Below are 131,127 nucleotides of genomic sequence, written 5' to 3'. Positions count from 1 at the left end.
AGGTTCAGGTTTGTGGCAAGCATCAATCATGTTTAGCAAGCCCTTTTGGGAAATGAACACCAATTTTATCAGGTGAGGTGCTAAGTACAGAAATTCACTGTATAAGAAACAAGATGTTTGAAAGGTCTGAGGGTGATATATATAACTGAAAAATACAAACTATAGTTATATAAATGTCTTTCTGGTTTTTTTTGTTCATTAAATGCCTCTCAAATCATGGATGTTAAGTAATTTTGTTTGAACTGAAAGATACCTGGGCTCATGAGGATTTTTATAAGGTGTTGAGCTGTGGAGCTGTGGGGTTTTGTTGTTGTTGTTTGCCTTCTTTTTCTTTCTTTCTTTCTTTCTTTCTCTTTCTTTCTTTCTTTCTTTCTTTCTTCTTCTTTCTTTCTTTCTTTCTTTCTTTCTTTCTTCTTTCTTTCTTTCTTCTTTCTTTTCTTTCTTTCTTTCTTTCTTTCTTTTTCTTTTCTTTCTTTCTTTCTTTCTTTCTTCTTTCTTTCTTTCTTTCTTTCTTTCTTTCTTCTTTCTTCTTTCTTTCTTTCTTTCTTTCTGTTTTTCTTTCTTTTTTCTTTAAAAAAGTATTGCTTCCTTTTTGCTCTTCTCTCTTCATTTTGTCAACTTGAAATTAGGGGCTCTGAGTTGAAAATAAAAGACTTATATGGTTTCTCAACCACAGCTCAGAACTGCAAACAGGTGTAGGAAAGGTGCTGGAGAATGTGCTAAGGCTCGATGCCATCCCTAATATCTTAGTGACATAAATCTTAAGGTGTAGCTTGGGCTCTGTGAAATAAAAGACTTCCAATTCTCTCCATGACATTGAAAATTGCCTTTATTAAAACCTTTATCTTATTACCATATACAATATCTGGGCCAGTCCTTGAAATGTAGTCAGTGCTCAATGAACGGCCGCTCCTTTTTGCCCAGTAGGTCCAATCTTGGGACAAAACTGCCATTCAGTGATTGCATTTTTTTTTTTTTTTTGCCACAAGAGGGTGCTCTCTAGAATTTTTAGGCCAACCCTGATTTAATAAGGTAATTTACATATTTGGAAATTGAAAAAACCCTATTGTCCTTTCAAGTTCACATGATCGTGAACCTTGCTTTTTAAAAATTTATTTATGTTTTAGTCTAACATCGGGCTCGAACTCATGACCACGAGATCAAGAGTGCCACACTCTATCAAATGAGCCAGCCATGTGCCCCTCATGTGGACCTTCTTAATTTAAACATAGTGTAGAATAAACTTCACATAATCTTAACTCTTCTCTTGATAGCTGAGGTATTCTCAGTGCTCTAAGACCACTGTTTTCAACACGTTTTCTCTGGGCTAGAATATGTATGCAGACTGAGTACAATAAACGTCTGAAGGGAAGGTGTGCTCATCCCTAAACGTATTTCCCTTTTCTCCTAAAACTAGAACGCTATGAAAATATGGCTAATTTAGGTTTCTGTGGAGTGGTTTTTGAAACCAGGGACTAAAATATGACAGTGGCTTAGCTAAGATAAGTCTGTCTCAATCTTGCTAAAATTTTCATGGAGGGAATGTTTTCCTACTGACCTTGTAGAAGATGTTGTAGTGTTCTGTTTGTCTTCAGATTTAAAGAGCCGAAGCACATTTAAGACATCCACTGGTCCCATCCCTTCACGTAATGGATGGAGACGCCAAGACCCACAGTGTTGAAGTGCCTCCCAGGGTCACATAGCTGGTCAAACAGCCATCCTCCCTTGTCCCTTTAAGGATCAGAAGTCTATCTTCTCAGGGCATAGCAGGCTTTTAGAAAGAGAGACCCAGCGCAGCCTAGACATGGGTGTGAATTTAAGGCCTGAACACACTTACTCACTCTGCAGTCATTTATTATTTAAAATATGGGAAATGGTAAGGGGTGGGAGGATATTGTTAAGACATGATTCTTGCCCTTTAAGGGTCACCATTTAGATTTCTGAAGAACTCATGCAGGAGAAAAATAGCCAGAGATTCAGAAATCTACCAACTGTCATGTCCGTTTTGTGGAATCTGTTGCCCTCATTCTGTGGAGAGGATCAGGCTATGCCCTATCATGAACCTATTTCATAAAACAAAGGTGTAGTAGAGATCGTGCTGTAGAAAAGATGACAGCTGTGTTCAATCTGAAGAAGCTTCCAAGTCACGAGTTCCCTTTACCCCTAAGGCCTATCTCCCTAAGGCACATCATTGGCTGTTCTGCATTCGAAAAGGAAAAAAAGACCTCTAATGAGGACTTTGCAATTAAATAGTGATTTAGGTGGTCTAACCCTTTCAGGAACAAATAAACCTATGGTTTTACTGCCTTGAAGTTTTTCAATAGCTGCCTTGACTTTTTGTGGTAACCTTATGGTAATCTCACCAAGAATCAAAGGATAAAGCTCTTGGCACGTGAAGGAATGGATTGAAGAGTCATTTCCTTTCTTGCCTGGCCTTTGATTCTCCAATAGACTGTGGGCTGAGGTCCAGGCAAGGCAAATAAGCGAGGGTAACAATAAATGTTAAGCAAAACCTTCTAGAAAAGGCTGTTGATTGTTTTATAGCATCTACACTATCCCATGATAAAAGAAAGAGGCATGGTGCCAGATGGTAATGTGGGTGCTTGAATGATTTAATAGCCACTGAGTGGATTTAATTTCTGAGTAAGAGATTTGCTCATTCTCTCTGTAAGTCCATTAAACTGTGATCTTAAAAGGTTGCATGTTCTTTGTATCGGGTCTCATTTCTTCCCACCAACCAGAGCTTGGGATTTGGATGAGTGAAATACATTGTTGAAGAAGGTTAAATATGTACTAACCTGTGTTAGTTCCTTTTGTCCTCACCTTCGTGGCCTCAGGGTTTGGCTTTGCTCAGTGGAGGCAGAGGCTATAGGTGAGGGGTATCCAAGACCCTCTCCCACAGGGCAGGCTGGCTGGGGGCTGGAGGAGAGCAGAGAGGGGAGGGTGGGGAGTTTTGCCGGAGGAGCGGGGGCGGAGGCAGGGGAAGGTTGACAATGAGGTCTGGGAAAGGGCCTTGGGAGAGCGGGCCTCTCCTGACAAGAGTGCGCTTCCTTCCCTTCCCGGGTCTCCGTCTGCGTAAGTCTGATCCCTTCCTTCTCCTCCCGGGGAAAGAATCCCTCTGGGAGAGAGAATAAGCTCTTCTCGGAGCTCCTTTTTCACAAGGAAAGATGCTGAGTTTCTTTAAACACAAGCCACAGGGTTGTGCCTCACAATAAAGAGTTTAATCGTACTTCTGTCCACTCACCTCATAAAGATGGTTTTAAGTCTGTGCATCAGTGACACTTGTGAGAAAGAGGTGAAGGAATTGTTCTGAGAAGTGTGTGGCTGCCTCCAAGTTCTGTGAGGCCAGTGGGGAGATGAGAGCCTCCAGAGGAGTAAGCACCCGCAGGCTTTGCCCTTTTCATGGTCTCTGTTTTCCTTTACTCCCGAGGCCCCAAAGGAAAGGATCCTTCCTTATAAGGGTACATTTTTTTCAGCATTGACTGGAAAGCAAATGCCATAAAATCAATTAAATTTCATTAATTGATTCATTCATGCATTTAATTATTAATGAAAGATTCCTATGCTATATATAGAGAGGTATAAATCTGAATATAAACTGTGTTAAGTTAAAGATGTATATCGTATAAACTCTGGAGCAATGACTCAAAAAAGATATAGGTAATAAACTAATAGTGGAAAAGGAAAGGAATCACAAAAAACAATTCAATCCCAAGATGATGTAGGGAAAGCAGAAAAAATGAACCTAAAACAGATAGAGAAAAAAGAAGATAGCGAGATGGTAAATTTAAATCCAACTGTATCAGTAATTACATGAAGTATAAATGGTATAAACATTCCAATTAAAAGGTAGAAATTTTCAGACTAGATAAAAAAGCAAGATCCAAATGTATGCTATATATAAGAAACCTCCTAGGAATACAAATATTCAGGTTAAAAGTAAGCGGATGGAAAAATACATACTATGAAAACATTAAAATAAATCTGGAGGAACTATATTAATATCAGATCAAGTAGATTTTAGAGCAAGGAATATATTTTTTTAAAAATTTAATTCTAATATAGTTAATATACAGGGTTATATTGCTTTCAGGTGTACCATATAGTGATTCAATATACAAGACTTAGTGCTCATCATGATAAATGTACTCTTAATCTCCATCTATTTTACCCCCCTTCAGTAACTTATCAGTTTGTTCCCTTCTGTTTTTTTTTTTGCTTTGTCTCTTTTTTTTTTATTTCTTAAATTCCACATATGAGTGAAATCATATGGTATTTGTCTTTCTCTGACTGATGTATTTCACTTAGCATTATACCCTCTAGATCCATCCATGTTATTGCAAATGGCAAGATTTTATTCTTTATGGCTGAGTAATATTCTATATTCTATATATTTTCTCTCTATATATATTTATATACACACACACAACATCTTTATCCATTCATCTATTGATGGACACGGGCTGTAGAGCAAGGAATATTATAAGTGACAAGAAAGACATTGCATCATTTTTTTTTTTTTTTGCATCATGATAAGGAAGCCAATTTATCAAAAAGACAAAACTAAATTTGTATGCATCAAATAACAGAGCTTCAAAATATATAGGTAAAAACTTATATAACTGGAAGGAGAAATAAATCCATAATTGTAATCAAATTTCACCACCTTTCTCTGTGGACATTATCCACACACTTTCAAATAACCTATATGTCAAAGGAGAAATTGCACAATAAATTAGAATGTTTTGAATCGGAGGTGCCTGGCTGCCACTCTTGATCTCAGGGTTGTGAGTTCAAATCCCATTTTCTAAAATGAAAATGAAAAACATGACATATCAAAATCTATGACATGAGACATCCGCAAATGGTCATGCTATAAAAATCAGGACTGAATTTATAACTAAAATACGAGAAAAATATATGAAACAATGTTTGAATGTTGAACAATAGACAGTGCATGACAGTGGTTACTGAGCAAAGGGAAATCAACAAGGTGAGCCCACAATTTCCTCAGCTTATTGATTAAAATAATATAATAAATATTATATATTTATTATTATAATTTTAATTTTATAAATAATAAATTTAATTTATTATTATAATATTAAATATAATAAATAAAATAATAAAATAAATAAAAGTCGGTTAAGCGACTGCCTTCGGTTCAGGTCATGGTCCTGGAGTCCCTGGATCGAGTCTCGCATCGGGCTCCCTGCTTGGCGGGGAGTCTGCTTCTCCCTCTGACCCTCCCCCCTATCATGTGCTCTCTCTTTCTCATTCTCTCTCTCTCAAATAAATAAATAAAATCTTTAAAAAAAATAAAAAATCTTTTTCCAAGCCACAACAAAGGGAAGGGAAACCCAAACAGCCAGCAGGCTCCCTGGATTGATAAGACAGAGTTGAGGATTTGGGAAAGCCAGGGTAGCTGGAATTCTGAAGGCAGAGTTATCTAGAAGAGTCTGGGAAGGGTTCACAGAAGCAGCCCACAAACTAGGTCTTCCTTATGGCCATTATGAAACCAGAGATGAATTTTAAAGATGGACAAAAGTCCCAATATATTTAACTGAAAATTTGGGATAGAAAATTTTGAAGATGAGGGGCGCCGGGGTGGGTCAGTCAGTTAGGTGTCTGCCTTTGGCTCAGGTTGTGATCCCAGGGTCCTGAGATTGAGCCCCACATTGGGCTCCCTGCTCCACGAGGGGCCTACTTATCCTTCCCACTCCTTCTGCTTGTGCTCTCTCTCTCTCTGTCAAATAAGTAAATAAAATCTTAAAGAAAAGAAAAATTTAAAGATGAAAATAAGGACTGTTGTCTTATATATAGTAGTCATTTGGACTCTATGTAATTTTTATCTGGTCTTCTCAATTTGGCTGAAGTCTCTCTTCCCCACAAACAAGGTGTTCTTCCTGAATTTACAGGTGCTATGAATAACCCTTCCCAAGTGGGGGCACTTGGCTACTGGCAGAATTATTAGCAGAGCCTAATGTGGCTGAAGTGCCATCACACTTTGTCAACAGTTCTAATGCACTCTCTTCTTCATTCTAAAAGGCTTAGAAATATTTTAGGTAGATTTGTTCTGTCTGGCACCAGTTTAATAGATTCATTATTTTCCTTTAGCCTATAAGAATCATAGGAAAGGGCGCCTGGGTGGCTCAGTCGTTAAGCGTCTGCCTTCGGCTCAGGTCATGATCTCAGGGTCCTGGGATCGAGTCCCACATCGGGCTCCTTGCTCCGCAGGAAGCCTGCTTCTCCCTCTCCCACTCCCCCTCCCCCTGCTTGTGTTCCCTCTCTCGCTGTCTCTCTCTCTGTCAAATAAATAAATAAAATCTTAAAAAAAAAAAAAGAATCATAGGAAAAACCTAGATGCTTGGTATCTCTGAAGACAAGTCAAACTTTTCATTCATTCGTTCAGCAAATCTATATTGAGACAACTGGATATCCACATGCAGGAGAATGGACTTGAACCCCTATCACACACAATAAACAAAAATTAACTGAAAGTGAATTATGAAGGTAAATGTAAGCGCTAAAATATGAAAACATGTAGAAGCAAACATAGGAATAAATCTTTATGATGTTGGGTTAGGCAATGATTTCTTAGATATGACACCAAAAACACAAGCAATAAAAGAAAAGATTGGCAAGTTGGATTTGATCCAAATTAAAAATTTGTACCTCAAAGGACACCACCAAGAAAATAAATTGGCAACGGACAGACTGAGAAGCAATATTTGCAAATCATATATCTGATAAGAAACTTATATCCAGAACACATAAGGAACCTTTACAACTCAATAATAAATAGACAAATAACCCAATTAAAAATGGATAAAAGATTTGAATCAACCTTTCTTCACAGAAGGTATAGAAATGTCCAATAAGGACATAAAAGATGCTCAACATCATTAATCATCAGGGAAATGCAAATCAAAACCGCAATGAGACACCATTTCACGCTTACCGGAATAGCTACAATTTAAAAAGACAGACGGTAACAAGCGTTGAGGAGGGTGGGAAGACTCAGAACCTTCATCCACTGTTAGTGGAAACATAAAATGGTGCAACATCTTTGGAAAGCAGTTTGGCAGTTCCTGAAAGTGTTAAATATAGGGTTACCATATAATCCAGCAATTCTACTCCCAGGTAACCATCTACTTTTATTTGGGTTTAAAGCACTAAGTAATCTGAAATGACAATTAAGGATCTCTTGTCAGGGATTAGGTGGGCTGACACTTTGTCACAGGGCAGAGAGGATGCTGAGGACGACGCTGCGGAGGAGGGACTGAGCAGTGTTCTGAGTGCCCTCTGGTGGAAGCTGCCTAGATGTGCAGAAGGGGCCGGGGGCAATCGGAAGTTGAATTGAGAACTCCGGGCATCCCAGAAAGTGGGGAGAGAGGCCAGAAAGGAAACAAGGAGTAAACTTCAAGGGAGAGAGATTTGATTCATTCTAAGGAAGACAACAGACCTGGCTGTGAGCTCCTCATCACTGCAGTGTTCAAGAAGAGGCTGGAAGATGCCTTGGTGGTGAAGGTTAGGTGGAATGGAAGCCCGGGACTGGATTAGTGTTCTCTGAGCCCCCCTCTGAGTTTGTGACTCTGAGTGCTAGGCATTAAAGACAGTATTCCGGGCTGACAACTTTTCCTGAGCCAATGTGGCCTGTCGTTCCAGGCGGTTGATGGGAATCCGAATAGGGTCTCCCTGGGCATCAATAATTCAGTTGCATTGAGCTCTAAGACAGAGCTAGTAACACCTGGATATGAGTAGATGGAAAAATGCAGAACTGAAGAAGTTTAGTTCAATTCAAGGGAAAACAGAATCGCCTAGAGCACCAAATTCTGGGCCACAGAACTTACGCTACTTGCACTCAGGGGAGCTGTGGAGGAAAAAAAATGGAAAAACTGTGATACATGAGAAGACACTCTAGGAAGGTGGTATATTAGTGACTTGATTGTGCGAATCACTGCATTAGACAAATACAATTTCTCCTTTTTAGGAGAAAGAACAACATCATAAGAAGGCGAAATGATTATTAGAGATGTCTTTTCCATAACAACTTGATGAGAAATAATTTATTTACAACAAACTGTATCCGTTTCAAGCGTACATACCGCGAGTGTGAAATTACCCCTCCGGTCAAGATGCAGAACATTTCCTCATTCCCAAAAGATTCCCTATGCTTCTTTGCAGTGCCTCCTTCCCTCCACTCCTCAGCACAGACACTCACTGATAGGCTTTTTGTCACTGTAGGTTAGTTTTCATTCTACCTAAATGGAATCATACACTATGCATTCTATCATATGTGGTTTCTGTCACTCAGCATAACAATCCTGGGACACATCGGTGTAATCAGTCCATTCCTTGTTATTGCCAAGTAATTGCATTACATTTGCCAAAGTACATCCTGTTTTATTTACCATTTCACACGTTGATGGATTTTTAGGCTGTTTCTAGTTTTTGACAATTATAAATAAAGCAGCTATAAACATTTGTGTACAGATTTGTGTGTGAACATAAGTTTCATTTCTCTTGGATAAATATATAGGAGTGGGTGCTGGATTATGCTACGCAGATGTTTATGAGAAACTGCCAAACTGGTTTTCCAAAGTGACTATATCATTCTGCATGCCTGGCAACAATGTATTAGAGTTCCAGTTCTGCATCTTTATTAGCACCTGATATTGTTAATTTAAAGAAACTAATCCTAATACGTATATAATAGTAACTTTTAAAATGTTTTTATAGGGGCACCTGGGTGGCTCCGTCGTTAAGTGTCTGCCTTCGGCTCAGATCATGATCCCAGGGTCCTGGGATTGAGCCCCGCGTTGGGCTCCCGGCTCGGCGGGAAGCCTGCTTCTCGCTCTCCCACTCCCCCTGCTTGTGTTCCCTCTTTCGCTGTGTCTCTCTTTGTCAAATAAATAAATAAAATCTTTAAAAAAAAAGTTTTTATATTTGTATTTTTTAAATGACCAATGGTGGTATATTTTCATATGCTTGTTGGTCATCTGTTTTCCTTATTGGTGAAGTTTTTGAATTGTTTGCATTTAAAAGAATTCGGATTGTTCTCATTGTCAAGTTTTGAGAGTTATTTATATATTTAGAATACAAATGCTTTGTCAAATATATGTATTGAAAATACTTTCTCACAACTTATGGCTTATCTTTTTATTATTTTTAAAGTGTCTTTAACAGATAAACAATTTTAGCTTTGGTGGAGTCTATTTTTTCTTTTATGGATAATTTCTTAGATAATATCATGTCTAAGAACTTTTTGCTTAAACCAAGGTTACAAAGATTTTTTTCCCCTATGTTTTCTTATAGATATTTTATAGCTTTGTGTTTTTTCATGTAGGTCTATAATCCACTTTGAGTTAATTTTTTTTTCTGTAAGATGTGATGTATGAGTTGAGGTTAACTTTTTTTGCATATGAATTTTTAGAAAATTTATAGATATATTTCTGTTATTCGTTTCTAATTTGATTCCACTATGGTAAGAGAACATACTTTGTATGGATTGAATCCTTTTAAATTTACTGAAACTGTTGTTATGACCTAACATATGCTGGTCTTTGCTTATAAGTGATCCATGAGCACTTGAAGAGAATGTGTATTCTGCCATCATTGGCTACAACGATTTACAAGTAGAAATTAAATGAAGGTGATTAATAGCAGATCCTCTATTTTTCACTTTTTTTTGATCTAGTTGTTCTTGTTCATCAAATTCTGAGAAAAGAGTGTTAACTCCTCCTACTATGATTATGTAGTAGGATTAATGTATTATGTCCATTTGTTTTAATTCCTTTTTTCCTTTCTTCTAAAGAAATTGAATTTATTTATTTTTATTGATTGATTTGTTTGTTTATTTTTTATTATTAACATATAATATATTATTTGTTTCAGGGGTACAGGTCTGTGATTCCTCAGTCTTACACAATACTAAGCACTCACCACAACACATACCCTCTCCAATGTCCATCACCCAGCCTCCCCATACCCCCACCTCCCCTCCAGCAACCTTCAGTTTGTTTCCTGAGATTAAGAGTCTCTTATGGTTTGTCTCCCTCTCTGGTTTCATCTTGTTTCATTTTTTCCTCTTTTCCCCTATGATCCTCTGCCTTGTTTCTTAAATTCCAAATATCAGTGAGATTATATGATAATTGTCTTTCTCTGATTGTCTCATTTTGCTTAGCATAATACCCTCTAGTTCCATCCACATTGTTGCAAATGGCAAGATTTCATTTTTTATGGCTGAGTAGTATTCCATTGTGTATATATATATATATATATATATATATATATATATATACCACAACTTCTTTATCCATTCATCTGTCAATGGACATCTGGGCTCTTTCCATAGTTTGGCTATTGTGGACATTGTTGCTATAAACATTGGGGTGCACGTGCCCCAATGATACTACATTGTATCTTTGGGGTAAATACCCCATTCTGTTTTAATTCTATCAATTTCCCCTTCTATTTTGAGGCTCTTAGGTATATTTGATTGTTATATCTTCTCAATTAATTGAGCTAAAAAGCCAATAGATAACATTAACATTATGAAATGCCTCTTTTATCCCTGGCAAAATTCTGTTCTTCATCAGAGAGTCTGTTTTATCTGATATTAATATATGCATCTGAGCCTTCTTATTCTTACTTACATGGTATATATTTTTCCATGTATTTACTTTCAATCTTTCTGTGTCTTTATATTTTAAAATATGACTCTATGTTCAAAAATACCTCTTATAGACAACATAAATTTAATCTTAGCTTAAAAAAATCCATTTGATCATTTTTGGCTGTTTAGTCCTTTAACATTTAATATTATTAATATGATTAGATTTAGGTCTACTAATTTATTACTTGGTTTGTTCCCTCTGTTCACTATTTCTTTATTGTCTTTTTTTCTGCCTTCTTCTGCATTATTTATAGTCTATATATTTTAGAATTCCTTTTTAATGTTATCCATTGGATTTTTAGTGATACTTCTTTGTGTTATATTTTTAGTTTTAAGGATTATAATATATATCCTTAATTTTTCAAAGTCTCACAGTTAATCTTAGAGTTAATAACTTAGAGTTAATCTTATACCCCTTCATACATATATAATCCTTACAATGATATAGGTCCATCCATTTATGCTTCCACCATACTTTATGTTGTAATTGTCGTATGTATTACATCTACATACTAGCAAACTCTATAAGACAATGTTAAGAAAGGGGGGAAAGGATGGCAGAGGAGTAGGGGACCCTATTCCAACTGGTCCCCAGAATTGAGTTGAATATCTACCAGACCACTCTGAGCACCCATGAAATCAGCCTGAGATGTAAGAAGATCTGGATCTCTACAAACAGAATATCACAGGCAGTTGGTTTTGAGGTAGGAAGCGGGGAGTTGTGATTCCGCGGGCAGGTATCAGAGGATAAATGGCAGTGGGAGGGATCTTACACCGCCGGTGAGCAACAGCCTCATGTGCTGGGGATGGGGCACAGACTCGCAGACCGGTAGCAGCGCGGAAAGGACTTTAGGGCAGCCCCCGGGATGGAAACCTGGAGTGGTGGGGTCACACATTCGAACTGGGAGTGGCTGGCAGTTTTAGAAGCACAAAGGGCAGAGACGTGCCCTGACCTGAAGGCAGGACTGGCAGTGCTGCAGAGGGGCACACAACCCAGGATGCTGCAGTTTATAGCAGCACAGACAGAAACGGAGATAGTGTGGCCTGGGAGCTCACTGAAGAACAGACTGTGGTCTCTCTGCTCTGAGGCAGAGGGTTGGAAATGGTTTGTTCTGCTCTGACTCTCGGAAATGTTGCGGAAATCCACCAGGGAAAGCCACCAGAGAACAGAAGCCCCAAAAAACTGGTTCCCACTGAGCCCACCCCCACCATGGGGGGAAGGGAAACTCTGCCCATACAGGGCTGCCTGAGTAACAGCACAGCACTGCAGAGCCCTCCCCCAGGAGACAGGCTGGGAGCACAAGAGGTCAGCAACCCTAAGGTCCCTAGAAAACAGGTGCATCTTGCTTGGGTTGTGGTCAATAATTTGGAATCTATACATTCCCTCAACCACCCTTCAACAGAATGACAAGGAGGAGGAACCCCCAAAATAGGAAAGACTCAGAGATTATGACTTATGCCACAGATTTACGAATGGATGCAGATATAACCAAGATGTCAGAGATGGAATTCAGGCTAGCAATTGTGAAGACAATGGCTAGAATGGAGAAATCAATTAATGGCAACATAGAGTCTCTAAGGGCAGAAATGAAAGCTGAATTGGCAGAGCTTAAAAATGCTATCAGTGAGATCCAATCTAATCTAGAAAATCTAACAGCTAGGGTAAGTGAGGCAGAAGAACGAGTTAGTGACCTGGAAGACAATATAATAGATAAAAAGGGAAAAGAAGAGGCCAGGGAAAAACAACTCAGAATCCATGAAAATAGAATCAGAGAAATAAGTGACACCATAAAGCATTCCAATGTCAGAATAATTGGAATCCTGGAGGGAGTGGAGAGAGAGAGGACTAGAAGATATATTTGAGCAAATCGTAGCTGAGAACTTCCCTAATCTGGGGAATGAAACAAACATTCGTGTCCTAGAGGCAGAGAGGTCCCCTCCCAAGATCAAGGAAAACAGGCCAACACCCTGGCATGTAATAGTAAAACTTGCAAATCTTAGAACCAAGGAAACCATCTTAAGGGCAGTTAGGGAGAAGAGATTCCTTACGTACAAATGGAGGAACATCAGAATAATGTCAGACCTATCCACAGAGACCTGGCAAGCCAGAAAGGCCTGGCAAGACATATTCAGGGTACTAAATGGGAAGAACATGCTGCCAAGAATACTTTATCTGGCAAGGCTGTCATTTAGAATGGATGGAGAGATGCAGAGCTTCCAAGACCGGCAGAAACTGAAAGAATATGTGACCACTAAGCCGGCCCTGCAAGAAATATTAAGGGGGGCTCTATAAAAGGAGAAAGACCCCAAGAGTGATATACAACAGAAATTTACAGGGACAATCTATAAAAACAACGTCTTCACAGGCAACATGATGACAATTAATTCATATCTTTCAATAATCACTCTCAATGTGAATGACCTAAATGCTCCCATAAAATGGCACAGGGTTGCAGATTGGATAAAAAGACAGGACCCACCCATATGCTGTCTAAAAGAGACTCATTCTGAACCTAAAGATACATCCAGACTGAAAGTGAAGGGATGGAGATCCATCTTCCATGCCAGCAGACCTCAAAAGAAAGCTGGGGTAGCAATTCTTATATCAGACAAATTAGATTTTAAACTAAAGTCTGTAGTTAGAGACATGGAAGGACACTATATCATTCTTAAAGGGTCTATCCAACAAGAAGATCTAACAATTGTAAGTACCTATGCCCCCAATATGGGAGCAGCCATCTACATAAGCCAACTAGTAACCAAAATAAAGAGTCATGTTGATAACAATAAGTTAATTGTAGGAGACCGCAATACTACACTCTCAGCAACAAACGGATCATCTAAGCAGAAAATCAACAAGGAAACAAGAGCTTTGAATGACACACTGGACCAGATGGACCTCATAGATATATACAGAACATTCCACCCTAAAACAACAGAACACTCATTCTTCTTGAGTGCACATGGAACTTTCTCCAGAATAGACCACATACTGGGTCACAAATCAGGTCTCATCTCAACCAATACCAAAAGATTGAGATTATTCCCTGAATATTCTCAGACCATAATACTTTAAAACTGGAATCAATCACAAGAAAAAATTTGGCAGAAATTCAAACACTTGGAAGCTAAAGACCGTTCTGCTCATGAATGTTTGGGTCAACCAGGAAATCAAAGAAGAACTTAAACAATTCATGGAAAACAATGAGAATGAAAACACATTGGTCCAAAACCTATGGGATACTGCAAAGGTGGTCCAAAGGGGGAAATACATAGCCATCCAAGCCTCAATCAAAAAAATAGAAAAATCCTGAATTCACCAACTAACTCTATACCTTAAAGAACTAGAGAAAAAACAACAAACGATGCCTAAACCACGCATTAGAAGAGAAATAATTAAGAATAGAACAGAGATCAATGAATTAGAAACCAGAAACACAGTAGATCAGATCAATGAAACTAGAAGTTGGTTCTTTGAAAGAATTAATAAGATCGATAAGCCACTGGCCAAACTTATCCAAAAGAAAAGAGAAAGGACCCAAATTAATAAAATTATGAATGAAAGGGGAGAGATCACGACTAACACCAAGGAAAGAGAAACAATTATTAGAAATTATTATCAACAACTCTATGCCAATAAACTGAGCAATCTGGATGAAATGGAGGCCTTCCTGGAAACCTATAAGCTGCCAAGACTGAAACAGGAAGAAATTGACAACACGAATAGGCCAATAACCAGTAAAGAGATTGAAGCAGTGGATCAAAAACCTCCCAAAAAACAAGAGTCCAGGGCCTGATGGATTCCTGGAGAATTCTACCAAACATTCAAAGAAGAAATAATACCTATCTCCTGAAGCTGTTTCATAAAGTAGAAACAGAAGGAAAACTTCCAAACTCATTCTATGAGGCCAGCATTACCTTAATCCCCAAACCAGGCAAAGACCCCATCAAAAAGGAGAATTTCAGACTGATATCCCTGATGAGTATGGATTCCAAAATCCTCAACAAAATCCTAGCTAATAGGATCCAGCAATACATTAAAAGGATCATCCACCACGACAAAGTGGGATTTATCCCCGGGATGCAAGTGTGGTTCAACATTCGCGAATCAATCAATGTGATAGAACACATTAATAAGAGGAGGGAGAAGAACCATATGGTCCTCTCAATTGATGCAGAAAAAGCATTTGACAAAATACAACATCCTTTCCTGATTAAAACTCTTCAGAGTATAGGGATAGAGGGCACATTCCTCAAGGTCATAAAATCCATCTGTGAAAAACCCACAGTGAATATCATCCTCAGTGGGGGAAAAGCTGAGAGCCTTTCCCTTAAGATCAGGAACACGTCAAGGATGCCCACTCTCGCCACTATTGTTCAACATAGTACTAGAAGTCCTAGCAACAGCAATCAGACAACAAAAAGAAATAAAAGGTATTCAAATTGGCAAAGAAGAAGTCAAAGTCTCTCTTTTCGCAGATGACATGATACTTTATGTGGAAAACCCAAAAGACTCCACCCCCAAATTACTAGAACTCATACAGCAATTGAGTAATGTGGCAGGATACAAAATCAATGCACAGAAATCAGTTGCTTTCTTATACACTAACAATGCAACTGTAGAAAGAGAAATTAGAAAAACGATTCCATTTACAATAGCACCGAAAACCATAAGATACCTCAGAATAAACCTAACCAAAGAGGGAAAGGATCTATACTCTAGGAACTACAGAACACTCATGAAAGAAATTGAAGAAGACACAAAAAGATGGAAAAACGTTCCATGCTCATGGATCGGAAGAATAAACATTGTTAAAATGTCTATGGTACCCAGAGCAATCTATACCTTCAATGCCATCCTGATCAAAATTCCAATGACATTTTTCAAAGTGCTGGAACAAATAATCCTAAAATTTGTATGGAATCAGAAAAGACCCTGAATCACCAAGGAAATGTTGAAAAAGAAAAACAAACCTGGGGGCATCACAATGCCTGACTTCAAGCTCTATTACAAAGCTGTGATCACCAAGACAGCATGGTACTGGCATAAAAGCAGACATATAGACCAATGGAACAGAATAGAGAACCCAGATATGGACCCTCAACTCTATGGTCAAATAATCTTTGACAAAGCAGGAAAAAATATGCAATGGAAAAAGGACAATCTCTTCAATAAATGGTGTTGGGAAAATTGGACAGCCACATGCAGAAGAATGAAACTCGACCATTCTCTAACACCATACACAAAGATAAACTCAAAATGGATGAAAGACCTCAATGTGAGACAGGAATCCATCAAAATCCTGGAGGAGAACATAGGCAATAACCTCTTTGACATCGCCCAAAGCAACTTCTTTCAAGATACATCTCCAAAAATTAGTGAAACAAAAGCAAAAATGAACTTTTGGGACTTCATCAAGATAAAAAGCTTCTGCACAGCAAAGGAAACAGTCAACAAAACAAAGAGGCAACCCACAGAATGGGAGAAGATATTTGCAAATGACACTACAGATAAAGGGCTGGTATCCAAGATCTATAGAGACCTTCTCAAATTTAACACCCAAAAAACAAATAATCAAGTCAAAAAATGGGCAGAAGACATGAAAAGACACTTCTCTGAAGGAGACATACAAATGGCTAACAGACACATGAAAAAATGTTCATCATCATTAGCCATCAGGGAAATTCAAATCAAAACCACACTGAGATACCACCTTACACCAGTTAGAATGGCAAAAATGGACGGGGCAAGAAACAGCAAATGTTGGAGAGGTTGTGGAGAAAGGGGAATCCTCTTACACTGTTGGTGGGAATGCAAGTTGGTACAGCCACTTTGGAAAACAGTGTGGAGGTGCCTCAAAAAATTAAAAATAGAGCTACCCTATGACCCAGCAATTGCACTCCTGGGTTTTTACCCCAAAGACACAGATGTAGTGAAAAGAAGGCCCATATGCACCCCAATGTTCATAGCGGCAATGTCTGCAATAGCCAAACTGTGGGAAGAGCCAAGATGCCCTTCAACAGATGAATGGATAAAGAAGATGTGGTCCATATATACAACGGACTATCACTCAGCCATCAGAAAGGATGAATACCCAACTTTTACATCAACATGGATGGGACTGGAGGAGATTATGCTAAGTGAAATAAGTCCAGCAGAGAAAGTCAATTATCATATGGTTTCACTTATTCGTGGAACATAAGGAACAGAATGGAGGACATTAGGAGAAGGAAGGGAAAAATGAAGGGGGGAGAAATCGGAGGGAGAGATGAACCATGAGAGACTATGGACTCTGAGAAAGAAACAGGGTTTTAGAGGGAGGGGGGATGGGTTAGCTGGTGATGGGTATTAAGGAGGGCACTTACTGCATGGAGCACTGGGTGTTATACAAAAACAGTGGATCGTGGATCATCACATCAAACACTAATGATGTATTGTATGGTGACTAACATAACATAATAAAATTTAAAAAATTAAAAAAAGAGAAATATTAAAGTTTGTCTTTAAATAGCATTAGAAAGAAATTAAGCCTGTGAATTGTGTAAGACTGATGAATCACAGACCTGTACCTCTGAAACAAATAATACATTATATGTTTAAAAAAGGGGGGGCGGAGCAAGATGGCGGAGGAGTAGGAGACCTGGATTTCGTCTGGTCTCAGGAATTCAGCTGAATAGGGATCAAACCATTCTGAACACCTACAAACTCAACAGGAGATCGAAGAGAAGAAGAGCAACAACTGTCTGAACAGAAAAGCGACCACTTACTGGAAGGTAGGACGTGCGGAGAAGTGAATCCGAGGCGATATTGGGGAGGACAGACGGCGGGGGAGGGGGCCTCCGTCGGCCGCTTCTGGCAAGTGCTAGAGCCGCGGAGCACAAAATCGGAACTTTTAGAAGCCGGCTCCGCTGAGGGACGTCACTCCAGTGGCTAAGCGGGGGGTGGAACCCTCGCGGGACAGAGTGGTCTCAGGACCCTCGGGGTCACAGAAAGACCGGGGGTGCCTGAGTGTGGCAGAGCTCCCAGGGATCGGAGCGGGGAAGCCGGCTGCAGAGATGGAGCCGAGGCGCGGGCTCTCAGCTCGGGGTTCCATAAACTGTGATCCGTGGCCCAGTCGGGCCACTGCTCCTCCAGCAGGGACCCAACAAGCGGCAGAGCCGGGGAGACTCCCCTTCCTTCCCCGGGAGGAGCGGCGAGGGAGCGCACGGCAGGGATCTGCTGGGTCTGGAGACTCCACACGGGGTCGGGTGCCAGAGATAGAAACGCTCGGTCACAGGCCAGGTGAGCACAGAGTGCTGCCAGAGACCAGGGAGACGGGAGTGACTGCTTTGCTCTGGGGGCGCACTGAGGAGCGGGGCCCCGAGTTCTCAGCTCCTCCGGGTGTCGATTGGGAGGCCACCATTTTCGCCCTGGTCCTCCAAAGCTGTACCGAGAGCTTGGAGGGAACAAAAGCACCGGAGAGCAAACCTGAGCAGATTGCTTAGGCCCAGACCGACCAAGGGTGGGGCAATTTCCGCCTCCGGCAAAGATATTTGGGAACCATGGCAACAGGCCCCTCCCCCAGAAGATCCGCACCAACAGCCAGCAAGCCAAGACCAAGTTTACCGATCAAGGAGAACGGGAGAACTCCAGCGCTAGGGGAATACTGCACATAGAATTCATGGCTTTTTTACCATGATTCATTAGTTTTTCAAGTTGATTTTTTTAACTGTTTTTTTTTCTTTTTTTGAGTTTTTCTTTTTCCCTTTTTCAACCAACATCTTATCAATCCCTTTTTTAAAAAAATTTTTTTTTATTTTTCATTTTTTAGAGTCATATTTTATCCCTTCATAGTAGTTACCCTTATTTTTGGCATGTATATATAAGTTGTTCTCTCTTTAAAATTTTGAGATACAGTTTCTTCTAACAGATCAAAATATACCCTAAATCACTAGTATATGGCTTTGTTCTAGTCTCCTGCCTGATCACATTCTCTCCCTTTTCTTTTTTCTTTTTCTTCTTTGTTTTTTAATCTTCTTCTTTCTTCTTTCAAACGACTTCTTATCTTATCAATTGCTTTTATAAAATCTTTTATAATTTTCATCTTTACAGTCATCTTCTATCCCTTCATTGTATCAACCCTTATTTTGTACATATATAAGTCTTTCTTCCTTTAAAATATTAGGAGGCACTTTCTTCTAAGAGACCAAAATACGCCCAAAATCTAGTGTGTGGCACTCATCTATACACTAGTCTGATCATATTTGATCATATTCTGGTTTTGTTTGTTTGTTTTTATCTTTTTCTTTTTCTTTTTTCTTTTTTTCTCTTTCTTTTTTCTTTCTTTCCCTTTCTTTTCCCCTGGTTTCAGGTCTTTTCTGATTTGTATAGAGTATATTTGCTGGGGACGTTGTTAACCTGTTAGCATTTTGTTCTCTCATTCATCTATTCTCCTCTGGACAAAATGATAAGACGAAAAAAATCACCTCAGCAAAAAGAACAAGAGGTAGTACCGTCTGCCAGGGACCTACTCAATACGGACATTAGTACGATGTCAGGCCCAGAGTTCAGAATCATGACTTTAAAGATACTAGCTGGGCTTAAAAAAAGCATGGAAGTTATTAGAGACACCCTTTCTGGAGAAATAAAAGAACTAAAATCTAACCAAGTCGAAATCAAAAAGGCTATTAATGAGGTGCAATCAAAAATGGGGGCACTAACTGCTAGGATAAATGAGGCAGAAGAGAGAATCAGCGATATAGAAGACCAAATGATGGAAAATAAAGAGGCTGAGAAAAAGAGAGATAAACAACTACTGGATCACGAGGGCAGAATTCGAGAGATAAGCGATACGATAAGACGAAACAACATTAGAATAATTGGGATCCCAGAAGAAGAAGAAAGAGAGAGAGGGGCAGAAGGTATATTGGAGCAAATTATACCAGAGAACTTCCCTAATGTGGGGAAGGAAACAGGCATCAAAATCCGAGAGGCACAGAGAACCCCTCTCAAAATCAATAAAAATAGGTCAACACCCCGACATCTAATAGTAAAACTTACGAGTCTCAGAGACAAAGAGAAATCCTGAAAGCAGCTCGGGAGAAGAGATCTGTAACCTATAATGGTAGAAACATTAGACTGGCAACAGACCTATCCACAGAGACCTGGCAGGCCAGAAAGGACTGGCATGATATCTTCAGAGGACTAAAGGAGAAAAATATGCAGCCAAGAATACTATATCCAGCTAGGCTGTCATTGAAAATAGAAGGAGAGATAAAAAGCTTCCAGGACAAACAAAAACTAAAGGAATTTGCAAACACGAAACCAGCCCTCCAAGAAATATTGAAAGGGGTCCTCTAAGCGAAGAGAGAGCCTAAAAGCAGCATAGATCAGAAAGGAACACAGACAATATACAGTCACAGTCACCTTACAGACAATACAATGGCACTAAATTCATACCTTTCAATAGTTACCCTGAATGTAAATGGATTAATGCCCCAATCAAAAGACACAGGCTATCAGGTTGGATTAAAAAAGAAGACCCATCGATATGCTGTCTGCAAGAGACTCTTTTTAGACCCAAAGACACACCCACATTGAAAGTGAGGGGGTGGAAAACGATTTACCATGCTAATGGACACCAAAAGAAAGCTGGGGTGGCAATCCTTATATCAGACAAATTAGATTTTAAAACAAAGACTGTAATAAGAGATGAAGAAGGACACTATATCCTACTTAAAGGGTCTATCCAACAAGAAGATCTAACAATTGTAAATATCTATGCCCCTAACATGGGAGCAGCCAATTATATAAGGCAATTAATAACAAAAGCGAAGAAACACATTGACAACAATACAGTAATAGTGGGGGACTTTAACCTCCCCCTCACTGAAATGGACAGATCATCTAAGCAAAAAATCCGCAAGGAAATAAAGACTTTAAATGAAACACTGGACCAAATGGACTTCACAGACATATTCAGAACATTCCATCCCAAAGCAACAGAATACACATTCTTCTCTAGTGCCCATGGAACATTCTCCAGAATAGATCACATCCTAGGTCACAAATCAGGTCTCAACTGGTACCAAAAGATTGGGATCATTCCCTGCATATTTTCAGACCACAATGCTTTGAAACTAGAACTCAATCACAAGAGGAAAGTGAGAAAGAACTCAAATACATGGAGGCTAAGAGCATCCTACTAAAGAATGAATGGGTCAACCAGAAAATTAAAGAACAATTTAAAAAATTCATGGAAACAAATGAAAATGAAAACACAAGTGTTCAAAATCCTTGGGATACAGCAAAGGCAGTCCTAAGAGGAAAATATATAGCAATACAAGCCTTTCTCAAGAAAGAAGAAAGGTCTCAAATACGCAACCTAACCCTACACCTAAAGGAGCTAGAGAAAAAACAGCAAATAAAGCCTAAACCCAGCAGGAGAAGAGAAATAATAAAGATCAGAGCAGAAATCAATGAAATAGAAACCAAAAGAACAGTAGAACAGATCAATGAAACTAGGAGCTGGTTCTTTGAAAGAATTAACATGATTGATAAACCCCTGGCCTGACTTATCAAAAAGAAAAGAGAAAGGACCCAAATCAACAAAATCATGAATGAAAGAGGAGAGATCACAACCAACACCAAAGAAATACAAACAATTATAAGAACATATTATGAGCAACTCTATGCCAGCAAATTAGATAACCTGGAAGAAATGGGTGCATTCTTAGAGATGTATCAACTACCAAAACTGAACCAGGAAGAAATAGAAAACCTGAACAGACCTATAACCACTAAGGAAATTGAAGCAGTCATCAAAAATATCCCAACAAACAAAAGCCCAGGGCCAGATGGCTTCCCAGGGGAATTCTACCAAACATTTAAAGAAGAATTAATACCTATTCTCCTGAAACTGTTCCAAAAAATAGAAATGGAAGGAAAACTTCCAAACTCATTTTATGAGGCCACCATTACCTTGATCCCCAAATCAGTCAAAGACCCCATCAAAAAGGAGAATTACAGACCAATATCCTTGATGAACATGGATGCGAAAATTCTCACCAAAATACTAGCCAATAGGATCCAACAGTACATTAAAAGGATTATTCACCACGACCAAGTGGGATTTATCCCTGGGCTGCAAGGTTGGTTCAACATCCGCAAATCAATCAATGTGATACAGCACATTAACAAAAGAAAGAACAAGAATCATGTGATCCTCTCAATAGATGCAGAAAAAGCATTTGACAAAGTACAGCATCCTTTCTTGATCAAAACTCTTCAGAGTATAAGGATGGAGGGTACATACCTCAATATCATAAAAGCCATCAATAAAAACCTACAGCGAATATCATTCTCAATGGGGAAAAACTGAGAACTTTTCCCCTAAGGTCAGGAACGCGGCAGGGATGTCCACTCTCACCACTGCTATTCAACATAGTATTAGAAGTCCTAGCCACAGCAATCAGACAACAAAAAGAAATCAAAGGCATCCAAATCGGCAAGGAGGAAGTCAAACTCTCACTCTTTGCAGATGATATGATACTGTATGTGGAAAACCTAAAAGACTCCACCCCAAAACTGCTAGAACTCATACAGGAATTCAGTAAAGTAGCAGGATATAAAATCAATGCACAGAAATCAGTGGCATTCCTATACACCAACAACAAGACAGAAGAGAGACAAATCAAGGAGTCGATCCCATTCACAATTGCACCCAAAACCATAAGATACCTAGGAATAAATTTAACCAAAGAGGCAAAGGATCTGTACTCAGAAAACTATAAAATACTCATGAAAGAAATTGAAGAAGACACAAAGAAATGGAAAAACGTTCCATGCACATGGATTGGAAGAGCAAACATTGTGAAGATGTCAGTGCTACCTAGAGCAATCTACACATTCAGTGCAATCCCCATCAAAATACCATCCACTTTTTTCAAAGAAATGGAACAAATAATCCTAAAATTTGTATGGAACCAGAAGAGACCCCGAATAGCCAGAGGAATCTTGAAAAAGAAAAGCAAAGCTGGCGGCATCACAATCCCGGACTTCCAGCTCTATTACAAAGCTGTCATCATCAAGACAGTATGGTACTGGCACAAAAACAGACATATCGATCAATGGAACAGAATAGAGAGCTCAGAAATGGACCCTCAACTCTATGGTCAACTCATCTTTGACAAAGCAGGCAAGAATGTCCAATGGAAAAAAGACGGTCTCTTCACCAAATGGTGTTGGGAAAATTGAACAGCCACATGCAGAAGAATGAAACTGGACCATTTCCTTACACCACACACAAAAATAGACTCCAAATGGTTGAAAGACCTAAACGTGAGACAGGAGTCCACGAAAATCCGAAAGGAGAACACAGGCAGCAACCTCTTCGACCTCAGCCGCAGCAACTTCTTCCTAGAAACATCCCCAAAGGCAAGGGAAGCCAGGGCAAAAATGAACTATTGGGATTTCATCAAGATCAAAAGCTTTTGCACAGCAAAGGGAACAGACCACAAAACCAAAAGACAACCGACAGAATGGGAGAAAATATTTGCAAATGACATATCAGAAAAAGGGCTAGTATCCAAAATCTATAAAGAACTTATCAAACTCAACACCCAAGGAACAAATAATCCAATCAAGAAATGGGCAGAAGACATGAACAGACATTTTTCCAAAGAAGACATCCAAATGGCCAACAGACACATGAAAAAGTGCTCAATATCGCTCGGCATCAGGGAAATCCAAATCAAAACCTCAATGAGATATCACCTCACACCAATCTGAATGGCTAAAATTAACAAGTCAGGAAACGACAGATGTTGGCGGGGATGTGGAGAAAGGGGAACCCTCCTACACTGTTGGTGGGAATGCAAGCTGGTGCAACCCCTCTGGAAAACACCGTATGGAGGTTCCTCAAACAGTTGAAAATAGAGCCACCCTATGATCCAGCAAGTGCACTACTGGGTATTTACCCCAAAGATACAAATGTAGGGATCCGAAGGGGTACGTGCACCCCAATGTTTATAGCAGCAATGTTCACAATAGCCAAACTGTGGAAAGAGCCAAGATGTCCACCGACAGATGAATGGATAAAGAAGAGGTGGTATATATACACAATGGAATATTATGCAGCCATCAAAAGGAATGAGATCTTGCCATTTGCAACGACATGGTTGGATCTGGAGGGTGTTAGGCTGAGTGAAATAAGTCAATCAGAGAAAGACATGTATCATATGACCTCACTGATATGAGGAATTCTTAATCTCAGGAAACAAACTGAGGGTGCTGGAGTGGTGCGGGGCGGGAGGGATCGGGTGGCTGGGTGATAGACATTGGGGAGGGTATGTGCTATGGTGAGCGCTGTGAATTGTGCAAGACTGTTGAATCAAAGATCTGTACTTCTGAAACAAATAATGCAATATATGTTAAAAAAAAAAAAGAAGAAGATAGCAGGAGGGGAAGAATGAAGGGGAGTAAGTCGGAGGGGGAGACGAACTGTGAGAGACGATGGACTCTGAAAAACAAACTGAGGGTTCTAGAGGGGAGGGGGTGGGGGATGTGTTAGCCTGGTGATGGGTATTAAAGAGGGCACATTCTGCATGGAGCACTGGGTGTTATGCACAAACAATGAATCATGGAACACTACATCAAAAACTAATGATGTATGGTGATTAACATAATAATAAAAAAATGAAAAAAAAAAAGAAGATGATAGGAAGGGAAAAATGAAGGGGGGGAATCAGAGGGGGAGACGAAACATGAGAGACTATGGACCCTGAGAAACAAAGTGAGGGTTTTAGAGGGGAAGAGGGTGGGTTAGCCCGGTGATGGGTATTAAGGAGACACATTCTGCATGGAGCACTGGGTGTTATATGCAAACAATGAATCATGGAACACTACATCAAAAACTAATGATGTAATGTATGGTGACTAACATAACATAATAAAATGAAATTAAAAAAAAGAAAAAAGAAATTAAGAGAAGAAACAGTTTTGTTAAGAGTACACTTATGATGAAAAAATAAAATGACAAAAAATAATATGATACTTAAATTTTGCTGTATTTCTGCACCTTTAACAAATCATCTTTTCATCCCTCATTATGTTAATCATGGCATGTGGTAATCATAAGGTAACTTTTTAAATACTGCATATTTAAATTCTTTAAAAAATCATTTAAAAATTAAGATTATATATTTATATATCATATATAATCTTTTGTGTATACAATTTTAACCACAGATATACAGAATATATATATATATAAACTATACAGAATATATATATATACATATATATAAACAATTAATGTATATGTCTTTTTTTTTTTAGGTAAAGGGGAGAGAAAAGATAAATGAACGCTTTTTGTTTGCCTTAAATGTTAGGCTTAGGTGTTTGCCACGTTCATTCATTCACTAAGTAGGAATAAGTAAGAAGCTAGTATTTCCTGTGCATCATTCTCTTTCCTCTAAAATCATACGGTCTAGTTGGGAAAGGACAAGCAAACAAAAAGCTGTGAACCAATAATTTCATTGCTTCATTGGGGCTCACATTATGTATGCAGTGTGAGCATATGAAGAGGGACACTTAAGCTGACTGACTGCATCACAGATGGTGTCACTAATGATATCATACATTTCAAGATAAAATTGGAAGGATGTACAGAAGTTTTCTAGGTGGACAAATTGGGCAAGAGCATTCCAGGCAGAAAGGAAACATGTGCGAAGTCATGAAAATATGATAGAACATCATAACTTCCTAGAATATTTGCCATTTAAAAGATTAGAACAAAATAAATATACTGGCTCAAAAAAAAAAAAGAGAGAAGAAAAGAAAAAAAAAAGAAAAGAAAAAACAAACTACCCTCCCCTCCCATACAGTCTCGTATGTAAATCTCTGTACTTATCTCTTTCTGAATTTCCCTGTGGTGCTATTTCTTTTTTTTTTTTTTAGATTTCTTTAAATTTTTTATTGTTATGTTAATCACCATACATTACATCATTAGTTTTTGATGTAGTGTTCCATGATTCATTGTTTGTGCATAACACCCAGTGCTCCACGCAGAATGTGCCCTCTTTAATACCCATCACGAGGCTAACCCATCCCCCCACCCCTCTCCCCTCTAGAACCCTCAGTTTGTTTTTCAGAGTCCATTGTCTCTCATGGTTCGTCTCGCCCTCCGATTTACCCCCCTTCATTCTTCCCCTCCTGCTATCTTCTTCTTTTTTTTTCTTAACATATATTGCATTATTTGTTTCAGAGGTACAGATCTGTGATTCATCAGTCTTGCACAATTCACAGCGCTCACCATAGCACATACTCTACCCACTGTCTATCACCCAGCCACCCCACCCTCCCACCCCCCACCACTCCAGCAACCCTCAGTTTGTTTCCTGAGATTAAGAATTCCTCATATCAGTGAGGTCATATGATACATGTCTTTCTCTGATTGACTTATTTCACTCAGCATAACCCCCTCCAGTTCCGTCCCCTGTGGTGCTATTTCTCTTCAGCCTAAAGAACTCACTGTAACATTTTTTGTAGAGCAAGTGTGGTGGCAATGAAGACCCTTGGTTTTCCACTATTTGAAAATATCTTTATTTTGCTTTCATTCATGGAAGATATTTTTGGGGCATACAAAATGCTTAGTTGTTTTTTTTTCCCCTGTCAGCGCTCTAAAGATATTTCATGGTATGCTGGCCTCCTGGTTTCTGATGAGAAGTTGTAATCATTCAAACAGCTGTTGAATGTAATGTGCCATTTTCTCAGAAATAATGATTCCATGATTTTCCCTTTATCTTTGAGCATGACGGCCTACGTCTGGTTTTCTTCAAATTTATTCTGTTTGGGATTCATGAAACTATGGAATCTGTAACTTTAATTCATTAACCAATTGGAAGCTTCTGACCGTTATTTCTTGAGATACTTTTTTCTGTCCTTTTCTCTTTCTCTCCTCCATTTATTATTATTATTATTATTCCCCATAGTTTTCTCATGTTAGACCTTTTGAAATTGTTCCATATATCCATGAAGCTCTGTTTCTTTGTTTTTTCCCTGTCGTTCAGATAATTTACTTTCTATTGACCCATCTTCAAGTTACTGCTTTCAGAGGAAAGCCACAAAAAATGGAAGCTTCCTTGTACAGATTTCAACACTCCTCCAAATCCTGCCTGCTTTTGCTTTGTCTCCAGAGGGTCAGGCCGTTGTTTTCTATTTTGTCCAGATTTTCTTACTCTTACTTTCAGCAAGATCAGGTCCTTCGGTCTTCATTTCCTCCTACAGTAAGCAGAAACGAAGAGTATTATTTTTCCTTGCAGTCAGCGCAGGTTTAACTCAATCCCCTCCAATTTAGACAATCGCATTCACAGTCCTCAATGAATTATTAATCATAATGACCTAAAGTCCGCAAAAATAACTAAAGAAAGATTTAAAACTATTCAACATAACACAATTATTAGTGAAGAAAAGAACTCATGCATTTACAACATTTTTTATTGATTTACTCCCAGTTAACTAGACAGACCTTTCTGATTTTTGCTGCCTTGGTTTCTTTACCAGTCAAAAAAAGAAAAAGAAAGCTAGACTGTATTAGCTTGTCCTGAAAAATATTCGACTGTTATATATAATGTTGCTTACAAAAAGGTTGTGTGGTTAAATACATTTGGGATCTGTAGGACCATACAACATTGAATAGGGTTCTTTTCTGCAATATTCTTCAAACCCTTTAATATGTTAATATGTGTTACGAGTTTCCAAAAAGAGGACAAGATCAATATTACTTATTTTTGCTTTTGTCTCAGGCTTTAAGAAGGATCAGCAAGCATTACCGATCCTTGATATTTTGTTCTCCATAGATTTTTTCCCCATTGTCTTTTAAATGCTGCAATAAAACATTATTTATCTTGATTACTGAGTTTTTTGGTGACCCCTTGCATTTTGCGCTGGAGGCAATGCCTTCCTTACCCCCTCTAGGCCTGGAGGGCGAGTGTAACCGTATTTCCACTAGACAGTGCTGGTCTAGAGAAACTCTCACACATCTAGGTACTTGAGAGGACATGTCCAAGAATGCTTGTGGTCGCATTGTTTGCAATCACAAATTTAGAAACAACCACTATGTTTATCAACAGGATAATTAATAGCTTGTCTCCGTGCAATGAAATTCTCAATTATACAGAGTTAAGATAAATTAGTGCTACATACATAACCAAGGAGAAATCTCCAGTACACGCAGAGTATGTTGAGCAGAAATACAGGTTGTAGAATGTTATAGGAAGTGTGGTACCAATCACCGAATGTGTTAAAAACAGAAAAAATAACAAATGTTCTTTATGGATACACATAAATATATGTATGAAAGTATAAAAACTATAAAAGTACAAAAACAGTAAAAGTATAAAAACACAGACATTGGGGCACTGGGTGGCCTAGTCCGCTAAGCGGCTGACTGGATTTCTGCTCAGGTCATGATCCCAAGGTCCTGGGATCAAGCCCTGAGGTGGGGGGCTCCGTGCTCAGCGAAGTCTGCTTGAGGGTTCTCTCTCTCCCTCTGCCTCTCCTCTCTCTCTCTCTCTCTCTCTCTCTCAAATAAATAAATAAATAAATAAATAAATAAATAATAAATCCAGAAGAACCCGACAACAACAAAACAAAACAAAAACCACAGGCATGATATAAGCCAATCACAGAATAACTGCTGTTTCTGGGACTGGAAGGAGGGAAATGAGATTAGGAAAAGTTATATTAGAGACTTCAACTGTATGATTAATTTGTTTTAAACAGAAGATTGGGAGCAAAATGGCAAATTGTCAGAATCTGTTAAGTCTGCTGGTGGGGACATAGATATATCTTGTGTTATTATTCCCCATAGTTTTCTCTATGTTAGAAATAGTTCACTCTAACAAGTAAATGAGAAAAACACGTTGCGTGAGAGAGTTTTTAAAAAGACTGAGTTTCAAAGACTTGGTGCCACTTTTGCAACTTAATAAAAGTACTGGAAAGGTTCTATTCACCCCCACCAGCTGGAAATGCAGCCTGGTGTAAACGGCAAATGCTAAAGCTTTGGAGAGAGATGAAATCCTAACTTGGCTGCTTTTTAGCTGTGTAAGCTTGAGCGATGGCATTAAGTTTTTGTTTTCATGTCTGTGAAATAAGGATCACAATATTTGTCTTATGGGGGTTGTGATGAGGGTCAAAGTGACAACTTGCCAAGTGTCGGGCACAGCTGATATTCTAGAAATTACAGGCTTATGTACAGTGGTGCAGATTTTCATTCTCTTCCTTTATACCTCAAACCTCCTGTGTACCTCCACTTTTGTCTGTACTTCAAAGCCAAGGGAAGAGGAGCTCTTTTCAAATAAGAATAAAACCACAAGCACACCTGACTATGTCTCTGAGAAAAGCGAATGGCTACTAACACAATGAACATATATATTTTGGCAGAACAAAATTTAATCGAAACTTTATTGTACAATGGCACTAACTCTTGCCCAACTGATCTTACAGAGAAGCGTGTGATGAGTAAGAAAGTCTTCCCTGACCTGGGATGGATTCTCGTGTCTTCTGCAGTAGTCAATTTGGGGGATTTTCCTCATTTTGGCAGGCTGGGAGTGGAAAACTCATAGCCCCAGGGTCCTCTGAAGCCAAGAGCTGGAACAGCCAGAGGTACTAGACACTTATTATCAGGATGACCTTAAACCAGTTCCCAATGAATAAAAGCTAGCTGTTAGAATTGAAAATGATCTTCAGTGTGATTGTCTCAAGTGCTCCCCACAGATATGGAAAAACGAGGTAAGATATTCCTAACGTATACCGCATTCTGCTTATTGGGGTGCTCCAAGGACAGATAAGATGGCCAGAGTTTCTTCCTTAGTCGGTCAGTCCACACATCCATTTATCCACCAGAACATTAACCTTCCATCCAGTGAAAAGGGAAGGCAAACCATAGAGGAGAACCTACTACGTGTCAAGGATTATGTTAGAAATACTTTACATACAGTATTCCATGTAACCAGATTATTATGTCTGAGGTGCTGTACTTAACAGTATGAAGGTGAATGTGGCGTAGTCTCTGAATCAGAAGTACGATAGCGTAACTGGGGCAATATTGTAAGTATACAAATAGCTAATACAAGGCACAATGCACAAAAATACAACATTCATAGAAAATGCTACAGGAATCAGAGGAAGAGATGTCAAACAGGGGATGGCATTAGGAAACAAAGAGGGAAGCCTTTGAACTGGTTAGGAGTGATCATGCAAAGCCAGCACCCAGGACAGGGTGAAGAACAAGCCGGTGGAGGAAAACAGTGAATAAAAACATGAAGGAAGGAAAGTTCAGGCTGGAAGAGAATTTTCATAAAATCTGAACTGATGAGATTAGAATAATGCGCTCATTCTTTTTATGACTTCACTGTGGTCTGGAGAAGATCTTCTATCATCAGTATCCCCATCACTCCAAATCAGTGGGTCTCCTACACCTTAGACACTTCTAGCTCTGATCATATGAAATAACATGCCTAGAAGAGAGCAGAAACTGTTCATGTTGAGGATTTATTCCTTTCTTACAGTTTGATATTAGGGCCCCTACTTTTCTCCTTGGGTGGAGACTTGGGAGCACATAAAAGTTCTCAGAACCTGGAAAGACTAGGCAACTTAGAGATGGCATATTTATAGCAATGGTCTAGAACCAGCAAGAGATAGAGTCACACATGGCGGAGCCATCACGATGTCCTGCTTCTTCCCTCTTGCAGCTTTGGTTCTCTGTGCCCTCACTGTCCTCCTGTCGTCAGGAGACTGTGTCCCCTTTCCTCTGACTCCACGAGGACACTGATGCCTTGGCATCCCCTCATGATCCTTATCATCAAACTCTTTTTCTCTCCTGTTTTTTCCTTCTCAAAATAAAAACATGATCAAGCCTCTTCCATGAAAGTATAAAAACCATCCAACTCTTTCCTAATGCTAAATCCTTGCTACTTTTGTCAATCACCCTTCCATCCCTTATAGTCAAGTTCTTGAAAGAGTTTATCTGCATTTCCCTTTTCCATTTCCTCTTCTCTAAACCACTATTTAGCCTACTATGTCTTGGATTCTACCCCATCCCTCCACCAAAATGGCTCTCACAGTGTTAGTTCCCTATTGAGGTGTAACAAATTACTTCAATACATAGTTTACAACAACAGATAATTGCTATCTTATAGGAATCAGGACTTTGAAAGTGGCTGGATGGTTCTGACTCGGGATTTCTCACAAGCTTGCAAGCTGCCAGGAGAGCTATAGTCATCTCAATGGTCAACCAAGACTGGAGGAGACTTCCACATTCCCTCACATGGTTGTTGGCAGGCCGTGGTTCTTGCTAGCTGTTGTTCAGAGGCTTCAGTTCTCACCATGTGAGCCTTCTCCATGGGGCTTCTCACAACACGGAAGCTTGCTTCTGCTAGAGCAAGAAACCAGAGAGTGAGACAGAGAGAGAGAATGCACCTAAGAAGGTGCCCCAGTTCTCCATAACCCAAACTTAGAGGTGGCACACCATCACCTCCATCACATGTTAGCTGCCACGCAGACTGATCCTGGCATGATGTGAGGGGGACCACAGAGGGTATGAACAGCAGCAGGTTGGGTCAGTGGGGTTGATCTTTCAGTCTGTCCACCATGCTCACTACAGGCACCACTGAGGACTTCCTAAGGGCCAAATCCTGCAGACACTTTCCTGTCTTTACCAGTGTGATGGACTGCATGTTTGTGCCCCCCCCCATTCCAGGTGCCAAATTCATATGTTGAAGCCCTAATGCCCACTGTGATGGTATTAGGAGGTGGGTCCTTTGTGAGGTGGTTAGGTTATGAAGGCGGAACCCTTATGGTGGGCTAAGAAGAGACATGAGAAAACCTCTCTTTCCCTCCCTCCATCATGTGAAGACATAAACAGGAAGGGGGTCCTCACCAGGAACTGAATGGGCTGCCCTTGTTCTTAGGACTTTCCAGTCTCCAGAACTGTGAGAGAAATACATTTCTGTTGTTTAAGCCACCAGACTATGGCAGTTTTACAGTAGCCCACACTGAATACCAAGTAAAAGATTTTGCCTCAGTGTAGTATTTCACTCCACTTGACCCCTCCCTCCTTAACCTCCTCTCCTCTTTTGATGTTTGTGATTTCCCCCTCTTGGTTTTCCTCCTGCTTCTTGGGCTGCTAATTCTCAGTCTCTAGTTTGCCTCCGAGGTATGGGTATACTCTCCAGGAATATGCCCTCAGGTCCCTGATTGCCTTTCCCAAACCTCATGGTTCTAAGCTGAACTCATTATCCCCTTTTCATACCTTGTCTTCCTGTGATCACCACGTCAGTGAGTGGTCTGGGACTTCACCTGCTCCTCAGCATCAGGGGTCTCAGCAATGTCAGAATGATGGACTTAATTGGAGTTTGCAAACTATGGAGACTCAGAATATTTTCTTGTTTAAACTAAATTGTGTCTACGATAAGTGAGAAAATTTTTTATAAACCCAGATTTAAAAAAACTATTTTACTTATTTATTTATTTGAGAGAAAGAGAGAATAAGTGGGGTGAGGGGCAGAGGGAGAAGCAGACACCCCACTGAGTAAGGAGCCCAATGCGGGGCTCGAGCCTGAGACTCTGGGATTGTGACCTGAGCCGAAGGTAGATGCTTAACTGACTGAGCCACCCAGGCGCCCCACCCAGATTTTCATATATTCTTGTAACCTGACTTTTTACATGACAACACTAAGTGGGAGCTGAGTGGCAGCTCCCCACTTATTCTAGGCAAGTATCACCCGATCTGCTGTATGGTTTGCCATGGTCCCCATTACTGCCTATTGATCTCCAAGAAGGTCCCTGGAATGCTTTTCTTTCTTTCTTCCTTCCTTCCTTCCTTCCTTCCTTTCTTTCTTTCCTTTTTTCTTTCTTTCTTTCTTTTTCTTTCTTTCTTTCTTTTTTCTTTCTTTCTTTCTTTCTTTCTTTCTTTCTTTCTTTCTTTCTTTCTTCCTTCCTTCCTTCCTTCCTTCCTTCCTTCCTTCCTTCCTTCCTTCCTTCCTTCCTTCCTTCCTTCCTTCCTTCCTTCCTTCCTTCCTTCCTTCCTTCCTTCCTTCCTTCCTTCCTTCCTTCCTTCCTTCCTTCCTTCCTTCCTTCCTTCCTTCCTTTCCTAGCTGCACGGACCTTGTAGTAGAGTGTGTTATAGAATTGTCTGGAGACATGCTGGTGCTTTTTTTTTAATGCTGCAGAATTATTCGTTCCAGGTGCAAAAATACAGATACTACTGTAATAGGAAATGTGGGCTTTACATAGCTCCACCTCAACCTCTAAATAAAGGAAAATGAAGTCAAGTTCCCTGTGAGTGAAGACTGGTTCCTTTTAGTAACTGTGGTAGCTCCTTTTTGCCACTGCTGGTGTTAATTGTAAACACATGGCAAATAAGCTGCCTGATTTGCTTGTCTTTACACAGCAGTTAGAAAAAGAACTTAGAGCATATTTGGTCCAAGGACTATGGAAAGAGCTCAATGATCAAGTCACCCAAGTTTGCTCAGTGATTTTTTTCTCTCTTGGTTAGACACATTTATTTCAGTTGGATGGGGTATTTCTTCTGAAAGCTTTCCAGGTCATCAGGGTTGATAGGAGGCAGGTGTCACTTTTCTAACCACAGAATTGTTCCAGTCAGGTGGAGTCAAGTCCCTTGGAAGCTGGGCAGTTGCCCACCTTTCTTGCAGATTCAGCTCCTTCCTGAGCTGTGCCTACAGGTAAGGGATGGTACCAGACTTTGCAAACATTGGGTTTGGTAGCCTCAGCTCCATGTAACTAGGATACCAAGGGCATACACATGAGCCTGAGCAACTGCTTCTTTATAGATGAAACAGAAAATGAGGTTTTTAAAAACTCCAAACAAAAATTTACTATATTATTAAATCAGAGATGAAAAACACGTAGGAACGATTATAAACAAAGAAAGCTAGGTAGATGGTTCATTCAATCCGTTTCAGTTCCCTGATAACATTTTGCAGGTGTAATCAAGGTTCTGCTCTGCTAAAGCTAGGCCACATATTACCTTGTCTGCCAGGAGTTTGTTGGTTGGATTTATGCCATATTTTTCCACATATAAAGATCTCTAAAACCTAATTTTTTCAGGGGTCTTCATCTCCTTACAAAAGTTTATGTACTGCTTCCCACATTTCTTTAATAAAAAGGGGGAGCATATTTTAAAACCAGGTTACTTTTAAAAGGTCTGTATATGATATTTTTTCTTTTTCACTATACGTAGCTATATTTTATAAATAAAAATATGGCATGGGCCAAATACATTCATATTTCAACACAATAGAGTTTCTCTAAAGCAATGAAATTTAAGTATCCTTTCGAATGAATTCAGTTCCACATTGAATTCCCCTCTCTGAGCCACTATGTTTATGAGAACTTATTACTTCTGGCAACAGTAGAAACTGGTCACTCTTACGGTAATTCACACTGGACAGGTAGGGGAGTAAAACCTGGTCTCTTCAAGTCAAGCGAAGCCAAATAATTAAGTTAGTCCCAAATGGCACTGTTTGCTGCTTTAACCTCAAAGTCTTACTTCACAGCATTAAAAGGAGGGTTTGAGAATGTCAAAACTTGGCCATTTGCTTCAATTTCCATTTTATTTTGGCAGGATCTCCTTTGACTGAATGAGTACAAAGTTGACTCTTGATTCAAGAAGAAAATGGAATAAAAGAAGACGAAAGGGAAAGTAAGCATGTATTGGGGTCAGGGAGAGGGAAAGGAAACATTTACTGAGAACTGACTATACCCAGGCATTTTGTATATTTTATCCCATTTATATGTCATAGAACCTTGATAAGTAGGTATTGTATCCACACTGTGGATGAAAGCTATGAGACCCTGAAATACTGGTGGGCTACTTCCCAAACCCATATTCTTTCCATCACTACCTGGGGAAGAAGTAAAAGTGAGAAAAAACAGGTTTGATAGATTATGACCTGTTCACTTTCAGGGATTTGTTGGGAAATTGGTGCCAGGGGGGTGTGGGGCTTGAGGGGTTGGGGTGAGGACAACAGGCTGAGACATATCCTTTTAAAAGGCTGAGAATCAAATGCGAGCTCCAAGAGATCTGGCAAACCTCCTAAAGGCCTAGGCTTATATCTTGATGGTTTGGGCGTGTTTGGAAGGATTTTGTGGTTTCTTGATTTAGCCTGGTGATGGATTTAGCCTGGTGATTTAGTGGGTGATGGAGAAGGCGGTATGTTTTATCTACTGAGGAACAGGAAGTGGACAGGTGCCAGGCATGATCTGACTTACGTGTTAAAAGAGTGGCTCTGCAGGGTGCCTGGGTGGTGCAGGCGGTTAAGGTTAAGCGTCTGACTCTTGGTTTCAGCTCAGGTCGTGATCTCCGGATGGTGAGATCACGCTCCCTATCGGGCTCTGTGCTCAGCATGGAGTCTGCTTGAGATTCTCTCTCCCTCTCCCTGCCCCTCCCACTTGTGTTCTCTTTCTCTCTCTCTCTCAAATAAATAAATAATTCTTAAAAAAAAAAAAAAAAGGAAAAGAAAAGAATGGTTCTGCTTACTTTGTGGGCAACAGACAATAAGGGCTCAAAGCCAACCAGCCAGGGGTTAGGGTGGTGGCCTCGGTGAGGTAGGGTGGTAGCAAGAACCAGAGTGGTAGGTTGGAGAGAGTGAGGAGTGGTTGGATTTATACTGTCTTTTGAAAGTAGAGCTAATATCTGGCTGATGGATTGGATGTCAGGTGTGAGACAAAGATGTAAAGCCAAGGATAATACCAAGGTGTTTATTTAGCCTGAGAAATGGATTAAAACTGTGATGGGAGGATATCAATAAAAATATCAGAATCATTTTTAAAAAGGTAAAAAAAGAATTAAGTCCAGCTTGATATATAATAACTTTGATAAATCTGTTAGTCATTTAAATGAAAATTTTGGGAAGACAGTTGGATGAAAAGTCTGAAGATACTATATATGAGGTAGATATAAGGGCTGGAGGTCTATCCAGAAATGTATAGTATTTAAATCCATGAGATTAGGTGAGATCACTATGGGAGTGAGTGTGAAGAGAGAAGAGAGGTCCGTGGATCAAGGGCGACTCTGGCCTTGGTGTTAAGAATTGCCACAGGGCCATGTTGGAGCCATCTACAACTCTCTCTTACACCTCACATCCAATTCATCAAGTGAATCCCTCATCTAGCCACTTTCATAGCTGTCACCCCAAACCCAGCTGCTATGAGCACTCCCCTTGATGGGGGCAGTCACTCTCCAATTTTGTTATGGTGGTCCAGGCAGACTAATACAGATGATAGCGACTTCTTGCAGTGACTCATCTCTGGGTAACAGTACCTCTCTCCTCCTCTCTCCACTTCGGTCCTCTAGTCCTTTTAACACTTTGAAATAATATCTCCTGTATTAAATCCCTTTGTGCTGAAAATAGCTAAGGTGATTTCTCTTTTTCTGACTAAATCCTCACTGATACAGTATTTATTATCAATGATGATAATGGCACATCACGTTGGGTTGAACTCCATTTATTGATGTAGGTGCAATTGCCAGAGATTTTGAAATCTCTGTGGTATCTTGAGCAGCTGTTGTGGTTACTATCCATTTGCTTGTTTAGTTGACTGAAGTCTTGATTCAGCAGTGGTCTAATTCAATGAAGCTGAGGTGCCCTAACTTCCTTGGTGTAATGGGGAAGAAGGAGTCCAAGGACTTAGGGAGATGAAGGTTGGAATAAATTTTTCAGGTGTGACTCTCTCCCCTTCCACTATGTCCCCAAGAGGACCTAAAGCAGTGAAAAAAAAATGCACTGATGAGTGAGACACCATAATTTTGTAATACTCTGTACTATCTGTCTCTTTCTAGCTGGAGATGAAGGTGATAGATGCCACCATTCCAGTGCACCCCCTCAGAATGGCTGAGACCAAGTGGCAGCGCTTGAGTGCCTGGAAAACATGGGCCTAGCTCCTGAAATGGTCAGTATGGGTGGAACAGCAGTCTGAATGTTATGACTCTTTGTGGCTATTTGATCAGTGTCCTTGGGACTGGTAGATGGGCAGCCAACTAAAGCAGCAAATATAGTCAGAAACATTTGAAATGTAGACAATAGCCATTGAACTTGTGGCACCCCCATAGCATAGTGTCCTCTCACCCTGAACCCACTCAAGCCAATTCATTGACCTGGAGCCTCTTGAATGAAGGAGAGACTGAGTCTCCTTGAAGAAGATGCTGGGACACTGTCACAATTATATGGTATAAACATTCTTCCATTATTTCCCCCAAACAACCTGCATCCATGTATCAGGATAATGGTGAATTGAGGAAAGAGAAATAACAGTATCCTTAGGAATTGTAGTCAGTAAATCAGAATTTAGTGCTAATCCCTGGGAACCTGAAATGCATCCATAGTCTTTGAGAGTTGGGGTTTATGGAAGTGGCGTGACAAATGGAGTGTGGGTCTAAATCCATCTTATAGTGGGCCTAGTAAGTCTGAATTTCCATTGGGTTCTTTCCCAAGTTCCTGAGAGCATGATTGCAATAGACCCACTGGGAACTGGCAAAATCACCGTGTTGGCTCTCTGACTTGTGGCCTGAGGGCTGTTAAGGCAGGAAGATCCAAGCAGAAGCTGCTGGGACTTCCTCTCCTACCAATGCCTGAGTGAACTGCAATAGCTAGAGCTACCACCAAAGACTTGAAAGATGCACGGACAGTGATTCCTTCTACATCCTCACTTAACTTGTCTGTTGGCCAGGCTGGAAGGCATCAGGGGCTTGGACAATGACTGTGCATTTTTGCAAACTTAATCAGAGGCGATTCCAACTGTAGCAACAAAATAGCTGGAGTAGGTGTCATGAGAGACTGAGTCCACCTATTCATCCAACTTATTTATGCTTCAGAATCATTTCTACTCAATTTGGCATGTCCAGTGCTGTAAACTGGAATTCAGAGAATACCTGACTCGTAATGAGCAACTCTGATTGAATTGTACCTTGGGCTCCGTGGTTGGGCCTTCAGTCTCAGCCAGGGCTTGGTAGTAAGGCAGGAGCTGTTTCTTGAAGGAGAATAGACATTTAAAGAGGAGGACATGGCTTTGCTCCAAAACTTTAGGGTCTGTATTCCTACTGAGGCTTGCCAGAGAGTCTGTGTAATGTCCTTATCTGCTGCAGACACTGTGAGTATCATAGGATCTTCTGGGTTATAAGGCCCAAGTGGTTGAGTATTTTACTAAATGGACTAATTGCAGAGGCTTTTCTTACTCTCAGCCTGATTCAAATCTGGCAATGCCATGGGTTTGTTGGTAAATGACTCAGAGTAACTGATGCACTTGAATGTATTATGTATGTAGCATGATCTTACATTCCAGTTTGCCCCGGCCAGTCCCAGTCGGTTCTAAAGATAAAATCTCAATCAACACTGAGTCCTTCATGTTTTATTCCCCTGGACAACCACTTTCACTCTTACATATATTCTTATTCTCCTGGAAAAATACTTTGGCTCTTTTTTTTTCTAGTTTTATTGAGAAATAATTGACATACATCATTGTATAAGTTTGAGGTGTACAGCATGATGATTTGAGTTACATAAATAGTGATCCCCCTTATCCATGGAGGATATGTTCCAAGACCCCCAGTGGATGCCTGAAACTGGGGATAGTACTGACCCCTATGTGTGCTATATTGTTTCATATACATACATGCCTGTGATAAAGCTTAATTTATAAATTAGGCAAGTAAGAGATTATAATAATATTATTGTATAGTCATAATAATAGTAATATAATAATAAAATAGAACAATTATAACAATATACCATAATAAAAGTTAGGTGAATATGGTCCCTCTCTCTCTCAAAATATCTTATTGTACTGTACTTACCCTTCTTCTTGTGATGATGTGAAATGATAAAATGCCTACGTGTGGAGATGAAATGAGAGGAATGACGTAGACACCATGACATAAATTTAGGCTACTGTTGACCTTTTCATGGTAAGTCAGGAGGAGGATCATCTGCCTCCAGACCACACAGTTGACCCCGAACAACTGAAACTGGGGGAAGAGGGACCCCTGGACCGAGTATTTACTCTGCTGAGTGCTGAGGACATGAATAAGTCATGGTCTCTCTCACCCCAGGAGAGGGTTTAGTGGAAGAAACAGACACACAGATGCCTGCAGTGGAGAAGAACCCGTATAGTGATGGAGTGTGTACGAAGCTCAGGGACACGGAGGCAGGGGTGAGGGACAGGAAGAGGTTCACCGATGGAGCTGAGTGCTGAGGAGCTCTCCAGAAGTTGAGAATGAAAACTGTAGATAAGGGGGGAATGCCATATCATGAAATGATTACCACAGTACGCTCAGCTAACATCTGTCTTCTCATATAGAAAGAAAAAACAGAAAACAATTTTCTCCCTGTGATGGGAACTCACAGGATTTATTCTCTTAGCAACTTTTCCTGTGTATCACACAGTGGGGTTAGCTGTAGTCACCATGCGTCACATTACATCCCTAGTGCTTATTTATCTTATGGCCAGAAGTGTGTACCTTTTAACCACCTTCCTCCAATTCCTCCTCCCCCTTCCCTCCACCTCTGGTAACCACAAGTCTACAGAAGTCTGATCTCTTTTCTTATAAGTTTTGTTTTTTTGTTTCATTTTTATTCCACACGTAAGTGAGAGCATACAGTATTTGTCTTTCTCTATCTGATTTGTTTCACTTAGCATAATGCCTTCAAGTTCCATTCATATTGTCACAAATGATAGGATTTCCTCATTTTTTATGTCTGAATAATATTCCATTGTATCTCTCTCTCTCTCTTTCTCTCTTTCTCCTTCTCCTTGTTCTGTTCAACCATTGATGGGCACTTAGGTTTTTTCTATATGTTGGCTCTTGTAAATAATGTTGCTATGAGCATGGGGTGGGGGGTTCAGACATCTTTCCAAGTTAGTGTTTTCATTTCCTTTAGTTATATTCCCAGAAGTAGAATTGCTGGGTCATATGGTAGCTCTAGTTTTAATTTTTTGAACACCCTCCATACTGTTTCCGTGGTCGCTGCACCAATTTACAATCCCAGCAAACGTGCACAAGGGTTCCCTTTTCTCCACATCCTCACCAGCATCTGTTATCTCTTGTCTTTTTGATGATGGCCATTCTAGGAGGTGTGAGGTGATATTTCATTGTGGTTTTAATTTGTATTTCCCTGATGATTAGTGCTGTTGGGCATCTTTTCATGTATCTGTTGTCCTTTCATATCTCTACTTTGGAGAAATGATCTATCAGTTCCTTTGCTCATTTTTAAATTGTGTTATTATTATTATTATTTGTTATTGAGTTGTATGAGTTCTTTATATATTTTGGATATAAACCCCTTATCAGATGCATGATTTACAAATATACTTTCCCATTCCGTAGGTTGTCTTTTCACTTTGCTAATGGTTTCTCTTGCTGCATGGAAGCTTTTTAGTTTGATGAAGTCTCATTTGTTTATTTTTTATTTTGTTGCTTGTGCTTTAAGTGTCATATCCAAAAAATTCTTACCAAGATCCATGTAAAGGAGCTTTGTTCCTATGTTTTCTTCTAGAAGTTCTTCATGGTTTCAGGTCTTATATTTAAGTCTTTAATCCATTTTATCTTAACTTTTGTGAATGGTTTAAGATATGGGCCCAGTTTCATTCTTTTACATGCGAATATTCAATTATCCCAGACCATTTATTGAAGAAACTTTTTCTTCCTTTGAGTATTCTCAGCTCCCTTGTCAAATATTACCTGACTGCATAGGCTTAGGTTTCTCTCTGGGCTCTCAACTCTCTTCTCTTTGTCTATTTGTCTATTTTTATGCTAGTACTGCACTGTTTGGATGACTATAGTTTTATAGTATAGCTTGAAATCAGGAAATGTGATGCCTCCTGCTTTGTTTTTGTTTTTTTGTTTGTTTGTTTTTTCCCCTTAGGATTTCTTTGGCTATCCAGGGTCTTTCATGGTTTCATATAAATTTTGGGAGTGTTTTTTTCCACTTCTGTAGAAATGCCATTGGAATCTTGACAGGGATTACATTGAATCTATAGATGATTTTGGTAGTATTGACATTTTAACAATATTAATTATTTTAATCCATAAGCATGGAAAACTTCTCCATTTATTTGTATCTTCTTTAATTTCTTTCATTAATGTCTTGTAATTTTCAGAGTAGAAATCTTTCATCTCCTTAGTTAAATTAATTCCTAAGTATTTTATTGTTTTTGATGCTATTGTAAATGGGATTGATTTCTTTATTTCTGTTTCAGAAAATTTGTTGTTAATGTACAGAAATGCTACTGATTTTTATGTTAATTTTATATCCTCCAACTTTACTGAATTCATTGATTAGATCTAACAGTTTTTTGTTTTTGTTTTTGTTTTTTGAGAGAGAGAGAGAGAGAGAGAGAGAGAGAGCATGTGTGCTTGCACATGAGGCAAGGGGAGGGGCAGAAGGAGAGGGAGAGAGAGAGAATCCTAAGCAGGCTCCATGACCAGCATGGAGCCTGTTATGGGGCTCAATCTCATGACCCTGAGATCATGACCTGAGCCAAAATCAAGAGTCAGATGCTTAACCAGCTGATCCACCCAGGTGCCCAGATCTAATAGTTTTTTGGTTTAGTCTCTAGGGTTTTCTGTATATAAAATAAATCATGTCATCTGCAAATAGAGGTAATTTTGCTTCTTCCTTTCTAATTCTGATAGTTTTAATTTCTTTTTCATGCCTGATTACTTTAGCTGGATGTTTAATACTATGTTGAGCAGGGGCGATGAGAGTGGGCACCTTTTGTTACTGATCTTAGAGGAAAAGTTTTCAACATTTCACCATTTTGATAGCTATGGACTTGTCATCAATGGCCTTTGTTATGTTGAGATATGTTCCATCTATGCCTAATTTTTTAAGAGTTTTTATCATGAATGACTTGACTTTTGACCTTGATTCTTTTACAGAGTTACAATATGTTACTCCCTTGGACAAATGCTGTAAACCCTTATAGATCTTTAATATTTACTGGGGAAATATGTCCTCTTTTGCATGTATGCTATCAGCACCCATTTAAAACAGTCTATTTGGAAAGTATCTAATTTATGACGGCAAAATCTAATCCCACCATCCTGATGAGTATCATGAGGTCTGATATCCTCTTCCAGGGCCTCTTCCCTTGATGACTTGAAGGAAATTCTCAGGGGATTTTTGGGTTATATTTATAAAGGAAGGGAACGTTGATGTGTTAAGGGTGTGGTAGTCAGTGTCTTAAGCTGGTAAACACTCACCATCTGCCTTTCTGCAGAGAAGGTTTTGCAAATAAGAGCCTTTTTTTTTTAATTGCAAGTCTGGGGTTTTGTATTTCCACATTAGTCTCCACCTGCCATTTCCATGCAGATGCTTTTCTGAACTTTGAGCATGAAAAGTCTTGAGTAAAGAATTAAACGTAAGGATCTGACTCACTGGCATTTTTACTGAGACTGCACAATGGGAGGATACATGCGCCCCACTCTATTCTGATTTTCCCCACAGATAGAATGAAGGACGTAGATATAGAGGCCGGAGCAGGGTTGCAATGAAAGAAGAGAAGGAAGCTGGGTGTAGTGGGAATTTGTAAGAAGGGAAAGTGACGGAGAAAGGGTAGGGAGACAGAACTGCTGAGACTAAACCGTCCTGCTCCTTTTCCACCTGCAGAGTCAGGCATTCAGGAGGAAAATGATTTGTCTGGAAGGTAATACACCACCTACATCTGGCAGGAAACCAGACCCAGACTAGGTGGCGTGGGCCTGTTCTACTTGCTGTCCTACCACGGTAAATTGATTGTCCCATCAGTGTGAATCCTAACCTTGCAGCTCTTGTTCTCACTTCCCTTCACAGACCATCGGCCTCCTGGGAAGCACCTAGTCCATCTCTGCAAGTGTCTTACTTATCCATTCAGTTACTCTGTAGTTTTTACTCTGTCTTCCTCTCCTCTGGTTCTACTCAGGGCTGTGTGAAGAAGCACAGCCATGGCTTCTTTTATTTTATTTATTTATTTATATTTATTTATTTATATTTTGTTATGGTAGTCATACAGTACTTCATTAGTTTTTGATGTAGTGTTCCATGATTCATTGTTTGCATATAGCACCCAGTGCTCATTGCAATACACCGCCCTCCTTAATCCCCATCACTGGGCTAACACATGCCCCGACTCCCCTCTCCTCTGAAACCCTCAGTTTGTTTCCTGGAGTCCATAGTCTCTCATGGTTTGTCTCCCCCTACATTTCCCCCTCTTCATTTTTCCCTTCCTTCTTCTGATGTCCTCCATGCTATTCCTTATAAGTGAAACTATATGATAATTGTCTTCCTCTGCTTGACTCATTTCACTTAGCATAATCCCCTCCAGTTCCATCCATGTCAACGCAAATGGTAGGTATTCATCTTTTCTGATGGCTGAATAATATTCCATTGTATATATGAACCACATCTTCTTCATCCATTCATCTGTTGATGGACATCTCGGCTCCTTCCACAATTTGGCTATTGTGGACATTGCTGCTATAAAGAGTGGGGTGCAGGTGACCCTTCATTTCACTGCATCTGTATCTTTGGGGTAATTGCTGGGTCGTAGGATAGCTCTATTTTTAACATCTTGAGAAATCTCCATACCGTTTTCCAGAATGGCTGTACTAGCTTGCATTCCCACCAACAGCGTAGGAGGGTTCCTCTTTCTCCACATCTTTGCCAACATTTGTTGTTTCCTATCTTGTTACTTTTAGCCATTCTGACTGGTGTAAGGTGGTATCTCATTGTGGTTCTGATTTGTATTTCCTTCATGTCAAGTGATATGGATGGAGCATTTTTTCATGTGTCTGTTGGCCATTTGTATGTCTTCTTGGGGGGAATGTCTGCTCATGTCTTCTGTCCACTTCTTGACTGGTTTATTTGTTTTTTGGGTGTTGAGTTTGATAAGTTCTTTATAGATCTTGGATACTTGAAGTGGGACACTATATCATACTTAAAGGGTCTATCCAACAGGAAGATCTAACAATTATAAATATTCATGCTCCTAACTTGGGAACAGCCAATTATATAAACCAATTAATAACCAAAGTAAAGAAACACATTGATAATAATACATTAATAGTAGGGGACTTCAACACCCCACTCACAGCAGTGGACAGATCATCTAAGCAGAAGATCAACAAGGAAACAAGGGCTCTGAATGACACACTGGACCAGATGGACTTCACAGATATATGCAGAGCATTCCATCCTAAAACAACAGAATACACATTCTTCTCAAGTGCACATGGAACATTCTCCAGAATAGATCACATACTGGGTCACAAGTCAGGTCTCAACCAATACCAAAAGATTGGGATTTTCCCCTGCATATTTTCTGACCACAGTGCTTTGAAACTTGAACTCAATCACAGAGGAAATTCTGAAGGAATGCAAACACTTGGAGGTTAAAGAGCATCCTACTAAAGAGTGAATGGTCAACCAGGCAATTAAAGAAGAATTTTAAAAATTCATGGAAACAAATGAGAATGAAAACACAACCATTCAAAACCTTTGAGATACAGCAAAGGCGGTCCTAGGAGGTAAGTACATTGCAATACAAGCCTTCTCAAAAAATTAGGAAAATCTCAAATACATTAGCTAACTTTACACCTAAAGGAGCTGGAGAAAGAACAGCAAATAAAGCCTAAACCAAGCAGGAGAAGAGAAATAATAAAGATTAGAGCAGAAATCAATGAAATAGAAACCAGAAGAACAATAGAACAGATCAATGAAACTAGAAGCTGGTTCTTTGAAAGAATTAATAAGATCGATAAACCCCTAGCCAGACTTATCAAAAAGAAAAGAGAAAGGACCCAAATTAATAAAATCGTGAATGAAAGAGGAGAGACCATGGCCAACACCAAGGAAATACAGCTCTGCCATCTTTTTAACACCCGAGGCTCTAAGAGTTTGTCTGGTCTGGCCACACCTAAAACCAAGAGGTCAGTGCTGACAAGTAGAGCTGAGATCCTTCTGGAGCCAAAACTCTTTTCTCTCTGGCTCTATACATGCTGCTTGCCAATCAGGTGGAAGGTTTACCATGAAAATGTGAAGAACTGCAGGGAACAGGGAGGGGAGTTCAAATGAATCAATAAGAAAACTCTTGGAAATTATCCCATGGAATTTTAATTCTGCAGCCTACGCCAAAAGAGTAGAATTTCTCTTTGTAATTCCCCTACTTGGTTGTTGGCACGGCACATCTTTTTGAAGCCAATCCTGTGTGTTATCAAGATGTAAATATTAGCACTGTCTCTGGCATCTTTACCTTGCCTTATGGACAGAGGGGAAGGTCCTTAATCAGTGGCCCTTAGAGTCCATGCTTGTTGGGAAAATGTAACTGGGCTTCTCAGAGCAGTTTGGGAACTGTTGGCACAGAGATAACACACAGAGGTGCAGGCAGGCAAGGGGGAAATTGCAATGTGAACATAGATTACATCTGTCTAGGCAATCTACCAGCAAGAGACTCACCCAGGACTTTGTGCTAATTTCTATTCAACACTTGGCTATCTTTAGAAGAGTATGAAATATTTGAGCAAAGGTCAGTTCTTATCAGGAAAAGTAGGCTTAATATTGATAATGAAGAGTAAACTCTGCCTCTTATGGAATGGACTACATTTAGCAAAACATCTTAATGTACAATTTTTTGACATGAAAGAGAAGCTCTTGGAGAATTTCCTGGATTGGTTGGCATCAATCAAAGAAGGCTAATCCATTCTGCACAAATGATGAAAGCAGAATTTTGAGTGTCCAAAGCAGCCTCAGAAGGGACAAGGTGAGGACAACCTCCATCTCCTCCATCCTCTGCCTTCTACCAAAGACACAAGGAAAAATCTCAGGAAAGAGAGAAGGTGTATTGGGGAGAGGACCTAGCAAGACCCACATGGTTGAGAAGCGGAGACAAGTGAGAAGTTTTGTATCCAATCTTGGGGAATTTGTGGGGGCTCTGAGCTTCTTGCCAGTGTTCCAAGATCTTCAACAAAACCCTCTTGTTCACAATTGCCTGCATGGTGGTGCTTGGGAAAAACAGGCAAAGGGACTGAGCTCCAGGGTTGGGCGGCTGCAAGGTGGAGAAGAAAAAAGCTGTAGGAAGGAAGATGTCACAGAGGGCAAGACTTCTGGGAGAGGAGGAGCTGGATCAAGTGAAGATCAGGAGAAATCAAGCCTCTGAGGATTGCCAGCAATAGCAATGGAAGGAGCGTGCTGAGTGCTCTTCTGTGGAGGACCAGGCTCAACCCACTTTTACTTCAATCTCAAAGGACCGCAAGCTGGGTGGGCTGGAGAGCATGGGGCATCCGGGATCAGAGCAGTCTGGAGATGCAAAGTTGGACTTAAAGAAAAGGAGGGTGACAGGCACAAGACAGCTGATTAGACCCTTGTGTCCTGCACTTGGAACCGACACTTCAACTTTTGAATATTCCCTCTGTGCTCTTGGAAAGTGCTAATTTAGCTTTCCAGAAGCTAGAGAGGGAAGCTCTCCCCGCCGCCCCCCATATTTCTTAGACTCCTTTGTTCTCTTGCTGTGTTGTCTGACTGACCAACATGGTTTCCTGCTATTTCTTCCCCCATGACAGGAGGTCATGCCAATTCATGCTTCTCTGACTTTAAAAAGCACATGACACCTCCTCTTTTTTCTTTAAGGTCTTAAAAGAACTTTGATGGAGAGCAATAAAATTCCATCCCACTAAAGAAGCTAATTGCAGTGTTTAAAATACTTAATGAAAGGCCCTTTCCCTGAAGAGGAGAATATCTTCTTCCAACTAGAAACCCCCCCCCCCCCAAATCCTCAAGCTTGCTGCCTGGCGCCTACATGAGGCTTCTGAGGACTTTCCACCTGTGGTTGAAGCCATGCATCAGGAGACATTTCTTGTTGTGGGAAAGGACAAAGTAGAGCCAGGGGAGTAGGGATAGGGAGACAGCCATGTGTGCTCTCTGGAAGGTTCTGTGTGGCTGCCAAAGGCTTCCCCTGAAACAGTGGGACAGAGTTCCTGAGAGAAATTTTGTCAGCGGGCTATCTAAAGCTTTTAAGAACCTTAGTCAGAGCCCTAAATCCTTATTCATCAGGAAGAATTTTGTGGGTGAAAGGAAAATTTTGGACTAAGTTTCTTCAACTTCATGAATAGAATCAAAGTAAAGTGTATAGTAAATAAAGTTTCATGAGTCATGGCAGCATTATTCAAGGCAGCCAAAAGCTGTCCATCGACAGAGAATGTGGTATATGCATACAATGGCATACTGTTTGGCCTTACAAAGGAAAGAAAGTCTGACTCATGCCACTGAGTAGGGACAGGTGGGGCTGGTAGGGAGAGAGAGATAGGGGGCTTCGTGTTCAGGCTCACAGAAACACTCCAGACCACCCTGCCCTGGGTGTCCGAGGGGGAAGTCTTATTTACAACAGTCTCCTGTGGTCAACAGAAAATAACCAGACCCTAAAAAGAAGTAAGCCATTAAAGATGTTATCACTAGTCCTAAATCAGTGGTGCCACCAGTAGAGAAATAAAAAAGATGTAAGTTCCCTGGTTAGCTTTCTGTAAAAGACCAACCCTAAACGCCCTCAGTGGCAGCGCAGTCAAGACCCCTCTCACTCCTGAGAGCTTGTTCTGTATCCTTGCTTAATAAACTTCTATCGCTTTACTCACTCTCCTTTGTCCGTGACATTCATTCTTTAACTCTATGAGACAAGAACCTCACTCTCTTGCTTCACCCCAACACAGACGAACCTTGAAGACATTATGCTAAGTGAAGTAAGCCTTTCACAAATATACTACACGATCCTACTTATATGAGGTACCTAGAGTAGTCAAATTCACAGAGATAGAAATGGTGGTCGAAATGGTTGTACAACAATGTAAATGTACTTAATGCCACTCAACTGTGCACCTAAAAATAGTGAAGATGGTAAGTTTTAGGCTTTGTGTATTTTTCCACAATAACAAGAAAAGTGTAGTGAGAAAGATATTGTGCTGTTTGCAAAAGTTTGTAGTTCTTTAAAGCATGGTTTTCAACATGTGCTCCATGAGCACACTTGTGAGAAAAAGATTCTGTTGTTCAAATCAGCTGGAGAACCCTCTGTACGTAAAGCACATTAAGCACAGACGAGTTTCTGACAAGGCCTGCATTGAAAATTATTAAGCTTTGTTTAATCCAGCATTTCACATGTGTATTTGATCCTAAAACACCTTTTCCCAGAGACTCCTTAAACACCTGTAGAACTCATATTCTGCAAAATATCGGTTTGGAAAGTGGTATTTAAATCTTCCTCTGATCTGTATAGGAGCTGTATCTAGAAAGCAATGGCTGGTTTTCTTCATGGACTTTGGAAGCTCAAATTTTTGTAGATATAGCTAATGACCTTTGTGATTAGCGGTTAGAGATTAACATGTTATGCTTTGTTAGTTCAATAAAGAGGCCATAAATTTAAAGCTCTCGGTGTGTAGATAGGTCTTCTGATCTCCCTTCTCGAGAACTTGTCACTTGGATTTTGCTGATAACGGAGGCCCCCAATGCCATCCTGGCCCCAGCCGCCTAGGTTGCAGGCCTATGACTTGCAAATAAAAATCAGTCAGGTGGCAGTAACTGTCCCCAGATTGGCTCTTTTATTTGTCAGGGGCTTCCCTTTACCCTGACTGATATAAGCGGTCTATTAGTCCAACTTGGGTGGAGAGCTAATGTAAGAACTGGTCTTGCTTTCTTAGTTTTTATTTCATCCTTGGACTTTCTCCTGCATCTCCACCCAGGAAAGTTGCAGAAAAAGAAATTATCTTAGGTCCACAAATTGACATTTTGGACAAATTAAGTCCACCTTCTGGAATTTGTATTTCCCATCTCTAAATTGAAGAGCTTGGGTTAGGTTGCAAAAGTTCTTTCTGGTTTAAAAAGCACATTTTTTTTTTTCCGATAAAAGGAGTAATTTTCTCTTTTTTCTCGGTAAATCAACATTTCTGTCTTTACTTTATGAAGGTTTTGAAGTCTAGATAGTTCCTGTTTTATAAGTATCTGCAATTTGCACACAGTGTTTTTCACACTTACAGAACAGTTTTCTTAACAGTTCTGTTGTTCTTCTGTTGCTTTTTATTGCCAGGCTTTTGACAGATTGTTCTTAGAAAAGGTGGAAGTTTCAAAACTTCAGCTATTTTGAAAGAGAATAGAACAGTTAAAAGTGAAACAAACCAGAGTTTTAAAAACACCTATCAATGGCAACATTTAAAGACAACCATTAAAAGAATTGAAATGGAGTACAAAACTTCCAAACCAGAAAAGAGAAAAGAGAAAGAAATGGAATAAGAAAACAAATAGGCCAGAAACTGAATATTTAAAAAAAAAAGAGAAAAAAAATCATACAAAAGAAAGCACAAAGTAAAATGGTGAGAACAAGCCCAAATATTTACATAATTAATAAAATGTAAGTGATTTAAATATACTAGCTAAAATAGAATGATTTTCTTTTTTTTTTTTTAAGATTTTATTTATGTATTTGAGAGAGAGCATGCTCGCACACCCAAGCAGGAGGGAGGGGCAGAAGGAGAGGGAGAAGCAGGCTCCCTGCTGGGACTCGATCCCAGGACCCTAGGATCATGACCTGAGCCAAAGGCAGACGCTTAACAGACTGAGCCACCCAGGCGCCCACACTTAGAATGGTTTTGAAACAGTCACACAAAATTCAGCCACGTGCTTTTACAAAAGATAGGCCCCAAACTTAAAGTCACGGGAAGGTTAAAAGTAAAAAGGATAGAAAAAGATAAAGCCCACAAAAATCTTACACAAGAGGAGGCTGAAGACAAGATATTAATTTCAAATAAAACAGACTGTAAGACAAAAAGCATCTTCAAGAGTAAAGTAGTCTCTGCATAGTATTTAAAAAACTTAAATTACTAGAAAGATGCTTCAACACAGTTTCAAAAACATAAAGCAAGCTCCCTGGAATTCCCAGGAGAAATGGGTGACTTCAACATCAGAGTAGACTATTTTGATTAAAAAATTTTTTTCAGTTACTGAGAAGTGAAACAGACAAATATCAGCATCATGGTTGGAATTCACTGGGAAAGCAAGTCATTTCACTTATAAAATGTAGTGTTAGGCACTAGTCTAGATTTTGGGTGACAGTGGTGACACACAGGTATGCTCCCCAATCTCATGACTCAGAGCCCAGGTCCCAGGGCTGTCTGGAGAAGAGCCCAGGTCCCAGGATGCCCCCTCACCACAGCATGGGATTTGGAGGTAGAGTTCACACATTATGGACTTAGATCCTGTTTGGGTCCTGCCTCTAGCACTTAGGAGCTGTGTGTTTGGGGGCAGTCATTTAATCTCAATCTACTCATCTATAAAATGGGTGCAATGCCCACTACCAGGTGTAGGTGGATGACACGACATAAAGTATTTTGGCTCTTAGCAAAGTGCTCAGCATAAGTTCTCAATAATTGGTGACATGTATTATTACTTGGTATTTTACAAAAAGCTTTGAGTCAACAGTTGCTGCTGGACCTGCTGAAAAAGGTTTAATAATACTCTAATAACAGTAAGATGGATGAATCTGTTTTCCCACAAATTCTTGTTTTTCTGTTTTTATTCTCTTTTGCATATTTGGGGCTCATAGTTGGTGAACCTGAACATTCTGGTTGCTTTCAACAGTTCTTTGTGTGCTTAGGATTTTAGAGTCAGGGTAATGCTAATGAGAGAGAAAAGACAACCTGGGGGCAAAACTCATTTGACACCCTGCAAACCTCCCACCCCCACTTAAGGTGGGATATATGTAATATTCCTCAGGCACTAGTAACTGCCTAAGAACAAAGGCAGGGGAAAAACAAATGGTCAGCTGATAAAGATCGCAGTCATGTAGGACATGAAACTCTACTACAGTTTGTAATTGTCTTAATGATTTATAAGAAAAGCAATCTTTTTTTTAAGATTTTATTTATTTATTTGACAAAGAGAGGAAGAGCACAAGCAGGGGGAACAGCAGAGGGTGAGGGAGAAGCAGGCTCCCCGCCAAGCAGGGAGTCCGATGCGGGGGCTCGATCCCAGGACCCCGAGATCATGACCTGAGCTGAAGGCAGATGCTTAACCATCTGAGCCACCCAGGTGCCCCAACATAATCTCAATAATAGACCTCCAGGAGCCTATAGACTGAATTTCCTGGAGCCCTAAGGTTACCTTCACCTCCATAGGATAGAAAACCCCATCTAATCAGTCACAGGTGCAGCTCTTTATGCCCACAGATCCTGTCCCCATGCTATAATAAAAATACCTTTTTGTGCCATAAAATGTCTCAAGAATTCTTTCTGGGCCATTGGGTTTGACCATCCTCTATCAATGTAATGTGTCTTACTTTGCCCCCTGGTCAAAATGGTCACATTACCCAGGACATGTCTAGATATTCTAACAAGATATTTGCATAAAAGTCACACTATGAAACTATTCACTCTTTTTTTTAAAATATTTTATCAGTGACTGTCTGTTTATGAGCTGGCACTTCATTTTAGGAGATGAGGACCAAATGTGGCCAGGATTCAAAACAGAGGTCCTGAGGCATTTTTACCATCTGTCATTCATGTAATACATCAATAAATGTTTACTAAATTCTTCTTAGACGCCACAAACTCTTCTATGTCAGGCATGGTGGAAAATGCAACTATGAATAAGTCATGATTCCTACTTTGGAGGATCTTACCGTTTAGTGGGAGAAATAAGACAGATATGAAAGCTAACTCTTTCTTCCCTAAGAGCAGGAGCAAGGTCAGGATGTCTACTCTTGCTACTTCCATTTAACATTGTTCTGGAGATAAGAATCCATGTAACAAGGTAAAGATTAAAGAAGAGAAATGAAAGGCATAAATATTGGAGATGAATAAAATGCTTTATCCTCAGACAAAGAAAAAATACTAGAACCAGTGAATTTACCAAAGTTATAGGATACAAAAATCAATTGTGTCCCTATATATCAGCAATGAAACATTGGAAAATGAAATTTTAAGAGCATTACCACTTATAATAACGTCAAAAATATGAACTACTTAGGAATAAATTTAACTAAAGACATTCGAGTCCTCTACCACGACAATTATATAGCATTGTGGGGAGAAATTAAAGATCTAAGTAAATGGGGGAGATATGCCATGTACATGATGAGAAGCCTCAACATTGTTAAGATGTGAATTCTCTCCAAACTGTTCTATAGAAATATAATCCCAAACAAAATCCCAGTAGATTTTTTGGTAGAAATTGATAAGCTGATTTTAACACTTACATAAAAATAGAAAAGGTATTTAGAATAGCCAAAGCAATCTTGAAAAAGAACAGTTTTTGCTTCTTAACTTTATGAACTTAAAAAACTACAATAATTAAGATAAAGTGGCATGGGCATAATAACAGACAAATAGACAAATAGAATAGTATAGAATGTCCAGAAATAGGCCCACACAGGTATGATCAATGGGTTTTTAACAAGTTGCCAAAGGAATTCAATGGGATATGACAGTTTTTACAAAAGGTGCTAAAACAATCAGATTACTGTCTGGAAAAAAATGAACCCCAGCCCTACCTCATAGCATGCACAAAAATTAATTTGATACAGATCATATACAGAAACACAAAAGCTAAAACTAGAAATCTTCTATAAGAAAACAGAATAGTTTTGTTACCTTGGAGTGGGCAAAGTTTCCTTAAATAGAACAAAATTCATTAACCATAAAATAATCAATAAATTATACTGAAAAAAATTTAAAAACTTATCAGGGACGCCTAGGTGACTCAGTTGGTTAAGCATCTGGCTCTCGATTTCAGCTCAGGTCATGATCTCAGGGTCATGAGATCGAGCCCCATGTCAGATTCTCTCTCACTTCAGATTCTCTCTCCCTCTGCCCACAGCCCCCCTCTCGGCTTGCACACACACACGCACACTCTCTCTTAAAAAACAAAATAAAACAAAAAAAAACTCTGTATCAGAAGATACCATTAAGAAAATGATAGGCAAGCTGCAGACTGGGAAGATGTATTTGAGATGTATGTATACTTCAAGCAGATACTTAAACTCAGAATAGATACAGAATTTCCTCATCTCAGTAATACAAAGACAAAAACCCCCACTTAAAGGCACTCCACGAGAGAAGAACTATAAATGCCCAGTAAGCATATGAAAAGATGCTCAATATCATTAGTTATCAAGGGAGTGAAAATTAAAATCACAATAAAGCACCACTTTACACCTACTTAAATGGTTAAAATTAAAGAGACTGACACATCAAATATTGGATAAGATATGAAAACTAACTCTTACTTCCCTAAGAACAGGAGCAAGGCCAGGGTGTCTACTCTTGCTACTTCTATTTAACATTGTTCTGGAGATAAGAATCCATGTAATAAGGTAAAATTTAAAGAAGAGAAATGAAAGGCATAAATATTGGAGATGAATAAAATGCTTTATCCTCAGACAAATAAAAAATACTAGAACCAGTGAATTTACCAAAGTTAAAAACTCCATGGCAAGCTATGACTCCTGTACGTTGCCATTGGGGTGTAAAATATTACATCCACCTTGAAAAACCATCCAGCAGTTTCTTATGAAGTTAAACATATGCCTATTTTGGAATTCTCTCCAGAATTTCTGCTGCTTGTTATTTACCCAAGAGAAATAAAACAGAATCCACAATAAAGATTTGCACATGAATGTTCAGAGGTGTTTTATTCATGATAGCCCAAAACTGTAAAAAACTAATATTATCAATAGAAGAATGGATAAGTAAATTGTAGTGTAGTCTTACAATGCAATACCATTCAACAATAAAAATAAATAGACACCTAGAGCCCGCAACAGCATGGATGAATCTCAAGAGCATTATGCTGAGTGAAAGAAACCACGTACAAATGTATACAAAAGTATATATATTGTACGACTCCATTTCTAAAACAGACAAAAGTAATCTATTACAATAGAAATCAGAACTGTGGTTGCCACTTGGGAGGGTAGAGGGTGGGACTTGACTGGAAAGGGGCATTAAAGAATTTTCTAGGATGATAGAAGTGATGGGGGGAAGGCGAGTGTATTCATTTGTCGAAACTCATTGACCTGCAAACTAAGATGTGCGCATCCCATGGCATGTGAATTAAAAAGAAAGAAAGGGGGCACCTGGGTGATGCAGTCGGTTAAGCATCCAACTCTTGATTTCAGCTCAGGTCATGATCTTAGAGTTGTGAGATCGAGCCCTGTTGCCTGGGTGTGGAGACTGCTTAAGATTCTGTCTCTCCCTCTGGGCCTCCTCCACCCACCGCCCCCAGCTCATGCACCTGCGCTCTCTCTTGAAAAAAAAAAAAAAAAGAAAAAGAAAGAAAGGACTCTATTGCATGGTGACCACCAGAAATTCCACCAATTCCTAAATCACAAATTCAAACATCCTATACTGGGACTACGTTCTCCCTAACCTCATCAAGTTCTCCACCTTGATGCCCCACCACTTTTTCTGATTCCATCAGCTATTGTTTCTTTACTTCCCTCTATCCAGGATAAAGTCCACGGCCCATTAATATTATGGCTCCCTTGTAGATAACCTCAACTCTTTTGCCTCTTTTCCTTCTTTGCCATTTACCTGTTGGAGCTCAACCCTGCATAAAGCAAGCTGCTTTATTTGTTCCGTGCCTGCCTGCATGCAGCTGGGTGTTTCTGGGCAGAAGTCCCATCATTGAGTAGACTGATGTGCCTCTAGTTCTGTGATGCCAATCTTTTTTTTTTTTTTAAATTCACATGGAGCCCTTAACATAAGTGACTCCATTTTTAAAAAGATTTTATTATTTTTTAAAAAATTTATATTTAAAATTCAATTACTTAACATATAATGTACTATTGGTTTCAGAGGTATGGGCCTGTGATTCATCAGTCTTACATAACACCCAATGCTCATTTCATCACGTGCCCTCCCCAGTGTCCATCACCCAGTTACCCCCATCCCTCCACCCCCTCTGCCTCCAGCAACCCTCAGTTTGTTTCCTATGATTAAGATGTGATGACCAATCTTATTCTAAGCTCGTGATTTCCAACCTCACTGCTGAGATAAGCTTATTTTGCTCTCCTCGCAGAATATTCTCTAGTTTCTAGCTGCACTCATTCTATACTGTGTTCCTCTTCACTAGACACTGCCTTGTATTATTTTTTTTTTAAAACCCCAAACAGCGTATAATCCATGTCTCCCCACTACCAAATCCAAACACCTGGTGGCATTACCACCCCACTTTCCTTCTCTCCTGGGTCTGGAAGGAAGTGTCTACTTCTCTGCAGAGCCAGGCTCCCCACTGGCACTCTGGATCCCACCCTATTTTTGCCTTATCAGACTATTTGCTCTTTTGCTAGGGTTTCTGCCTTCACTCTCTTTAATCCTTCGCTCTCTATTGGATCCATCCAGTAAATACTCCATCATTTGTATACCACCCTTGTTTTTCTAATCTCCTCCAGCTATTGGTACAACTCTCACTTCCCTATTTAGCTGCACTTCTAAGAGCTGCCTGAGTCACATCCTCACCTTTTATTTTTTTCTTCAGTGTATTCAATTTTGCTTCTGCCCCCTCCACTCCTTAGAAATTGATCTTGCTAGGTCACTTCATGTTGCCAAAGCCAGCGGTGATTTCTCCTTCCTACTTTTACCCAGACTTTCTGCGGCACTCTAGGATATTAACCACCACCTTCTTTCTTGAAATGCTATGCTTCTTCTCGTGGCTGACATGACACCATACTCCTTTGATTTTCCCCTAACTCCCTGCTCTTCTCAGACACCTTTGCCAACACCCCCATACTTCCTCCCCTGCCGGAATTCTAACACTTGAGTTCCTCAGGGAGCAGCAGTCCACGGCCCTCTTCTTCTCCCCTTAAATCCTCATCCCATGCATTCATATTTTACATGGAATGACCCTTAAATGATCATCTATAGCCCAGATCTTTCTTCTGGTCCCCAGACTCTTGTATTCAATGACTTATTTGGTGTTTCTAACTTGGATGGCTCACAGAAGTCTCAACATGAATATGTCCCAAAGCAAACAATTGATCTCCCCGTTTCCACCTCTCCATCATTCTTCCACATTTGGGTAAACTGCATTGGGGTAGAACCAGCTCCATCTTTCCTGCTACCTTCTTCTTTTGCCTCCTCCCCCCAACACATATTCTAATTCATCACAAATTGATATGGATTTTATCTCTAAAACATCTTGAAATTATTACCGACATGTCCATAACCCTGTTCATACCTCTAACCCAAGCCACCACCACCTCTTGTCTGACTCCTGCCTAAACTTCGATTGGTCTTCCTGTTTCACCTCTTGCCCCCCATCAATCTGCTCCCCATGTAGCAGCCAGAATGACTAGATAAATGAGTATAGGGTAATGTCTCCCACTCACCCATAGACTGCCCCCCTCCATTGAAAACTATCAGTGGTGTATTTCACTTAAAACACAACCTAGGGAGCACCTGGGTGGCTCAGTCAGTTAAGTGTCTGCCTTTGGCTCAGGTCATGATCTCAGGGGTCCTGGGATCAAGTCCTGTATCTGGCTCCTTGCTCAGCGGGGAATCTGCTTATCCCTTTGCCTCTCCCGCTGCTTGTGTGCCCTGTCTCCTCCTTTCTCTCAAATAAATAAAAATCTTAAAAAACCACCCCCCCAAAACACAACCTAAAACCCTTCACATGGTCTCAGGATCCCACACGATGTAGCTTTCCTAGCCAACCTCCCCTTGAAATACTTTTCCACTTATTTACTCTACTGATTTCCCTCTTCGCATTAGTACCGAGAATAACCAGCTTCTTCCACGTCAGGCAGTTTGTACGCGCCGTTCACTCTGCACGGACCATGCTTTCCGCCACACTTGGCCTGGCTACCTCCGAGTCAGTACATTCAGTTCCAACATCACTTCCTCGGTATGGCCTTCTGTCTGTCTTTCTGTCTCTTGACAGCCCAGTATTTTCTACTGTAACAGCCCAATTTGTAAATACGTTTTTATTTGTGTATTTGCTTAATGCCAGTTTTCTCTAAAAATGTTTAACATCCATGAAGGTAGAGACCAGGCCTGTTTTGTTCACCACTGTATCTCAGTAATTACAGTTCCTGACCCATAGTAGATACTCAATAAGTATTTTTTGAATGAATTTATTGTTTAATGTAATATAAATGATGATAATTTTTCCATCCCTGGGCTGGGATCAATTGTCTGTTTTTCTGTAACTATTCTGAATCCCCTAATCACTAATACAGGGGGTGTATCATTCCCTCCGACAAAGTGCTAGTTTATAGCCCTCTGTATTTACATTTACCCAGCTACTAACGATGGATATTACTAATATGCACTAATATTCCATTCTCCTCCATGTTGATTTACAGGTAAGATTAGATTTTCCAGTGTCTTGTGCTCCTCCGTGTGATAAGATTATTACACATCCCGACCCTTTAACTTCCTCATCAGCTTCCTCATCGGACCTGTGGTGCCTCTCTATTTGAAGGATTCTATTTCTCTGATATTGGAGATAGGACGCGGGACTCCCTTTGGCCTGAGTGGAAGGGAGGGGTGCCACTTTGGAGCAGAAACATTAGAGCCACTGCATCAATCCACAAACTCTCTTTTCCATCTTATCATGAGAATGGCAATTCTCCTGTAGGGGCTGCTCCTTTAGCTTGGGTACCAGGGCCTTAGGTAACCCACAGGGAGCATGTCACATGAGCAAGAAATAAATTGCCTGTCAACTGTTGAGATTTTGGGGGTTGATTGTGGCTACAGATTTACCCAACCTAAGCTGCCTCAGAGACTCACTTCCTTAAAGTTAGATGTGGCCAATGTGACAGCTTCAGCCAACAAAATGTGAGCAGGAGTGACATGTATCACTTCCAGCTTGCTCCTGTCTCTCCAGGCTTCCGAAGTCATGCCTTCGGGTCCAAATGCAGTGGAGCAATCACATATCAGGAACAAAATGTAAAGAAGATTAGATATTTATGACTGGCTAAAGAGAGAAATTGAGGTTGCCTGGGAGAAGATCTTCTGCACCTGATTCAAAGGCGCCTTGACTCTCATCCAAATCCTTACTGCTGCCTTTGCATTTTCTGGGATAGGACCCAACTTACAAGGAAGTCCTGGATGTCAGAGACCACATAGTACCATCTCTGGTTCCCCACCAGTGAGGTGAAGGAACTTTGTGTACTTACTGAGGCAGTCTGGCCCAAGGCATGCTCCCAGGAGGAGTCACTGCTCTCTCCCTGTCTGCTGGTGGTAACTGGTGTGTCTCAGTGTGGGACTCAGGACCTTTCTCCTAGGAAATACCTAATTGATGTCACTGGTTTATTGATAGATGCCTGTGGCCAGAAGGTTCTTGGGAAAGTGGCTAAGATACCTTATAAAATACTGCCAAGCTCCAGTTTCTGCTTCAAGAAACATTTCCTGAATACCTGATCTCTTCCTGGCAATTGACATTATTTCCTTATAACCACCAGGTAAGGAAAATATTATCTCCATTAGGCAGATGGTGACTTTGGTTCAGAGAGTGTAGGGATTTTGCCCATGAGTGGAGAGTGTGTGTGGAGAGCCTGGGATTTGAACACAAATATTTGAGTTCTATTATCTCTCTCCATCTGTCTCTGTCTTTGTCTCTCCGTCACTGAATGTGAGTGATGCTGCACGTACCACTACTATCCTCTTAATAGTTCCTTCCCCAAATTTCATCCTAGAATCTCTTTCCTTGGAAGCTCTCCTTACTGGTCTGGTGTTAAAGGACATTTTTCAATCTCCTGGGAAGAGTTCCTATGTGATAAAAACTAGTTCTTAGAAATGTAATGGAAAAGACCAGGGGGCAAGCTTTGGGACTCAAAATAGCAAAAACCTTCTCTCCCTACTCCTGTTGGTTATTCTAGCACGAGCTGTGATGGGATTCACAGAGCTCCCAGCCCAGGACAGTCTTCTCAGGGATGCTTCAGATGCCTGAGGTATCACCTAGTGTCCATGTGAGCACAGTAAGCTGCTCCAGAGAAGGCCAGCTGTGGGACCTTTCTCCCCAGAATGCTTCCCAGAACTAATTGTGGTCTTCTCAAGTTGGAGAACACACCATAATTAGGGGGATATGCTGGGGCAGCTGCACTTACAGCTCGGACAGAGGCACCCACTGCTCCCCACTTGCTGTCGCCAGGTCTATCCTGAAGTTGGTCTGCAGCTCTTAGAGGTGACCAATCGTCAGATGGTGGCTCTGCCAGGTGTTTCAGGGCCTGCAGTCACTCGGGCCTCCAGAAAGTTCCTGGTGGGAATTTGAATGGCCTGTCTGTGTTATGTGAAGCTTTGTTGCCGAACAATAAAGCTTCAGCAGCAAAGCTTCCTGTCCTTCTCTGCCATGCTTCCTTTCCTCTCCGTGGATGTTTGGTAGGACAGGGCTGGATCTCTAGGTCCTTGCCGAGGGAGAAGGCAGGTACTGGGCATGTGAAAACAGGTGCAAAGTTGGGCTCTTTAATTCAGGCCATGCCAATTACTGCTTCTTGGAGTTGATATCTGCTGCTTATACCTTGGAAAACTGGCCTTGCCAACAGGAGCTGGGCATTATCTTCTTCCTTTTTTTTTTTAAAGATTTTATTTATTTATTTGAGAGAAAGAATGAGAGAGAGAGAGCACATGAGAGGGGGGAGGGTCAGAGGGAGAAGCACACTCCCTGCTGAGCAGGGAGCCCAATGTGGGACTCAATCCCTGGACTCCAGGATCATGACCTGAGCCAAAGGCAGTTGCTTAACCAACTGAGCTACCCAGGTGCCTTTTTTTTTTTTTTTAGATTTTATTTATTTATTTGAGAGAAAGAATGAGAGAGATCGAGCACATGAGAGGGGGGAGGGTCAGAGGGAGACATTATCTTCTTCCTTATCCCATTCTACAAAGGCCAGTACAGCATCATGTCACTTCCTATGCAGAGTAAAAGGGAGGAAGAGCTTCCCCGTCCATGTCCATGCAGAACGGGACTTGAGTGTGGGGGCATTTGCTTCCTGAGGGGGCATGGTGGGAACGGGGGAAATTTTCTGGAGGGAAGAGGGGGTTGTGCTCCTGCACCCAGCAGAGTAGCTGAGTAGCTGCTCCTTTCCAGAAGAGAGGGGAGAGGAGATGGTCAGCTTTCCAGGGCTTTTTCTGGAGTGGGAGCAGATAAGCCCATGGTCTGACCCCTTCCTGCCGGAGCTGACCCACCTGGCTTGGTGCAGGTAGGCTGGCATCATGCCACTGGAAACCACAAGGCCACAGGGCTGGGTGGATGTGCCCAGCTCACCCTCCCTCTGCCCAGGGTTGGCTTTCTTTTGAGCAACTTCCTGGATTTTTTTCTCATCCTCTGCCAGACCAGTTTTCCCATCTGTCTCTTTCTTAAGCTTACAGTCTTTATTCACCCATTTCTGGACCACTTCCATCCCTTTAGCAAACATTCCTTCCAAATCCCTTTTGAAATGTTCCTCATGAGAGAGCACTCAGCACTCACTGCTGGTGGCAGAGCACCAAACCGTGAGTGATTCCCATATGACCTGCAGTTTTCTGGAAAATCTTGCTTCACTTAAACCAGCCTTTTTGGTGATTGTGGTTTACTTATTCCCACTGTGTAATTTTCATTGTTGGTGGTTGCTGTTTTGTTTTACGGATGTGGAATGTTTCCGTCCTAACTCTTCCTTGTTTGTCCAAATCTGTTGTTGACCAGATCTCTGCCCTGGTCAGTTCCCAGGGTCTATACGATCTTCTCAGTCATGAGGACACATGGGTGCTCAAGTCGTAATCTCAGGGATCCAGGAGAGTAGAAGGAGCACTGACACTGACTCTGGAATCAGAGGCCGAGGTTCAAGTTCAAACTGCTGCTCGCTCAATCTCAGGCGAAAACAAAAGTGGGGCTTCATTTGAAAATGAAACTTCTTCAGTTGAAAATGGGGCTTATGATATCATGTACTTCTGAGGATACCACAAAGTGATGTATAAAAAAGAATCAAAACACTGTACAAACCATAGTGCACGATGACAATCGTGGTGAAAAGGAAGAAAAGAGAAGAGTAATGATACAAACAGGCGTGAGATCAAAACGACTTTCTGTCCTGGATGGTAGGGAAGCAGACTCAGGCAAACTATATGAGAAGAATGGGTGCCTTTCCTTTCACCCTCCCCAGCTGAGTGGAGGTCACTGAGCAAATATTTATGGACCACTACCATGTGTCACAGGGGACATGAAAATAAATGAGATCATATCTCTGTGTTATAGGCCATAACAGAGGTAGGCATCCAATACAATGGAAACAGAGGAGGAAATAATGAATTGTCCTGGGTGTGGCTGTGAGTCTGAGGCTACCGGCCTGGAGGAACTGGTTGCCTCTCAGCTGAGCTTTAAAGGATTCAGTCGGGGAAGGAATGGGGAAAGGAAGTTCTAGACTGAGCGTTGACCTGGGCAAAGGCACTGGGGTTTGGTGGTGAATTCAGGGAGCAGAGAGTAGCCTGTTATGGCCAAAAATGGATGGTGTGGATGAGGTGGCTGGAAATGAGGCTGTGAGGTGAGCTGGGCCTACGTGGGACTTGACAGCACGTCCCAGGAGCAGAGGGGTGGCCATACCAGGAGCACAGCTCTCCTTTGGAGGGACAGGCCAGGGGAAATGGTGAGGCTGAGTCTTGAATATGAATTGGGAACCAATTTGGCAGGAACCTGGGTGTGTGGCGGCATCCTGTAAAGGGGAGTGACATAGGCTATGAGTGCTTACTTTCCTTAGGCGCAAAGGACTTCTCAGCTAGTGTGGGGGGACAGAAGAACAAGGAGGTCAGAGCAGGGCCCTCGGAGGGGCAGGTCCAGGGATGGACCACCTCTCACCTGGCCTCAAGGTGGGGCCAAGATGAGCCATCTTTTCTCTTTGGTGAGTTCTGCCATCAGAGTTACCAGGCGGAGTTTGTAGGAGCACCAGACCTTGTCAGCCAGAAACTTCTTGGTACCTCCATCCACTGATGGATCTTTTAAGGGAGTCTCAGGCTGACAACATATTTTGTAATGCTACAAAAACATTGTGAACATTTCAGAGGCTTGCTAAAGAGAGGATGATACAAGGATCGTTCCCCATGGGAAATACTAGCCCAAACAGTTACATGTGAAAATGAAATAACATAAATTAGAGCACTTCCATCACCTGATAATATTTTCTTTTCCTTGGCTGCACTGATGCTAGGCAAGAAATGGGAGTGTCCTATAAGCAAGGGAAACCTTGCTAAGAGATGGGCAAGTTTCAGAGGACATAAATAAAAAGAGCCATTGCACACTTGGACAGGCTTTGTCTTTGGAAGGAAGGTTCAAAAAAAAAAAAAAAAAAGTCCTAGCATTATCCCAAGAGCCATCAGAGCTGGGAGGGTCGTGGAATTTTACAGATGGGAAGGGATCTTGCGAAAAATGTCAGGGAGAGGAACAGATCCTGAGGCTGTCACCTAAGCTTCTCGTCTCCCACACTGGAACTCTTTCTGTGGTGTCATCTCAACTCAATGCTTGGTTGCCAAAATTCTCTAGACCAGTGGAGGGGGACCTCTGTCTGTTCATCATAACAAAGACATTGGGAGGCTTGTGAAATTTTGTCTAAGAAAAGATTTTACATATATGTGCATATATAATTTATATTTATATATACATAGACTTTTATATTTATATATTTTATGTATTTATGTATATATATTTGTGTATGTGTGTATATATATATATATATATATTGTGTGTGTGTGTGTGTGTGTGTGTGTGTGTGTGTGTGCGCGTGTGCTGGGGGAGGGGACAAGTTGCCAAGCTCCGCTCACAGACCCACCAGGGAAGCACTCCTTATTTAGCTCTGGGCCAGGTGTTTCATGCATTTCCTGGTGTTGCTGCTTTGCTGGCACCATAGATGGGGCTATTGGGGCTGTATGATTCATTCACAAGATTCTTGTCTCCCCAGTTCCTCCTTCCATGTGAGCTTCTCAGAATAATGGTGATGAGAAGATAGAAGTGAAGAATAGGGGACATTTAGTATAGAGAAAACACTGATAGTGATCAAGACTGCATAACTGCACATTCCAGGTCACTAAGGACTATGAACTGTTCTGGTCTGGCTACTCAGCTGGAGAGAGGAGGCAGCCAAGAATCGCAGGGATAAGATACCTGCTAAGAGACCAGGGAGCATCCATGAGGTAAGAGTGCTTGCCTTTGTCTGTTCTCCATCTTTGGAATTCTCTCCCAGCCTCCCTCCCTTCGGGTCTTCTGTCTTCCTTCTCATCTGCTTATGTCTAAGTCTATTACTTATAGACTTGGTAGCTTCCTGGAACACGAAGGGAAAGGTTTTGGCCCCCATACGGGACACCTCAGGTCCACAGATTCTTTTTTTTTTTTTTTTTTAAGATTTTATTTATTTATTTGAGAGAGAGAGTAGCAGAGGGAGAAGCAGACTCACCGCTGAGCAGGGAGCCCGACGTGGGGCTCAATCCCAGGACCTGAGCTGACTGAGCCACCCAGGCGCCCCAGGCCCACAGGTTCTTAAGTCTATCAATACCTCTGGCTCTCCAGAGAGAAAAGGGGCCAAGTCCACCTGCTGGGTAGGCCCTGCAAGAGCGCTCCTGCCTTCACCGTTCTCTGCACGTCCCAGGCCTGCGGTCCTGCAGGGACCGGTGGCAGAAGTGCACAAATTCCATTTCATCCACTCCTCCTGGCCGAGTGAGGCTGGGACTTGGGCCCTTTTCTAGGTCCCCAGGGAGTTCCATGTGTCAGATGGGTGACAGCTGAGATCGGATTCACTTCCCACAGTCTGGGTCTTCTCTCTCCCTATAACTTCATTACAGTCTACATTTTATTTGGGATCACAGGATTTCCCAGGATGGTTGTACTCAGATACCTGATTTCTGTGTGCTGGCTGATCTCGGTCCTCAGAGCACTTCATACGGCCCACGAGAGGGACAACAGTTGTGAAGCCTCTCTGCATGTTTGTTCAGAAGACAGGCTTGAAGGGCTGGTGCCTGCCTCAGCCCCAGGGACGCCGGACTCCCACTGCTTCATCCTCGGCTGCCCCCACGCTGATTCTCTCACCGCCGGTTCTTCCAGCAATGAAAGGAGTACTTTGTCAAGGAAGCCATTTCTCCCTTGCCTCTGAGCCCTGGAAAGGGTAGAAGAACCATTCTGGGGAAGGTGTCCCGTGGAAAGCCTCGTCTCTGCTCTCTATGGCTGTCAGAAGATTCTAGACTTAGAGGAACTTGGTTCAAATCCTGATTCCCCCTTACCAGACATGTGGCTTACTGACCCCCTCTGGGCCCAGACAGCTTCCTCACGTAGAAAACAAGAAATTGTATCTATGTCAGAGGGGTGTTGTGGAAAGTACGTGAGATCCATATAGAACGACTAGCCTAGGACATGACACGTATTTGCGTCCTTGTAAATCTTTGTCCTCTTCAAAATGTCTCTCCCCGTGGAAGTGATTTAGCCTCGGCCAGTAGACCAGCCTCAGGACTGGGGGCCTCCCATTGCAGCATTTATAGCAGGAGCCCTATATTCTCCTAAATGAGCTTTAAGTTGTTAAGTCAGTAAGGAGAGGTGATGTCTTAATTTCCCCCAATTGTCACAAAATGCACGAAAACAAAGCTACCAGTATAAGCAGCCCCTGAAGCCCCTCAGGGAGAAGTGGTCAGTGTGCTGTGATACGGATGCAGCCCTCTAGCTCATGAGATTCAAACCCAGGGCTTCAGGAAAACGACAAATGTTAGGTCCCAAAACTTGGGGATTACCCGTGGGTGGCTAAAATCGCAAATGGTAATCCTCCAGGGCAATGATCAGCTAGCCTTTGTGGCCCCAGAGAGAAGAGTAGGTGGCTTCCAGAAGTGTGATGCAGGAAAGGAAGCTGCCATCAGCAGAGGACAGCCTCATCCAGGCAGGGACCTGACCGCAGTGAGGGATGCCTCCATGCAGAAGGTCAGTCCAGTTTCCACATCCTCTCCCTTAGCATCGGGAAGATGAACCTTTAGAGAACAAGCCTAAGGTGGCTAGCTTGCCTTCTGCCCCTGATTACTTTGGGGACTATGTTCCCTTTTTGGGTTGCATGCTTCAGGATATTAACAGCAGTTTAATCAGTGCTTTTTTTTTTTTCTTCAGAAGAGGAGTTCCTTCCTTTTTAAAAGAGAAAGCAAATAAAAGCATTAGCAACACTATGTTCCTGGGGAGCATGCTGATTCAAGGACAAATTTAGAATGGGAACAGCAGGTGACCACCCCCCGTAGATGCCTGCACCCTAAGTTGACTTTCCAGAGACTACTGTAATAAAACTGGGGTGGGGGCAGCCCGGGGAAGGCTGAAAGAAGCTCTCACGTTTTCATGTGATAACTACTTTGAAGATATCAATATATAAGTCTGAATTCTGCATCTCTGCCATGGGAAGTGGTGTTATTTAGGAGGGAAGGTAAGTTGTGGGCCTGCAATGCTGGCTCAGGGGGTCCTGGGTTATCTATAAGGTACCATAAAGTGCCCTTTAAGCCCCTCTGACCCTATAGTTAATCAATGCCCGGTACGCTGCCTGGGTTATGGCAGAGTCCCATTAAAACTGATAAATGAATGGATACGTGACAACTGCCCAGTGTAGAAGTTGCTCTGAAGCCCATCCTTTGAAAACAGAGTGTGGGGATGGGGACACTTAAGGCTAAGGAGCCCATGATCCTTGGTGACATCATTTGCACGTGGAGCTTTGCAAGTGGACCAAGTCAGACATTCAAGCCATGCTTTCTTGTCTTTAATTAAAACCAGGTTCTGGTCTTGCTGTCCTTCACTCATTTGTTCTTCATTCATCATTCAACAAATATTTTTTGAATAAATATTGTGTTTTGCACTGAAAAAAAACCAAAAACAAACCAGGTAAACATCTCTGCCCTTGGGGAACTTACTGTGTTAGTGAATGTAAGACTAGGTGCTGTAATAGACAACCCCAGAAATCTCAGTGGGTAAGCACAATACAAATTTATTTCTTGTCTCTATCAAGTCACATAGACAATGTGGGGACCTAGGGCAGGCTGCCCCCAAAATGTACTACTTTGGCATTTTGATTATTTTGAATTAAAATTATTTAAGAAACAACTAGTACCAGAAGAATATCCTGACTGCACCCCTGACCTTGGTCTTTGACTTCAGGAAGGAAATAAATCATCCCTGTGACAGGTACCCTCCCTGTACCAACCCAGAGGTAAAGAGACATCTTTGTCACCAGAGACAGAGAATTCCAGGCAAAGAAGGCTGTATAAACGAGCCTTGCTACTTTTACCAATTAACTACCCCGGCCAAATTCTGTTTAGAATTCCTGACCAACGGAAGCTCTTGAACATAAGTTTTCTTTGTCTTGTCGATTCCTCACAGATTTATGTTTCTTCGTCTAAAAAATATAAAAACTGCCTGACTTGGTCATTTCTTTGGGTCTCAGTTTTGTTATTGGGCCTCTGTGTGCACGTAATTAAATTTTGTTTTTCTTTTTCTCCTGTTTATCTGTCTCTTGTCAATTTAATTCTTAGACCATCTAGAAGCACTTCGAAGAGTAGGGGAAAAAATCTTCTTGCCCTAGTAGCTACAAGGGTGGGGGAAGGGAGTGCTCAGATCACTGTGTTTTTTTTAAGCACTTGGGCTGACTGGAAGCTCTGGCATCTTCAATGTGTGGCTTCCAAGGTCACCCTGGGCATTGACATTAGTAATCAGACAGTGGGAGAGAGCGAACAGGAGCCTGGATATTATGAACCTCACATTCACCCACATTATATTCATTAGAACTCGGTCAAAGGGCTTCCTCACCTATAAGAAGGTGGGAAATGACGCTCTTGGCTGGGCAGTGACCTCTCTTCTCCAACTCTTCATTGGAGAAGGAGGGCATGAATATTTGGTTAAAGGGTAGACATGTCTGCCATACTTACATTCTACTGGAGAGAGAATGGGTGCTGCAATAAACATGGTAAGGGAGTACATTGTATATATTTCAGATGATAATATGAGAAAAAGTCAGGTGAGAGGCAGAGGGGGTGCAAACAAATTATGAAAATAATTTTCCTCAGTGGCTACTCGTTGGGCCATACTGTCTACAGAGCAAATGTGAGTTGATCCTTTGCATGAACCAGAAGTAAGGACTCTCCTTCCTGAATTGTGCTGGAGCACCTCGGATTACAAAGAGAGACCTGATTTTGTGTCCAGACAGGCACACGTTGTCATCACCACAAATGTCTTCGGGGTTATAGAGTTTACTGAGTACAAAAAGACATTCTCAAAAAACATACTAGATGCAGACAGATAAAGTGAGTTTAAATTGCTTCTGGGCTTTCTCTATTCCTCGAACTCTTGTGTACCTGCAGTAACTGAACCAGGCTGAAATTCAGATGTTTTTAAAAGTTTTGACTCTGTGTCTCTTTTTCAATAATACCAGCTTCTTGGTTCTAGAAGGATCTACTTCCCAGATGTGTATAGAATATCAAGGCTTGATTTCCTCTATAGTAATAAAGGATTACTTGTTGCTGAGGAATACTAGTTGGTTACCTAATATCAATGATAGAAAGTTAGTTGGAAAGGAGCTGGTGGAGGAATTAAATGTTGCTAATAATATACGGAATAATGGGAGAAAGTTTTGTATTTGATGAGAGTCAGGGGGTATTATGCTAAGTGAAATAAGTCAGATTGAAAAAGACAAATACCATATGATTTCACTTGTATGGGGAACCTAAAAAACAAAAGAAATGAATAAAAAACAAAAATCAGAATGAGACCTAAAAATACAGAGAACTGACGGTTGCCGGAGGGGAGGGCAGTGGGGGGATGGGCAAAATGGGTGAAGGGGAGTGGGAGACACAGGTTTCAAGTTATGGACTGAATAAGTCATGGAGATGAAAGGGACAGTACAGGGAATAGAGATAATGATTTTGTAATAGTGTTGTATGGTGACAGATGGGAGCAGCACTTGTGATGAACACAGCATAATATTTAGAGCTGTTGAATCACTATGCTGTACCCCTGAAAACAATGTAATATTCTGTGTCAGCTATACTAAAAAAAAATCTAATGAATCAAGAAAAAAAGTCATGCGCTTAGACATTTCTGAAAATTCAACTCTTTCCTTGCGTTGTGGGCTCAGTCCAGTAATTGTTTACTGATCTTTCTTGCAGACCTGGCGCTACACTAGGCAGCAGCGATTTAGCAGTAAGCAGCCTTCTGCTCTGGATTCCAGGGCTCAGCATCCAGCCATGGAAGAAAGACACTTCACCAACCAGAGGCTGGATTTTAGCTGGACTGAGAAGGGCCATGAATGCCACGCTGACAATCCTGGGTCTATGCTCCACAGTTAGTGAAGAACCATCAAAGAGATGATTTCTCTGCTGGGGAGTGGGTAGGAGGCTGGTGTGCTGAGACTGTTGGCAAGTCAACCTCTTTGACCCTCATTTTCTTTGTCTAGAAAGGGAAGACAATAATGACTTCCCTGGCCATCTTGCAGGGCTGTTATAAGGATCAAATGAAATCATATTATGCTCTTCAGGTGCCAAGAACTATGATTAGGGCTGGGTAATAATCTAGATGTCTGGGAGAATGAGGGAAGACAGGTGCTACTGCGCAGTGATGCTCTGAGAACATAGCAAAATCTTTTATCCAGCATGGGCCTTTGTAGGAGGAAAACGAGGCTTAGCGAAAAAACAAAAAACGAAAACAAACTTAGTAGAAAAAAACAAACCCCAACAAAAAATGAGTAATGCAATATTTTTAAAGAAAAGTGATTTTTTTTCTTTTCGAGTGAAGGTTATTTTAAGTGAGGAAAATGAACAAAAAATGCTGTAGGGTACAGGTAAAAATGCATATTCAGATGTAAAGCAAGGGAATGAGCCCGGCAGAGAGCAGCACCAGGTTGGTTCGGAGCTGGCAGGAGACTTCTGTAGGCAGCCGGACCTCCCCAGACCTGCCAGGATCTCCCCAGACCTGCCAGGGCCTGCTGGAACCTGCCAGGACATGCACTGTGAGCCAGAGCACCTGCTCCAAAGCAGGGAATCCTGGACAGCTGTCGCCTGGCCCTGACCAGGCCTCCGGAGAACATTCCAAAAGTTCTCCTAAATTGTTGGTCTGATGTAGTTTTGGAATACAGGTGAGGTTCGGTGGGGTGAGGTCCAGAGCCAATGACCAAGAAAGAATTCTTGAGACATCTTCAGTGCAAAATGGTGGTATTATTAAACCACAGGGATAGGACCCTTGGGCAGAAAGAGCTGCTGCCCCGGGGTTAAGGGGTGACTGATTGGGATACTGGAGGCCTTGCCATTGCCAAGTTCAGGTTGTTTTTCTTTCTAGCAAGACTTTAACTTTAAGACAGTTGGGAGCTTCCAGGAAGAATGTCACACATATCCCACCCAGGAGTGTGGGGGTGGGGGGGGGGAGAGATTGCACGGTGTCAGCTTGTGCTTTGTCCTCAGCTAGCCTTCTGCTCCCTCATTACTTCCTGCTGGGAATGCTTGGCCCCAAGGGAGCTCACTGTTCAAGAAATTAGGACTCTGTCCTTTTCATTCTTAACTCTTGATTTCCTGCAATTGTTCCAGGAGGGAAGAAGCTTCTGTCGGGGAGGTCTCAGGGCTTATGCGGCTTTTCTGCAGATTTGAGACCTCACGCCAATACAGTGCCTATTACAAACCAAGGCATTCCTTAGGAAAAATGGGGTAAGTTAATGTAATGTAAGTTAGAGTTGCTCTAGCCCCAAACGCTGAAATCCCATTAATTCAGCCCAAATTTGAGAATTCATCTCAATATTGAAAGCATAAGCAGGAGGTCTTCAGCTTGGGGGAAAATGCTTATTTTATTTTATTTTATTTATTTATTTATTTTTTTAAAAGATTTTTATTTATTCATTTGCGGGAGAGACAGAGAGAGAAGAAGCAGGGGGAAAGGCAGAGGGAGAGGGAGAAGCAGACTCCCTGCTTAACAAGGAGCCCGATGCGGGACTCGATCCCAGGACCCTGGGATCATGACCTGAGCCGAAGGCAGACGCTTAACCATCTGAGCCACCCAGGCGCCCGAAAAATGCTTATTTTAGACTGTTCTTCTAATTTGTAACATTTTGAAAAATTACAGAGGAAGGAAATGATCACCAATATTTTGCCAAATAATGAATAATCTTACGAAGTCAGCATTTTGCCAAATCTCAGTATTGCAGAAATAAACTAGTTACCACAGTTGCCACAGAAATAATATCTGAACAACAAAAGCACTTATTAAATATTTATGTCACTTCTGGTTTTTTTTTTTTCAGTGCTCCACAATAACAGAGAGGAATTTCACCTCCAGATAAGAGAAAGAGGCTGCAGTTCGGATGTCTCTTTCATCCTTACCAGGCAGGACTCTCACAAAGTGGGCAGGCAGCCCCATTTTGTACATGAGATTGAAGCCAAGAGCGTGATTTTTGCCAAAGGTCTCACAGAAGTGCTAGAGCTATTATTTAAGCCAAACTATCTAACCCCCAACCCCAAGCTCTTTCTTCAGTCCTCCCTCTTGACCTTGAGCGTTTCCTGGATCTTTGGCCAGAGTCGAGCCAAGAGAAAGCAGAGGGTTTGCAAAGCTGGGTGGGTCAGTGGATAGAGGAAAACCTCCCTACCACGGAGAAGTTAGTGTGGTCAGCGAGGACTGAGCTCTTATGAAACACTGCCCGGAATCAGCCCCTCTGCTTCACCCCACCTCTTTCTTTCTTCTTCTTTTTAGAGCAGGGTTTCTCAATCTTGGCTCTGTTGACAACTTAACACCAAATAATTCTTTGTGGTGGGGGGCTGTCCTGTGTATTGTGGGGTGTTTAGTAGCATCCCTGGCCTCTTATCTACTGGATGCCAGTAGCATCTCTCAGTCATGACCATGAAACGTATCGACATGGGGATGTCTCCTCTACTCAATCCCCCAGTTAAGAACCATTGTTTTATGGGGACCAGCCGTCCCAGTTTGCCCTGGACTGAGAGATTGGTCACAGTTTCAGTTCTACAAGCAGGATAGTTGGGGACCAAACAGGGATGCTTGGTCACCCTAAGTGAGATCTCATCTCCTGCTTAAATAAAGTGTGTGGAAGGAGAGGGCATGGTGTTGATAATGTCCTGGCAGTCTGCAGTTTCCTTAAGCTGGTGCTACCCCCTCAGTACATCCACCGAAGACTCCTCTCGTCCCCCACGTAGCCTGCATGGGGCACAGGGGAGTGACTCACTACAGAGAGGCTGGCTGTTCCAGGACTACAGAGGACCAGAGGGAATGCTGGTGTGGGTGTGCATGTGTGTGTGAGCCGGGAGGCACAGTTGGGTGCTGACCACAGAGAGCTCATTGGCACCGCCCAGGTGGGCCATTTGCTTGTGCCCACCAGAAGGTAATGGATACCGGAGGGGGAAGGTTTGCAGCTCTGTGTCAACTTGGCCCAGGTCCTGTAAGGTGTGGGGTTTTTAATTTATTTGATATTTTGAAATATCCTTAATGACTTACTCTGATCACTTATCAGGGCCTTTTCCTGGGAGAAACAAGCAAAAGAAGAACCTCAGAAATGGTTTGTTAACAGGATAATTTTTGTTGTGCTGCTGAGAATACACTTGCAACAGTAATGAAGATTTTCGTTCTTGGCAAACTTACAACACACTCCTAAAACACATCATTTGTCTCTCTGCCTTCTGCTCTTGGTGCCAGTCGTAGGCCCATCCACAGGAAGAAAACGACTGAGCTCTGCAGACGGCACAGCCGAGGTCAGATGCCAGGTTTTGGTTCCGGGTCACTGGGCTCCATGGTTCGTGACCACTCTGTTCCTCCGGGCTGTGCAAGAATGAGTCCTCTGTGTAAGTGCTGAGTCCAGGCTGCAGTAAACCTGAATGGTAAAATGATCAGTGTAGAGGGGGAAGGTGTGACTCATTTCTGTCGCCATGGCTCTGACCGCGGCCCTTACTCCTTCTCTGCCGGCCACAGGGGGGCCTGAAGCAGGTTCTGGGAGGTGGTGCTTAAGACCACAGGTCACCTGGCCACAGGGCCCTCCCCTGGCTGATATCTGCATGTGCCTTCCTCTGTGCTCTTTGACACAGCTGTTGGCAGTGTGGTTTCCTGCCTAAGATTGTTTGCGTTTTCCTCGGTTATGTAAACTGGTGGCTTTTGCCAAGAACTCCCTGTGCCCTGGAGCTCTGGGCGGCTTTTTTCCTATTGGCCGGCCAAGTTTCGGTTTTTTTTTGGGAGGTGTATTTTTTCAAGCTGCTGAGCACTGATACATGTTAGTGTCTTTTGGGAGTGAGGTACCTGGAGTTCAGGGACCCAACCGGTAACAATGACAGCAGATGAGTTGGTTTTCTTTGTGAACGGCAAAAAGGTAAGAAGGAGCCAGCCTTCCATCTGACTTCTCTGCTCCCCCCGCTTCCCGCCCAGGGGCAGATGTCTGTGCTTTGGAAGAGGCTGGTTCTATTCTTTCTCTTTCATCTCCTCTCTCACTCATTCCCCCTCTCTTTCTCTCCCACCAAAGTATTGCTGCATTTTGGGTAACATTAGGGCAAGAAAACCTTCTCAGAGCTGGAAGACAGGCAAGACACTCCCGGGGCAAAGAAGTGCAGGGGGAGGCGAGCGAGAAGAGAGGCTTGAGCCCCCACCCAGTGTGCAGCAGCTGAGACACTGGCCCGAAGCTAGAAAGGGGCACAGGGTCCTCGGTGAGACTGGAGGTCACCCACCACGCCTTCAACTCTGTGTTTAATCCAATATGTCCTCCGGCTTTTGTTGTTTTCTTTGCTGAGAGAAGGAACAGGAACTTGTTTTCTTGCTAATCCCAGGGTATAAGATAGACATAGCGTTTGACGCTGGTATTTCATGCTTAATGGGACAGCTAACTTGTGTGAGGACATTTACTAACATCTTGTGGCAAGTGACAATTTTTTTTTTTCATAAGGGGCATGTTTCTCCCCTTCCTCTCCTTTAGTACTGCATGTAAATATTTCAAGTCTCTTACTTTGATAAAAATTGTCCACTTGGATGAACTTTATTGGTGTGCAGGGACATGGGGGGTGGGGGGACAGAGGGTGACTTCAGACATGGGTACCAGTACTCCAGGCCCTGCAAGGCTGTGAATCTTTGCAAATTTCACCGCAGGTGCCGGGAGGGAGGATGCAAGCTCATTGCATTGTCCCCATACCCCTCCCTCCACCACTGCTGAGGTGCTCCAGTCTGCTCTAGCTCCCCGGTCAGGAATGGAAGGGACAGGAGAAGGGTAGCCATAGTTGTCCCTTGTAAATGGCCATATGGACAGCGTGAGTGATGATTGTGCCCAAGGGGCCCCCAAAGAAGGGTAGTTTTATTTGTTTTGTTCTATTGGCACTTTTGCATTGAGAAATTGGGTGATGTTTGAGGTAATTTTCAAGAGCTAAAATGCGCTTCGTGGGGCATCTCGTGCTTAAATTGTCAGGATGTGTCTGGTGACTAGCCGGGGAATTCCATGAGCCACGGCAACATTAGTGCTCCGAAGACCCTTGGGTTCAGTGTGAGGGGTGCCACCAGGAGGCGCTGAGGGTGCGGTCAGCCATGTTCTTCCAGGTTCCTTGTGTCTCTCCATGCCAATCTCTTTTCAGGATTGGCATCTGGCAGCAAACCAAGAGGTAGGGTATAGCTTCCCTGCTGTCGGTCGTGAAACTTTTGCACCCAGCATTTCCAGCAACTTTGTTGCATTCAGCGATTGCCTTGGAGAGACTCAACAGCTGAGTTGACTTTCTAGAGGTGTTATTTACACAAAGCATCTTCAGTGGAATTTTTCTAAGCAGTTTTTACGTTAAGTGAGCAGCTGGATTCAGTGACTTCCAAGGCCACATCTTACTCTAAGATTATCTTATTTATCATGCTATCAATTCGTGTTAGACAGGACAAGTTTCTGCTCTTCCTTAGGGAGGGTGTGCTGTGATGCCCTGGACATGAAAAGGAGCGTTTCAAGGTAAATCTGCCTTGGCGAAGTTGTTTCCCCCTGTGTCTTAGATCCACTTTAGGAAAGCAATTTAACATTTTTAGGTGGTATCGTCATATCAGACCCTACTATCTCTGGAAGCTTTTACAATGTCAGTCTCTGTGATGCATACTCATGTTTGTAATTTATTAGCCTGTGGCCTCTTGAGAAACTGCTAGAAAGGTGCGAAGGAGTGATGAGGTGAAAGCAGAGCTTTGCAAACAAGACCAAGCAGGAATTCCCAGTCAGATCAAGGGTGGCTGTGAGTGTGTTTCCGTTTCTATTTCCAAGATCTTGCTGGATCTAGATCTTCTGGTACTGGATATTGTGCAGAGAAGTTACCAAAGAAGCTGTTGGGATGGGTGACTCACTCTTAAATGTAAGCCTCTTATTCTCCCCGTTTCAGGCTGTCCAGGACTCTGTCTCTACCGACTGGGGTCCTGGAGAGGGTCCTGGAGAGGGTCCTGATGCCAACAATCAAATATCTCAGGGGCCTTCTGTGCGGGTGATGGGTCTTGATAACCATCATTCCGTGTCTTCTGTTCTAGAGTCAGAGTTGTAGGGAAGGAAGGAGCTGCCCAGGATTTTGGTGTTATTGTAGGGACATTCTGGTGGGCGGGATTCTAGAATTTCTGAGCAGTCGCTCTCTGTTTAGAGGAGATTGCGGCGCACGGAGGAGTCTGGCAGATTTGGCGTGCGGGGCGCAGCTAAAGGTGTCCAGGAAGGATCCCCAAAAAGCAGGTGGCAGCTACAGAGAGCCTCATGGTGGCTTTGACTCACTCACTCACATTTACGAGCTCCCCCCAAGCCTGCGCCTGCGGGGTATGTAGGCACTGGGTGAATATGATCTCTAAGAAGGGGCCAGGCACCTGCCCCTCGGGACCTTCCGGACCAGTTAAAGAGATGGATTATAATTAGGTGAAGTAATATATTACAAAATGTATTTTATAGAAAATGATTCCCATGAAATGCTCTTTTCAGATATCCTTTTTAAAAATTTATTTATTTTAGAGGGAGAGGGAGAGAGAGAGAATGTGCACACATGAGAGTGGGGAGAGGGGCAGAGGGAGAGAATTTCCAGCAGACTCCTGTGCAGAGCCTGACATGGGGCTCCATGCCACAACCCATGAGATCATGACCTGAGCTGAAATCACGAGTCTTAACCGGCGGAGCCACCCGGGCGGCCCCTCTTTTCAGATATTCTTAAACCACTTAGCACAGCGCTGACACCTAGCAGGTGCCCAGTTAATGAGGACAGAATGAATGCATGAGTATTAAAAGCCCTTAGAAATCCTCTACTGAGGAGATTGATTTTTTAAACTTTTTTTTGTGTTTTGAAATTATTTTAAATGTACAAAAAAGTTGCACGAAGAATACAAAGAAATATAGACTACTCACATTCACTAACTGTTCACATTTTGCCACATTTGCTTTATCATTATCTCCTTCATGTTCTCTCCCCCCGTACATATACACACACATGAATAGGTGTTTATGTGATACACACATGTATTAGATATGTACAGATATATTTATAGATATATATGTAGATATGTAGTTGTATGTAAGTACCAAAATAATTTTATACATTTATTTATGTATATAATCAATAGAAATAAGTACATAAAATATAAAATTTTCTTTCTGAACCATTTGTGGGTAAATTTCCAATATCATGCCCTTTTACCCCTTAAACCAAGAATAAGAATATTCTTATAGACCCAGTCTCTATAAAAATCAGGAAATCTAGTGTTGACATAATACCATTATCTAATCTATAGCCCTTCTGCAATATATTCCAATTTTCCCAATAATGTCATTTATAACTTTTCCCCCAAGCCCGGAACACAGGGTCATACTATGCAGTCAGTTGCCATGTCTCTTAAGTTTCCTTTAAGCTGGAACAGCTCTTTACCTTTCCTTGTCTTTTGTGACATTGATGTTTATGAAGAGAACAGGCCACTATTTTGTAGAACATCTCTCATTTTGAGTGTGTGTTATGCTTTCTTATAATTAGATTCAGAGTCTGCATTTTGGGCAGAAATGCTAGAGAAGTGGTAAGTGTTTCTCCGTGCATTACATCGGGAGGCACAGGATGTCAGTTTCCCCTACTATTTGGAATGTGAACTTTGACTGCTTGGTTAAGGTGGTATCCATCAGTTTTCTCTACTGTAAGATAATTTTTTTACTCTTTATAGTTAGTAAATAATCTGTGAGAAGATACTTTGAATCTATGTGAGTATCTTGATCATTAAACTTTCACCCACTAATTTTAGCATCCATTGATGATTCTAGACTGGCTCAGTTATTGGGCTGATTGCAAAATATTCATTAGTTGGCATTCCTCTGTCAGGCAGACTTTACTCTTCTCTCCAATTTGTTTCTTTATTAGATATCACTTTGGACTTACAATTTTAATCTTACTGAATGGGTTATAACCCATTAGAGCTATTATTTGTTTTGATACTTAAATCTTATCAGAACAATCTGCTGAACCCAGCATCTCCTAAGCTCATATCCCCAACAAAGTGTTGTCCTTTGGAATACCCATTGGCATCCTGTTCAGAGAAGGTTCCATGGCATTTGCTGGCCCAACCCTGCAGCCATGAGAGTGGCACAGCCATTCTCTGTATGAATGCAAGGAAGGTTGGACCACTCATGGCTGGGGTGATATAAAAAGCCTTTGCCAGGGAAGCGTTTGGGGTCTTCTAAGTCAAGACGCAGGTGGAAGAGGAATGGAATGGTCAAAGGCACAGAGTCAGGGGTATACATTGTATTTTCTCCAGAGTGTGAGGACCAGGTTCACAGGGAGGTAGGAGGGGAAAAGGCTGAAAATGAAGATTAGAGACCGTATGGAAAAGGGCCTTGGAAGACAGCCTAGGGAACTTGGATGTTACCTGGCATATGTGGGAAGTCACGGAAGGCACAGAGCAGGGGACTGATGTGATGAAAGCTGAGCTGGAAGACGAGCAAGCAACAGCTCAGGGGGAAGGCAGTAAGCCAAGAGGCTCTTCCTGCCATTTCCAAGCAAAGTGATAGGGATCTTTATTTGTGCATTTATGACTTCTCCAAGCGAAAAGAAATAGCTTCCTGTGTGAACTTTGTCCCCAGGACTTTGAACAAACCAGACTTGTGGGGTATAATCTTGAAGGGAAACTAATTTGATTTTCTACTTTCCTTTAAGCTTTTTTCAGGGGGCAAATTCTGGCAGTTTTATGGCTTTCTGGATTCAATAAAAAAATCCTATGGCCACTTCTGAGTTTCCATACACAGCCTCAGGTCAGGATAGAGAGGTGGGGTTAGCAAAAAAAGTTCTCATTTAATCAGTGCTGGTGGAAGATACCTTCCCATCACCGGGAACATTCAGTTGCAAGTCTCATGACACACGGGATGTGCTTTTCTCTGGCCAATGGCCCTTCCTCAGCCTCCAGTTCTGGGAGGTCCACTCCACACAGACTCTGTTGGAGGTCCCAAGTCTTCTGTAGTCAGTGTTTGGGGGATGTTTGAAACACCTCCATGTCAGCTCTCGCTCTCTCTTGCATGGCCTACACCAGGTCCATAGCCAACACTTCACATCCTCTGCCCTCCCAGACTCTGGGAGTGCACACCAATCCTAACACTGCCATTTCTTCTTCGGCACCTCTGGTAAGCCTGTCTCTAGCTTTTAGATATGCCAGACCGCCATATCCCCTGTCCTACTAAGGCTGTGTGTTAGCTTCACCTGTAGGGCTATGGAAGCCCCCTCACGAAGGTTGAGGTGTGAGGCAGATACCTCCTTTCCTCAACCCTAGGAAGATGGAAGACTCATAGTGCCGCTCTCTCTAAAGAATCTCTTGTCACATATTCTCTCTCCTTAACCATCCCAGTCACCCAACCCCTATTACCCTTCATAACATATGATGAGTATGAGTAGTGACACAGGTTTTTGTGGATTTCCTTTGACTCTTTGCATCGGAAACTGGCACCTGACTTTGTAGACAAGCTTTCCATCTTATTAAATAAACCATTTGTGGACTCTCAACCAAATGGGTTGAGATTTCTCCATTTCTCCTCCATGTCTGACATGTGTCTTGTTGTTGGCTCTGGTAACCCAACACTTGGAATACTCCGCTGTGAGCACAGGCCAACAGACCAGCCCCCTGTTCTCTGAGAATGTACATGCCAGGGGGCACAGCTAGATATCTGCATGCTGCCATTTTTAGCTGTCCCTGGTGTGATCCAGCAGCTGGAAATGAGGTGACATGTTTGATTTGAAGGGGGCTCTGCCTGGGTCAGCCCAGCGTGCCGGGTGCAACACCTGAGCCCTCTGGGGTGGGTCCAGAGCTGAGCACTGATGTGGAAGGTCAGAATTGGGGAATATCAGCATGCACACAGTTCGGCTCATAGTTAATATGTTCATTCCTATGGAATTGTCCAGAAAAAGACCTTCATTTTCATGATACTTTGAGCACATTCCTATTAACTCCACAAATTCTTGGGCGAGACAATGGCTAAGTATACCTAGGATACATGTTTCTTTTGTTTTTGTTCTTATAGGTGGTGGAGAAAAATGCAGATCCAGAAACAACTCTTTTGGCCTACCTGAGAAGAAAATGTATCCTGACTTTGGAGTGGGGGTGTGTGGGGGGGCAGTGGGAACTCATTCTCTAGGCCTTATATCATTTTCTAGTGACTGTGGGAGGCCATGAAATGTGGAGGACAGAGCCCTGGAGTAGGGCTCTAGACCCCTGCTAAGACCCCCGCGTCTTAGTTGCAGCTCTGTCACTCAGCAGCTCTGTGACCCTGGGAAGTCTTTTGAGCTCTCCAGGTATAAAATTATCGACTGTTGATTGAGAGTATTATTTTTGATGTTTCTTAAGATCTCTCCCAGGTAAGACTCCATTGATGCCAAGGGTTAATCCCGGGCCTGTAAAATGAATAGCTGTGAAAGGCCCTCATTAGCCCTGGTAAACTCTGTGGCCATGGCCCTCAGGAGGAGTGGGCCTTCCTCAGGAGATCTTTGCTGATCCATAAAGGGCTTCCTCGAGAATCTTTCCGGTTCTGTGAAGGTGGAAGGGATGTCAGAAGAAGGCATGTTTGTTGGGAGAGGACGCCTGAGTGGGGAAATGTGTAGAGGTACCTTCCATTGTGGAGATGGCGGACACTGGGAGGCAAGGGACAGGGGGCTCCTGAGCACTTACTGTACATAGGTGGAGTTCAAGGTAATTTTCATGGGTGATCTCACTGATCCCCACAGCAATTCCTTTGACAGAGGAGGAAGTGAGGTTGACTCATGAGAAGGGACCTGCTTCTTGCTCGTATTCTGGGCCAATCCTGGCAGAACCCGGACTAAAGCCTAGAGCCATGCTCTTAATCTTCCAGTCATACTGGAAACTCTTCAGGGTTGGTCATTGGGATAATGCTCATCCTGACTTCTACTAACAAATTCCTCTCACTCCCGGAGTCAGGGATGGTCTGTGGCTCATGCAGGTGCCCTACTTGAGGACAGCAGAGTATTGTTTCAGTACCCACAGAAACAAGCCCATGGCCTTTCCTCTGGTTCACTCACCTCTTAACAAATGGTGTCTGGCTCCAGCATACTTTGTCTGGGATTTTCCATCAAGAGGGCAAGTCCAGAGTTTCACGGCCCATGAACCCAGTGGCTCTTTTGCAGGGGAGGAATCAGTTGGTAGGATTGGGAAACTGCACAGAACCCCACTGCTGGGGGGTCTGAGAAGAGAGGCACATTCTCAGAGATTGTGGACACCAATGTTCGTTTTCTGGTGCAGTTTTGAAGGCCCGAAAGCCTCAGATAATCCCAATCATAGCAGTTGCTAGTTTAAAGGTCAAATCTGAGATGAAATCCAAAACTGAAAGTTTTCACAGAAATGAAGGTCAGATGGCTTTTTGTTGACTGTGGTGAGAGCTTATTTCTGAGAGTTCTGGGAAAAAGGAAAAACCCCAGGCTTGACTTCTACACCGGCTTCCAAAAAAATCCCCCGGCTAGAAGATGTTGCTAGACTTTGAGCTATTAAGTTGTCTGAACTACTGCTAACTGCAGATATTCTGATGAGTCAGGAGAATTCCTTAGGATAGAGAGCTCCTCCCAGATGTGTTTTAGAAGAGGTTTTTAGAATTGTGTCTGGGCCCTCCCACCAGGTGAGCTGAGTGACCATGTTGCCTTGCTGGGCTCACCTTACCTCCTGGGCCTCAGTTTGCTTTGTTTTGTTTTAATCTGTGGGGAAATAGGAGCTCCTACCCTACCCGCTCCCAAAATTATTGTGAAGATCAAATAGGTCCATGGGTATAAGTATTTTTCAAGTGTAAGATGCTATGTCATTGTTTAAAGACTAATGTCCAGCATATTAAAGGTAATAAGTAAATATTTCTGAAATGACTGAATAATCAAACCATTCATGGCTATCTAGAATTTGTGATGAATTTTCATTTCATTTTGCAAATGTGGGAAGCGACCAGCAATACTGACCTCCATCTTCAGTAGAGAGCCGGATGGCTCAGAGGCCTGCAGCCTGTGGGAAGAGCAGCAACGGAGCCTGTGTGTCTCAGGGAAATTGCAGTGCTGCCTTCTAGAATAGTCTAGTACTGAGGCACGTTAACAGACTCAAAGTTATCAGACTATTTCTGCAAGTATATGTAAGAGATGGCTCCAATCCTGGCCCCCCCGACCTCAAAGATTATCTTCATTTTCATTTCTGGTCACATATCCTGTGGGTGGGTATTCAAAAGCCCCTGGTCCAACCCTAATTTTGGTTCCTGGACTTCATCAACCCAAAAGGTCCAAGGTGACAAGTCGGGACTCAGTAGGTCCCAGAACAGATCAGTGTCTCTGTCTGGCCCAAGTGGCTTCATTGTGCACCCAGCTGCAGTGACATGAGGGCTACCCCATGTGCTCAGCCTTAGAGGTGCCTGATTCACCTGCCCAGGGAGACCATGGGGTTGGGAGCCTCTAAGACCGTGGCAGGAAGACCCCGATGCCAGGAAACATCTCCTGGATTGGAGAGCAGTAGGACTCCAGTCCTGGAGGATACTTGGATGCTGCCCAATGGGACCCTGATGCCTTTCGTCATCTGTGCAGTGGAGATGGTCCCATTCTCTGCCTTCTGGGGCACAGTGCAGACTTTCTGGATGAGGGAGCCGGGTGGGTCTGCTGCCTCCTTGGGTTGAGGGGCCCGATCCTGTGTGTGGCAGTGGATGGCTCTGTACTTCCAGCTCTGCCCACGCACTTCCCAGCAGCCCAGCAAAGACTCTTCTGTGAATTCATGTTCCTTAACCCTTGATCATCCAGTGCGGCTGAGCGGGACCAAGCTGGGCTGTGGAGAAGGGGGCTGTGGGGCTTGCACTGTGATGCTTTCCAAGTATGATCGTTTCCAGAACAAGATTGTGTATCCTTTGCCCACTGGCTGATTGTCCATGCCAGGACTGTGAGGCAGGGGTCAGGATGTGAGTGAGTGTGTGCATGTGTGTGTGCATGCCACGTGTGACTTTTCTAAGATCCAGACTCATTTCCAATCCCGTGAAATCCTTCAGTCAGTCTCCACTGCCTTCGGGAGAAAGTCCAATTTCTGTGCTTAGTGCTCGATGCCCCTCATGGCATGCCCCATCTTTCCTTTCCAGCTGTCTCTCTCAGTGGGCCCAGTGCTCCAACCTTGCAGGGACAATTGTGAACTACTGACACTCTCTGCCTACTCATTTCCTGGTCTTTTTTTTTTTTTTTAAGATTTTATTTTATTTATTTATTTTGAGAGCAAGAGAGAGCACAAGAGGGGGTAGGGTCAGAGGGAGAAGCAGACTCCCTGCCGAGCAGGGAGCCCGATGCGGGACTTGATCCCTGGACTCCGGGATCATGACCTGAGCCGAAGGCAGTCGTTTAACCAACTGAGCCACCCAGGCACCCTCCTGGTCTTTGCATAAGCTGTTGCCCAGGTCTTGAATGTCCTTTCTTCTTGGACTTCTCCACCTGGCTAACTCTTGCTAGCTCTTTAGGACTGGGCAAAATGTCACCTCCTCCAGGAAGCCTTCCTTGACCCCCCAAGATTGGGTTAGGTACCCCATGTCTGTGCTGGTCCCACAGCACTCTGTGCTCAGCCCTCCTGAAACACTCACCATAGCTGTTTAAATTGCATCTTCACTCTGTCTTCACACGTTTTCCCAGGATGACCACAGGCTATTGAAGAACATCTTACTCACCTTTATTTCCTCAGCCCTCAGCAGAGTGCCTGGCATGTGATTGACCCTCAGGAACTGATATTGCTTTTATAAGCGGATAAATGGTGAATAGAAAAATGGACATCAAGAAGCTCTGTTTAAGGGGTTGCTGTCTCATGTTTCCTGGGGATCACCCCCTCCTTTTTCCCCCACAGAGGATAGGAGACAAAGGGTAAGAGCAGGGGAGCAAAAGTGACTGGAGGTCCTGAAATTGAAGAGGCTAAGGAAGGGCCCTGCAGAGAGAGGAGCAAGCACTGGGCCTGGAACCTGCCAGAAATTTCCTCTTGACTCAGCCTCCAGGGTCGGGCTGAGTATTGCGGTGGCTGAGGGTTACCCCGGCCCCATGTTCCAGCTCAGAGGCCCAATGCCCGACAGAACTCTGCAGGGGCTTGTGCCTCACTGAGGTGGGCGGAGCTTCCTTTGTTGTTAGCCCAGAGGCCTGGGTAGAGAGGCAAGGACACCCTTGGAAGAGCCCAGAATGTAATGTAGAGTGAGGGGTCGTGACAAAGCATCTCAAAGTCTCTGATGGCCCGAGTCAACAACGGAATGACCTTAATCTGGGGCTCCAGCCACTTTTCTGCCAATGCCTGCCTGGCCCCCATCTGCTCTTTGCATCATGTTGCCGTGACAACCGTGGAAGGCATAGGAAGCACCAAGTTGAGGCTGCATCCTGTGCAGGTAACTGGAGGCAAGGGAGGGTCATGCCAGGGCTGCAGGCTTTTTTGGGCTGTGAGGCTGAGTGTCACTGCCTGGGCAGGAGGCACTGTGGTCCAGCCACCTCCCTCATCTCCACCTGGGGTGGGGGGGTGGGGGCTGTGAGGCAGAAAGATGAGGCCCTGAGCCTGAAGCTCCCTCCTGTGGCCGCCGTAAGCGTGACATTGCATGACCCTGAGGGAACCACGAGGTCAGCCAGATCTGGTGGCCAGGGCTGGCCGGCTATGCCAGACCTGGAGGAAGGAGGGGCAAGGGACTGCCTCACGCAGCCCCTCCCTGCCCCGGCCCCCAGGTGTGCTTAGGAAACCCCCCCCCCCCGCCGTCTCAGGTTCAAGATTCCAAATGCTCTGTGCCCTTGATTAAAAAGCCCCCCTACTCCCTGCTCCCTCGAATGGTGATCCCCTTGCTCCTCCGGAGTGTCACCTGCAGGTAATATGGATGTGGGCTGCTAGGCCTCCACCCCATTAACATGGAGGTTAGTAAGGGCTTAATAAGAGGATAGAGGCATCGGAGTGTCTGACCAAGGCTTTTTTTCTGATGGTATCAGGCTGCCCGTCAATGGATTGAAATTAGGAACCAAGAGTGGACAGTAATCTGGGAGGTTTTGTGGCGAGAAGCAGGATACTCCTAGGCAACTTGGCAACACATGGAAACAGAATACTGTGGGAAGGAAAGGCCATTGTTTCCAGTGATTTTCGTACGGAGAAACTGAGGCAGGGGGTGTTCCAAACATGACAGTCACAGAAGGTGCCCGAGGCAGGCCCGTTGGCCACTTGAGGAGACCTGTTGCTCAGATCGTGCCTTCCTTGGGCACCTTATGTGGGTGCCAGGCCAGGCCCTCGGGCTGAGCCAGGGGAGGGGAGGGGCAGCTTGAACGAGTCCTGTGAGGTCACAGCACGTAATGCGTCATCTCTACAGCTTCATTCCTTAGGCAGCAGAAGGGGAAATTACTAAACTTGTCCAACCTGCAGGAGATGTGAAAGGGTTAATTCGGACTTGTAATTTGAAACAAGCAGATGAAGACAGAACAGTTTAAACACAGGGACCGTAACTGAATAATCCACTAAACCCCTCTCTTTCCAATGGTACAGATTCTTATTCCGCACGCACTTGTTTTGGCCTCAAGTAACTTGTAGAGCCGGATTCCGCTTCCCCTCGTCCATTGGTTTTTCTCCTTGTGGTTCCTAGGACATGACACTTTGCTCATGTTCCTCCCACCTCCAGGCTGGTGCCCGGTGCTGGCTCTGGGCCTGCTGAGTTCCTAATTGCTGCAGTGCTCTCAGGGCTGGGGCCGGGTCCCTTCCGCTCTCCTTCTGCACACCACCCGCCCCTGCCCCCGCCACCTGGCAAGTTCAGTACCATCTACGGGCGAATGGCACTCCCGTTTATGTCTTCAGCTTTGACCTCTCTTCAGAGGTTAGATTCATATTTCCAACTGCCTACTTGACATCCTATATGGATGTCTATCTCAAACTTCCCAAACCCTATTTTTTCCCTTTCTTCCCCAGTCTTCCTCCATCTGAGTTAATGGTGAAAGCATCTGCCCAGTTGCTCAAGATAAAAACCTAGGAGTCACCTTTGATTCTCTCTCTCCTGCACCACACCAATCCATTCAGACGTGGTGTCTACTTTACTTCCAAACCCTATGATGAAGCCTTCCTTTTGTTTCCTCTGTTACTGCTTGGTCTGAGCCACCATCCCCTTTTGCCTGGACCACTGTGTCCTGGTCCCCATTTCTACTCTTGTCCCCTGTAACCTGCTCATTCCCTACCCACAGCTAGAGCAATTCTTTTTTTTTTTTTTAAGAGAGAAAGAGAGAGCAGGGCAGGGGCAGAGGGAGAGGGAGAGGGAGAATCAGGGGCAGAGGGAGAGAGGGAGAGAGAGCAGGGCAGGAGCAGAGGGAGAGAGAGCAGGGCAGGAACAGAGGGAGAGAGAGAGAATCTTAGGTAAGCCCCTTGCTCAGCGCAGGGCCTGACATGGGGCTCGATCTTATGACCCTGAGATCATGACCTGAGTCAAAATCAAGAGCTGGACACTTAACCCACTCAGCCACCCAGGTCCCCCTAGGGTGATTCTTAACAAACATAATTAGATCATATACACTCTTCCCTGATCCAAGTCATGTTATTAAACTCAACATAAAATTCACCTCTTCAGAGTGGCTGTTTCTGAGCACTCCCAAGTGACCACTGGTCATTCTGGGTCCCGTCAGCCTCTACTAAATCTCTACATAGCATTGACCTCCACCTGGAATTTTCCTTTTTCTTTTGTCAGTAGTTCCCCTACTAGCCTTACGAGACTGGTGATCTCGTCTCTCTTCTTCATTGTTCTGTCTCCAGTGCCTTTACCATGCCTGGCACGGAATAAGTTCTCAGTAAATATTTATAAAATGGATGAACATATATGTGAGGCACTGGAAATACAGTACTTTAGCAATTTTACTTAAGTACCAAGAGAGACTCCCAAGAGACAAAATAATAATAATAATAATAATAATAATAATAATATGGACCTGGAGAATCTCTTGTACTAAAAATCTTGCAGAGTTTGAATGACAATTCTGTGACATTCAATGCATATGGCATATTTCCAAATTCTTATGTCCCCATGGACTCCAAGTATTGCCTTCATTTAAGAATGTAGTGATATTCTAGTTTGGAAAAAAATGCATTCGTTTGGTTCTTAATAAATGTTGGTTGTGCTGGATTGCAGGCTAGTGTATTAAAAGAACATAAGACCGCTCTTCCATTCACCGTGTGTGTTCTTGGCTAAATCTCTCAAATCTCTGGGCTCGCTTCCTCCTCTGTCCAATGCAGAGAATGGAGGGTGAGAAGCCCTTCTCGTTCGAATGGTCACTGTTCTTTGAAGAGACTTTCTTATGAATAACCAACATTGGTTGACCATCTGCTATGTGCCAAGTATAATAACGTTAAGAGTTTAACATGAATTATCTCATTAAATCCTCACCACAGCTCCAGAGATAAGTCCTAGGGTGGTCGTCATCATACAGGTGAGGAACCTAGGACTCCAAAGAGGCTTGGTGACTGGCCAAGGCCACCGTGGGCACCAGGACTGACTTCATGCAGGGGCCGCCCCTCCACCCTGCCTGTCGACATGGACGGGCTTCTGCTGGGTCACCTAGAGAGCCTGACAGAGCTTCTGCCAACACGTGGGTCTATGTCGTCTGTCCCTTTTAGGAGAGAATCTCCAAAAGCCATGGCTCCCAGTGTGGGTTCTGCACCCCTGGCATCGTCATGAGCATGTACACGCTGCTTCGGAACCAGCCCGAGCCCACCATTGAGGAGATCGAGAATGCCTTCCAAGGTAGGGGCCTCGAGGCACCGCCTAGGAGGGGAAATAGCAAACGGGGCTTTGTGGAGGTTAAGGCAGGGCCAGAGTGGAAGCCAGGAATGGGCTAGGAGGTCGAGGCACTGCCCTCTGGAGGAAAGGCTCAGGCTACCCCAATGTGGCAGCTCGGGTCTGCTGGAGTTGAGCCCTCTCTTCGTCTGGAGAACACTTGGGTGGTTTGGAGACCTCCGGGGGTCTCCTGCCTTGGTGTTCATCTTCCTGAGGTGTCCTCCTGCGCTGGGACGGGGTGGCACTGGGGGGTTGGCGCAGGAGGGGATCATTTGGGAAATTCCACAGAGGCTAGTCACATGGCTCCCTTTCTCCTCAGCTTGTACTAGAGCAGGATTCTGCACAGGCCACATAATGAGGAAGGTGGCCATGATTCTGAGCCTTGGGTAGGAACAGGCTTCCCACTTTGCCTTCTGTGAATGGGCCCAGGAGCCTGGACAAGGTGTCTGTTCCTCTGGATTGAACAGACTCCGCATCCATTCAGCATTTCAATTCATCATTTATTCAGTTAGTTGTATTGAGTCCTATCATGTCAGGCACTATGCAAGGTACAAGGGACACAGGGAGGCCCCGGGGGATGAAAGACAGTCTCTACCCTCAAGGAATTTGCGCTCTGAAGGGGAAGAGAGTTTATAATGTAGTTTGATGAGCTCACTGCTAAGGCTATGACCAGGCATCATGGGGGTGCTCAGAAGAGGCACCTGATTCAGTCTGGGCAGTCTAGGGAGGCTTCCTGCAAGAAGTGATACAGGAACACAAGGGGGAGGACAGGGTGCTCCAGGCAGAGAAAATAGAATAAGGAAACTGAGCATCTCCCTGAGTCAGAAACAAAGTCACAAACCCATTCCCTGCCCTGGGGCCTGCGCTCACAACAGCTTTTTGTCCTTGCCCCCCGCCCCCCCCCAGGAAACCTGTGTCGCTGCACAGGCTACAGAGCCATCCTCCAGGGCTTCCGGACCTTCGCCAGGGTAAGTGGGGGCCTCCCCGGGGGGCTGCGGCCCTGCTCCTAAAGCAGTAGCGCTCGGGAATCCCAGTTGGGAGGGATGCCCAGGGCCTCTGGAAGAAAGAGGAGAAAGACAGGATGGCCAGCCTGCGGGTTGTCCCGCTGTGGACACCCGGCGCCAGGCATCGGACTCTGCTGTTCTTAGTCGGAGGGTTCTTGGCAATAGCGCGAGGACTCTCCTTCCCAGGAAGGCTGGCTCCCAGAAGAGGTGTGCGGTCCAAGAGCTAACGTCCTCCAGGCATTTGGGTCCGAAGCACTCCTGTGGGCCAGATGTTGAGCCTGGTGTTAAATAACAACCCAGCCCTCAGCACCTGAGCTTCTCTGTTCCTCCCTGAGGTGCTGTCTGCACTTGGCACTCTGTGGGGCTTGTGAAACTGCTAATTAGATCTCCTGACAGTTTGTGCATCCCTGCAGTGTTTCTATACCTCCAAGGGAGAAGCCACAGCTCTGTAGGTGCTACACACACACACACACACACACACACACACACACACACACACACACCCCTGCCATCTGGCAGGGAGGACAGAGGGCCGGCCTCTCCCTTCCTGGCTTATCTCCCCAGATTTCACCTGATTTTCCAACTGGGGCAAGTTGACCCTGACTCCAATCAAACTGTCTCTTCTCAGTTTGACTCTGGGTTGAGGGGAGAGTCACAGACACCTGTGCCTGAAATTTCACGGATCTTTAGGGCTGCTACCTTCTGAAAAGGAGTGTTGTATCCAGATGACCACAGAGGGTGGTGATAGGGACGGGGTCTACAGGGAGGGAAGGCAGCACATCCTGCTGAATGCATTTGATGACCAAGAATGAGGAAGTGTGGATTTAAGGGAAAATGATTGAAAGCACAGACTTGGAGTCTGCAGACCTGTGTTCAAATCCCATCCTTTTCACTGAACTGATGCATGACCTCAGGCATATTTCTAAAATGGGATTATAACAATACCTACAATATTATAGTGTTATAATACATCTAAAATTATAATAAGACATATGTAATTACAATAATACAACAAAATTATAATAATATCTATAATAATTCTTATGGTGTTTGTGGAAAGTACTTCTTGTAAAGCCCTTAGAACACTGGCACATCTTAAGTTTTACATACATGGCAACTATAAATTATGATGCTGGTACATTTCTCCCATTACTCACTATTTGATCTTCGTAAATTGTTCAGGCTTCCCTGAGAAGGGAGGATTGTTAATCTTGTCCATGTATTTATTTCTGAAGAGGCTTCTCAAAGAGATACAATTTTACCAGCCCTCCTACTTTCTGAAAAGAGAAGGGCTCGTAAGTGTAGTCCACATTATGTTCCTTCCCAGGGTTGGAGTTTTATCATCATTGAAATGGTTCCTGACTCCATTGTGTTGGCAGTGCCTCCCTGGATCCAGCTGCAGGGCGGTGAGGACAGAGCAGAGCTCCCAAAGTGACTGGTACACAGAGTGTGCTCAGAAGCTCATGCACATCCCTCACTGGAGACCCCCCAAAGCCTTATTCGGAGCCTCTGCACTCTGACTTTACACACAGTTCTAATGAACCTGCTTAGCTCATTCTCCAGCCCATAGCACACATTAGGAAGGTGAGGAGGGTTTGCTAGAAGGAGGTACACTGTTCACAGCAAGAAATGATGATGTCTGTCTAGCAGCAAAGAAGGGCATGGAGGAACTGTAAAAATTGGCACAAGCCTAGTAGTCCAGGCCGCTGAGGAAAGGAGAAATCTCTCCAGGGGAAAAAAAATCAGCCTTATCCAACCTCAGTGGATACTGAGGGCAGTGACCCATTATTGTACATCACAGTAATTTATGTCATGGATGTGTCCATGAATTATCAAGAAAAAAGATCTAAGGAAGAATGTGCCTACACTTTATCTGGAAAATGTACTTCTGGGAATATGTCCTTCCCCACAAGGACTGGGTGAGTGAGGCTGATGGCTTGCTGTACGCGGGTTCCCTCGAGTCAGGTGGGATCTGGTGAGTCCACTGCATCACCCGTCTCCAAGAAGAAAAGTGAGAAGAGACACTAGAGGAACTTGATTTCTCTCTTCTTTTTTGTTTAAACACAGAGGGTAAGGGCAAGGCAGTGGTGGGAAGGTCCAAAACGGACAGAGCGCTCTGAGACCCAGCAGCAAGTCTGTGAGTGCAGGAGGGGCCTGGGGTCTGCACGCAGGGTGGCGTGCGCAGGGGGCCGAGGCACGGGAGGCTCCTCTCCCCATGACAGGTCTGACAGTGCTTTCAGATTCTCAAAGACCACCCTTTCAGCCTCCATGGCTCTTTGAGGGCTTTCCTGGGCACACTAGTCGGGGTGTGACTCATCCCTTGGGAAATGTGTCTCCTGTGATTCACTGGCAAAAGGGCTGCCCCAGACCTGCTTCTGCAGGAACTGGCCGCCTTGGACATGGCCTTGGAGCCGTGCTGGGGAGTTTCTCCCACCTTTGCCTCTTGGCAAAACTTCAGGATTCTAGAGTGTCTCTCAGATCCTGAGCTGAGACTCCTGCCTTCTTGGCACAGATCAGTCAGGTGAACACACAACTTCCCCACCGTCAGCACCTTGGTTCTGGGAGACAGCGATCTGAACTTACGCCATGCTCTGCCTCTGGCACCCTGAGAGGTCCTGAGCCAGTTCTTTCCCAGGAGTGGTGGTCACTGGACCTGTATGCTTCCTTTAGCACAGGGTCACAGTGAGGAGGGAGGAGTGTTTAGTCTTCTGGCAAGAAGGATCTAACATGTAGTGATGAGGTCATCTGGCACACTGGCTGGAAGCCTCTCTGAAGTCAGCACTGGTCTTGGACCTGCTTGGAAGGAGCCCCACAAAGACTGGAGCCTGGAATGAGCCCAGCCAGGCCCCTAGAACTTGACTGATGCACAAGTAGAGGCTCTCAAATGCTGAGAGCACCCGTGGGGATTCCTTTCAGAGAAGTTTCCTAAGGAGGAAGCCCTGAGGGGGGAAAATGGCATAAAGATATGTTTTGATAAAGTAGGACTTAGCTTTTATAGAGAAATTGTCTTTTCTTAGAGAGAGAGTGAGAGCATGAATGGGTCTGGGAGGGGCAGAGAGAGAGAAAGAGAGAGAGAGAGAGAGAGAGAGAAAGAAACCTGAAGAGGCTTCACACCAGGCACAGAGCCCGACTTGGGACTTCATCTCACACCCTGAGATCATGACCTCAGCTGAAATCAAGAGTCCGATGCTTAACTGACTGAGCCACCCAGGCGCCCCTATAGAGAAATTTTCTTAAAATTAAATTTTCCTGCTGCTTCCAGGGGAGATCCTATTTTTTTATTCATGAGTTGCTTAGTTTCCATCAGCCAAGAAAGGGAAAGTGGTTAAAGCAGAGGTCTTATGTCCATGCAGACGTGAGTGGGATGGGGAGTGGCCATCTGCTGTTCCCACTGATGCTGGGGTAGGAGCAGAGCTAGGTTTCATTGGATAGTAGTGACCCAGGTTCTTTAGCTTCTGTGAAAACTCTTTGCAAATATTTTTTGTGTGAATATTTGTCATCTCTCTAGGATGGTGGGTGCTGCGGAGGAAGTGGGGACAACCCAAACTGTTGCATGAACCAGAAGAAAGACTCCAAAGTAAGCGGGTCCTCCACTCCTTGGAAACCTGGGGGCCAGTCTCAGATCAACGAGGCAATGGATTCTCTTCACCCTCCGGACAGTGCTGCCGGAAGAGGGAAAGGTTATGCCCAGACCATGAGGGTGATGAATGTGCAAGTTAGCCCTGGGTCCTCTGGCAAGACCTCCTTATCCTGTCTCCCAGGAGCTTCCTGGCCCTCCACCAAGCCGGATGGGGGCTGCAAACAAGCTAACTTGGACAAGGGGCTGGGTAGGTCCTACAGGACATTTTAAAGGAGGAGATACGGTATCACCCAACTGTTCCCTTTTCCAACAGGTCACTCTCCTGCCATCTTTATTCAACCCGGAGGAGTTCATGCCCCTGGATCCCACCCAGGAGCCCATCTTCCCCCCAGAGTTGCTGGTAGGTGATGCCCCAAGGAGAGGCCCAACTCAGTCTTTGTGCCATGAGCCTCTGGAGACAAGCTTTATTTCATACCAACTGGGACCTTTGTGTCTTTGCCCTTCCTCTGACACCCAGAGGTCAAGTCCCTCTATCACATACTCCCAAAGGGACCCCCACTTCTCTCACTCATGTTGCTCTGAGCACAGAGAGTGGGTCTCTCTGGACTCTACTCCGTGTAGAGTAACAGGTGCTCCAGAAGCATCTGCCGATCTCCTGGCTAAACTGAACATAGAAGCCCCCAAGCAACCCATTCTCCTCTCTGTAAGCAGTCCATTTATTTAAGACAATCAAAGAAACAAAGCTGTGCTCAAAGGGCACAATCCATGGCTTGCTGCTTTGTTTTAAGGACACCCTCACATGCACCCTCTCACTGGGACGATGCTGCTCCTTTGCGCCAACATTTATTATGGCAAGGAAAGAATCAAGCCTCTCTCCAAGTTCTCAAGTGCAGATTCCGGGGGGGGATCTTGAGCACATAAAGACAGCCTAGTGAGTCCAATGGGCCAGAAAGAAAGGCTTGGCAGCAGGCCACCAGCATATCTTTCTCTGGATGGTGCAACCTTGGAAAAACTGTCAGTTTGATCAGGGGGTTTTCTCTCCCAGCCCCACATCACCCCTCACACACTAGAACAGCCTCTGTTGCATTCTCTCCTGACACCTTCCTTTGCCACCTCTGCCCCGTCCCACACCTTGTCCATTGCACTTCTGGGGGACACTGGGGTGAGGGTGCACTGCTCCGGAACCCAGGCTTTTGGTCAGGACAGTTCATGTTGCCTTGTGGCAGGTGAAGGTCCCATCACCTCCTAAAGATTAAGCGAGATAATGTAAGAGCCACGACCACCCCCCTTCCTCAACACGAGGACGTTGCCCTCCGTTCCCCCGGACCTGTCTCTTCATTCTGATTTTGGTATTCAATGAATTGGAAGGAGAGCTGATGCCATTGCCGACTTCAGTGTATCAGGGAATGGCGGTGGGAAGGAGACAGTGTGGTAAGAAGCTACATTTTCCAGAGGCTGAAAGATGTTCCTCGGAAGCAGCTGCGTTTTGAAGGCGAGCGCGTGACCTGGATCCAGGCCTCCACCCTGAAGGAGCTGCTGGACCTCAAAGCCCAGTACCCCGAGGCCAAGCTGGTGGTGGGGAACACCGAGATCGGTGAGAGCCGCGGCAGCCCTGCAGCCTGCCCGGGGCCAGTGGGCGGGGGGCAACCCCTCGCTGGCCGTGTGTCCTCAAAAATCTTGCTTCTCCGCCCCTGCCCTCATTTCCCATTTCACACATCGGGGCTGTTCTCAGCCCCGAGGAGACCCTTGCTGACTCTCCATAAGCACATAGAGTGCCTGCTCTGTGCCAGGTACTCTGGGAGGAGCTGGGGCACCGAGATCACTTGTCATCGTTCCTTCCCCAAGTATCTCCCAGTCTAAGGGAGGAAGGAGTGATGCGGGTCACATGCCTAGGCCAGTGCCTGACAGACATCAGGGGTTCCACCACTGTCATTCTCCTGCCCCTCCCTTTGTCTGGGGGTGATGTGGCCACCTGTCTCTTGGTGCCACCACCTGGGACATGAGGCTCACCATATGCAAATGGGCCAGGGAGACTCAGGTTGCGTTGCTGTCCTCCCCGGTGCTCAAAGGGACAGAAATCCATCCATTTCTGGAGCTGGCTTGGCCCATTTCCACTTTGCTGGGTCCCGAGTCCAGTGAGACTCAGGGAAGGACTGTGGTGTAGCCAAGCTCTGCCTTAGAGGACCTCTGGTGTGGGGGGACTTGACAGGCTTTTAAGCAACCACAGGCAGTCCTTTGGGAGACTCTTGGCTCTGGTTCTGGAGGGAGCCCCCTGGGCTGTGGATTCTTGTTGGATCTGTAGACACAGAGCGGAGGGCCCGGCTTGGTTCCAAGCTGGTGGAGGACAGAGTGGGCCCCGCCCTTGTGAGCACAGGTGCAGGACCAAGACCCCAGCTGCAGAAACGTGACACAGTCGGGTGGCTGGGTGGCAGGATGGAGGTGTGCCTCCAGTGATGTGACCCTGATAGCCTGTGTGGCTGCGGCCCTGGGGTCCAGGGGGGCATGAGTTAAAGTAGAGAATGCCTGGCTGGAAGAATCTTCGAGCTCCTTTGACCCATGACATGTTCTTTGCCATGGGTCACATAACATCCTGGACTCAATTAGATTCTAATGGAAGGGAATGAATCCATAAGCATTTTGTAAGCTTCAAGTTAGCAATAGCTTCTGAAGACCACTCCATCTGTCTCACCCCTTCTCCCTTATATGTACACCCAGGAGTGTAACTAACCACTGACAACCAGGCAGGGGGTTGGGGGAAGCCGGCCTAGAGAGAGCCTTGTCAGGCTGGGCCACCTATGCTTTCCACCTGCATTCTTTGTCCTGGGAGCCCATATTCAAACAGGCCAGACTCCTCAAAGCCTGGACCACCCATCGGAGCCTCTACACAGCCCACGAAATGGTGGGGAGGACACAGACTTCTCTTTGTGAACCTTCCCATCTGTAGCTCTGTGGGAGGGGTTGGGAGAGGTGCAGAGCTAACGGGGTCTGAGGACCAGAGGTGAGTCTGTTCACAGAGCTCTCTACCTTGACTAGCCGAGAACAGAACCCGGATACAGATGTGTGGTCCCACAGAGCCACGAGCCTGGAAGAGTTGAGGCAGACGCTGGGGACCGGGGAGGCAGATTTGATGTTTTCTCTCTCAGACAGTTTTCCTTTTTGTCTGAATGCTAGACTTTCATGTTATTATTACTATGATACCCCAACCCTTAAGAATTGCTCACGGACTGAAACATGCCTGTTCTTAGCTGTGTAATTTGGGCAAGAACCTAATCTTCCTGTGCCTCAGCTTCTTCATCCGTAAACAGAAAATCAGTATCTCACAAGGGCTACTGTGAGGATGTAATGAGTTAAGATATGTAAAGTGTTTCGATGGGTTCCTGACATATTTTAGCATGCTGTGCCTTCATATATTATCCCCTCCGCCCCTGCCACACACACACACACACACACACACACACACACACACACACACACACAAATTCAAGTTCATCTCATTTGAAATGGAAAATCACGTCAGCGGGGCCTATGGTGGTTCCACGTGTGCTGAGTGTGTTCGTGACAGGATCAAGTGTGCTTTCCTTATTGAAGAGCAGAAATCGTTAGGAAGGTGTTGAAGGCACAGAGTCCGAAAGCTAAATGAAAAAAAAAATGAAGCTTTTTTGAGTAATAAAAACATCAAAAGACCAAAAAAACCAAAAGTTCATCTCATTTGAATTCCGATAGGGTTTTTCTTGGGAGGGAGAGAAAGACACAGTGTTCAGGCTGATAGTGTGGAAACCACACTGAGCCCCCGTATCTTGTCCCCCGTGCCTGCTAATCCTGAGACCCCCACAGAGCATGATGCAGTTGTGAACATGTCATAGACCCTGCACGAGTGGCAGGAAAATTGCCGAGGCCTGCGCTGGTAGGAGCCTCTAACTTCAGGTTTCTTGTTTCTCTCGAGGCATTGAGATGAAGTTCAAGAATAAACTGTTTCCTGTGATCGTCTGCCCAGCCTGGATCCCTGAGCTGAATGCAGTGAAGCATGGGCCGGAGGGTAAGGAGAGGTGTGCCTGGAGCCCCTGGAGGAAGGGGCTGGGGTACTGGGAATGGGTCACATGGGGTGGTGGGTGCCAGGGAAGCCTCCCTGCATGGGGAGAAGGGGCCCCCTTCCTTGTCTTCGTCCACTGAGCATCCATGGTAGGGTGCCGGGGGCAAAAGGGGGCTGTGAGATTTTCAGTAGGCATTCTCAATCCTACCTACACATTAGAATCACTCCTGGGGCACGGGGTCAGTGCGGGGAGGTCTTGGGGGCTTTTTTTTTTTTTTTTAAAGCCAGGACTTCACCCTCAGGGATCTGATTTTATTAAGAACCACTGGTTATGCATTCTGGTTGTAGAGACATGTGGTTGGGCACCTGGGTGGCTCAGTTGGTTAAGCGACTGCCTTCGGCTCAGGTCATGGTCCTGGAGTCCCGGGGTCGGGTCCCACATCGGGCTCTCCGCTCAGCGGGGAGTCTGCTTCTCCCTCTGACCCTCTTCCCTCTCGTGCTATCTCTCATTAAAAAAAAAAAAAAGAAAAAAAAAGAGACATGTGGTTGAGTCCTGGCTCTTACATTAGCTGTGTGGCATTGGGCAAGTCACTTAACCTCTCTGGGCCTTAAATTCCTCATCCATATAAGGACGTGAGGTCTGGTTCAGCCTCACTCAGGGACCAGTAAAGTGTCCTAGGAGCTGTGTATGAAAGTGTTTTCTGAGCTGTGAAGGGATTTGCTGTTATTCTAAGCTTGTGTTTCCAGGTATCTCCTTTGGAGCCGCTTGCCCCTTGAGCTCTGTGGAAAAGACACTGCATGAAGCAATTGACAACTGTCCTGCCTACAAAACAGAGGTGTTCAAAGGTGTCCTGGAGCAGCTGCGTTGGTTTGCTGGGATGCAGGTCAAGTCTGTGGCGGTGAGTCCTTGTTCGGGGGCCCTCATGGCTCAGGGCATGAGGCCTTTTGTCACAAGGTTGGGGGGGCGGAGGGGACTAGTCTGGCCTCTGCTGAAGACCCAGCAGGCCTAAAACTTTAGTGCTTAGAAATGCCTGGGGTGCTTGTTAAAAATGCAGATTCCTGGGCCCGCTCTCAGAGATTTGGACTCAGTAGGGCTGGGATGGAGCCCGAAAGTGCTTCTGATGAAGGTGGCCTGTGGGTCGCTCTGGGAAGCATGCACGGTGTGACTCAGTCTTTACCCCTGAGGTTGGCACGCCCACCCTGTTCCCAGACTCGGCAAGGCTTTCAGCAAGTGGATGAGAGATAAGTTAGGGAGAAGCCAAATCAGGAGGGGGACTACCTTTCAGAGTTGGGGGAGAACCAGAGGCGGACCCCCTCAAGCCCCAGAGGAAGGAGAGGCCCAGCCATTGCCTGTTCACAACCGAACTTCGGACTAGTCCCAAGTTCCCTGTTTGCTAATGGTGTTCACACACCTGGACCGCTGGAGGCTCACGACAGCTGATAGTGCTGGGTGGGAAGCCACCCCCTTCCATTCGGTTTGGTTGTTGTTTTCAATTAGAACAAAACCCAAAAGCTAACAGCCCACTCCCATTCCCTCACCCTACCCCAAGCATCTGCCACCTCTGATTGTGGATCAGGAGGCAGAAACACGGAAAGCTCCACTGAATTCCCCAGCTCGGCTGGACTCTACCTCCAGGAAACATTTGCTTTCATTGTGTAATAAGCCACCTCAGCTCTTTCAGAAAAAGTTTGGGTGAAATCAAACAAATTTAAAGAAGCTGACCCAGATTACTGACTGGTAAATTTCAGAGCGGGGATCCAATCCCAAGTGTTCGGATCCCAAGTTTTGCACATTGTTCTGGATGCCTGAGTGTGCCTGGCCTTGTGCCTTCAGCAGGTGTCACCCACGTGCCCTGTGGTTGGGAGACAGTTGTGAGAGCAAGCTTTTCCTGGGTGGGCTGGGCTCTCACACACTCTCCGCTTGTTCCAGTCCATTGGAGGGAACATCATCACCGCCAGCCCCATCTCTGACCTCAACCCTGTGTTCATGGCCAGTGGGGCCAAGCTGACCATCATGTCCACAGGTGAGCTACGTCATGCAGAAGTCGGGACAGAGGGCCAGGTGTGGGAGAAGTCTCACAAGATAGGTCACTTTCTGGAGAGATAGAGCCCAAAGTTAAATGACCCGGCTGTCCTAAGTTTCAGATAACTGGAAACTGCAAGGGAGATGGACCCAGGTTGGGGGTCAGGAGAGCCAGACCATTTCTTTATGAAGAATTCACAACAGGTCTATCATGCAGATCCTTACCTGTGGTGTGCTAGAGCTGGGATGCACAGGCTCGCCGCTGTCCACTGCTGGATTTTTACGGAGTCTGTGTGTTTGTTAAAATGGCCACTATTAAAAAATTGAATTATATAAACTCACAATAGAATAAATTACATTAAAAAGCAAGGTAGTAAATACTCAAAATTCATCACTTTCTAATTATTTGAATCTATTTTACTATTGCCCATGCTCTTCTGGTTCTTCCCATCTGTTCTACCTGTGGAGTGGAAATGCTATATAACGGTGCATCTTCCTTGTCTGAGGGTCCCCAAGACCACGCCCAGGTTTGATGACTCACAGGAGGTCAGGGAGGACTCCCTGGACTCAGTATATCGTACTCATGACTATGACTTATACGTGGGAGAACACAAAGCAAAGTCAGCTAAGTGGAGAAGGACATGGGACACCATCTGGAGGAAACCAGGCACAGACTTGCAGAGCCTACTTCCGGTGGAGTCACACGGGACACACTTCATTCCCTCAGCAACAAGTTGCATCATGATAATGCATGGGAAGTACCCCCTGCCAGGGAAGCTCTTTGGAGACTGAGCACGTAGGGCTCCTGTTGGGGGTGGTCACGGAGCTCTGCCTGGCACGAACCAAAAGCCCAGACACCCAGAAGGAAAGCAGCTGTTTAGCATAAACCATGCTGTTTGTATGAACAGTTTAGACAGAGTGAGTCATTCTCCCCAGGGAACGTGGGAACTCTGCTGAAATCCAAGTCGCAGAGGACAAACCCCAGCCAACCTTGTAAGCAGGCTTTTCAGAGGATAGCAGGCCTGCTGTGTCAACTCTTTGCTATCCTCTTTCCAATGTCATGTTCACTGATGTCACCCTGATAGCTTGAAATTAGTAGCGGGAGTATTGATACTGTAGAAACTAGCAAATCCTACAAGTCAGGGCTGCCCCTGCCCACACACAATCGTTAAACATGCACCAGCACATCCTTGAGTTAGGATTTCAGGTGGAAGACCTTGTCCCCAGCTGTGCCAGAAACTCCCTCTGACTTGTGGGCACCAGAGACCAGGATGGGGAATTCACCGGTGGATTGTTCTCTGCTTTCTCACATTGGCCGCTCTGTTCTGGCCTCCGTACAGGCACCAAGAGAACGGTTCGGATGGACCACACCTTCTTTCCTGGCTACAGAAAGACCCTGCTGGCTCCGGAGGAGATCCTGCTTTCCATCGAGATCCCCTACAGCAGGGAGGTGAGGTGCTCAGGTGCATCCCGAATCACTCTTACCCGGGCTAGGCTCCAGGCGAGGAGACCAGAGTCAGCCTTGGGCACCAACCTTAGCATCTCTCAACTTTAACATTGTCTCTGAACGTTGCTTTTCCTCTTCTGTAAAGTGGGCACAGTGTTACCCACTGTGCAGGTTACTGTGCAAATTGAAATCAAGAATTCATAAGGTTCCAGGCAGATGTCTGGGAGCCAGTGGGGATCTGCAGCTGATAGCTAGCAACACGTTTTCAAAAACACATCCAGCTGTGGAGGTCAGAGGAGATGGGTTTGCATGCCGAGTGGAGAAGCTGCCTGTGAGTCAGGCCCTCACATGCTGATGAGGTGTTTGTTTCTCTGCCCTGTTCAGGCAGGTCTGGGCATTTCTGGCTGTCTTGCTATTGTTCCTTGGGGGCTATGGTGTCTTCACCTGGTTTGGTTCTCTCCTCCCTCAGCAGCCACACATTCCATAATGGTCCTCATAGAAAAGTGATCTGTACAAGGCCGGGAACCCAGCCGTAATGGAGAGTATTATGGGTCTCACCCCAGCTAGTGCTCGAGCGAGTGTTACAAGGCATGTTTGCCCTGGCTAATTTTGGCCTCCTTAATGAGAATGCTAATGAAATTAGAGCCATTTCATCCCTGAGGTGGCTTCTTCATGATTTCCTAGCTTGTCCTTATGGACTCTTTTGAGCAGTGATTCCCAAAATTTTTGTATTTCACGGATCAGTACATTTTTCTTTTGTTTAATTGTGAGTTGGGGAAGGAGGAGGAAACAGGTGTAGCACTGCCCAGTTTTTATTTTGCCAGCTAGGGACACTGACAAAAAACCATTTCATAAAAGAAAGGAGATTTCCACCCCCAGAATTAGGAAGGATTTCTCAAGAAAGAACGGCTGCCAATCTGCTACTGGCATTTCGTGGCAGGCCAGCAGAAACGTCCCCTAGGACTGGCATGGTCCTGGAAGTGAGCCGCTAGAACCTCTGTTCCACAACCAAGCTCGAGCTCTGGGCTCACTGTCCCAGGGCCATGTTCGATATCAGGAATCTGGACTAGCTTTATGATTGGGGGGGAGTCCCTGTGGCTTCTTGGAACAGAAGCCTGTGGCCATTTTGGGCCTCCACAATGGGCCTCCTTGTGCTTTCTCCAATAAGCCTTCCCTTAAACTTCTACCTTTGATGTTAATCAGAATTTGGGGTGAGTTCAGACCTCGAGCAGAACTTGGCCCAGGAAGGGCTTAGTATCAGATGGTTCTTACCTGGAAAGTAACTCACACTCCCCTCCTATCCTGAAGGAGAGGGCCTGGCTTGAATCCAGGGGGAAAGGGATGTTCAAAGCACAAAGGTGGCTATTGTTTCCTAGTGTGACTCAGTCTTTCGGGAAGCGAGGTTTCTAACCGTAGCCAGTAGACCCGTGGGGGGCACAAGCTAGAGAGAGCAGGTGCACGGGCGCCCCAGCCGAAGGTGTGCTTCCAACACCCCCTGGCTCTCGTTGCACCTGCTTGAGAGGCGGTCAGGCCAGCAGAGGTTTTGGCACAGCCCCTGAGAGGCTGGGTGGGCTCAGATGCCGGGCAGCAGGATGGGAAGGTGAGGGACTGGGGCTCTCTGAGGAGCCTCTGTGAAACCTCTTTCCTCTTCCCAGCTGTTGGCCGAGAGCACCCCGTTCTCCTTTGTCCTTGACTTTCAATTTTCCTGCCTACCAGGGAGAAATCCCAATCCTTTTCAGCTTCCGGGCATGTTACCTGGAACTTCTGAGAATGTGCTAGGCGGCTGCGCCTGGATCTTTGAATCCTCCCACCGGCCCCTTGCGGGTTTGCGATGGCGTTGTCCCTTCAGCCTGTCCCGTGTCCCCATGCTCCAGCTTCGCCCTCTGTGGTCCTCGCCAGACGAGGTGGGAAGCAAGAGCCCTTCTGTTCTTTTTTAGGGTGAGTATTTCTCAGCATTTAAGCAGGCCTCCCGGAGGGAAGATGACATAGCCAAGGTGACCTGTGGCATGAGAGTCCTGTTCCAGCCGGAAACGGCGCAGGTGAAGGAGCTGGCCCTTTGCTACGGCGGAATGGCCGACAGAACCATCTCAGCCCTCAAGACCACGCGGAAGCAGACGGCGAGGTGAGAACTCCCAGCAAAACGCGGCCAGAAGCCACCGCGGCCGCTCCGACTGCTAGTAGTGCTAGCGAAGCGTAGCGTAGCGTACTATTGCCTACCGCTACCACCATGGTTACCGCGCTGCTCCGGCTACTGCTGCCCCCTAGCGGCGCTAGCGTTACGGCTGCTGCCCGCGTTGCTATGGCTGGTACCACCGCTGCTGCAGCCACAGCCGCCGTCCGTATTGCTATTCCCGCCGCCGCTTCTACTACAATTACTACGGCCAGGGCTACTCCTCTGGTTACCGCTCCTACTCCTCCCACCGCTCCCGCCGCGGTTACTTCTGCTCTTCCTGCCGCCATCCCTACCCTGACCAGGAGCACCCCCGGGGCTAACCGCTGCTCTTCCTGTTGGTACCACAGCCAGTATGACTTCTACTGCTATTGCTGCGGCTAGGCTAGGGCAGCAGGTGACCACGCCCTTCACGGGCACCGTCCGCTATAGTCCGCACCATGACCGCATGGGTAAATAAAGCCTCCCTTTGGAGTTTGGCTCCTTGGTTCCAGTTCCCGGCTCCGACACTTACCAGCTGGGATATATAAGTCCAGTTACGTAACCTTACCATTCCTCAGTTTTCTCGCTGCTGAAATGAGTACACACATGTTCCCTGGTGCACTTTTAACGACTGAGCCACCCAGGCGCCCCTCCCTGGTGCACTTTTAAATTGAAATGAAAAGTGATGTTTCATATAAGGCACGTAGGACGTTGCCTAGTGCCTATGATGAGGACTCAGTAGATTTTATTATTTTTGTGGTCTTATTGTGTCTCTTTCTAAAGATGAGGACACTGAGGCTCAGGCAGGGAACTTGCCTAAAGTTACAAAATTATAAGTATCTGAGCCAAATTCGGAACCAGGGTTCATATGCCTGTCACCCTGGGCATCCCATGCCACACAAATGATTCTGAGGGCCGGATAGGAGCGCTCTCCCACCATCTGCTCTCTGGCAGTTTCTGGAACGAGGAGCTGCTGCAGGACGTGTGTGCAGGCCTGGTGGAGGAGCTGTACCTGTCCCCTGATGCCCCCGGCGGCATGGTGGAGTTCCGGCGGACCCTCACCCTCAGCTTCTTCTTCAAGTTCTACCTGACGGTGCTTCAGAAACTGGGCAAAGGAAACTTGGAAAATGTGAGTGTGGGGGTGGGGGCAAGATAGAGACGCTCTGCAGGCCGCGTTTGGGGATTTTAAGAAGCCAGTCTGAGTGAGGGAGTACTGGGGACCAGGTGGTAAATTTGCTTCTCCCTTCTGACGTCTAAGGGCAGAGGAGAAAGGACCAAGGATGCATAGCCCAGGGAGCCACATGGAGATGGGAGCCAACGGGGTGGCTGAGAGGCAGAGCACTGGTCTGGGCATTAATCACATGGGTTCTGGTCCTGGAGAAGTCATTACCTCACCTGAGGACCTGAATAGGTCACAACCCTCTCGAACTCTCCCCTGGAAAATCTGCAAAAGGGGCTGGGTAGACCAGATGATCCTTCCAGGGGACAGCTGATTGCAGATGTGGTTTTGTAGTTGGAATGTGGAGGGAGATGAGAAGGTAGACTGTGGAATGGGGATATGAGGTGGGGCTGCTACAGCCAGGGGCCCGTGGTCACTGCCGCGGTGTGTGTTCTGGAGGGGGTGCAGCTGTGCGGGAGCCCTTCTCCCCACATTGATTCACCAAGTGTTTATTTTGTACCTTTTATGTATAACATGGCACTAGGCGCTAAGGGGCAGCCTCGTGTAGGAGAGAACCTGGTCAATAAAGGCCAGCCTAGAGTAACAACTGAGAAGATGGTACGCGGAGCACAGAGGAGAGAGGGCTCCACAGATGTGAGGACAGCTGACTGAAATCCCCCTTTGAAAAACATTTGTAATACTTATTTTCTTCTGATTATAAAAGCAATACACTTATTGTGGAAAACTTTAAAAACACAGCAATGTGTTAAAAGTTAAAATTGAAAATAAAAAAATTAAACATTTTTGGAATGAAAAACATTAAATTAAAAAAATTTTTAAATTGACTTTTTTTGAAATTAAAATTTCTCTTCTCTCAGATCCTATAGAAAACCAGTGCTATTATTTTTGCTTGTTTCTCTGATTTTTCCCCCTACATTTATCTGTGCATCTCTCTGTCATTATGTTTCCTCTCCCTCTCTCTCTCTATCTCTCCTTCCACCCACCTACCTGTAGACCTGCCATCTTCCTAGCTTTTGATCTGGAACATATCATTTTTCTGAACAGATTTGGAGGCATGCTGCATATAGAGTTTTATGCTCCTCTTGATTCTGTTGAGATGATACTGTGCACATTTCCCATATCATTAAATATTTCCCACAGAAATGAGGAGGAAGAAGCCTTTCCCAGCAAGGCTGGGGGAGAAAGAGCAGCGTGCGTAAATGCAGGAGGGAGAGAAACCATTTGATGTGTTGGAGGAAGTACAAACCATTCACCATGCAGGCTGCAGGGGTGGGAGAGGAGCTAAGGCTGATATTAAATACTGAGCTCTCGAGCCCCCGAGCTGATGTTGAGCTAGATCCAGCCAGAACTAGAAGGAACGTGAAATGAGGAGATGAGGGGAACAGTTGTACCTTTTACCCCCTGGGGACCGCCAAGGGTGGGATCAATGACAGAGTCGTGATCACCATGGTTATCTTGCCTCCACAGAATTGTCCGAAGCTGGACCCCACCGATGCCAGTGCCACCTCACTCTTTCAGAAAGACCCTCCAGCCAATGTCCAGTTCTTCCAAGTGAGTATACATGATGGATGGCTAATATCACGGGCCCTTGCAGGGCATATCAGATGATGCTAACCATTGGTGAATGACCGACTCTGGTTGGACTCGAGGTACTCAAAGCTCCTTACTGCTTTGCATAAATATCCAGTGAAGAAAATGGGAATCATATTAATGTCGATGAAGCTTCCCCCTTCCCTCCTTAAATTTCTCTCTTGGGATTACTCTCATCTTCACCTGCTCTTTAAAGAAAAAGAAAAAAATTTTTTTTCCATTTTGTCTTTTCTGGTACCTCCGTGGGGCTAATGTGCAAAAGCCAGGCGTTCTCCTGAACGTGTAAACAAAACAGAACAACAACTTTCTATCAACAGCAACTTTTTGAGAAGTACTAGATAAAGGATTAACTTTTCCTATAAACATTTTGGATTTTGTGGGCCATACAGTCTCTGTTGCAACTCCTCAACTTTGTCATTGTAGCCTAAAAGCAGCCAGAGGTAATACATAAAAGAACATGTGTGTACCAATAAAGCTTTATTTATAAAAGCAGCCCGTGGGCCAGATTTGACCCACAGGCCACAATTTGTGGACCCCTGCACTAGAGTAGGGTGGTCCAAAGTGTGAACTCTGGGGCCTGACTGCCAGGATTTAAATCCAAACTCTGCCGTGTCATAACTATAACTTAGGACAGGTCACTTCCTCTCTGTACCTTTTGGGCAAGTTAAAGATGCCTACCTGCAAGTGTGCATAATGATGGCATCTCTGTCATAAGATGCATCTGAGGATTAAATGTATCAGTGCAAGTGAATAGCTTAGATAGCTCCTGGCATATATTAAACATTCAATAAAATATTAGCCATTATTATTATTACTTTGAAAAACACCAAACCAGAATTTTATTACAAATGCATTTTAGAACATTTTGCAAAGTACAAAAAGATATGAACAAGAAAACAAAAATCACCCAAGATCTTACCTCCAAGAGAGAATCATTCCATTTTTGTTTACTTCTTTCCATTTTTTCCTATGCATACATAGACGTGTACATACTACATTTATAACATGTATGTTTTTTTCCTACAGAATTCAAATGATCATACACACACACACACACACAATGTTTTATAGCCTGTTTCTACACCTCACATGAGCATTCTTTCCTTCTCATTAAAATTCTTCAAAAGTGTGTCTTAACAGTTGCATACTATTCCGTTGCGTGCATATAACGGAATCTTTTTGCTCCATCCTCAATGAATGGACATAGAGGTTCCTCTTTAGTTATTTATTTTTTGTTCCTGTGTAGAGTGATGCTTTGAGTTCCTTTCTACTGTTCCTGTGCCCCTCCTGCTTCCTTCGTCCTCACTCCTCAGGTCTGCTTTGGCTTGAAGCTCTCCATACTTTCCCTGGGCCTGTAGGGAAACATCGTCCTCTGCAGCTCGGCTTGACTGGTGACCATGTTGTTCCAGGAGGTGCCCGAGGGTCAGTCAGAGGAGGACATGGTGGGCCGGCCCCTGCCCCACCTGGCCGCTGCCATGCAGGCTTCTGGGGAGGCTGTGTACTGTGACGACATCCCTCGCTACGAGAATGAGCTGTCCCTCCGGCTGGTCACCAGCACCAAGGCCCATGCCAAGATCACGTGAGTATAGGAAATATTCTCGTCGGGCGGGTGGGGAGGGCCCTGGGAGGCTCATCCAGGGCCTTCCGGTCTGGAGAGGAACATGGGGACTCTTCTTAAAGCCAGCCTGAGGAGGAGCCGGAGGCTTCAGGAGCTCAGTGGTGCCTGGGAGGGCGAGGGGATGACATTGGAGGTGTAGGTAGGGGCCCGATGAGGGAAGCCTTGGATGCTGAACCGGGAGATTACACGTGGCCTGAAAAGCAGTGAGGAGCTTTTACCAGGAACAGGTTAGATCTGCACTTTGATGTTGGGCTAAACTTCAATGCAGAATTTCAGGAGGACTTGAGTCAGTATTAAGGGGAAGAGCATGGCCTTAGAGATTGTGTCCCTGCTCCGGTGCTTTGCCACCAAGATGCTGGCCTGCATGCTTAAGCTCTCAGTTTCCCCATTCATAATAGGATGTTTTCATGAGGGTCAGTGATGGAGTCCACAAAGGACCTAGCAGAGAATAGTCACTTGTACCTGTTTGTTGAACTCGGAGAACCCAAATGACAAGAATGGCCACCTCTATGATAATAACAATAATATACAATGCTCATAGGGCACTTAATATTTGCTGCCGCTTGGTTTAAAGCATTTTCCATATATTGGCACATTTACTCCCCTCAGCAGCCCTATCGGCAGGTCCCGTTATCCCCATGTTCCCGATGAGGAGACAGGCACAAACACGGTCAGTGACTTGCCCCATGTCCCAGAGTCAGCGGCAAAGCCAGAGTTTGAAAGCGTGCAGCACTGGCCGGTGGGTGTTCAGGCCAGAGGCTGACTGTGATTTGCGTGTGGGCGTTAGACACATAGGCTGCGGAACGAGGAAACCCTCCTTGGGTCCCACCCCTGCAGGGATTAGCAACCCAGTCTCCTCGTCACTGGTTTTTCCTCTGCTGCTCCCAGCCACCTGGAGACAGGCTCTGGGGATGGTAACATGGACACAGATAAACAGATAAGTAAACCCCTCCATGTCTCTGAGGAAAAAAAAAAGTTTAAGAAGATATGGTTGCCTGCTATAGGGTAAATTCATTTGCCTTTGTCCTTGTCTTGAGCGCATACTGACCTCACTGATCACAATCCACATTGTCTATGTTCAGAGAACTTGGCCCCACTGGAGCGATGTGTGAATGAATATAGTAAGAGGACAGGAGACTCTGTAGCAACTGCAAATATCCGGGCTTTCCCGGCTGTGTGCACGTGGAGGGCAGTGAGGTGTAGCGGAAGTGGACCTGGCTTGGGCTTTTTTGTAACCTAACCTTATGCCTAACCCCGGCAATGCTGCTCTCTGGCTGGGTGACTTTGGACAAGCCACTCAATTTCCCCGAGCTGAGGTTCCCCAAATGTAACCTGGGAATAATGACAATGACTTTCTGGGGGCTGTGATGTGGCTTGCCCGTTTGGAAGTTGGTTGGTACTCATAATAGTTTCCGTACTTTTCTCTGAGGTGCCTCTGTGCTATTTCCCCATGGGGGCCCAGGCCAGAGTGAGCAGTATATAGTTGTGACTGTTATAAGTGATGCAGTCTCCAGGCATTCTCCCTCTCAAGCCTGCTGAGGGCTGGGGTGCCCTGCCGTTCTGGGATAGCTCCACGAAGGTGGGGAGAGAAATTTGGCTGTGTGACGATGTTCAGGGCCATTCGATCAGTGGTGCAGCAAGGGCCCCAACGTGCTGATTCGGTGTGGGAATTAGCTGTGATGTGGGTTTGAGCTGGAGCTTTCAAGAGTCAGTGCTACTCACTGTGATTCAGTTCCCTCGTAGAGGGTCCCTGGGGGTGGGCTGTCCTGTTTGGTTCCCTCGTAGAGGGTCCCTGGGGGTGGGCTGTCCTGTTTGGTTCCCTCGTAGAGGGTCCATGGGGGTCTTGTTCGCCTTCCATCCCCCACAGCACTCAGCATGATGGCCTTCACAGGGGAAGCATTCAATCAGCATTTGCAGAATAGGATAGGTTAGGATAAGACAGGATATAGAATATAGGATGGGATAGAATAGAATAGAATAGAATAGAATAGAATAGAATAGAATAGAAGTGGAGAAAGGAGGAGTCCGAGTGGAGGAAAAACCATCAGTGTGAGGATAGAGGTATCCAGTGGGGTGGTAGGTCTTTTGCTCTGGTTTCCTGCCTGGGCCCCTCACTGTGCTCATTCTTGCAGGTCCATAGATATTTCAGAAGCTCAGAAGGTGCCAGGGTTCGTTCGCTTTATCTCTGCTGAGGATGTTCCTGGAAGTAATAAAACGGGAATTTTTAATGACGAAACAGTCTTTGCAAAGGATGAGGTAGGTCTTGGATTTTTTTAGATATGAAGTTAGTGGAATGAATGCTTGAGTTTTAATTTATGCTCATGCCTCCAAATCCCTAATCTTGAAAAGATTCCATATTTTCACATACTGCGGCTGGCATCCAATTGGCCAGGATGCAGGACAATCGGTAAAGGGACGGAGTCTGTCTGGTGGCACTTTAAACTTCACTTAGTGTTTACTTGTTTCTTTAACTGATGGTTGCTAATTGCACATAGTAGGATGAGTCCCAGCCAAAGTGACATTAAAACAAAACTGGTGATTGTTTTTGAACTACCCGTTATGTTCTTAAGGGTATGATGTTAAGTTCCTTTATTAAAGAAAATAAAAATATGGCAAACAAACTAACCAGAATAGAAATCACAATACCATCACTATGTATGTTGATAATTCACTTATATGAAAGTTCATCTATTTATATACGGAGCTCTGCCCCACACACACACACACACACACACACACACACACACACACACACACACACACACGCTTTCCAAACATTCAAGATGGCGGCTATGAAAAACCATATACTTCTAGGATAGTTCTCAGACAGTCACTTTACGATTCCAATACAGATCAAATGCAAATTGGAGATGAGTAGGTGTTGCTGAAGGGCAAATTCACTTTATTATTAAGGTACAAGTGAAGGAGAGCAATCAAAAACTACAACCATGAGACACAAGAACTCCATCTGACAGAAGAACAAATTACTTTTACAAACTTCAAGAGGCTGTAAGACCACTGCTAGCATTATGGGTAGTGAGAATCAGCCAGGTAAACCATCACAGCCCTAATCAATTAAGTCAACAACTTAACTGGGTCCTCAAGAGATAACAATCAGAGACCGTATGGGTTCCTAGTGTCAGAAACCTCATATTCCAAAATGATGAATTGGACAATTTTTTTTTTTTTTTTTTTTGGTTTATGTTTTGGGGGATGTTGGAAGAAAATTACCTGTGAAGGAACTGAATCATTAAGTAATGAGAAAATGACAATCCTTATTCTATAAATCTAACAAAAAACTGGTTTATGGGTCATCCAGTCTAAGAACCAGCATTTGGAAACTACTGCTTCTCGGCATCTAGATGAAATATAAGACACGAGTACTGCCTTTGAGAAGCTTTTGGTGTAAATCTGGAAACAAGATAAAAGAGAGTGGGGTGGCGGAAGAAAATGAAACTGGAAGCTGGCGCTAAGATTTAGTCTCGGTCTAGCAATGTGCCAAGGCAAGATTGTGAGCTTGGTTCTGGGTCTGCATCTCTTCCCCCTAAGAACAAGGGTGTTGGAGTGGATCTGAGTCAACAGAGAGACTTTGTGCTGCCATACCTCCCGTTCTGCTGCTCACGACATGACTAATCAATTGCCACATTTTATCCTGGGCAACTTCTCAACAAGCTGCCAATAGTAAATCATCAGAATTGGTCTTTGAGATGAAGTGAGTTTGCCATCCTGATACTAGCGATCTCCAAGTCCTATTCCAATTCCACTGATTCTAAACACTTATGAAGAAGCACAAAATCCCAAATAGTAGGACAAAGACATGAAAAGACTCCAGGGCATTCCTGAAGGGTACCTTAAGGAAACCGTGGGGGCAAAGACTTCGTTTGCCTTTTGAAAAATCCGAAATAATTTGCTTCGTGAGGAACACGTGGTACTCTTTAACAGTCTGGCTCTGTTCCCAGGTGACCTGTGTTGGGCACATCATTGGTGCTGTGGTCACTGACACCCCAGAACATGCACAGAGAGCTGCTCAAGGGGTGAAAATCACCTACGAAGAACTTCCAGCCATTATCACAATTGAGGTAACTGAGAAAGGGCCACATGGAAAGGGGTGAGCTCCCTGTCCCCAGAGGCCCCTTTATTGGGATCCTTTAGGGAGGATTTTTAAATCTCTTCTAGTCCCAGGATTGTGTGGTCTTCTGAAACCTTCCCCATCATGGTCCCAGACTCAGTCTACTAGTGGCCAAACTAGGTTCCTCCTTCCCAATGCCAGCTCCCATTGGTTCCCTAAGGGACTCTACTTTTCCTCAAGATTCAAGGTTGTCCACCTATCTCTGAGGAAATGGAGGAATGCGACCCCCTGGGCCACACACAAGCTTACTTTAAGTCTGTGTAAGACATTTGTAGAGATGTCTGTGTGAGAAGAGAGAGGGAGTTCCAGCAGGTTCTCTTCCCAGGTCGAAAACGACCTTCCTTCTCCTCTGAAAATCCACTCACTGAAGCTTCTTTCTGGTCCTCAGGATGCTATAAAAAACAACTCCTTTCATGGGTCTGAGCTGAAGATGGGGAAAGGAGACCTCATGAAGGGATTTTCGGAGGCAGACAATATTGTTTCAGGTACAGCGGGTACCATGGGGTCCCAGGCACGAGCTGGCCCTGGTTTACGAATTAAATTCAAGGGCTGGACCTTGAGTCCTGGAGCAGGGAAGTGAATTTTTACCAGAAGAGTCCTTCTGACATTTGTAACCAAATAGTAGACAGTTGGCAGGGAAAGACCCTCTGTCATCTTCATCTCTGCCCTCCAGTCTCTAGGCTAGATTAGACCTAAGGGATTCTCGGGAGCTGGTGGTGTGTCGAATTCAGAAGACTGTCCAGGGAAGGTAGCGGCCACAGATCCTGGCCCCCACTGTGGGCCTGCAGGCAGTCCTCACCCATCCGCAGCCGGGGCTCTCCCCTCCCCCCTCCTCCCCTACCCCCACACCGTGGAGTTAGGCCCCCAGCTCCCACGCAGCGCAGGGCTGCCGACCAGACCCCTGCTGGAATTTTCACCTACACGGTCCCTCGTGCACTGCTAAGTCTCTGCTGAGCCAGCTTTCCAGTTGGCCGGATACCTTCAGTTTCAGAAGATGCTCTCATTTTCAGCTTTTCAGTCACATCTGTTAATTCCTTCTTTATCTTTTCCAAAATTTTACAATAATAGTTTAAAAGTCTTTAATTTCTGCCGTGAAAGAAAGCGTCATGCCTGATGCATTTTGGTATCATTCTGGTTTCTTTGTTGGGGTGGGGGATTCGGCTCCCAGATGGCTAAGGCTTTGAGATCCTTTCCACCCATGTTGGGAACCTGGAGGTGACCTGTGAGCGGTTGGTTCCTGCCCAGGGCCCAGGGCGGGCGTGCTCTCCTTGAGGAAACTCAGGATCACTGTGGGGGTCTTGCTCCCCCAGGCGAGGTGCACATTGGTGGCCAAGAGCACTTTTACCTGGAGACTCACTGCACCATCGCTGTCCCGAAAGGCGAGCAGGGGGAGATGGAGCTCTTTGTGTCTACACAGAACACCATGAAGACCCAGGTACGTGTCCTGTGGGTCAGCTCCGGGGCCCGGGGAGGACACTGGGGAGTGTGGCAGACTAGGCATGGCAGTGTGGGACATGGGGAAAGGGAGATCTGGGCTGGGCCAGAAGGGGATTTGAGGGTCTGGAGTGCTGGATCCCAACACTACCAGCTCAACGGCTGCCTGGGGATGTGGGGGTAGGGGGAGCTTCTGGAATCAAGGAAAGTCTCCATATTCACAGTAGTAATTAGGCTCATGGATGCTCAGGCCTGAAGTAAGTCCAGATGGTACCTTCAGTGCAAGTAATTTTCCTTTTGTCCACAGAGCTTTGTTGCAAAAATGTTGGGGGTTCCAGAAAACCGGATTTTGGTCCGAGTGAAGAGAATCGGAGGAGGCTTTGGAGGGAAAGAGACCCGGAGCACTGTGGTATCCACAGCAGTGGCCCTGGCTGCATACAAGTGAGTCCTCCCTGCCAGTTCCTGGGAAGGAGAATAAGGCTGCCTCTGCCAGGAAGGCTTCCTGGATTTCCCCCTTTAAGAAGTAGATTCCCCTTGCTTTGGATTTTCCCAGCCTTCTGTTTTTAGAACTCTTGGGCATTGGGATGAGGGTAATACCCTGTTTCTTTGTGTTCCACGCATGGATCCATGCCTCGTCTTCCCAATGTGGCTGTCAGGGCCCTGCGGGGTCAGGACACACCTCACATTCTGCTATTCCCTGCCTTGTCCAGCACGGTGCCTAGACAGCTAGACATCGAGGCAGCCGCGCACAGGACTGCGTGTGCCAGGTGGAAAGAGAATTGTCCCGTGCTGTTTTCATCCCTGGGACCGACAAGAATGGGCCATTGCAGAGGCTCCCGGGGCTCTAACCCTCTGACGCCTCCCTCAGGACTGGCCGCCCTGTGCGCTGCATGCTGGATCGTGATGAGGACATGCTGATAACTGGCGGCAGACATCCCTTCTTGGCCAAATACAAGGTTCCAGATGTCGGCAGCTATGCCGGGGATGGGAGGGACAGTGCCATCTCCCTGGGAAAGCTGGGGATGAAGGTCCAGGGATCCTGGGACATACTCTTAACGTTTTTCATGACTACCTGTAGAAATTCAAAGAAGAAATAGCCACGAGAAAAATTCAAATTGGCCAACAGCAACCTAGAGGGGTGATGCTGGCTGGCCACCTCCCAAGTGGTGTCCCAGCGTGGTGTCTGTACCTTTTGTGAATTTGCTCTGGTCCATATCTGGTCTTCGTCCACTCAGGCTGAGAAGCATGACTTTTCAGCAGCCCTGGGGTAAATCCATCCTGCAGAATGTCCTAATGTTCATGTGTTCATTGCCTGATGTAAAAACCAGAACGACTGCTTAGGGCTTCGTAATTTACAATGAGAAGTGAAACTGCCCCAGGGCCTGGAACAGGCCCAAGTTGTTCGGGTGGGCACCTGCCCCATCAGACCGTGTATGGCTGGTCACTGCCAGTTCCTCTGTGGGACGGTTCCTTTTCTGGGTCCCTGTGGATCACCATGCATCCTGCCCCTCTAAACACCAGTATAACCTGCCAAATCCCAGTCTGAGAGTCCTTCTCTCCATGAGCTGGCGTTGAACATCTCCGCTTAGACCTCTTCTGATTTTGTTTCATGATTGAACTCCCCCAAAGGGATCATATTTCCCTTATTCCCAAATTCATGTGGACCCAAAGAAAGGAACTTGGTCTCCTGAGTCCCAGTTCCTCACTTATGGAATGGCCTGTAAAGTTTGTTCTGATGGCCACATAAGATCAGGGATGTGAAAGCACATTCATGCTTGTTTGGGGGTAACTTGGTGTCTGTTGGCCAAATGCCGTAAGGCATGTCTCCAGTATCTTTCTCAGCTTTTCTGCTCCGCCCTCCCCTCTCCGCCTCCTCACTCCCTCTCACACAACCAGAAGCCAGGAGTAGGTAGGAGGAAGGAGGAGTGTGGGGAAAAGGTGTGTCCAGGGTTGAGGAGCCATGGAATGTCCCCGGAGAGATGTTAGTTCCTCTCTGCTTCACCTGTTAAGCTCTGGTGACCTCGTTTTCATGGTGTGATGCCTTATTCTATCTGCTTCCTCCAGGTAGCATAGGTGGCGGGGGGGGATGGCTCGGGTTAGCAGAGGAAGGGCACTGGTGAGAAACCCCTCTCCTCATCAGGTTGGCTTCATGAAGGATGGGAAGGTGGTGGCTTTGAAGGTGGAGCACTACAGCAACGCGGGGAACACCATGGATCTCTCCCAGAGTGTAAGTACGAGGCACCCTTGCATCCCAGTGGGGGGGGGCGGGTGGTGACTGGGAGGTCAAGGGCGGGCCGCACATCCATCCTGGCACGGGCCTCCTCAGTTCCTGCCTGTTACTGTGGTGGTAGCCTCCCCACTGGTCCCCACCCTCAGGTTCTCCACCCTTGGCTCATCTCTAAAGCACAAAGATAATCATATTACTTTCCTGATTGGAAACCCATCCTGCTTTTCAAGATACTTTGCCAAACAAGCAAAGTTAGTTACAAAACTTGATGCATAGTCTGGTGATATTCCATGTGTGTGTGTATAAAATTAACATATGCCTCTATTATATATATACATATATATATATAATGATATGCATGGAAGATTCCAAAAGAACATACACTAAACAGTGATTGGGTGGGACAAAGGGGGGCACTCACTGTCATTTCCTATATAACACGTTTTTGTGATGTTTGAATTTTAAGTAATGAATTGAATTTCTTCTTTTTTTTTAGTAACGGTTTCATTGAAGTATAGTTTACATACCATAAAATTCACCCGTTTGAAGTATATAATTTAACGGTTTTTAGTAAATTTAAAGAGTCATGCAACCATTATCATGATCTAGTTTTCAAACATTGTCATCACTCCAAAGTGATCTCTTGCAGTTGCTCCTGTTCCCACCCCCACCCAAACCCAGGCCTAGACACCCACCAGTCTACTTTCTGTCTTTATAGATTTTCCTCTTGTAGTTGATTCGTATAAACAGACTCATATACTATGTAATTTTTTATGTCTGGCTTTTCATCTCAGATTAATGTTTTTAGGTTCATCCATGTTATAGTATGCATTAGTCCTTCATTCTTTTCTGTTGATAATATTTCATCATATGGATAGACCATATTTTGTTTTCCATTCACCACTTGAGCATTTGAGTTGTTCCCAGTGTTTAGCCTTTATGGATAATGCTACTCTGAATATTCTCCTATTTGAGTCTTTTTTTTTTTTTTAAAGATTGTATTTATTCATTTGAGAGTGTGAGAGAGAAAGCACAAGCCGGGGGCAGAGAGAGAGAAGCAGGCTCCCTGCTGAGCTGGGAGCCTGACGTCGGGCTAGCCTGACGTCGGGCTCGATCCCAGGATCCTGGGACCATGACCCGAGCAGAAGGCAGATGCTCAACCAACTGAGCCACCCAGGCACCCCTCCTATGAGTCTTATGTAGACATGTATTTTTATTAATTTTGAAAGTTAACAGTTACCTTTGTGATACTACTTTTTATAATTTTTTAAAAATCTTAATTTTATAACCATATTAGTTATATATGCATAGATTCTTCTTGTAAAAATAAGTCACATTTAAGGAAAAACAGAAGTTCCCATGAATCCGCACCCCCTGTGCCTCTCTTCTTTGCTAGGGGCTAACTGGCTCAATTAGAAAACTTCACACTTCGGATCTAGTGTGAAAACATCTCAAAAAAAAGAAACACATTTTGCATTCTCACCATTTGCAACACATGCCTCTTGGTGTTGTAGGAAAAATCAGGTTGAAAAAGATAGAGTGCTTGTCCCCAAAGATCTTAGAAGCTTTTAAATTCAATCCAGCAAACATTTATTGAGTGCCTAGAGTGGCAACATAAAGAAGAATATACGGCATTGTTTCTGCCCTCAGGAAGTTCACAGTGTGGTGGGGGAGACAGATAATAAAAGACAAAATGAAATAGAAGTACAAGTTGATAGAGTGCTAAGGGAAAGCAAAAGTGGAATTAATTGAGACATACTAAAAGCATCTAGGATGACTAAGACTGAAATAACCAAAGACACAAAAAACAGCCTGTGGGAAAGAGAGTCTATACACCGGGAAGTAAACCAAACCCCAAATGAAACAAAAAAATAAAAGCTGCCATTGGTCTCATCAGAGAGATGAATTGTTATACCTTCAAGAAAGAATAGGGTGCCATAAAAATGGAACAGAGAATAAAAATGAACTCTGGTGAATTAAAACTCTGAAAGCAGAAGGGTTGGAAGAAACTTGAGCAAATCTCCCCAAGTAAAGACAAAAAATACAGAAAAATAGGAGAGAAGATACAACAAAATTCCAGGACTCGTCCAGGAGCTCCAAATAATCAAAGTTTCAGAGAGAAAGAATGGAAACATTATTAAGAGGAGGAAACTGTCAGGAAGTGACTCAGGAAATCCCCCCAAACTGATGGGCATACATTTTGAGATTAAAAGAGCCCGTCCGCTAACCAGCACAATGAAGGAAAATAGACCTATGCTAAGTTACATCATTGGTAACTTTGAGAAACCTGGGGATAAAGAAGATTTTACAATTTTCGGGAAGGAGAAAAGCAGAACTGTTTCCAAGAATTGGAAAGACATTGATTGGATTTGTTAATGCTGGAGAGGTAGGATGTGCCAGTAAAATGCCTTCAGAATGCTGAGGGAAACTGGAAAACCTATTTCCAACCGAGATCCTATATACAGTCTGGGATGAATGTGAGAGGAAGAGCCCAAGGTAACAGCTGAACAGTGGGTTTAATGGGCTGCCCGTTGACATTGGAGTCGACCAGAAGGCTCCAGGAACAATTTATTTAAAAAGATAAGGCTGCTAGAAAGTCTAAAGTGTTCAAACATCTTGAGAACAGATTTCTAGCACTGGGGAGAACTTTAAGTTGATTTAGTAGTAACTGCATAGAAACGAAGAAAATTAAAAAGTAAAGATAATTGCTAACTCCGGGGGGGGGGGGGGGAGAAATGTTATCAAGAAAGAGAGAAGTAATCATAGTATAACTATGTGGTTCAGCTGTCAGTAATGTTTACGGATGATATCAAACTGACTATTGATCAGATCCAAATAGAACTATATGGGGAAGTCGGGGGACAGGAAGGTGATGTGTTTTCAGGGAAAGGGGATTAGGTGGGAATGAAATCCCCCTTTTCTGTAACAAGAAAACAATCTAAGCATCTACAACTGAAAACGTCAAGAAGTTTCAGTGTAAGGCATTATTTAGAGATGTGGAAGTTAATGGAAAGAGCTGCTAAAGAATGAGCTAGGAGAACTGTAAGTGGAGTAGAAAGAAGGAAAGTGGGGGTTGCTGTTTTGCATAACACAAACTTACAGAAGTATTTGACTCTTGAAACTGTTTGCCCTACAACTCTAATGGGAACATGAACTACTTTAAAATTAATTCATAAGATCACCGTTTTTTTTTTTTTTAATTTTTTTTTTGGAAGAGGCAAGTGATCGATCCTAACTGGAGAGTCTGGGAAGAGCTTCCCCAGGGAGGAGCTGAATGAGGATGTTAGGTAGTAGGTGGGTAAGGTGAGGAGAGGCATACCAGGTAAGAGGAGCATACCTATCGTCAGAGGATAAAGAATACACTGGGGGAAGGAATACATAAAGAGTCTTGAATTCCATGCTGAAAGACATACAGACTTCATTCCAAAGAGAATAAGGGGCATTTTTAAGCAAGTGGTTGAGCTGAAATGACCTTATATTTTCGTTTGAGGAGTAGGTTAGAGGATGGAGAGACACAGAGGCTGGGAGCGCAGTCAGGAGTCCTGGGTTGCATACCAGGGAAGAAGTAACTTGAGCCTGAGGGGCCAAGTGGGGCTGGGAAAGACAAAGAGGGTGCAGCCCTTGAAGTCCCTTTTTTGAGGAGCCAATGACATCGGCACACTCTTCTCTCCCATTTTGGTTTCTTCTGCTCCAGATAATGGAACGAGCCCTATTCCACATGGACAACTGTTACAAAATCCCCAACATCCTGGGCACTGGGCGGCTCTGCAAGACCAACCTGCCCTCCAACACAGCCTTCCGGGGCTTTGGGGGGCCCCAGGGGATGCTCATTGCCGAGTATTGGATGAGTGAAGTCGCTCTGACCTGTGGGCTGCCTGCAGAGGAAGTGAGTCAGCCGGGAGTTTGGTGGCGTGGGTCAGAGTGGGTGGGTTAACCTACTTTGAGGGGACAGTGGCCTTGTGTCTTGGGCATCTCCCAGGTGGGCAGAGGAGAGGCAGGTGCTGTGGAGGGGGTCAGAAGCTTAACTTGAGGTTGTATCCCTTCATCCCTTGCCACCAGCGAGCCCTCAGTGTCTCTCTCTCTCCTTGCAAAGGTGCGGAGGAAAAACCTGTATAAGGAAGGGGACCTGACACACTTCAACCAGAAGCTTGAGGCGTTCACCTTGTCCAGGTGCTGGGATGAATGCCTCGAAAGCTCTCAGTATCATGCCCGGAGGAGTGAGATTGACAAGTTCAATGAGTAAGCACGGGGCGGGGAGGAGTCCAGTGTTCTGGTGCTCTCTCAGGTCTCCTATTCTGCAGCCTCTTTGCTGAACTCAGAATACCAGGCTAAGAATTTAACAGATAACTCGCGGGAGTGCTGAGTGCTGCCCCTTTTGTAGCCATCTCTTTAAGATCCTGAAATGGAAGCCGATAGGCTTCCAGCCTGCCCTCAGCATCCTAGCCTATCAGTATGGTTCGTCTTTACGCATTTGTCCACCTTAGGGGCACACCGGCCCAGAACTCAGGACACCACAGTTATACATCTGCCTCTGACATGAATCTATAAATGTGACCTTGCCGTCACTCCATCAACTTGGGCCTCAGTTTCAACATCTGCTAAATGGGGATAATTATACTGGCTCTGTTTCCTCACTGACTTACCCAGAAAACCAAATAGAAAGCACCGAGAAGGTGTTACCAGTATCATCACTGAGCCACAGTTCATCCCTGGGACAGTCACAGTCTGAGATCACCAGGGCACCCTGACCCCATCTGAACTCCTCTCTGCGAGGAAGTGACAATACTTTGAAGTCCAGACTCTCAGGGGTGGGCCCTGCTTCAGCTGCACGGAAGGACCCAGAACCCAAATCCGACTTTTCTCATTTGGTTTACCTAATTGGGGCACAACTCAGTTATGATAAGTACTATGTGGGCAGCTCCAAGGATGCCTTGTTCCAATTTTGCAAAGATGTTGTCTGAAACTATGAGCTGACACAAACATGATAGAGAAGGTTCTATGAGAATCTTCCTTTTACTCCAGGGAGAATTGTTGGAAGAAGAGAGGATTGTGCATCATTCCTACCAAGTTTGGAATAAGCTTCAGTGTTCCTTTTCTGAACCAGGTAATTACTTTATATAATTTTGTCCCTCTCCACTGGGCTGGGGCCCCATTTCCCCTCTGTCTGCAGTATGGCAAGGGAAGGGCCATTGTCCCTGGTAACAGGGCTGAGTGGAAGGGCTGTCTGCCAACTCCCCAAATGAAGTTGAGCTTGTATATTCCTGTTTGTCCAGAATGTCACAGATCAGTGAGGGCAGCATGGGACTCAGAGATCTGGGGTCAACTTCTAGTTCTTACTCTTCCTAGTTATAGGGCCACGGACAGCTACTCTGCCTTTCTGATCCTGTGGCCTCATCCACAGAGTGAACACAAAGACATTTATTTGACCTCCTTCCTTCTGGGGATGGGAGATACACGTAGAGAAATAGGAAAATGTTTGCAAACTCTTGAATGGCTACATCATTAAATCCCAAGATTTATACTGCTTCAGTTTTCATCTAAGGTTTCTCTCCAAAATGCTGCCGCTGGTTTTCTTCCTCCTGGGCTCCAGCACCGTTGGTCCCAGGCCTCAAGTTGAGTTAGGATTTACCGAATTTTGTGTTTGGTGTCCTTGTCTTCCCTTAGGCAGGAGCCCTGATTCATGTGTATACAGATGGCTCCGTGCTGCTGGCTCACGGGGGCATGGAGATGGGCCAAGGCCTGCACACCAAGATGATCCAGGTGAGCAACCTGGAGACCGGGAGCCCTCTCTGGCCCCGTGGCGTCCAGGGGAGGGAGGGTGTGGTGAGACGCTGAGCGGCGGCGCACAGCAGAAGCAGAAGCAGGCCCCAGCTCTGGCCCAGGCTCTGCCGACATGAGGTCATGGGCAAGTCTTCTCCCCTCCTGGCTCTTAAAAGTTCATAGAGAGAGAGGCCTTAACTGGGTTTAGTTAAGGTCCTGTGCAGGTGTGCTCAACCCCACATCATTGTCCTTGGGGGCCATGTCCTTGGAGCAGCCTTTGGGAGCAGGAAAGGCAAGCGGAACCCATATTCCAAGGACAGGGGAAGGGTGAGGAGCCTCCGATCCCCCAGGTCCAGCTCAAGGGTCAACTGGGGGTCACATCTTTTGGATGCCCTTCCCCAACAGTGTATAAGTGGGTGTGTTGTGGGTAAAAAGGTAGCCAGTTTCCCCCACGCAGTGGAGCTCGGATATTGGAACTGGATTAGAGTTGGCACACCTGCTTGGCTCACGGACTGGCCAAATTGTATTTTTTTAAAAAAAGCCAAGGTTAGGGGCCCCTGGGTGGCTCAGCTGTTAAGCGTCTGCCTTCGGCTCAGGTCATGATCCCGGGGTCCTGGGATAGAGCCCCGCGTTGGGCTCCCCGCTCCTCGGGAAGCCTGCTTCTCCCTCTCCCACTCCCCCTGCTTGTGTTCCCTCTCTCGCCGTGTCTCTGTCAAATAAATAAATTTAAAAAAAAATTAAAAAAAAAAAAAACCAAGGTTAGCTTTAAAAAGTGCTGTGAGTCACCATTGGGTTTATGATTTTTTTAATCCAACAAATCAATCCATAAAGTTCTGCTTCAAACTGAGGTGTGAAAACATCCCAGTCTCCATAGGATTATAGTTTATAAAATTATTTTGTTGCCTGCAACAGTGAACCTGAGTCTGGCTTGGGAAGAAGGCATCCAAGCCCCGTGCTCACCCCTCCCTGAGAGGGTGATATTGTCTCTTTTCCCAGGTGGCCAGCAGAGCTCTGAAAATCCCCATCTCTAAAATTTACATCAGTGAGACGAGCACTAACACCGTGCCGAACACCTCTCCCACGGCCGCCTCCGTCAGCGCTGACCTGAATGGACAGGCTATCTATGTAAGTAAGGAGCCTGGGCAGCCGCCAGAGCTGAGGACCAGCCCAGGGCTTTGGGCCCAGAGAGAACCCTGGGGTGGGAGCTGGAATGGCCCTTGTAGGCTCTTTGGCTGTGGCCATGCCTTGGCTCTCTTATCCAGGAGAATGCTGTTCCTCCTGACACCAAGCTGAAAGAGACACCTAGGAGCCACAATCGCTTCCATTAAAGCCAAGAAGGATGAGTGTAGGATGGGGAGGAGATTTGGGGGGTCACAGGGAGCGTTCTGGAAAGATACTCCCCAGCGTTAGAACTGGCTGTAAGACTATGGACTGAGGTTGGAATTGGATTTTGGGGTAGGCCAGGTCAGACTCACTTGCTTCTCTTTCCACGTGAGGGATGTAATTAAGAAAATGGTTTGATGGGAGAAGTCATCTCCTTTGAGATCCCTCAAATATTTCATCTTCTGTAGCCTAAGAACTGGGTCTTCTTCCAGCAAGGGCCAATGCCGTTCCCTGTGGCGGGGCCTTGTGGCTTCCACCCTGGGTCTCAGTCGTTCCTGAGAAGGTGGGAAGCTATCTGAATGGCACAGCATTACTTGGAGGTGGCCTTGCTGAGGCCCTTGGGGTTTTGCCTGGGCCAGGAAATGCAGAAGATTAATATGTCTGGTATGTGGTGGATGTGTTCTTAGGAAGCTTGTCAGACCATCCTGAAAAGGCTGGAGCCCTTCAAGAAAAAGAATCCCACTGGAACCTGGGAAGAATGGGTAAGTCTGAGCTGATCCAAGTTGCTTTTGAAAATGAGAGACATGAAAGGAAGGCTCTCTGTCCCTCCTGCAGCAGGAATAGGGTCATGATCTAGTCACAGGCAGAGAAGCTGGAGTGGTTTGTATGGTTTCACAGGACAAGGAAATGCTCCACCTTGCTGGGCACCCTGGTCTGTGCTTTTCATAGTTGAAGGAAGGCACCTGAGGAAAAATTTTGATCCAGGATCTTGACAACCTTGTGGGGACTGGGGGATTGGCTGTCCTGAGCCTCAGAAGGTGGGGTAACTGCTGAATGTGCCTCACTCGGGCCTGGTTCCATACCCTGCTCATCCACAGTCTTGAAGAGCCTGGTCTTCTTCAAACCTCCTGCTGTCAGAGGGCTGTCCCTAGCAGCTCTGGAGTCTGGGTCCACTGAGGCTCCATCTGTGAAGGAGTGGGGGGAAAAAGACATTACCCAGGAGTTTATATCACTCCTGTGGTTTTAGAAGTGACAGGCAAGCACTGCTGATAAGAAGGAGCCCAGTTTTCTGGTTTCTGGTTTGGAGGCTGTGTGTCGGGAACCCCCAGAGGGAAGCCACAAGGATGTCTCTCTCTGGCAGGAGACTGCATCTCTTCCAACAAGCAGACCCCTCGGTGACAGTCCCTCTTTATCATCTCCCAGAGTCGGGGTGGGGAAAGTGGGCACAGTGGTAACAGATATAGCAGGAGCCTCCACATGACCCAGTCCGATAGTATATGTTTCCCTCCATAGACCCAAAGAAAATAAACTATTTCTCTCAGACCCCCTCACCTTACTGTGCCTCGTGTGACTGACCTCCACTTCCCTTCCCACGCTCACAGATACCACACACGTAAATACCATATGAATCTAGGCTGATTTCGGTCGTTTGGGTTTCAGCACAGAGACATGGGGAGGCAAGCTTGAGCTGGACATTTGGGCAGATACAGTGGAGGAACTGCGTGAATGAACGTGTAGAGCTGTGGGGCTTCGGCGGGGCTGGGAGAGAGCTGACACTCGAGTTTGGCTGGTGCGGCCATGATGTGTGTGCCACCTGAAACCAGAGAGAACACTGGGGTCCTGAATGTCGAGCATGTGCTCTAGAGACCATGGGGAGTCATCCACAGCTCTAGAGCAGGGGGGTGACGTGGGCAGTATGGTACGTTAAGATGCTCACTGTGGTTGGGCTGGGCTCCCCGGCGGGGTGGGGAGGCTACTCGAAGGGTGAAGACCAGCTGAGAGGGTGCTGTAGCCCCCCAGGCTTCTGGTGCAGTCTCCTCGATGCAGTGAGTGTGTGAGGCAAGCTGTGGTTCACAGAGTTGGTCAGCTTCCAGATGGGGGGGGGTGAACCCATGAAATCTTAGTGCTGGGGCAGGGATTCCGGAAACCATGCTCAGCCCTTCCTGTTGTCTGTCTCCTCTCCTCAGATCTCAGCTGCCTACCTTGATGCAGTGAGCTTGTCTGCGACTGGGTTTTATAAGTAAGTACGGAGCTGGTGTCAGCTCGCCTCACCGTGTGGTGTCATCCTAACCTCTGAAGTCCCCTCTTGCCCCGAGTGCTCTCAGCCTTTGGTCAGGAGAGGGCACTTCCCCTGAAACTCTTATCTCTTCAATGACTGCTGCTAATTTCACTCTGAAGATGCTCTAAGATACCCGGCATCACCGATCTATGTGCCAAGGAGGCAAAAACATGAGCCGCCATATCCGAAGACCTGCATTCTAGTTCTGGTCTGGAAGTGTATTCATTCTTGCGCTTGGAGAAATCAGGGATCTCTCTGAGCCTGTTTCCTCATTAATGACATAGTGGGACCCATCCCCAGCCACCCCTCCCTGGGTGTTCTCCTAGAACCAGGGGCGGAGTTACCCATGTGTGTTCCTCTCTACCATGCGTTGTATTTCTGCACGGAGGCTTTCCTTGGAAAGAACCACAGGAGGATTTAGAGCATGTGGTCTCGTTACAAAATGCAGAATTCAGTGGAGCTGAAAGTGAGATTTGGAAAAGAGCACATACCTTCAGCTACTTTGAAATTCAGTAGCAGCATGGAGAGCTAGAGACCGTGCCAATCTGATTCTGAGGTTGTAAAGTGCCAATCTGATTCCGAGGTTGTAAAACGATGTGATTATATTTCTTACCAGCCGTAACGTTCTAGCTTTCTCTGGGAAGTTGAACCAGGACCTTTTCTTTCACACATCAATGGGTTTGGAGAACTAGTTCAATATGTATTTTAGGCAAAGTTACATTTTGCCAGTCTCCCTGGGTTATGTGATACTTGACCTGTGCAAACACGCACACGTGCAGATTTTCTCAGAAGTTCTTGCTTCATTTTCAGAGTTGATAAAACGGGGTAAAATAAAGGAACACCCAAGTGAAGATGGTGAAATCAGAGGTCAGAGAAGGTGGCAGGTTCTCCTGGGAGAAGTCTTTTCCCTCAGCTCTGTGCTGGTTTTGTGTTCATGGAGATTCTGATCCCATCAGCTCACAGTTTTCTGTGTCATGCATAGAAAAACTTGGGTACAGGGGACTATTAATTCCGGGTGTGAGAAGATGCACACACACACGTATGACTCATGTGAAACTGGAATTGTGTAAGATACTCGGGATTAAAGAAGAAAAAATATAGGAGAGCATTTGCTTTTATCAGTAACACTTTCCTCAAATCATTTGTTGCAACTGAGAAGGGGCCCATAGCCAAGGAGTAATGCAGGCAAGCGGTTAAAGAGGCATGAGATGCTGATCTCCGCTCTCACCTGGAGAAAGGTGAGCAGCCCAGGAGGTGGTACGGGCAGGATCTCTGGTTCTGAGACCTTGAATTCCAATTCAGCATATCCTTTGGAGCATGGCCTTCATGTCCTTCGTGAGCTTGGGCAAATGTGTCCCGTTTCTACCACATAGAGGGCAGCACGCTGATGCTATATGCCGCTCGGCTGTACAGAATGATTCATGTAAGGGCCTTGGGTGGAATTGAGCAGACAGGAGGCAGAATGCTCTGCAACCCTGGATTTCAATAACAGGTTCAAAGTATTAAAAACACATGGACTTTTATGAAGAACAGCTGGATGAAAAAATAAAACCTTTGGAGTCTTAGAATTTTGTGGGTCAAGCTTCTGTGTGTGTGTGTGTGTGTGTATGGTGTGGGGGGATGCTCATCTTAACACATGTGCAATGTTTTCTCTTTTCTCCCCCAGGACACCCAACCTCGGCTACAGCTTTGAGACAAACTCAGGGAATCCCTTCCACTACTTCTCCTATGGGGTGGCTTGCTCCGAAGTGGAAATTGATTGCTTAACAGGGGATCACAAAGTAAGGAGTTTGCAAAAACCTTTGCACTAAGTTAGGGGGAAGAGAGGAGAAGCAAGTGAATTGCAAACACCAAGAACCGATAGAGACACACTTTCTGGCTTGGAAAATAAGAAGTCTGACATCACAGCCTGGCAAACTTCCTAGAAAGGACCAGCGAGCAAATATTTGAGGCTTTCTAGGCCCCAAAGACTCTGCCTCAATCCTCTGCCCCATCCCCGAAGCATGAGAACAGCCACAGACGAATGCAAACGAACGGGCACGGCTGTGTTCCCCTACGATGTGGTTTGTGCACACTGGCTGTGAATTTCATATAATTTTCACGTGCCGCACCATATTCCTTTTATTTTTGTCATTTAAAAAGGCAAACACCATTATTAGCTCACAGGTCCTACAGAAATGGGGCTCAAGCTGGAATCGGCCCATGTCCCCTTCCTGACGCGATCAGTCCAGACCCAGGTTCTGAGCCAGGGACCCGGGACCTGGCCTTCCCACTCATGTGGAGGTGTGTGCACTGTGACTCACGCTCACCAGGAGACCGTGGCCGCTGCCATGCCCTGCTCAGCTGGCCCCAACTCAAACTTGAGCATCGACAATGCCAATGCCAACTGAGCATGCCCGGGGCACTCGCTTCTGAAAGTGCTGTTTGGTTGATGCAGTAATTTAAGGGTCACCAAGCTCCGTTATCATCCCACACCTTCCTTCCTTCTCACCCTGCTTGTTATTCTCCTCCCCACTTCAGAACCTCCGCACTGACATTGTCATGGATGTCGGCTCCAGTCTGAACCCTGCCATTGATATTGGACAGGTAAGGCACATGGGTGACCGGGGTGGTGATGGACTCAGCCGCAGGTGTGTCCCTTCTTCTCCTAGGGTCACCAGCCAACACGTTTTGCCCAACGTCACTGTGAAGCAGGTCTGACCAGGGTACCATGTGAGTCTCCCTCAGCAGGAGTTAGATCGATGAGAGCACGCCCACCTCTTGAGGTAGAAGACGCATTAATGTAGATTCTGGAAAGGGCACTCACACCTCAGAGGACAAGAGGAAGGGTGCAAACACTGGGTGCACACTCACGCACACATGCATGCACGCGCACGCACAGTGTGAGCAGGGGCACACTGTGGAATGGAGACTGAGTTTGGGATTGGTTTGCAGGCAGTGGGGTCTGAGGCCAGAGGAGCTTCTCCCTCCTCATACCTCTTCCACCCAGGACTCATTTTGTCCTCTAGGAAGTAAATGTCAGTGGAATGCTAGGGAACACTGGGGCAAAAGACACGGGTTCAATCAAGAGGCCCAAAGGGATGGCTCGAAGAAAATCACTTTTGGAAAATATGAGAGTGTTGGGGAGGTTAGGTGGAACAGGAGACAGACGGAGGCACCGAGAACTGGAGCACTGAGCATCTGGTAGAATATATAAGTTGTACTTCTCAAAAACAGACAGTTACTGAGTCTACAGAAACTTAGTCATTAGTCGCTGTGTTCATTAATTCACTCCACAACCATTGGGGGAGCCCCTCCTGGAGGCAGGCACTGAGCTCGGTGCCTCGGTCCCAGAGATGATGAGCACCTGGTCGGGAGAACACACCTGTTTGGCGGTGCCCCCCCACCCCCCCGAGTTTCGTGGTGAGCAGGGAGGCTGGGGGAACAGACGTGTGGGCTCGCAGAGCATGGCAGGTGCCCTCGGAGAGATCCGTAAGCGCACAGCAGGGGCACTGCTTCTCCCAGAGGGCAGGCAGGGCTGGGAGTTCACAAAACCTAAATCTATGGTCCCAGAAATTCCTGTCTTGCGGGGCTGCCTGCAAGCGCATGGTTCTGCTTGGCAAGGAGGCGCGTGGGCCCCTGAGGAATGAGGGGCAACTGTCAGCCTGGGAGCCTGCTTCTCAGCTCCAAGTTGCCGTTTCCCCAGTAGCGACATGGAGGGAACCGCTCCACCCACCCTGCAGCAGTGAAAAATTATGCCTTACACAGTGTGACCCTTCTGGAATTGCTGCCCAATTCTAAGACTAACCTTCAGTGTTAATGCCTTTGCCTGGCCTACCTCAATGCCTGGCAAAGGCCCGGCTAGATGATCCCAGGCTGGGCAGGAGCCAGGTAGGCTATGGAGGGCTGTTTTCAGCTTCTTTCCAGGCCCACTCCAGGTGAGGCTTGGTGCCTGATGTGGGAAGCAGTATCTGTCCTTGGGGGGAAGCCGAGTGACCATGGTCTCTGTCTGCCTTGCAGGTGGAAGGGGCCTTTGTGCAGGGCCTTGGCCTCTTCACCCTGGAAGAGCTGCACTACTCCCCAGAGGGGAGCCTGCACACCCGTGGCCCCAGCACCTATAAGATCCCTGCATTTGGCAGCATCCCCATTCAGTTCAGGGTGTCCCTGCTCCGTGACAGCCCCAACAAGAAGGCCATCTATGCGTCCAAGGTACTGTTGCCCTGGGTCTGTGCTGCCTTCTGGTCTGCACTGTGGGAGGCTCCGGGTGGGAAGGAGGGGCTTCAGCCACCCACCCTGTGGGTCTGCGGGTGGCTTGTGTGGAAGGACAAGAGGGCTTGACGCTAGTTTTGGTGAGGATGGCAGAGGGGTGGGCAGTCCCTGCCTGAGAAAACAGAACTGGAATGACACCACCTCTGTGTGGTCAAAGCTAGCTCCTTTGGGTGCACTCAGAGGGATTCCTTAATCCAGTCCTATAGGTCAAAGCCTGCCCTCCACCCGTGTCTCAGGTGTGCATCTTGATGCTTGGTCCTAAAGATGATCCCACAGATACACACCCTTCCCAGTTACCCCACAAGAATAGCCTATCCACTGCAGATCAGGCAACACCTCCGCGCAGACCTGTTGTCCCCTTCAGTGGCTGGCACCTGACCTTAAACTTGACCTGCATGCCTGAAGGATTATAGCCACTCTCTATTTCCCTGCTGTCCCCAGTAAGGATGAAAAAGTGGTTGAAAATCAAGTAAGCTGATGAGATAATCGTGGATCTAAGAAGGAAGACAGATGCTCACTTGTAACCAGTGAAACACACCCATTTGCTCATCTCATGGTTTACTTACTGTGCTTGGGGCTGGACACTCTGATCCTTGCCATCGACTTTCACGCCGTGGCACGCATCAGGATCACTGTGGATGCATGATAAAAATGCAGCTCTGTGGGGCCCATCCCTAGAAATTTTGGTTCAGTAGTAGATGGAGTAGGGCCCTGGAATGTGCATTTTTAACAAATGTCCCTAGTGATTTTGATACAGGCAGTTTCTGAGGCTTGGTGCCTGATGTGGGAAGCAGTTATCTGTCCTTCGAGGGTGGGGGAAGCAGAGTGACCGTGTCTCTGTGGGAAGTTTCTGAGCTTCCAGGGACAAAACAACCTCTGCTAGAAAATGTTTAATTCCTGTTGGTCATGATGCCTGTATTCCAGACGATGCTGTTGCCTGTAAATATGATGATGGTGCCTGCCAAGGTGGTCAGAGTTGCAGGTAGATGAGTCCCCTAGCCTCATAACTGTGAGGAAAGGGTCAAAATTCATGTCAGACATTTTTATCCATAAAATAGAAGTATTTAATACAACTTTTAATGGTACATTTTATTTGCATCATGGCATTTTGTTCGCATGATGGCATCAGAGAAAATCACATAGTGAGAGTTAAAAGAAATATGCCAATGAGGTTGAGTCATTTACTAGGGTTGTTTGTTCTCTGCCCCTGAGGAATTTTGGCCATCCTCCCTGCCTTACTGGGTGCAGCCTGCCGGTGCCGGCTGGGGTTCCCGGCGTCACCAGCCCTCTGGGTGTGGAGGCTGGGGTCCCGTTGCCTGATTCCCTGTCCTGTGCTCTGTGTGCCCAGGCCGTCGGGGAGCCGCCCCTCTTCCTGGCAGCTTCTATCTTCTTTGCCATCAAAGACGCCATCCGTGCAGCTCGAACTAAGAATGCAGATTGTAAGATGGAGAAGCTTTTCCGGCTCGACAGCCCCGCCACCCCAGAGAAGATCCGCAACGCCTGTGTGGACAAGTTCACCACCCTGGTATGAGGCCCCTGGAGCGCCCAGTCAGTCTGGGGGAGGCCGGGGCAGAGGCCTGAGCACTACAGACAGGACAGTGGGTTGCCAGGCTCTCTCTCTCCACTGGGCAGCCTTGGGTCCATGTTGCCTTCCTTCTGTCATTAAGGCACCCCCTCGAACTTGCTGGAAAACAGCAAGAAATCCCCTTAAAGCTGCTGCTTGCAGCTGGGCCTTCTTCCAGGGAAGAGGGCTCTTTGGTACACAGCTATCACCCATGGATTTCATTGTTTTCCATGAAAATGAGGGTGATGGATGAAGGTCCCCAACGGCCTAATCTCTCGTGTCCATCCCTGGCATGCTTGAGACCCTTCTTTGTGAAGGCCACTGTGTGAGTACTACGGAGCCGGAGACAAAAAGGGGAGTTAATGAATGAACTAGAGACGGCACATTTGTTCTCTGGTTGGTTGTGGGCCGGGCTAAGGCGGGCATGTGTGGGTGCCCGTGAAGACTTGGCGGTCTTGCAGGAAACCAGATGATCGTGTTACAGGGCGATTGGTTACTACCTCAGTGTACGTAGCAGAATGTAGCAGGAGTTCTGTGGCCATTGGAATCATTTTGGGAAGCCCCTAGAAGGTACTTGTAGTGGGCAATGCCTGGCAAAAGAAGACGGTGCGGGACAGTTTCCTCGCCGTTGCCCCTGAGCTGAGCTGAAGTGGGCGCCGCACACACAGGACTGTCTGGCTGCCTTTGCTGCGGCAGTCTCTGCTGACTTAGCAGGACCCGGCTCTTCCTGCCAACCCAAGTTGGATTTCCTCCTGGGCGTTTGATAGCAGATTTGATAGGCCTTTTGGGGTTTGGGTTTAGATGTGAAATGGGTACTCATGGACCCAAAGTGTTCCAGGGATGGGGAGGGTCCAGGAGAGTCTCCAGAGCAGGCAGACCTGCCATCCCAGGCCTCAGCACTGAGGGTGAGGGAGGCTGACAGGACCCCAGGCAGGCCACCCTCCTCTGCCAGTAGCTTTAGCTATGGGGTAAGAACCACCAGATTATGTGTGGAGCTTCCAGGCAGTGAGGAATGACCACAGCTCTGCAGCAACCTTCCCACAGCCCAGAACCTTCCCACCATGGCCACAATGCTGACAGTTCACCAAAGTCCATTCCCTGGCAGGTGAGGTGCTACGTGGCTCCCCGGAAGCTTACACAGGTTGCAAGTTAGTTCCTTGCAAACAGTCTGATGCAGAACTCATTGATTTAATGAGCCCCTCTGGGTCCCCAGACCTAAAGCAAAGAATTCCACATGGAAAGTGCTTAGCAAAAATAAATGAATGACTATGAAATTAAGGGGTCCTGCCCTGGGGGCACTCCCAACAGCTGGGACTACAGAGGGGTGTTTGGTCTTGGAGTGGTGGTTGGCAGCGGTGGGAGGTGGCATGTGCACCAGAGGGGGTCACATGTCCTGTGCTATGGGAAGACCCTGGCAATAAGTTCTCTGCCATTCCTTCCTAGTGTGTCACTGGCGTACCAGAAAACTGTAAGCCCTGGTCTGTGAGGGTCTGAAGAGAAAGTCCCAAGCAGAGCCTTCTTATGCGACACCGGAGCTTCCATGGAGCGTGGGACATTCCCTGCAGAACATGAGTCTATGCAAGTCGTGGGATGATGATGCTTGATTCATCAGGATGGTGTTTGGAAGAACACCATCTTGGAAGAACATGCATTAGAAGATGTTGATCAAAAATCTGCTTTGCAAACTTAATGATAAGCCAATTCAGAACTGTAACTAACGTAACTAATATGCAATTAGAATCTTTTTATGTCTGTTTTAATCATGCATTTAAAATAGGTTTAAGAAGTATTTGTGCCATAATCCCAACTCACAGGACAGACTGTATAACCTCAGGTGCTGACAGCGTCTGTCCTTCAAGGAGGATGCCCACAAACCTCCGGAAGCTTAAATTCTAAATCCACGTGCCTTCCTCAGAAACCCTCCCCTTCAAACCAGTGAACATCATATTATAACCTCAGATCCATACTCAATTTGCAGTGGGACAGTGGGGTGAGATTCAAATCTCTAACCACCTTTGGGTCATTAAAGAAAATGAACAATGAAACAATTTCAAGTTTAATTGAATCTGATCTTGTTAAGTGGCAGAAAGGAAATTATTCTATACCATCAAAAGCCAACCAACCCAGTTATTGAGCACCTGTATCATGCTAGGTTTCTTTCTCTTCCCCTTTGTACGTTAAAAAAAAAAAAATCAGGTTGAAAAATCTTCAGTGGAGGCCAGAGTAATTTCCATCTAGAAATCATGCTACCAAAATCCAGATCAGCCAGAGGAATAACAGTCAAGGAGCCTGGGTTCCCATCCCAGCTGTGTATCTGTGTGACCTTGGTCCGTCGTGTCTTTTTCTGTGCTTCATTTTACTGCAGAATGAAAGGATTAGACTGGAATAATCTCTAAGGCCTTCTCCAGCTCCAAAAGTCTATAAATATATGACCTGAAAGCTCCAGTTATATAAGGGATCTGCAGCTATCAGAGACTTGGCTTCCTTACTGTGATGTGCTTTCTGGGCTTAATGAATCCTGCTTTGATTCTCCCAAGTTCCTGAGGTTGGTAAAGAGAACAGGAGAGGAGCAAACATCCCTCTAGTTGCTCCAACAGGTGATTTCATCGCTGTGTGGTGTGGGGTGGATGATGTAACATTGTCATATTCCTTCACCGCTTCAAACACCCAACCTTGTGCCAGATGGGGCCATGGTTCTGGCTGCAGAGGGAGGATAGTGGAGGCCATGCACTTGAGCCTGGTGCTTGATGCCATTAATAAATGAAATGGTCAGGTGCTTGGCATGTGAGAAATACTTATTAATCATCATCATCTCACCAAACGCTAATATCTGCCATGTCTTAGCCAGACTTCATTTCTAGAGAACATGCATACCCAATACTCACATGCACATGCACATACACACACACATGCACTTTCTTTGGGGGGGGGGCAGAGGTAAAGGGAGAGACAGAATCTTAAGCAGTCTCCGTGCCCAACACAGAGTCCAATGTGGGGCTCCATCTCATGACCCTGAGCCAAAATCAAGAGTTGGACATTTACCCGACTAAGCCACCCAGGTACGCCACACACTTTCTTACAAAATTCCCTTCCTCAGAGTATTCTGGATAAGCCAGCTCTTTTACAGCACAGTAAGAGTAAAGAACATTAGAGATTGAACTGATATTTACATGGAGATCCATGCATGTCCATTTCATTGATTTTCTGGAATGTTCTAGGACATTAGGACACTAGCCTAAGACTGAGCTGTGTCTGCTGTCATTAGTGAGCCTGCGAGGACTGAACAATGACTGTGAATTTTCTTCTGAGCTTAGGAACAGAGGCAAGGCAGAATGGTTGTGAAAATCCAACAAGTCAGTACTTTGTGAGCCGTACATCACTGTGTTATGCTGAGGGGCTGTTCTTTCAGACACCTGGCCTTGCCCTGCCATCTTAATCTGTGAACTGTCTGGAGTCTGGGTGGCTCAGTCAGTTGAGCATCTGCCTTGGGCTCAGGTCATGATCCCAGAGTCCTGGGATCGAGTCCCACATCAGGCTCCTTGCTCCGCGGGAAACCTGCTTCTCCCTCTGCCCCCTGCTTGTGCTTTCTCTCGCTCTCTGTCAAAATAAAATAAATGCAATCTTAAAAAAAAAACAACAACAAATTGTCTTAAGTCTGTAAGGGGAGGGTGCTTGGTCTTCCTGGTATTGCGCAAGGAATGTGGCCAACACCGCCTGCAGTACCACACTGCGACCTGCAGAGGGCGGTGGAAGACTGGACATGAAACCAAAGCCTCGGCGGGCCCGGCAGCACCGCATCTGGGGTTAGTTACTCGGAAACTGACTGAGGATCTCCGTGTAGACGGAGTGTCTTCAAGGGCCTCTCCACGACCTGGAGTTAAA

The 131,127-nt window shown here is 44.8% G+C and overlaps 1 protein-coding gene across 1 annotated transcript; it reads left to right on the top strand.

The window, feature by feature from the left end:
- Positions 1-71,731: 71,731 nt before the first annotated feature.
- On the top strand, positions 71,732-130,820 carry XDH (xanthine dehydrogenase). Its single transcript, XM_027620817.2, has 36 exons — positions 71,732-71,993; positions 78,138-78,195; positions 80,887-80,983; positions 82,376-82,484; positions 85,718-85,844; positions 86,784-86,845; positions 90,390-90,458; positions 90,775-90,861; positions 91,914-92,055; positions 94,405-94,497; positions 95,239-95,390; positions 96,422-96,515; positions 97,855-97,964; positions 99,899-100,083; positions 101,068-101,242; positions 102,761-102,844; positions 104,293-104,462; positions 106,634-106,757; positions 108,461-108,580; positions 109,019-109,115; positions 109,941-110,065; positions 110,372-110,505; positions 110,933-111,020; positions 112,205-112,291; positions 115,986-116,177; positions 116,385-116,530; positions 117,314-117,395; positions 117,956-118,051; positions 119,048-119,176; positions 119,842-119,916; positions 121,342-121,394; positions 123,100-123,214; positions 123,954-124,019; positions 125,433-125,621; positions 127,030-127,206; positions 128,689-130,820. The coding sequence occupies exons 1-36, from the start codon at positions 71,952-71,954 to the stop codon at positions 128,737-128,739; spliced, it is 4,002 nt and encodes a 1,333-aa protein (XP_027476618.1). The 5' UTR covers positions 71,732-71,951; the 3' UTR covers positions 128,740-130,820.
- The last annotated feature ends 307 nt before the right edge of the window (positions 130,821-131,127 follow it).

The sequence above is a fragment of the Zalophus californianus genome, chromosome 8 (genome assembly GCF_009762305.2).
Source record: "Zalophus californianus isolate mZalCal1 chromosome 8, mZalCal1.pri.v2, whole genome shotgun sequence".
Classification (NCBI taxonomy): domain Eukaryota; kingdom Metazoa; phylum Chordata; class Mammalia; order Carnivora; family Otariidae; genus Zalophus; species Zalophus californianus.
This window is presented reverse-complemented; position numbering and strand designations above follow the sequence as displayed.

Excerpts from the sequence above, each read along its gene's own strand:
- XDH (XM_027620817.2), top strand. The coding sequence starts at position 71,952 with ATGACAGCAGATGAGTTGGTTTTCTTTGTGAACGGCAAAAAG. Across the intron at positions 94,498-95,238 it reads AGTGAAGCATGGGCCGGAGG|GTATCTCCTTTGGAGCCGCT; the intron begins GTAAGGAGAGGT and ends TTGTGTTTCCAG. Across the intron at positions 110,066-110,371 it reads AGAACACCATGAAGACCCAG|AGCTTTGTTGCAAAAATGTT; the intron begins GTACGTGTCCTG and ends TTTTGTCCACAG.